Consider the following 144,179-nt stretch of genomic DNA (forward strand, 5'->3'; position numbering starts at 1 on the left):
TCCCGGGAGCCTGACAGGAGCCAATAAGCCTGGTACATTTTCTATGGCAATCTGACGAAGCGGGCAAGGGACTGCTAAATGGGTGACATTTACATCTGTCCTATTGTCTCAGCCATGGTGGATGCCTCAGGTATGAATCCCAAGACCATCTGGAAATCTATCCTCCCATTTGCCAAATTCATTTGTTTTTTACTCTTTTAACTGCCATTGGCAATAATTCACTTAGCTTCCATGTTTATCTTCTATGAAGTGCTTTTTTCACCTATTAATAAATGACTAAACCAGTTGCCACTATTTTAAAAGGGAGTTTAAGTTGAAATACACATTTTTACAAGTCTTAATTCTGAAGAATGTAAATCAGGAAGGTAGAAACACAGAAATAGAAGACAAGAGAAGGTGATTTCCCTGAATTTGGGGGAATTTCCTTCTTAATCTAAGCTTTCTTCACTTTTTTTTTTCTAATTATGTAGTTTGCTAGGGTCTGATAGAGTTAAAAGCTTTAGATCCACACATGTTGGCAAGGTGACCCATTTATATTTGTGCATCCATTTAGACACAGACAGACAGACATGTATGTGTGTATGAGTATATTTATATGTGTAGCATGTGTTCTTGTTGTCCCTACTCTCTAACTCAGTCTATCTTTTCAAAAATTTTATGAAGTTAGAGACTCCATTCATGCTCAAACACACACAGCTCAACATGTAAGAAGATACAGGGGCTAGTGTTTAGCCTAGCAGAGAAGTACCATGGCCCAAGGCACAGGACCCAGTCTCATATCTGGCTCTCTATCTTAACTCCTAGTGCAGACAATGGGAAGCAGCAAGTTACAGTTCAAGTAATAGAGTTGCTAACAGGGTCCTCAGGGCTCTGGCTGCAGCCCCCTTTAGCCCTGGCTTGTGAATATCTGGAGAATATACCAACAAATAGGTGCTCTCTTATCATTCCCTCTGTATCTCAAATAAAAACATACATAATTGTTAAAAGTAAAATGTGGATTGCAGTGATTACTGTAAATTGTGATGATCATGGGTTCTAATTTCCTATAAGTAAGTGAATGAATGATGCTGCATTGAATTAAGTATATTTAGTTAATACGATGGCATCAGAAGAAAAACCTAATGTACTATACTGGTAGATGACTGTTTTATTTTTCATTTTTCCAAGAAATATCCTTCTTGGCAGGTGATATGAGGGTAAGTACACACACACACACAAACACACACACACACTTACACGTGTAACCTTTAAAAAGTTTGTGTGAATTGTGTTAGAAAATACGTTAATTTTAGTGTGAAATATTTTGATATCTACACACACTTTTACTAAAACAAGCATTTTTATGATCTTTTGAAGTTTATACACAAATAAGTTCATAATTCTCCAATATTACATACAAGTGGAAAATTCATCTCCAGACTTCATGTGGCAACTCACAGTCAAAATACACTCACACAAAATTATAACTAAGTACCTAAGTAGCTCAGTTGCATTAAGTACCTTCCGGCTGTGTGTATAAGGAACATATGAAACAGAAACAAATTGCATATTTAGACCCATTCCTGAGACATCTTGTTGTACATAAGCAGATATTCCAAAATCTGAAAAAAATAACTAGAACTCATAAGATACAAATGTCTAAATATTATGGGTAAGATATATTCAATTTCTAGTATATGGCAGATGTAATTCACTTTGAATAATAGCACTCAGAGAATGTAAGAACAAAGCCTCCACAGATCACGAGACCCTAAACACAGTACTCACTCTTTCATCTTTTCCCCTCAAGGTCAGTGGATCATTCCAGTTCCCTCCCTGGTGCTCAGAGAATGCCAAGCACAAGTAATGTGAGCTTTTCACTTCTACCTGTGTTACCTCAAGCACAATTTTTTAAGGAAAAACCATTATCATTCCAATTTTACCATTAAACATCCAAAGTGTTCTTGCCAGCATGCAAACTAGTCTAAAGGAAATGCAACAAAAAGAAGGTTTGGTTCTGTACAGTTGCTCCACCAGGGCGGAATCCAGGTAAGCGCAGAGGCAGTTTCTCCCAATGTTATCACAGCTCTCTGATGCACTTCGTTTTCCATAGATTGAACCCTTCTCTTAGATAAGCTCATATGTGGAAACACTAAGCTAGTGACATCTTTGCAGTGTATGGCCAAGGAGAATAGACCATTAAGCACTCTTTCTAGGAAACTACGGCAAAATTCACAGGTTTGGAAGCAGGGTTATGTGTTCACCCCAGACTCATCACTATAGCCTTTAGGGGTGAGTATTTGGATTGCCCCCACCTGAAGTAGAAAGCAAAATATTTATTAACTTTTCATGTAGTGAAAAAATAGCTCCTAAAAAATTGTTTGGCAGATAAAATGGTAGGATATGTATGATCCCAATATTCAAGGAAACTAAATTCCATATACAAAATTCCATAGCTGTTGATAAAAAGAGCATGTGAATCCAGGCACATAAATATTTACTGAGTAGATATTATTGAACATGTGCCCAGATCCCCAAAACTCCATGCCTTACCTGAGGCTTTTCTTTAGATTTTTAGAAAAATGTTGAGCTACCCCAAAACTCTCAGCACATATAATTCACCATGTAGACAGACACAGAAATGGAAATATAAAACGATAATTCTTACAAGAACTATGCTCCAGGATACTGCCCTATTGTCAGTTGCTCTCTATTACTCTTGGCAGTAAGGACCTGGTCCTTGATCTTGCTAATACTTTGAGAATAAGCCTTTTCAGTACACTCAACCCACCAACATCAGAGTGGGTTTGACTCAGTAAGGAGGAGGAATATGCTCCTTGAAGAGATGAGGATCAGGACCATTATGCTGCTCTGATTTCTCTCAGTGTCTTTCATCTATTCTGTTTCATCTCTTCTCCTTTGCTCAGGTTCTGTCCTTTAAGAACCCTTGATTTGAATTAGTCAGAAAATGAGTGGCCAGTGTATATAAAATGCATTTTAAATCTGTTTTATCTTTTAAAAATCAAGACGATTTTTCCTTTCCCTTCAAAGTGAAAAAAGACCAGTCTGAAAAGAACCAAGCCCCGATGCTGGCATTTGTGTTGATGCCCCGACACCAAAGGTGTTTTTCGAGTGTCAACGAATGGAGAGCTTTACTTGAAACGTTGCCAGGTTCTGCCCACGTTCCACTCCGCTACAAGAGCGAAAGAAGGACAGACGCCCTTTCTTTTACCCGAGGTTTCCTAGGGGAAGAATGAGGCTTCTTTCCAGCTCAGAGGTGAGTGTGTGACTCTTGTTAACATTAATGGGAGAGCTTCACTCTGAAAGAACAGACTATGTTTTTAAACACCTGAGTGAAACTCACACAAAGATGGAAAAATCCTTTTTGTTTTAGGCAGCTAATCTCACTCTTTCAGTGCTCTGATAAGGAATCTCAGTAGGCTGTCCTTGTAAGACAGCTCAATGAAACCAGGCAATGAAAAAAGCTAACCAGGCAATGAAAAAAGCTTGCGCAGAAAAAGATGTCAGGGCAAGGTGATGTGATGGACCAGTCACGTGTATCATGCCAACGTGAAGGGAGAAGGCCTTCCAGCAACTTTCTTGTTACAGCCTTTCTCCTGGAAAAAAAAAAAAAAAAAAAAAAAAAAAAACGACTCACAGTTCTACCTTTTCTCTGGCAGCTTCAAAGTTACAGAAAAACAATCGTACTGCTCTTGAATTGACAAACACTGAAGAACATACACTGACATAAGTAGACACAACAAAGGGACCCTGATACTTCTTTTAGATCCTGTAGTTAACACAAACAAGAAAACAGAAAACTTTTTTTCATATTCATTTCAAAAGCAAAAAACACTTTGTAACAATTCATGAAAAATAATTATAGACCAGGAAGAATTATTAATGGTTTTCCTAAAAGCCCAATGAATCATGCAAACGAGTCTTTCAAAGTCATGTCTGTGTGAGTTGCTGAAGACATGGAGAAATGACTGAAATTAATTCAGAAGTCAACTCCCCCCAAATGAAAAATAGGGAAACAGCTTACATTAAATGAAAAATCACTTGTGTGGCATAAAGTGGACTGAATAAATCAATTTTTAAAATATTCAGAAAGACTTCTATCTTAAAAAGTAAAGAAAAAATCTGCTTCCAAGACTCTCAGGCATGGGTGGGTTCCACTGCAGCCATTGCACCAGGTGGCTTGGACAGTTCTCAGGAACTTGCCTCTGAATCTCACGATAATTAGGACTCACGGATGGTCCAGATGGTCCACCACACTCTCACCTTCGCCTTGCAGAGCGCCATTACAAGGTCCTCATACTGCATGGCTAGGGCTGCATGAGCCTGTAGAAAATGGTGACTGGTAGGGGGCAAGATGCTCAGGAACAACCGGGGAGTGCTCTGGGTGTGTTACAGCTTACCCGTGGATCCTCTTAACACTTTCAGAAGCTAGAAGAAAAAAATATCAGCAGCGGACTGGACAGCCACACATCCGCCGTTTATATCAAGAGGACACTCCCATCCTGAGTGTCTGACCTTCCAGTGGTGCTGCCTACAAGCTGAAATGAGGATGAGGTGGTTTTAGGATGTGCAAAGGCCAAGAAGCAACTGAGTGCTTTCTAGAACGCAACCGCTTTTACCACAGTTCATGCATTCAGCAATGATTACTGAGTAAAGAAAAAATAAAATAAATTCATAGGCACATACACATGCACAATACCCCACATTTCCAACACATGAGCTAATTTATATTTAGTTGTTCTTAGGGCTTATGTACATCTGGTCATTCCAAAATCTCTTAGCTTGTTTGGAAATCCATCAGGCAGTGAGGTTATAAAGGAAAATAACACCCTGAAAACTTTCACATGGATTTAAAACACAGTCCGTATTTACCTTTGTGGTGCTTAAACACTGCCTTGGCAAGGTCGGAAATGGAAACAATAATAGTTTTTAAGGATAACTTACAAGCAAGCTATTCAACAAGAGAAGGGCACTGTATATTTCTTTGAACTTGAGAAGTAATGTAAATCATTGCAGGTAAGTCACTCCCTAAAGTAAGTTGCATAGCTTACTCAAACCTGGGTTCCTCTATCCATTAAATAAGTGACTCCTACAAGAACAAGAACAAAACTTGTGATGAGCAGGGGGAGACAGTGTCAAATACTAGCTCTTGGGCCAGCAGGAAGACCAGGCACTTGCCTTGCACTCTACTGCTCCATTTTGCTTCTTGCTATGAAATCTACCTGCCTACCTCTGGAAAACAGACTGATTTGATCCCTTATTTTTCTGCATTCTAGTCCTCGATGAATAATGTGTGGGGCTAATTTCCAGAAAACCTCAGCCCATGTGTTCAAGGCGAAGACTTTAGCTGCTAGGGCATCACTCCGTGCCCATGGCGTAAGTTTTATTTTTTTTTTTTGAAGCTCATTTTTTTTATTGATTACATTGCATTATGTGACACAGTTTTATAGGCACTGGGATTCCCCCCACCCCTTCTCCAACCCCCCCATAGTGGATTCCTCCACCTTGTTGCATTACCACAGCTCAAATTCAGTTGAGATTCTTTCATTGCAAGCATCTACCAAGCATAAAGTCCAGCATCTTATTGTCCAGATAAGTTCAACGGTTTCTTGGGGAGACCATCTCTGGTCTGAGGTAGAGCTGGCAGAGTATCATCCCGATCAATTAGAAGCCGTGACATTGCACCAGTAACAATTTATAAATTGTTAAACATGGCATAAGTTTTAAAAAGGAATATTAAAATAAGGCAATAGTCCAATAGAGTGAGATTATTTTTAAATACAGAACAGAATTGAAGGGACTATTGTTGGCTCACACTTATATCCTAGGTCCCCTCCCACAAACCAACATCCTGTCCAAGAAAATATTTGTCCATTGTGCAACTGAATGAGGGGTCAGTCCCTGTGTGACCCTCACATCTCCTTGTCACTTCATTCTGTACTCAATGTACTGCAGCAGAGCCCTGCCCATTTCCTAACCATGTAGTCATTTAGTAACTGTGCTTTTTTTAAGTAGTGAAAGAACCTAGCCTAAAATCTAGTCAAAGAAAAGCTATCAAAGTTTTAATGTACTAAAACTAGAATAAATTCAGTAGCCTATGGCTCATTTGCATCAAAAGACCCTCTACTTTATCTGCTACAGATTTTCTTGTTAGGGAGCTTTTAGATGGAAACTTTGGATAGTTCTGTTATACATTTTTTGGTAGCTGAAGGACAACAGAAGATACATGTCTCTGCAAGTGTAACAGGTTTTTTTGCACACACTGGGACAAAGCAACTAGTCCATCTACTGTGGCTGTTTGCCTTTACAGCACTACCATAGACAATGCATAGATCATACACGAGCTCCTTTGAGAGCAAAAGCAATGCTGTGTGGTATTTGATGAATATATGAAGTTTCCAGTAGTGACAGCTTCACTTACCCTTTAGCACTTCCACTTTTTCTTATCTAAATCTTCAAAATATATTGTATTTTCTTTTAAGCTGAAAGCCAGGGATTCTTAACCTAACAATTATTTATCACATGGGAAATTGGGAGTTAATTAAGCCACAGCACCCACATTACCCAAATGCTCTGTTAGTACATAGCAATGCTGTTAGGAAAGGTGGGAGGTTATTCCAAAGAGATCCAAGCAGAAATGAGTCTGCCACCACAAAGACAGTGGGTGTGCCTCTGTCACTGCAGTCACCATAGTGAACCTCCGCAGAAGACACCAGTGGAACCTACAGAGAGCTTGGGTTTCTTGGAGCCCTATTTATTAGCATGGGTCTCATTATCTCAGAACAAGGAAAAGGGACCTTTGGGGGAAAAAAAAAAACAAAAAAAAAAACTCTCTGAAATTCAAGAGTAAACTGAATAAATACAGAAGCAAGACTTTAATGGGATTATCTGTTAGAGAAAAAAATCATCATGAGGGAAAAGCAGACCTCCAGATAATTGTCTTCAAAGATCATAAAAGCACACTGCTGGGAAGACAACAAGGCACATCAGGTGGAACCAAGTATTCCCTTTCCTCAAGGGCTAAAGCAAGGGAGACCAGCGGATCTGTGCCACAAGCTACTGCACCTTTGTAAGTTGATTGCATGTATTAACAGCTGTGACATCCTTTACCAAATGTGCATCAAAAATGGTCACATACTTCTTAGTTATTTTGAACAAAGTGCTTTTCACTCCACTGTACTGATTAGCAGGAAATCTAAGCATCCCACTACAAAGCTGTTCAAGCACCCAGGGGTTTATTTCAAAGGTGAGGTACATCATGGGCCCAGTGGCGTGGCCTAGCGGCTAAAGTCCTCGCCTTAAACGCCCCGGGATCCCATACGGGCACTGGTTCTAATCCCGGCAGCTCCACTTCCCATCCAGCTCCCTGCTTGTGGCCTGGGAAAGCAGTCGAGGATGGCCCAATGCATTGGGACACTGCACCCGCGTGGGAGACCTGGAGGAGGCTCCCGACTCCTAGCATCGGATCGGCGCGCATTGGCCCGTTGCGGCTCACTTGGGAAGTGAATCATCGGATGGAAGATCTTCCTCTCTGTCTCTCCTCCTCTCTCTGTATATCTGACTTTGTAATAAATAAACATAAATCTTTAAAAAAAAAAAAAAGGTGAGGTACATCATTCCAGGATGACTGCTTTAAGAGTCATCAGTAGCTTTCACTTCAACAAGGTTACCCAAAGCTGTGAGGGAAAGAGACTTGACAAGGTCCAACTTCTCCCCCCAGAATGCTGGAAGCAATCCTACCTTCCAACCTTTGGTATTTAACTTTCATCAGGATCCACAGAGAGGCCTTCTCTTTCCCTATGTGGTATATTGCTTTGCCTGGCTTTTCCTGAGCAATAGGCTCCCATGGGTTTCCTTAAAATTCAAAACCTTTGGTTAACACTCTTACTGCCCTCCATTGCAGGAGGTATCTATCTCTGCACACAGCTTCGGCTGCTCTCCAGCAGTTCCCCTCACTAAACAGAAGTTGCCTTTGTCATAAAGCTTGTGCTGTGCACTGCCCCAAACAATGAGAGCCTTAGCTGCCTACATCTGCCTGACCTTTAGGAGGGTCCCTTGATGACTAAATGATTGTCTGTTTCTAATCACAGAAGAGGCAGGCATTATTAACTTTTCAAATGACTTTTCTGCCCCAATAGACATCAGCGTACAAGATTACATAGAATAAACTGTATGTATTCCTAATTTCAGAGTGTTGTTTCATTCATTTTTCATGGATTTTTTTTTTTACCATCTTCTTCCAAGAATTTTTTAAACTCAAATTCTATTCTAGGTGCACTCTCTTAAGGAATACAACTGCTGTTAGTGTCTGATATGTGGGAAGAAAAAGAAATGAGTGAAGAGCACCAAACATAATGGGGCCTGGGAAACGCTCTTTCAAAAAGAAAATACTGAGAAAGAAGAGACAGGAAGTGGAAACCAAACCAGTGGGCTCTGCGGCAGCTCTGCTCCAGGTTGAGGACTCTGGGCCACTAACATGTGGACACTAATTGTGTCTGAAATCTGTAGAACACAGAAACACAAACCTGGAGGCTTCCTTGCTCATGGTGATCAGCTCATATGTGCAAGGTCAGGCAATGCGGGCAGTTTCTTATTCTTCTGTCCTATGTAAAAGCACAAGGGTTCTTCAGATTTGCTAAAAAGTTAAACCCAGGTCTTGATGTTCCAACCAAGGAACGAAAAGTTTTTCATTTGGCTGTCATCACTGTCAATCACCTTGGGTAGGATGTGAGTCCTAAGTAGAAGGGGAAGGAGGTTTTGTGTTGTGAACTTGTGAAGCTAACAGGCCAAACACTGCATGTGCTCATACTAACACACACACTAACATCTGTCAAATGTATGAGAGCCACAATGGTGACCACTTCTTTCCTCATTATATTATTATTACCTAGCATAGTGCCAGAAGCTTTCAAAAGCACTCAATGAACAGCTGTTGAATGAGTGAAAGCTCTTTTGTAAGCTCTTATAAAATAACTGAATGAAAAAGGACTTTAAAATGTTTTAATTATTCCTATAAGTAATGAAGTAGTAATATTAACACTTACTCAAATATTCGTTTTCATGAATGCTAAAACAAACATCTTAAGAATCAGGTTGACAAGGAAGAAATTGAAGGCCAAGGAGATTAAGTACATTACTTACACATCACTGGCAAGACCAAGTTCTGGAATTTAAATTAAGGATTCTGGCCACTCACTAGATCTTGAATTTCTCTGCTGCCTGACAATTTGACATGATACAACCACTTGACCAAATTACATAAAATGAGGTTACTTGAACTTGAACTGTGGTTATGCAACAAGGTGGAGGAATCCACCATGGTGGGAGGGTTTGGGGAGGGGAGGGGAGAATCCAAGTACCTATGAAACTGTGTCACATAATACAATGTAATTAATGAATTAAAAATAATAATTAAAAAAAATAATAAAATGAGGTTACTGACAATGGTACCCAGAGAATGGCCTCACAAATACTACATTGATTCAGCTAAGGAATTGAGCCCTACCTTCACAGACATTACTCCATTGGAATCTGGTAACATGCAATCCTCTGCTCCTTTTGAGAAGTTTCCATGTCATCATTCATTCCTGCACCAGGAACATTCTTGTTGCAGAGCACTTTGTGTTTGAGGTGCTATGTGCCCTGCATCAGGTTATGCTGCAGCCCAGTCTTCATCTTCTAGCTGAAAGAGAAACGCCATACCTTCCTCTTGTTCCTTTTTCTTGCCCCTCCAGTGGATTCATAGATGCATGATGTTGGGCTCAGTGTGTTTTGCTAATGATATTGCAGAATCATAGGAAGCATTGATAATGAATTTAAAATATAAACAGTTTTTCTAAGGCCGTAAATGTATGATGGTGCTTCACAACATTCATAAGCAAGTGAAACTAAAAGATAACTTTAAGGGAGGCGTTAGGTGCAGTAACTTACAGCTGAGATGCCAACATGGCATTTCTGAGTACCTGGCAGCTACACTGCTTCCAATCTAGCTTCTCAATAATTCACACTCTGGAACATAGCAGAGGATGACACAAACGCTTGGGTCCCTGCCACCTACATCAGGGACCCAGATGACACACAGGACTCCTGGTTTCATCATGGGCCACTCTGGCTGTTCCAGGCATTTGGGGAGTGAACCATCGGCTGGAATATCTCTGCCAGTCTTTTGAATAAAATTGGAATAAATCTTAAAAATTAAAAAAATTGAAACAGAATTTTATTTGGGAACAAAAGGTTTTGAAGTCCACAGTCTTTTCAGAATGCACATTTTCACAAACTTCTTAAAGACCATTTGTACTTTAAACATTTTTCTTCTGGACTTCTCCCCACCTGCCCCACAAAAGGAAAGTTTCCCAGTAGTCAACTGTGTATCCCATCCATCTAGATTTTAAAGGATCATTTAGAAAGAAGAAAATGAAGGGTTTGTTGCTTAAACATTATTTACGCCTTTTGAACTACCACCATAATGTAAATGATTATGGTAATAAAAGTATATGATAACACAGATGCATATGATGGTAGAAATGTTGCTAAGGTCTCCAAAGATAATACAGAAAATAGGTGTTGTGTTGGCAAAGATGTAGAAATTGGCAGTAATGGACACAACAGTCTTCCAGGGAGGATGCTGAGACACAGAAACACAGGCTGGAATCCCACCGTCAAAACTGCATCGAGAAGTAATAGGTGTCATCAGTATCCATCAAATGCTTCAAATACACAGTTTTGTGCAAGCACCAACAGTAATAACAGTCCTAACCTCCGTGAGCCGTGCTGTTTCTCAGGGTTAACTGCTCACCTGCTTCTTGTCCCTCATAACAGAGTGTCACTTAAGTCTTTTTCTCACACTTGTATAAATGAAGAAAACACCTCCCCTGCTCTGGAAACATTAATTCCTGATCCTGGGAAGACCAATTGACCCAGAAGAAAAACCTAATCCACATTTTCTTCCTCAGGACTCTGAAAATGGCAATGTGTAGAATTAGGGACTTTTCTTACTTGATCTCTCCTTATTTTTCCCAAACCACTTCATGTGTCCGAATACAATTCAGGCTGAGCTTGGACATCATAACTACTGAACCTAAGAGTGGAAACAGCTTCCTTTCTGTGGTTCCACCAGAAGAAATTTCACCAATCTTCAGGATGGGTTTTTAATTTTTTTAGACTCTTGTCCTAAATGTAGTTTTTGAATACTTAGAACTATTTCATATCAACATAAATTCTAAAAGTTAATAGAAACAGGAAAATGAGATCATGTATATTATATGGGAATATCTTGGGATTAAGATTATTTAAATCAAATGTGTGCAAGGAGTAAAAGTAATAGGACGGAAAAATGCAACAAATCAGTTTCATTCTAGTCTTACATTATAATAACCCTGTAAATTTCCTGTGTGCCATAACATGCCATTATGTTACCAAATATAAAATGTTTTCATACAATGTAGAGCTTCATCTATGTTTTCTTTTTTAAAAAAAATTCCTAATCCACTCTAATTTAATTTCCCAGGAAGATTTCTACAGAGGCTAACTGAATCCTGGTGTAATTTGAAAGCAATAAAATCTATCACAAGAATTTTGTATGAAGCTATTCTGAAAATAAATCAAGCAAAAGCAGTAAAACAAGCTTCTCTTTGGAGAATATATAAGAATTTCCATGATTTCTATTGATCCATTAAACCAGCGGTGGGAAAGGTAGTAACTTAATTCAGAAGGCTTCACCAAAGTTTCACACATGGAAAAGTTTATTTAAAGTTAGTAGTAACATTTCCAAATGTGTGTTCCTTACATACACTTTACTAAAACAAAACCTAAGTTAGACACAAGAGTTCCCATTTTAGACCTTTTCCTCTGTGTTGTTTTGACCTTCTTGAAAACATTTGAAGGATAGTCCCTCTCACCTCTACTTCAATGAGTGCCAGGTGTTTATAACAAAAGTACCACAGGAAACAGCTGTTCTTAGAGGAAGAGGACACAGAAAAGGAAAAAAAAAAAGCTGTTTCCTTGTGCATATCCTTAGAGTCACATTATGTCATTGAGTTAAAATGCCTCATCTTTTTCATGTTGCTCTATACTATAACCCAAGACAATATGGTGCAGATCATTAATATAGGTTGCCTTTTATTACATCAATATTATACAAATATATACAGCACAACTTAATAATTTTTAAGAGAAGTAAATTCTCACAATTCTAGAGAAAAAGAGATTTTTCTTATTATTATGCATGTGCAATCTTGGAAGCAATCTTGTATAAAGACTTGCAAATCACTCATCACATATTAATCACATTCTGTTAATTAGCTAAAACAGAAATTAAATGGAAATAAAGTTCCAAATTAATTAACTTCATAAATTAGTGACTGATGTTAATGTCAGTTACACTTTTCATTTTAATAGGCATTCTAGTAAAAAATGTGTTACATATTTATTTATTTGAAAGGCAGAGTAGTAGAGACAGACAGTGAGAGGGGCAGAGAGAGAGATCTTCTATCGACTGGTTCATTCTCCAAGTATCACACCAGCTGAGGCTGGAACAAGCAGAAGCCAGAAGCCAGAAACTTCTTGTGAGTCTCCCACAGGCGTGCAAAGGCATAAATACTTGGACCACCCCTCACTACCTTCCCAAGCCAAGAATTCCAGCACTGCAGGTAGTGGCTTAAACTACCACACCAGTGTCAGTCCTCTCTGCTAAACTACGATAAAACATAAACCCTCTTGAGGGCAAGCATGTGGCACTGTCATGCTGCCACTTGTGGTTCCTGAATCCTACATCAGACAGCTGGTTCAAGTCCTAGATACTCTGCTTTGGGTTCAGCTTTCGGCTAAAGTGTCCGAGAATAAGTTGAAAATGCCCCAAGTACTTATGTCCCTGCCACCAAAAGGAAGACCCAGATGGCATTCCTGGTTCCTGGCTTTCACCTGGCCCAGGCACCAGCTATCAAAACCATTTGTTGAGTGAAGCAGAAGATAGAAGATCTCTCTCCCCATATCTTTTTGTCATTCTCCTTTGCAAATAAACACAATTTTTTAGGGCAGATTTAGAGAGACAAGGAGAGACAAAAGAAAAAGATCTTCAGTCCGCTGGTTCACTCCCCAAGTGGTTGCAATGACGGGAGCTGACCTGATCCAAAACCAGGAGCTTCTGGGTCTTCCACAGAGGTACAGGGTCCCAAGGTTTTGGGCTGTCCTTGGCTGCTTTCCCAGGACACAAGCAGAAAGCTGGATGGGAAGCGGATCAGCCAGGATATGAACCAACACCCGTATAGGATCCTAATGCATGCAAGGTGAGGACTTCAGCCACCAGCCTACCATGCCAGACCCACAAACAAGTCTTTAAAAAGCAAAGTGAGGAGAGGCAGGGGAGTAGCATGAACCCTAACTTAATCACAGACAAGATTTTTACCAAAAAAAAATTTTTTAAATAACCTGACCTAAATGAAAACTCCAAACGGGAAGTGAGAATTTGACAATATGAGTGATTTATCACCCAAAATAATGCAGTTACAGCCAGAATGTCAGCACAAGGGACTCCCCAAATTGCTCCCCCAGAGAACAACCACAACTAATGGAAATTGTAAAACAAAATGAAATGAAATGAAATAACAGTAAGCATCTGAAAATTGCCATAAGACATATGGATAATAAAAAAGTATTCATTTAAAATGAAATTTAAATCTCTGTAACAAAAAGAGCATTTGACTTGAAACATTAGACCTTTTGTTTTCTGAAGTAAGGGGCATCCTCTGCTGATTTCACAGTCTATAAGCAGAGAGCTGGATCAGAAGCGTAGCAACCAAATGAACTGGCACCCATATGGGATGCCTATGCTTGCAGGTGGAGAACAGCCTGCTACACTCTAGGCTGGCCCCTTTTCTTTTCTTTTTTCTTTTCTTTTCTTTCATAACTTTTTGTCATGATACACTGCCACGGGCTCAGGGATTTCCCCTTTCACCTCCCTCCCCTACTGATTTCCCTATTATTATTACAATAATATATTCCTTCAACAACATTCTACTATTTTAGTGTATCATGACATTGTAGGTATAAACAATGGCAGATAGTCCAGCATCCTATTGTCAAGCTATATTTAACAGTTTCACTGGAAGTCCATCTTTTAATCAGAGTAGAGATGCATACTGCAATGTATCATCACTTCTTGGTATGCTAATTTCCTCTAGGTGTATATGCACATACATGTTTACTTATATATTTACTGATCTCATATTTTCAAGAAGGTTGTCTTATGTCAGAGAGAACGTATGATACATGTTCTTTAGGGATTGGCTTATCTTGCTGAGCATAATGGTGTCTAGTTGGGAGACCCTTTACCTTACGCCAGCATACTGTGATTAAACTTGCACTCTTCTTACCAAGAAGATTGGGATCACCCTTCCTGTAATTATCAGTCAAGGGATATGAAGAGGGCTGCAGAGGCAAAAACTCAGGGCTTCAGCCGTGAAGCCATCATCACCTTCCTTCATTTAACCTCCACTCACAAAGCAGAGGTTGCATGCCAGGCACAGCAGGCTGAAAATACTGTGCCTGTATAACCCTCACCCTGATTCCTGTAGTAGAAGTCACATGCTGGGAGAGGCAAGCCCAAAGACAAGATGGTGCTCCACACAGTCCCAGGACTGCAATAAAAAAATGTCAGTCCAAGAAGAGTAAGCCACTATCCCCAACCATCATGGCTCCGAAACTGGCTCCAAGATTTTTCCCTGGGCAACAGCAGACAATATCAAGAGCCCTAGTCAAAAGAACTGGCTCTATATGAATAAGTATGTGTGGAAGTTCAAGGTTAAGAGTGATCTGGGAAATGATAAGGATTATTGTGACTAGTAATTAACGTGAAGTTGTTTACCTACATGATGGCATCAAGTTACCAGTATACATCAACTAGTTTATCAGAGAAAAGCAAGGAACAAGACAATTAAGAAATTCCTGAGGTCATGACAAACTTTAAAAACTGGATTCAAAAGCGTCTTTATTATTGGAATCTTATAGCTAAGTGTGACCGAACTAATGTAAATAAAAAGTAATATAAGAAGCTCTATTACTACATATTTGCCCTCCTTTCTTTACTCAGCTGCTTTCATAGACATTCAGAATAATAATTGTAACAGTATATCAATGTTGAATATTGTGGGTTGAAGGTAGATAAATATATATGATATACATAACAGTAATAGCACAAAAAAGAGGAAGAAAGAATGGAACTATTTTAGAGTAACAAAAACAGTTCACTATAATTGAGTAAGTATGAGTCTGAGTAAGTCACTTATTCTGATAAGTTAGCATATTATTAGCTCAAGAACTATCCCCACCACAAGCTAAAAAATCATGAAAAAATTAATTGAAATACTAGAAAATGTTCACTTGATGCTAACAGCAACAGCAAAAAAGACGTAGATATGCAGAAAAGTTAAACAGCAGACAAAAATCAACTATATCAACAATAACTATAAATGTGAATGAGTTACACAACACAACTGAAAGTCACATTGTGAGGCTGAATTAAGAAAAAAAGCGGGCCCAGTGACGTCCTAGCGGTTGAAGTCCTCGCCTTGAACGCGCCGGGATCCCATATGGGCACTGATTCTAATCCCGGTGGCTCCACTTCCCACCCAGCTCCCTGCTTGTGGCCTGGGAAAGCAGTTGAGGACGGCCCAAAGCTTTGGGACCCTGCAACCAAGTGGGAGACCCGGAAGAGGTTCCTGGCTCCTGGCTTCGGATCGGCGCAGCACCAGCCATTGCAGTCACTTGGGGAGTGAATCATCGGACGGAAGATCTTCCTCTGTCTCTCCTCCTCTTTGTATATCTGACTTTGTAATAAAAATAAATAAATCTTTAAAAAAAGAAGAAAAAAGCAAGATCCAGCTGTAAGCTATCTACTGAGACACACTTTAGATGTAAAATATAAACAGGACCAGGCATTTGGCATAGCAGCTGAGATGCCATCTGGGATGCCAGCATCCCACAGTGCCTGGCACTGAGTCCCAGCTCAGCTTCTCACCCATCTTCCTGCTAACCCATGCACGGTGAGACCTTCAGTATTGCCTGAAATACTCGTATTCCTGCTACCTCTGTTGAATGTCAGAGTTCAGTTATATACTCGCAGCTTCAGTCTGACACCGCCCCAGCTCTTTGGTGGGCATTTCAGAGAGTGAATAGTGAGTGAAAGATCTCGTTCTCTCTCCTTCTCTATGTGTCATTCTTTCCCTTGGCCTTTCAAGTAAATAAAAAAATAAACTAACTCAAGAGAAAAAGTCACTATGCATGAATTTAAAATTAAAACACACACAAATACATGTGGAATAGAATGGCTAAAAACATATCATGCAAATAACTATAAGAAATCTGCAGTAGCTGTACTAAATCCATCAAAATATATTATATATTAAAGCAAAAAATGCTTTTTGGAATCAAAATATATTATATATTAAAGCAAAAAAATGTTTCTATAATGACAAAAAGATAATTCCTTAAGAAGGTATAATATCATAAATACACACCTAACAAAGCTGAAAAATGCATAAAGATTAAATGTTGGAGGCAGAAATAGGTAATTCAGCAATAATAGAGACTTACATATTTCACTTTCAATTATACAAACAGGCAGAAGTTCAATAAGAAATAGATTACATGGATAATACTATAAGCCAATTAGACCTAGCAAGCATTGATAGAATGTATTGCCCCAAACCACCATAATATACAATTTTAAGTTCACACAGAGCGTTCTCCATGATACACCATACACCATGCCATAAAACAAGTCTCAATATGTTAAAAATGTTCAAGATCACATAAAATATCATCTCCAACCACAATGAAGGAAAATAATAGATCAAGAACAGAAATTTTGTCAGTGTGTACAAACAACAAACTCCTAGACTCAAAAGTCCAAGGCAAATCAGGAAAGATTCTGAAATGTACACACTACACCACTTGCAAAATGCAGTTAAAACAAGGGCAGAGGAAAATTTACAACTATAAATGCCCTTCCTAGAAAAAAATCTCAGAACAGTAATTTTCCATCTTAAGATACTGGAGAAAGTATACACAAAATTCAAAGCAATTATAAGAAGAGAAGATTTTAAGAACAGCAGAGATTTAAAAATATAAACACAGTAGAGAAAAGCAGCTAGATCAAATTTTGATTCTTTGAAATGATCAGGGAAATTGCCAAGCCTTAGCTAGACTGACAACAAACATACCAGAGGAAGATTCAAATTTTATTAATTAGCCTACTTTCTGAAAATATTACTTTGTAATATCAGGAACATTAATGGTCATGAATCAGAGACATTCACATGAAGATAAGCTATGTGAAAAGATACCTGGGTTTTGTTGCCTTTTATTGTTTTGCTTAAAAATTCTACCCTGGATAGTATGAAATATATCATTTAACCCTAGTGATCTCCCCTCCACTTATGCTTTAGGAGTCTCCATCACACAGCTTTCACTTTTCTTTCCCATTCCATTACAGAAATAAGCTAAATCTGAAGTCAGTGCACTCTCGTTGATTGGCAAATCACCATTTCAAATCCACTCTGCAAAAACATCCTGTAAAAATCATTCTTAGTCAAAGCCTGAGTACCTAAGGTGGAATGAAAGACTATTCCATCTAGTAAGCTTCCATGGTATCCCACCCATAGACACCACTATCAGGATTGTCCACTTTATTTCACACTTATGAATAAAAATGAGTAAATAAGCTTGATTCCTCAAATGATAAAAATATAAACATATTTTGAGACTGAAGTTTGGGAAGCTACCTGGAAGTCATTTGATTCATTTCTGCTTTGCACTTTGGAAAAAGATGGAAGAAGACTGCACGAAGCATCAGATGTTGAGTCCAAGAACAGTCCCTGGCTGGCTCCAGAGTGGAGAAGCAGATAGCACTTCACTGATTTGTTTCAGGATCAAAACAAGAGTATCTAACAAAAGAATTCTTGGACAATCACCTCACTAATGTGAAATCCTTCAGCTCTGGTATTTGGATGTTAACTACATACGTAGTTTGGATGTAACTCTGTTCTGGCATCTCCTCCCAAATGAATAGGAGAAACCACCAAAGGAAACCCCTAGGGTCTCTCCTTGTGTTCGGAGGTGGTGCTCTGCCACAGGCTGGGGGGACTAACACATTTCAACTCTCCACAAGAGCTCGCTTTCCTCACCTGCCACACTTACAATCATTTCTCTCACTACCCAAGACACCATGATGAGCCTCTTCACTCCTTTTCCAGAGATATCTGCTGTGACTTTAATTTGTATGTAATGCTTCCATCACTACTACCTTCACTCAATGCATCTAAAACCTCTGAATATAGTTTTACTCCATCAACATTATTTCTAACAGATATTTTGCATCATAAAATCCCTACAAATTGGAACTACATAATTGGAATCACTAGTTTTACAACAGTCTTAGCAACAGCAAACAATATTTATTAAGTACTTATTTTCTGTCACTACATGGCTTTACATAATTATCTCATTCCGCCAACCTAACTCCAACTAAATCAATGCTTAGATTTCCTAGTAACTTAAAATGAAGTAAAATAAGAGTATCATTTGTCATATTTGAAATAAATGTCTTAGCATACTAAAACAATAAAATCCATTGAATAAAATATTTTAAAGTCTTAAAAACTGTACATTAAATTAACATCACATACAATTGAATTCATATTTCTATTTGCAGAAGATTAAGCTATTTCTGGCAATATTGTACCCACTTTTTGCATTGTTTTATTTCTTAGGCTTTTTCTTTTCAAATTCCTAGAACCAAAAGCTTCAAATCTAGCAAATGATTAAATTTATTGAGTCAAATCTTTTAACCAAGTGATATATGATATTGTTGCATTATATGCATATATATTTATATATGATGTATGATGTTGTTGCATTAATTCTCAAAATGTTTTTCATGAAATACCAGCCTGATATTGATTGTACTATGGGTATTGAAGATAACATGAGACATGATTCTTACTAATCTTTCATGTTGCAGCTCAACACTGCTCTTGATCACAGCTCTGGTTTTCTTAGCAAGAATTACAGTAGTCTCCAAAATGAACAACCCTTCTGTTGGAGACAGAAAATAAAGGGGTACTAATGATGGGAATGTATTTTTCATGTCTCGCTATTACTATGTAATACATATTCATATTAGTAATAACGCAAAACTATCTTCATTCCTTCAACACAGGAATAAACAGTATCACAAAAACATAAATATTAGCAACAGTAACGTGAGTATACAGTATAGAGTTTCTTTTTCTCTTAAAACTTCATTATAGCATTGTACAGACAACTATCAGACATGTCCATCAAAACTGGATTAGATGAGGATACACAAGGCATGCCTTGAGGATAGCTGAAGCTGCAGCCCAGAAGATCCTGTGCCTCCTGCAAGGACACTGTATAACCACCATCTTCCTCCTACAGGCAAAAAAAAAAAAAAATCAATTGTATTACTGACACTCCTCCAGAGATACTGAAGTCTTTCAATGGTGAAAAACAAAAATTTCACAAGGAACTGTGTAAATTTCAAAAATATCTTCATGCTCACACTCTTACTACTGCAATTTTCCCACATCTACCATGATTTCATTTCCACATCATGATCTATCAATGTAAAATTTCACAGAAGCACTTTCAGCCAAAATAGAAATTAATGTATGAACTATTTTATAAGCAAAAAGCTATATCATGTCCTGAAAAAAGTAAAATTTTGATAATATCATGAGTATTAATCACAGAAAGATGAAAAACTCAAGGACACAAAGATCAATTTTCAAAATAATTTAAATTTATTGTTATTTTTCAATTGGCAGATGAAATTGTAGCTTTTCAGGTGCAGCAAGACACATCATGACGGTGAACAGACTCCCTGCCCTGCCTCCTCTTGTCTAGCGGAAAGTCTGTGATCTTTGACCAATATTTCAACTTCTTCTCCCATCTAATATTTAAGATAATACCTTAAATACGTAATTTCAAAAGTAAGGCACTGATTATGAACATATTTGTTGATTATAAGCCAATAAACTGTATGTCAAACAGCTATGAAACTGAAGATCAACTTGTAAAATCACAGCATTTCAAAGACAGAAGGAACCTAAAATTCAGAGTGTATGAATTCCCCCAGAAAAGGAAACATCCTAGAGTCGGGCACCTTCCCAAACTATGTTTCACATAATACTACATGTTGGTTGAAAAAAATGTACATATGTTCAAAAATACTGTGAAGATGCTCGCAAAACACAAGTAGGGGTAGCTCACAAGAAAGAAAGAGATTTTTTTTTTCTGTCTTCTGCTTCATGCCTCCAAATAGCTACAAAGGCCTGGGACTGGGTCAGGTCAAAACCAGGACAGTTCTCCCATGTAGGGAGCAGGTTCCCAAGCACTTGAGTTGTCTTGTACTGCCTGTCCAAGCATATTAGCAGAGATATGTTTCTGAAGTGGAGCAGTCAGGACTTGAATCATGCTAGAGTTTCAGATGGTAACTTAACCAGCTGCACTTCAATATGGGCACCGTATTTTTTCAACAAAAGAAAACCATGCCTTTCAATGGCAAGGCCTTATGAAATTGATCTTCATATCTGTTCCTCTCAAAATAGTATATTCAGTCTCGATTATTAAAGATATTAGATAAACTGGGAAAACGTTTCAATGGATCTCAGTCTGGGGTATGGGTTTAGAATCAGGGAGATCCAAGTTAAAATACCAGCTCTTACACCAAGAAGCTGTAAGACAATAAGCAACTTGGTTTGTCCCTTCTGAGACTCAAAAAACAACACTGACTTCCTAGTGGGTATATGAGAATATTATACAGTAGTAGCAGTTATGTGTTGGGTGTAGTGCCCATAGGTCCTCAAATGAGCTACTAGCAATGATTTCAAATGACTTTAAAGACATCTCATTAGTTAAAAATTAAATTATAATCCTTGGGCCCCAGCATAAAGATGACATAAGGCCTACATTGTATGGGTCTGAAACCTGTTTCTCAGAATATCAGGGAGAGTTTACATGGTATACTAAAGCTTCATCTTTCTGCACAATATTTCCAAAGCTCAGCACAGAAAGCAAACCTGTGTGTGCCTGCGTGTATGTATACATGACTCCAAAAGCATAGCAAATGATGATGGCAAATGCTCCTATTTTATTTAGCTTTTCTGTTTGCACCAAGTAAATGCACATAATAAGGCTCTAAAATATTTGTTGTGAAAACTAGCTGTCACTCATATCATTTGTCATCAATTTCTTTCTCAATCTTTTCAGTTAATTATTTTATCAACATCAAAAATTTAATTGACATGATTTTATTGCCACCTTTTCATTTTCTGCTTTTTCTATTTTAGCACTGTGTATCATGTTTCCCTCTGCACAAGAATGAAGATCTGACTTTTGCCTCCCATCTGTATTATACACACACAACATATAGCATGTCACCTAATGACCTATAAAACTTTTCCATAACCACATCCTCCAAATGTGGTTATGAATAATGTTGGCTTGCTGCTTGCAATACTTTCTATTACTGAAATGACATAAATATTCAAAAGCTGAACTATACACATTAATTTAATTTTCCTTTTCTGCATAATGTTTCATTCTCTCTGAGTGAATGAACATCTAGGGTTTGTTTTGCCAACCTTAGTTATCTACATCCTCACAGCTGATTCAACCCAAGACTGTCTACCAATTGCCCAACTGCCCTCCCAGGAGGCTGACCTCTATCATGAATTCTATTGTTTTCCTGGAGAAGGTTCATCTTTGGAATGCCCTCTTACGCCCATTTGTACACAGATAGTTCTCTCTGCTTACTATCTCTTTTCCAATATGGGCACTCCCTTTAGTATTTTCCTTCATTGTAACTCATGTTTCCAGGATCTCACATCTGTTTTTTGTTTTATTCATTGCTTTTGAAAAACTTTTATTATGATGATTTTCCATGATACAGTTTTGTAGGTATAGGGATTCCTCCCTACCCCTGCCGTTCTTCTCTCCCTATATTCCTCTCCCACCATTTCTCCCATATTGTCGCAGTAGTATTTTCCTTTAGTAGTGGTTACAGGTTCAAAATTCTCCCATTTAAGTGTTTCATAGCATTGTAGGTATAGGCAAAGGTAGAAAATCCAGTATCTTAATAACAAGCTCCATTTTAACTTATTCATTGACAATCACACTGCAATGTATCATCACTTCCTGCCATGGTGAGGCAAACTTAGTAGCTTCAAGGAAAACTAATTTTTAGTAACCTATGAAAATAACTGTTCTCTCCACACATCTGTTGAGTGTTTAAGATAGGAACTGCAGGTGGGTTGTAATTGCCCCTTGCAGACTTGTAGCTTTTCATGTTGTCATTGAAAAGACTAAAATTCAGATTCTAGGTCTTTTGATTATGCTCTCTTTATCATGCATTTTTCTGTTCCCTACAACTTCTCCCTTGATTCTCTCAAATTTCTCATGGGGTGTCTTGGTGTGGGTGTATTTTGATGCACAGTGCTGGAGATTCAGAGGGTCTTTTCAAATCTGGACGTTTTAGCCTAGGCAATCTGAAAAAATTTTTTTTGAATGATTCTGCTGTTGGGTTCCTCTCCCTCATTTTCTTTATTCTCTCTTTTCCTATTATTTGAAAAATGCACCACCTTGAAGGAGTCTCTGATTGTCTTACTCTCTCCTGTTTCCCACTGTTTTGTTTAGCCTTTTGCTGTGCTTTCTGAGAATTTTATTAATCCAACCCTCTGATTTTATACGTCAGGCAATTATGCCGAATCTTAAATTATCTTCTACAAAGAACCCCTAGGGGATGAGTGTCAATTAGATCACTGTTGGAGAATTTCCTGAAATGCTACCAAGAATAAAAACACACGTGTGCATGCATATCCTATCCCTCAGAGGCCACTGCAGGTCACAGGTTGTTCCAAGTTCCAGTAAGTGGCTGAGCTGATAACCTGTAAACAGCTCCTCCTAAAGCACAAAAATTCAGTGTAAAATCTCTAAACACAGAGCTGTTTAAGATTATCAGCTATGTGATCCAGGTGCAGTGGCCTAGCAGCTAAAGTCCTCGCCTTGAACAGACCAGGATCCCATATGGGCACCGGTTCTAATATTGGCGGCTCCACTTCGCATCCAGATCCCTGCTTGTGGCCTGGGAAAGAAATCAAGGACGGCCCAAAGCCTTGGGTTCCTACACCCACATGAGAGACCTGGAGGAAGTTCCTGGCTTTGGATCAGCACAGCACCAGCTGTTGCGGCCATGTTGGAAGTGAATCATCGGATGGAAGATCTTCTTCTCTGTCTCTCCTCCTCTCTGTAGATCTGACTTTCCAATAAAAATAAATAAACCTTAAAAAAAAATTATCAGCTATGCACCTGACTGACCATGACATTAGGTTGTAAGCCCTTCTGACTACTATCCACCAAGCAGAAGACTGAAAATAATGCTCATCTTTCACAACAATGAACAAAGGGCACCCTTGGGTTCCCAGTATAGTAGGCTAGTGGCTAAAGTCCCCGCTTTGAACACGCTAGGATCCAATATGGGCTACTTCATTTCCCATCCAGGTCGCTGCCTGTGGCCTGAGAAAGCAGTCGAGGACAGCCCAAAGCTTTGGGACTCTGCACTCCTGTGGGAAACCTGGAAGAAGCTCCTGGCTCCTGACTTTGAATTGGCTTGGTTTCTGCTATTGGGGATTGAATCAGTGGATGGAAGATCTTCCTCTCTATCTCTCCTTCTCTCTGTAATTCTGATGTTCCAATAATAAATAAATAAATCTTTTTTAAAAAGAGCCCTTGTTTTCCAACACACACTTGATAGCATTGTATCACAATGAAGGAAAATAGAAAAAGGAGCAAGAGAAAGGCAGAGATCTTGACCCCCAAATACTTACAAAAACTCAAAGGAAAGAGTAGGATGCATGTTATTTGCTTTAGAAATAGAAACCCAAGAATATCAGAAATAAGAAAAGAGGTATCATGGCTAATTATCTTACTCTTCAGGAAACAGGGGATAGTATAATGAAATAAATATTAAAACCAGAAAGAAAATGAAATTGTCATTGTTTGTAGACATCTTGATAGTCTACATAGAAAACTCATAAGTCATCAGCTAAAATTATATTGAAGGGTATTTATAAAGAAAACTAAGGACAACCTAATCCATTATGTTTTCAATGAAATAAAAAACAAAATTCTTTAAAAAGACATTGATAAACATTGATAATGGTAACAATAGCAATAGTAGTGATTTCTCACATTTACCAAATGCTGATCCTCTGCTAAGTCCTGTGTTGTGCATTCCAATTCAGTTAACTTATTATCCTAGTCTCTAGAGGGTTATGACTCTTAGTCTCCCCCATTTTAGAGGTGAAAAAACTACGACTGAAAGAACAACGTGCCTAGGACTGGAGTAGTCAGTAGAGTTACTCTATTCCCCATCAAACCACATCACACGTTGACGTAAGAACCCAATGTGCAACCTGGAGGAAACTCGGTGAAAAGAGAAAATTATAAACATGTGAAGGACATAACAAAATTTGATAAGCACGTATTAGGGCAGGTAATTAGTCTAGCAGGTAAGATGCCACTTAGGATGAGCAGCTTTGACACCTGGCTATTGTTCCTAACTCTAAGTTTCTACTACCATAAACCTTGAGAGGCAGCAGTGATGGTTCATTTAATTGGATTCCTCGAGGAGACCCAGACTAAATTCCCAACTCCTAACTTTGTTCCCATGCACCACTATAAGGATTGGATTAGTAGAACTTATTAGGGGAACTTATTAGGGAACTTATTCCCTCCCTTTCTCTAGCTCTTACTCTCTGTCTTTTCTCTCTCAAATAAATACATTTATTTTTAACATTAAAAAAATCACATATTTATGTACCATTCATTGATCAAAAGAACTGAGACTATACAACTTATCTTATATGGATCTCACAAATGCTCAGAGCAGTGGAACAGAATAGGTACTTCAAAAAAAGAATTAAGTATTTGTAGAACTTAATATAAAAAAGAAACATTTTTTATAATGTGAGCACTGATGAAATATTTTAAATACATGGCATTCTTGAAGGCCAGAAGAACACTTTGATACACAGTGGAAACATCAGCTGAAACAACACTGGGAAGAGCAATTTGCCCATACACTATGATAAAACTCTCTGACCCAATAATCAATTTTTTAAGGAAATAGAAAGGTATGTTAATCACACTGGGCTACGACACAACGCTAATAATAATGAATGTTTTGCAATAACAAAAGAACAACTCAATACACTTTCATATACACCTAAAAAATAGCTTTTGTACAATTTAAAGTATGACATTTATCTTTGAGTGCCATGAAAGGATGTACCAGCAAAGTTACAGGAAAATACCAAGCTTGGTATAATCCTATTTGGAAGAGTATATATCTTCAGAGTTATATGACATCCATACATAAAAGCAGACCAAAAGCAGAGGTGACATTTGTTTGTTAAGTGCTTCAATTGCAATTGAGATCTCACTGCATCTCCACAACCACCTTATGAGGTATATACCACTCATGATGAAAAGAGAGATTTAGTGATATTTGTAACATTGTCAACATCACACAACTCTTTGGTAGTGCAGCCAGAGCCACCTGCACCAACGCTGTGTTTCCCAACTCCATGTTCACCAGAAACAGAGACATTTAAGACACAAATACTGTTGTTTTACTTAATACAATATTGCTTGAATTTTCTACCATGAACGTCTATTATATTTACAGAGAGGAGATCAAAAATAAAGGAAGAACTCAAAGGCAAGCTTTGCCACACTATTTTCAATTAGGTCAGTAGACATGAGCACACTTCAAAAAAATGAATGACTCACTGGGGTATGGAAGATTTCTCTGCACACCCCTACTAAACATGCTCACCTAAACTGTTGACATATATCCTGTTAGAATTATAGCATTAGACCACCTGAAAAACAGCCAGGTTCAGCAAAAACGTGCTTCAATGCTATAAACTGCTAAAGACTAAAATTAAAATAGGCATGAGACAGCTGAATAGCAATCTAAGCCATTTTAAGGTGTATAGAACACGGTTGAATATAAACCAAAATTGAAATGTCTATGAAGAAGTCACAGGTTGTGGTTGAGAACCTGCATTCTCCTCTGAACATATTGGTTAATCAATAACATGTCAATTAATGCCACAATGTTGTAAATGGTTGGAAATATTATGTTGGGGCTTTTAATTGATTGGGATGATACTCTGCCGGCTCTACCTTCAGACCAGAGATGGTCTCACCAAGAAACCATTGAACTTACCAGGACAATAAGATGCTGGACTTTATGCTTGGTAAATACCTCCAATGAAAGAATGTCAAATGAATTTGAACTATGGAAATGCAACAAGGTGGAGCAATCCGCTGTCAGGGGAGGGTTTTGGGGGGGCGGGAGGAATCCCAGTGCATAAAAAATGTATCACATAATGCAATGTAATTAATTTAAAAAAAAGAAATGCAATAAAAATACGTTTTAAAAAATGAATGAGCCAAAAAGAGATAAAAAAAAAAAGATGTGACAAGTACAGTCAAGGCAAAAACCAGCAAAAAATACCTTTCATAAAATATTCAGTCAGTGGCATAAGCACAAGTTAGCATAACTATAAAGGATATATTCTTCTTTCCTAACAATCTCATTCCCAAGAAATTATCTAAAAGAGATAAAAAAAAAGTCTAAAGACATATAAAGAAGTTCATAATTTTCTGACTTTTGTTACTCAGCCTATGATGTTAAGCCTATCTGGACATGGATTCTTGCTTTGTACTCAACTTTGAGCAAGTTACTCAACCTATCTCAGCTTTGATTAAACCTGAAAAACAAACATACACCTCAGAGGACTGTCACGCTGATTAAATTAGATTAAGTACAGTGTAGTATCTAAATTATTTTTTAAAAAATTAGTTCTTTTCCACCCCCAGGACTCACTAATCTATATAGCAGAGGATGAACACATAAACATCAAATTAATTTTCATGATTTCTACATTATTCTACAGCAAACTATTGTAAAACACTGGGTTTAGCTTTTTAAAGAAAGTAATATTTAAGTAATACATTAAATTATTTGACAAAGAGACAAATAATTTCCATCTTCTGTTTCACTCCCCAGATACCTTCAGTGGTTGACACCGGGCCAAGGCCAGAGCCAAGAACTGGGAATGTAATCCATCCAAGTCTCCCACATGACAGGGATCAGCCATTTGACACATCACTCTGCTTCCTGCAACCCGCATCACATAAAGCTGGAGCCTATAGTCAGAGCAGGGAACTGAATCCAGGTCCTCCTCCACTATGGGACGCAGGCATCTCAAACAGTAGTCTAGAAATACTCATTGCCTAAATTTAGCTTTTAAGTTATTCAGAATAAGTCTATGCTGTGATGCTTTGACACTTTCTCAATCTCAATTAGCACTAAACTAATTAACAAAACTGTTTTATACACAACAGTGAGTCACATTTTTCTTCCTTCTTTCCTAATCCCTAGTGCGTTGTAGGGGTGATTGAGTATCTAATTACTTCTTAATTGAATGCACATATTACACATTTTTCACTAGTTCAAACTTAATGCTTTTAGCCCAGAAATCAAAGTCAATGAAATTAAGCTGAATTGGGATTTGGGCAAGTATTGTAATGAGAGGAGGTTTGTATTATGTCTAATTATAAGTAAATGTGGATTTTAGCCTTATTTCCTATGGAAATATTTTGGGTACAGAAATACACAAAAAAATGGCTAATTTAGATGATTAATAACATTGTTATTCTTATTTACAATATTTTATTCCTCATTATAGTGGTTTTATTGGTGGGACTCACTAAATACAATCATTCCTCAAGGAACAGATGCCATTAGAGAACTGCCGACTGTGCCCATGGTAAAATCAGAAATGAACATTCATATCTGAAAGAAATTACACAAGTTTCTCTGCAGTATAAAGGCTGTAGGAATTGCGCATGCTATTCACAGAAAGCAAACAAAAGCCTGGGAATGCTAACCATTTATATTCATCAAACTCACTTATTTACAGAAAGGCTTAAGAACATTACCATCAAAATGACATGTAAACTCTGCTAAAACATCACAGTGTGTTCTGTAAGGGTTTCTTTTTCCTTTGAGCATCATACTGAAGCAAATATTCTCAAACAACAAAGGTTCATTTCGTTGGCTTGTCTCAGGTAAGGGGAGTAACCTTCTGGAATAATTTCCTTGAAAACCTCTTCAACTGAAAGACTAAAGAATTTCTGTAGATCCAATTTAACATCATGCTTCTAAGATGTCTCTGAAAATATTTTCTATAGAAAAGGCCTAAAGACCTTCATGATTGCAAGTAAAACCCCTACAAGCATGAGCAATAAGAAATCCGAAATTTTGAAAGAAGTTGTCACTAGAAGCATTGTAATGAAGTACAGACCCATCTAAAATTAATGTAACTTTTAGCGTTTTCCCAATGAATTTATTCTGAGCAAGTTCTACAAAGTGGGAAAATCCTTGACTGGAAACACCTCCATGTTATCTAACAGACTTCTTAAATTCTATCTCTATATTAGGCATTATCTGATTTGTTATCTTTCTCTATTATCAAAACAAGTCTCAACTAGAATGTTTATATAAAATTAAGTAACCAAAAGAATGATAATATGTAATCAAAATGAACACATCTCAAAATTTATAGTTGATTAAAAGACAAATTTTGTGTCTCCTACATTTTATTTAAAATATTTTGAAATAGGCTGCTTCTCACCATCTGTGAGAGTGCAATCCGTGTTGTGTTTTCTGTAATTTCTTTTTCAACTTCCTGCTATAGTTTGTATTTTCAGGTCCTTCCAAAATTCATATGTTGAAATCCTAACCCCCAAGGTCACATGATTGGGATGAATGCCTTTTCAAAAGTAAGCCTGAGAACTAGCTCAGCCCTTTCTGCCCTCTGCCGTCACAGGGAGAAGGTGCCACCCTGCAAAGCAAGAAATGGGCTTGCCAGATATTGGATCTGCAGAGCCCCAGACTTAGAGGTAAACTTTTGTTGTTTACAAGCAAACCAGTTTATGACATTATTACAGAAATCCAAAAACTATGCTTAACTCTCCCTTTTAAGTCGATAACTCTTACCCTTAGTAAGGGGATCTGACTAAATTCCTTCACCAGTGAATAATCTTTTCCTCATCTTCACATCATTCATTTCCATTACAAGGTTTCAGACCTTTCAGGCTTGGTGATTTGCAAACGTGCATCTACATACATACATACATACATACATACATACATATGTACATAAACATAAAGACCATTAAAATGAAATGAAAACATTAGTAAGAACACACATTGGGAAACCTTAAATTTTTATTATGATGCTCTATTTCCATATAAATGGTAAAACTACTTATCAGTAGATCTACTGTTCATCAACTTTTCAAAGCCCATTTTTGAAATTCTCCACATTTAGTAACCAAGACAACTAGATGCCAATAATGTCTTGCAGTGTGAAAAACAAAGTACAATAGTCCACACAACAATGCCAAATGTTGCCAATCATGCCACTCACACTTCTCATATGGATCCTGATTCCTCTGACAGCTGAATCCTTTCCAGACAGCTAAGACCAATCAATTAGAGTTGGTATACAAGTTTGAGTGCTGTATGCCATCCATATCATATGTTTCTTATAAATCTTTTACCTTTTTCAGAGCCTTTTTAAAAAATTAATGGTCTTAAGTAGAAAACAAAGAAAATGTTCTTGCAATAATCTAGGTGAGATGAAGCTAACTTTATGGGTTGTAATGACAGAGCTGGAGACAGAGATGACGATGGGAATTAATAAAAACAGATGACAAACTGGAAATGTGTGGGTGAGATGAAAAGAAAGATCTATTACACCACAGGTTTCACAGAAATAAAAGAACCATATCTATGAAGGAAAATCTTAAGTCAGTCAAAGATGCCTTTGACAACCATCAGCACCCCCCCCCCAAAAAAAAAATATATATATATACTTGGTTATTCATTTCTGGAATGTAATGGAAATGCCTGATGAATGACTATAAATGAGTTAATCACTTGTATTTAATGATGACTGAAGCTGTGAGCATGGATGAGTTCACATGAGATACCATTATTTAACCTAGTGATATAAAATTTCATGGTATATTTTAATTAAACTGCAATCATGTCCTTGAAAGTTATTTGTGTAGAATCATAATTGACCAACACAAAGAAATAAGTGTAGGTATATGTTTGGAAGTTATTTTATCCTGGGTAGCCAGTTTCTTTTATTTTTACTGAATCATAAAAATCTTATTAATTTACTTATTTATTTATAGGATACTATGTGATGTCTATAAACATATACATACTGTATGATGTCCAATCAGTATAACTGTATCCTTCTCCTCAAGCATTTAGTATTTTTATGGTAAAAACATTCAAAATTCTCTAGCTTTTATAATTGAAACAGCACAATATCATTATCTATAGTTACCCTGTTACATAATAGAAAAACAACACATCTTCTTCCTACCTAATTATAACTTAGTGCCCAGTAATAGCATGTGGCAACATGTCTTTCTATGCCTGGCTTATTTCACTTAGCATTATGACCTTCAGTTCCATTTATGCTGTTGTAAGATTTCATGCCAACTGTGGGGAAAAGGGAACCCTACTCCACTGCTGGTGGGGCTGCAGGCTGGTACAGCCTCTATGGAAATCAGTATGGAGAACATTCAAACAACTCAAAATCAACATACTGTATGATCCAGCAATAGCACTCCTAGGAATATATCCAGAACACTTGTTTTTTGAGAAACCAACATGCACTCCTATGTTCATAGCAGCACAATCAGTAATTGCAAAAACATGGAAGCAGCCAAAATGCCCATCAGCAGAGGATTGGATAAGAAAGCTATGGTTCATCTACTCCATGCAATACTACTCAGCTATTAAAAAAAACAAAATGCAGTTCTTTGTGGCCAAATGGGCCAAACTGGAAACCATAATGCTAAGGGAAATGAGCCAATCCCAAAGGTTAAATACCACATGTTTGCCTTAATTTAAGATGATATGATGTTATGTATAACATGTTATGTTATGTATGTTATATGTTGTGTATAAACTAAAATTGAAATGTCAATGAGGTGGTCACAGAAGGTGGCTGGGAACTCACATTTACTTTTAACATATTGGTTACTCATTACTATGTCAATTAATTCCATAATGATGTAAATTTTTGCTGATGGTATGTTGGAGCTTTTAATTGATCAGGATGATACTCCGCTGGCTCTGCCTTCAAACCAGAGAGGGTATACCTAAGAAGCCATTGAACTTGACTGGACAATAAGATGCTGGACTCTATGTTTGGTATATGCTTGCAACGGGGGAATCTCAACTGAACTTGAGCTGTGGTTATGCAACAAGGTGGAGGAATCCACCATGGTGGGAGGGTTTGGGGAGGGGTGGGGAGAATCCAAGTACCTATGAAATTGTGTCACATAATACAATGTAATTAATGAATACAAAAAAAAGTAAAAAAATAAAAATAAATAAAAATAAAGATATGCATTTATCTTGCTGCTTTACTATTTACCATTAATGTGTATATAAATCTGTTGAACTATTTTGCAATCTGTGTAGAAACCACCTTTAAAGCAGTTCCAATATACCCTTTTTGTCATATCCATTTAGTGAATATTTGTTGAGTACTTAAAGCATTGCATTTTTTTTAGATTTATTTTATTTTTATTACAAAGTCAGATATACTGAGAGGAGGAGAGATAGAGAGGAAGTGGAGCTGCCAGGATTAGAATCAGTGGCCATATGGGATCAAGGCAAGGGCCTTAGCCTCTAGGCCACGCTGTCGAGCCCAAAAGCATTGCATTTTAACAAATTAATTCTTTTAGCATTTATTTGGTACAAATATTGGCAAATTCATGTGTACATGTACATTTATATTTATGTTTATTTGAAATACACGAAGAGAGAGGGAGAGATGGGGGAGTACATGGATACAAAGAAAGCAATGAAAGCAAAGAAGTTTGGTGTCCACTGACATTAATTATAATAAAAGGTTTGATAAATAAAAAAATTTCATGCCAACATATTATTCATATACACACACATACACACTCACATATATATACATGTTTGCACATATAAATATGCATGTTTTACCATATGTACGCATGCATAAAAACACATTTATATATACACTATATTTTCTTCATGCATTAATCAGTTGATGGACATTTGATTTGTTCACATTCCTCAGATAATGTGAGTAGAACTGCAACAAACATGGGAGTGCAGCTAGCTCTTCAACCGAGAGACAGGGTGCTATTTTTAAGTGAGTGTTTCCATCAGTTTTATCAATTATATAATTTCATCTACTTGATTAACACATGTTTTCTTGATCTGTTTCTTTACTGATAATTTTAAAAACTGAATTAAACTTCCCAACTTGAATAGTTATTTTTAAGTAAAATGAGACATACGTAAACTTCTAGGAGGATGACTGATGCCTAACAGTCATTTGTTGAAAACAAATTGCTACTATTACTAGTATTTTCCTTATTACTGTTAAAACCTTCTCACAAAAAGTATGCTACACACACTGGTCCAAGGTAGCTTAACTATGTCTGAGATCACTCCTACCATCTGCCGTTCCAATGTGTGGCAAAAGACACAAGTGTTTCACAGAACGGTATTGATATTTGCTGGCTTAATCCATACCTCCTCACATCAGCTCCTCTCATATCACAGGAAATTCTTTGGATTGGCTCACATTTATCAACATAAATACTGCATCTTCATGTTTTTCTCTGGTTAAACACATCTATGAAACGCTGAGTGCTCTGTCCTAATGTTCGATGTGGTTTGTTCCCCAAAGCTTCATGTTTTGGGAGAGTAGTCTTATATGAGGAGACAGGAACTTAGGGGATCTTGAGCCAATGGGGACTTACTCTCTGACAGGACTAACATAGTTCTTTTTAGATCTCTGCATTAGTTTTCATCATTCAAAGGATAAAAGGTCAATGCCCTCCTCTACTCTGGCGTCCTGTACTACGACCTGCTATACATTCATTCTCTGGCCGTGATGCCATCCATCATTACATCATCATCAGAAATGAAGCAAAGAGAACTACCTTATCTTGGACTTTCAGCCTCCAAAAACGTGAACTACATCAACTTCTTCTCTTCATAATTACACTAACTCAGTTATCTACTTATAGAAATGCAAAATACACTAAAAATATATACTTTCTATATGTTAGTAATGATAGAGAGGAACTGGGGGGGAGGGAACTGGGGAGGGGATAAAGGAATATGAAACGGTGTTATAAAATAATCACAACAATAATAAAATGTATATAGAAAAAGAAAAGGATGAAATTCTAACAAATATATATATATATATATATACATATATATACTTTCTGAGAGTTTCAAAAAGGATCCTTGCATATTAAAGTTCTCTGAAATCTTCCAAGAAAAAAAAACCTACATGATGCAATATTTTACAAACTGAATTTGCTCCATTGTGTACAAATTCACAGTTTTACAGAGAGCATTCTCGACTTTAGGACAGCACAATCCAAGGAGTGTTGCATATAGGACAGACAGCAATGCAAATCCTGTTGATATGTAATCACTGTCAAAGTGCTAAGAAGTGACAGACAAAACAAGAAAAATAAAAATCCTAAAAATAGAAAACTAATGATCAGGTAAAATTTTACTTAAAGAAAATGAAAAGTTCCTTGATTTTTTGGCATGATCAACAGAAACAGCAGTGGCTCCTGATTAATCTTTTAAAGTCTAATATGATCTCTTCTATGTGCCTAATAACAGATAACCTAATTTTAAGGGCCAATTCCTCAACTCTATTTTACCCTGACTGAGCCAGACTTTTAGGTCAGTTAATAGAATTTTTTTCTGTTAGGAATAGTCACCTAAGGTTAACATCATTATTATTTTACTTCCCTCTTTACTTTTAAGACTTACAATCAAATGTTGATATAAAAGACTCCTTTTGGCTACTGTTGCTTCTGTATTACCTTAGTTTAAGAGGTGGAGAAAATGTAAAACAAATTCATTTGTTATCTAAAAAGGAGTATCTCCTTTTAAACAGTTTTTATTGAAATGCATGACTTTTTTATTTTTAAAATGCATGTTTAATGATTTCCCCAAATACGGTTTTTGTTTAATTTTTCCCGATAAAGAATAACTAAAAAACACTGTTCAAAGCAGCACATTAATTTCATTTTCCTCCTCATTTACTTGCCTCTTATTCTTTCAGGTTCTCTTTTCCATGATAAAGTTAATAGGAGCAGAAAAGCACACTCATTGTAGAACCCAGAAACTGTAACAGGCAGTCCTCAAAGGAGATCAGGGGCCTGGGAGATATCAGCTCTCCAGAAAGGCACCTAGTTATGCCAGACCCAGACTGAGACTATTGCATGCCATGGTCTTTCTAGGAAACCGATGTAGAGGTTAAAGTCCTGCTTGCAGCCTCAAGACAGAAATCCTTTCCTTAGTTAACTCAAATGCTGTTTGCTGGTACTTAAAAGCCAGGTTTTGTGCCAATGTCCTCTTCTTGAGCATCCAAAGTTAAAAGCATGACAGAATACACTTGCATGACATAAGCTGGCCACAGTTGTTTCGGTACAGAATTCACACATTCCCAGGTTAAAATCAAGAACTCTACTATATTTAAATGTCAGAATATATTAACATGGTACACGCAAGCTGGCCCATGACTGCAAAACACTCTCTTCTTTTCTTCCCAAACATGAACTTGTTTTGATTCACAAGGTAGGGGAAAAAAAAAAAACACACTCTGGAATTTTTACCCACAATAAATTATGAATATCTCTCAAACAAAGAAAAAGGACAGATTTTAAAGCAGGAATTACTTTCCTTCTTCAGTAACCTCTAGGAAAGCCTCACCAGCTTTGATATTTTTCGTTACTGGTTCTGTAATAATTTTTATATAACATAGTCAAACCACAATGGGTAGCATGAGAAGCCTTGGTGCTTTTATACTTTACTGAAACCATTTTGAAATCATTTAGGAAATCTACTCCATTTTGAGGAAATTCTCTATGATATAGTAAATAGAAAACAGCTATATCCACAGAGCTTTCAATTCTCAATTTAAAACCATGCTTCAGTTTAGATTCTGTGAGTGAGGAGAATCCCAGTTCTACTTGGAAAATACAGCTTTGTACTTCCCATTTATGCTGGGAGGATAACAGCTGTTACTTCCTTGGCCATCAGACTTGCAACTTTCATTTTCCATAGCCAGTCCTCTCCTTTTTACATTGCCTCATCTTTTCTAACCCACAACTCCTATGAAAGAAAATGACTCAGTTTCTTCTGAAAGAACTTGGCTATGAAACTGATGCTAGTTACAGTTTCATTACAGCAAAGAAGACAATATTATAAATTGCAAAAATACAAGTAGGGAAGATAACTCAAGAAAGACTTCAAAGAAAAAATGAGGGCAAGGTAACAAAAAGACTGTTCAGAGACGCTAGCAAAAATTCTTTTTGTTTTATCTTTTCCTTACTATATTGAGGGAATACTTATATTTCTACCTTCAGGAGGATAAAAAGAAAACTTATTAAAATAACAGCTTTGTGGCACAGATCATTATAGAAAATAAATAATACTATAATGCTTTGGAGTTACTGTAGATATCCATAGTTTAATAGTGCTTGAAGAATCGCAATAGTATAGCCTTTTAAAATTGGTCTAATAAGGGCCTACTGTGTTGGCCTAGTGGCTAAAGTCCTCGCCTTGAAGTCACTAGGATCCCATATGGGCACCAGTTTTAATCCTGGCAGCCCTGCTTCCCATCCAGCTTCCTGCTTGTGTCCTGGGAAAGCAGTTGATGATGGCCCAAAAGCCTTGGGACTCTGCACCAACATGAAAGACCTGGAGAAGGTTTCTGGCTTCTGGCTCCTGGCTTTGGCACCGGCCCTTGCGGTCACTTGGGGAGTGAATCATTACACAGACCTTCCTCTCTGTCTCTCCTCCTCTTTGTATATCTGACTTTGCAATAAAAATAAATAAATCTTTAAAAAATGGTCTAATACATATGAAAATAATCACTTTGTCAGAAGATCAGTATCAGCACTGTGATATCAAGAACAAGAAACAACATTAACTTAAAATCTTGATCTTACGATCTTATGCTATTAAAATTTGGTTCTCTTGCATCATATAAAAAATTCAATGGAAAAAGAATCATTTAGTATCAGTTGGCCACCAGAGATCTGAAATAGCACCACTGACCTAAAGTTCCTTAAGTAAGTACAAAATCATAGTTCACACTTCTTAAATGGTAACATAAAAAGTCACAGATTAATTCATGGGAATAATAGGTCTTTTTTATCAAAGCCCTCCAGATGTCTAGGCGTGTCATGAAAAAGAAAAAAAATGTCAATTTAAGTCCCCAAACTAAAGTTATTTCAATAAAACATGGCTGAAATAAATCTGAATTAATTTAAACATTTTTGGAGAACTACCACAGAACATTTTTCCCTTTTTAGTTCCAGGAGCTTAAATGAAACATTCATGCATTAAATTCAAAGTCTGACTGTCAAATCATTTCACTTTAATAAAAATTTGAATTACCTGCCTTAGGGCATTATTAAATATCAAATAAAAAGCACACATCCATAAGTCTGATTTTCCAATATGATTTTTATATAGAACTATGACTAGATTTGTATTACACATTTCAAGATGAAAGGATCAAAAATGTGTTCATGAAAGGATGAAATCAAAATTGGAGTCACATTAGGAAGAATACCTGTAACACTGTGAGGAATTGGGGGAGAATTACTCCCCTTTAAATCATCCCAGCCAACAACTCATTCTCTCTCTCTTTTCCTCTTTCTCTCTCTCCCACCACCACCTCTCTCTCCCTCTGTGCATGTACGTGTGTGTGTGCAATTTTTTCAAATAAAAATGGGTGGATTCTTTTTTTTAAAAGGATATTCTACTCGAAGCCTTCTTCCCCACACTGTTTTTCTCATTTGTGACATTCATTATAACTTGTGACTGTGTATTGTTGAATGTTTACTTTTCTATTATCAGACACCCCACTTCAGACCCTGAGTGGTGTAAGACTGTACATCATATCCAACCCTCTGATCTCTTAAACTCAGAACCAGGAATAACAGGTTATCAACACAATCTTTGACTAAATGTCAATTTCATTCTCTAGCTCATTCATCAAGTCTAGTCAAAACCACTCCTGAATGTTCTTGATATCATGCCTGCATTAGTGAATATTTCTTCTCACATCTTTAAAACAAGATGAGTCTGCCTGGTCCTCACCATCTCCAAAATTAAGAGATGCACTGCTTTGGCTAACTTACACACTAAAAATGAACTGGTACCAGAAGTTGTGCTGGTTGACATACAAAAGGTGTAGTTCTGAGGATGACATTTCAAGTCACAACATATTATGCATCTTGATGAAGTCAAGATAAAGTAAAAACATAAAAAGTTCTTAAGAAACTTGGAATATGATAGAAAAAATAAAAAGAGATTAAGTGGGAGACAGAATCTAAAATGAAAGTTATAATCTAAGGAAGTAGTAGAGACCTATGGGGAGAAACATAATTGAGTGCTACTATGGCTAGGACTTCAACAAGCCAAAGACCAAGAAATACTGAGTGAGCAAACACATTCACAAAAGACAATTTGGCTAGAGTAAAGAATCACTGGGAGAATACTTCAAAAAGTTCATGGAAACTTGAGTTTAAAGGTAAATTTGTTTAGGTGCAAAATATCTTGAAATGTATGCATAGTCTTTTCATAGAACATATATCCTCTGAGCTTTGTGAAGATCCTGCATATAATATGGTAACACACCACACCCAGAATTCACAAGGAACTGATACCTCTCCCATAGGGAAGCAAAACAATTAAACACGTGGAGAAAATGACTATTTGTAATTGTATATTTTTGAATGTGTATTTTTAAAATTCCCATGTTGGGACAGCTGTGGCACAATAGGTTAAGCTATCATTTGGGATACCCACATATCTTAATGCCAATTTGGCATAATCAGCCACTCCACTTCCAATCCAGCTTCCTGCCATATGCAAGAAACTGTAGATGATGTTTGGGGAGACCAGGATAAAGTTCCTGGCTCCTGGCTTCAGACTTGCCAACCCTAGCTATTTTAGGAGTTAATCAGTGTATGGAGGATTTCTCTCTTCTCTGTCTCTCCATCTCTGTCACTCTGCATTTCAAGAAAAAAATAAATCTTTTTTTTAAAAAAAATCCTATGTTAATTAATGGGCTCACAAATTTTAATGTCTCTGTGACTCCCAGGTAGACAGTACTACTCACCGGTCCCAATAGTACATTAAACAGCCCCAACCCTCTCCAGTTCCCTTAGGAAATAATCCATCACCTTCTTTCTCTTTATGGGAAACAAAGGTTTCTCTTCAAGATGATCTAAGAGTCCTATGCACTTAGACAACTGACAAAGTAAAAAAAAATTCAATATATAATCATAATCATTCAATGAACACATAGTCATTTTACATACCTACATTTATGATGTTTTATTTTGTTAGCTCTTTAATGCTAAGAAATGCATATATTGAATTCAACACATGAACGAGTAGATTGTGTTTGTATCAGTAAAACAACATTATATTCATAAATTAACATGTGCTTCTTGATCTATCAAATAAACATCATTTTCATAAGACAGGGATTCCAGTCTTTGCCAGTATGTTCTCTCACCTACCCCGATAAACAAGACAATCAAATCCGTATCTGTATATTTTACTAGGTAGGACACAAAGATTAGTTACTCCTCACTAACGTACTGAAGATTTCTCTGCTCACTCCTCCTAAAACTGTGCTGTGCCTCAATTGTTGACATATGCCTTGTTGGAGTTACAACCCTGTTGGGGCTATCCTAAAATTTGCCAGGTTCAGTAAAAATTATGCTTCAACACTATAAACTGCTAAATATAAAAATTAAAATAGACACAAGACAACTGAATAGTACCCTCTGGACATTTTAAGGTGTATTGCAGCTCGTTGTGTATAAACTAAAATTGAAATGTCAGTGAAGTAGTCACACAATGAGGTTAAAAACTTGCATTTTCTAACATATTGGCCACTCAATACCATGTCAATTAACTCCTTAATGTTGTAAATTGTTGTTGATGTCATGTTGTGGCTTTTCATTGGACAGGATGATATTCTGTCAGCTCTGCTTCCAGACCAGAGATGATCTCCCCAAGAAATTATTGAATTTATCTGGACGATAAGATGTTGAACTCTATGCATGGCACATGCTTGCAATGAAAGAATCAGGGCTGGATTTGAACTGTAATACTGCAACAAAGTGGTGGAATCCACCACGAGGGAAGGGCTTGGGGAGGGGTTGAGGGAATCCTATAGCCTATGAAACTGTGTCATAAAATAAAATTAAATTAAATTAAAAAGAAAATCCATGTCTGACAAGAGGTTCACCATGTCCGTTTTAATGTGCACCTTGCTCATGGGAGTGGACAACTGCAACCTTCAGAAATCAACCACAGAAATTAACAGAAATCATGGCCTAACACCATTTCTCTGCCTTGGCATGCCTTTCCTTATGCAAACCAATATTAAAAAAAAAAAAAAACAAAAAAAAAACCTTGTACTTAAAGGCTGCTCTGGTTGGAAAACAAAAGAATCACAGATTCTTTTCAAGATTAAATTTTAAAAAATCACCTGACTTATAATCAATGAGGTTTTCAAATGTGTGATAAAGTTTATCAAAATGAAGTTTAATTGCTGTGTTGGTAAATAATCAAGGAGACTGTAAGAGTGATTCTGGTATGGCAAGTGTGGAAAACTGTGCGCCACATTTTCCTTGCTTGGTCTACACATACCCTGATGAAGACGAACTTGTTCTTGTTCCCTCTGGCTACTGAAATGCGGCTCTGATGACTCTGTCACTAAGGGGCTGAGTGGGTCGAAAGTTGTCTCCCAAAATTCCATCACAGCCTTCCACAAGTTCTGCCCCTTTGACATGTGTTCTCAGCCTTCGAAATTCTTCTATCTGAAAAGGGGAGCAAAACATTATCATTTACCAGACAATAACAAGATGTAAGAATTACACTTGTGACTTCAATGTATAAATTAGGGGACAGCATTATGACATATCGGAAAAAGCACCACTTGCAGTGTTGGCATTCCATGTGGGCACGGGGTCATGCCCCAGCTGCTCCACTTTCAACTCAGCACCTTGATAACGACCTGGGGAAAGCAATGGAAGATGGCCCAAATGCTCAGGCCCCTACAACCCATGTGAGAGACCTACAAGAAGTTCCTGGCTTACAGACATTTTCAAAGTGAACCAGCAGATGAAGGACCTTTCTGTGTCTTGCCCTCTCTCTTTGACCTTCAAATAAACAAATAATTCTTTAAAATAAATAAAAAGCACACATTACAATAAGCAGAAAAACGAAATGAAGACAAAACTTGGGAAAAAGAACATCGGACTTAGTTTCTATAAATCTAAGGCCTCAGGCAAGATCCTTGTAAGAGGAGAAAACAGATGAGGCGACATCAGTATCTCCAGATAATTCAAGTGGTCACAGAAACCTACTGGACGTGTTACTGTGAAAATGATACACACCCCTTTCAAAAAGCCTTTGTACAGCTCCATAGCACAATGAGAAAGAGTGAGTATGCCTAAATGTTTTCCATTCTACTTTTAATTAGTAGATTCTGATAGTACTTTTTGCTAACTTTAAATGTCAGACGTTAGTTAACTTTTCAGTATTATAATGAGATACATAAAACAAGCAACTAATGAGAAGAAGCTATTTTGCTAATAGGTTAGCAGATTTTTAACCAAGACAGGATGATCTCATTGATGTGGCCTCTGGTGACGAGAGTAGATGCAAATGGGAGAAGCACCACTTGATAAGCCAAGAAGCCGAGAAAAAGTTTTATAACCTCTTCTTCTCCCAGAATTACCACCTCATGGTAAACTCAAACCCCAGCAAGCTAAAACACTTCTTTTGTAAGCTCCCATCTCCTAAATCATAATTGGACAAATTTTAACTTTTTTACTCTTTTAGTATCACTCACATATATTTTGGTGGTTAAGCATCACCTCGAATTCCAAAATCAAATTATATTCAAACTATGCCCACTAATTAGAAGATTGCTTCATCAATAGATTGCCCTTGCTGCTCATCTAGTTCCTTGGAAAACACTGGATGAAATATCTTGGATTTTCCAAAATGTTAAGCCCGACTTCCTCTCACAGTAACAGCAATGCTCATCTCCCTTTTTCTGGTTGCCTCTTCAGGTGTCATAGTTTCACTACTGCATGTAAAGAAGCTCCCAGAGCCCTGAGTCACATTCCCCATCAAGAACTCCTGCCATATGTGACTCTGAGAGTTATTTAAACAAGAACACATTATGAACATCACTCATACTAATCTTAATTGGTTAATCTGTAGGTATTATTGTCTGTTCCTTCATTAAAATATTACATAGTAACATGACTTAGCCATGCCTCAATACTTATGCAGAAGGGAAAACTAAGGATAGAAATATTAAAAACAACTCCGAGTTAGTTAGTGGCAGAAGTCTGACAGTTCCAAGTCCCCTTGCTCTTTTCCCAGATCTACAGTCACCACTTCATTAATTCAGCTCAAATCAAGTGTAATCTACAGTCTGCAAATATCCCAGTGTCTTGAGCCAATGTAATGTGGACAGCATCAATCCACCAAAATGTCCTCACCTATGTGTCAAAAGTTTATCTCTACAAAGGCCCTTATGACAATACAGTCACAGGATTCTGCCATGCAGAAAGGGAAATGAAGTAGAAGAGTTGAACTAACTCAAGGGTTTGAATAAAAGTCTGGAAACACCTAAAGAGTTCAATGAGCCCACCAAACCCCTGAATGATAAGCAAACTTTTACATATGCATTTTTCCTACAGACTCCAAATCGCAAAAGTTAAATTGTACAAGTTTCTAATTCAGTCTACTCCATTCAGCTTAGGATGGAGTTGGGGGGAAAAAATAAGTCTTGTTAGATTAGAACTCAGATTAGCAATCAGGTTTCTAATGTTTTATTTTCCCATATCCTCAAACACTGCTTAATGTCCCCAAGTTGGATAAATGTGAATCAAGTGATATGATCTCCTTTGTTCACTTAAAATAATACACTAGCTGTTTACTATACATAAGGAGTTTTCACTATACCTTCTTAGGATTTGCCGCCTAAATCCAAATGACAACGGAATGTCATCTATACAAGTCTTGACTTCCAATTGTATACAATAGAGGTAATAATAACAGAATCATAAGGATGGCGGCTTAAAAAGTGAAGAAGGAAATTTAGAAAAATCATTCAGCATAGTACCAAGCATGTAAGAAGGAAGTGTTTGACAAATGCCAGTCCTTCTACTTCAAACAAACTTCCAGCATTTTGAAATAATTAGTCACATTTTATTTGTATGAAGTAGATATTATACCAATGTACTGATAAACTTAAAATTACTTCTCCAGCACACATTTAACATAGAAACATATGCAACATCTGCAGCTGGAATCTATGAACTAGGGTGAGTTAAGATACCAATTTAGATGCTCACATGAGAGACCTGGACTGGATTCCACTTGGTTTCAGCCTAGTCCAGCACCAGCTGTTGCTGATATTTGGATAATGACTGGTGCATGGAAAACCCTTCTCTATCTCTCCCCCTCTTTCTCTCTTTCTCTAATGACTAATGTGGACTGGAAAATTAACTCCCTAAACATGCTTAAGGAATATTGTATTTTTTATTAACTGTATGGCTCATTTCATAGCCACATTAGTTTTATATTTACATATTCTGAACTGAAGATAAATCTTTTAAGCCCCAGGCATCAGCCTGAAGCACATTCTGTGAAAACAACTTCTTCTGGGAAAGATGATATGAATCAACAGCCAGCCAGTCTCAAATCACTGTACTCTCCAAGAAAACTATTTCATGAGAAATGTTTTTCTCTGATCACAGCAACTCTTTGAAGACTTCAAACATCAGCAGAGATCGAGGGGAAAGCATATCTTTCTGAAATGCCAGTTTTCTGAAGTAGCCAACCACTCCTCAAAGCCCCTTAGTCACTTCAAATGATTTCAAGTGCATACTGAATCAGCCCACAGTGAAATGAGAGACTGTGATAAATGAACAGAGTAATACATCAAGCTGGGAAAAAAAAAACTTCAACAAAATTCAAATGTCAGGGCATTTGAAAAGCCATCATTATCACATATATCTGAACATATGATAACATTGATTTTTAATGCTACTCTATAAAGTGTGTATGCTTAACCAATTTAAAAGAGAACGAGAAAGAAAATGAGAGGGGAAAAAGATGGAGAGACAAAGAAACACTCAAAGAAAGGGAGAGAGAGAGAAGCAGAGATGTGGACAGGTTATGGAGAAGTATTTGTCTTCTGTGGAAACTAGATTGAGTAGTCACTGCTTTCTGAGCCACAGGATCACTTCAACTGGTCTAAGACATTTACCCCTACCTTCACTGACTCACAAATCACAGTAATTTATTAAAAGTTCAGCTGAAAAACTGATTTTTTTTATTAGTGCTTTCCAAGGCCTAATTTCTACAGGTTGTGGAATAGTGCTTTTAGAAGTCTCAAGTTCCAAGATTTATTTTTAATTTCTATTTGATGTGTCATCACGTAACAGGAGAAACACAACCGAAGTTGGCATTCTTCAGTCATTCACCAGCCTATGGGCTCTGAGGTTGTTTCCAGGTTTGGGGTGCAATGAACAGGACAGTGTAAGTGTCTCTGCAAGATACTATCATTCCTTCAGATCCCCCACCCAGCAGTGGAAATAAGCCAAACACAGCCAAATACTGCAAGATCTCACTTACAGAAAGAATTTTCAATTATCTAATTCATAGAAGCAGAGAGTTTAAGTGCTATTTTCAGCAGCTGGGGAGAGGTGAAATGGGGAGGCAACAGTTAAGAGGTGCAACATTTCAATTATTCAAAATAATTAAGTTCCAAAGATCTGCTATACTATATAGTGCCTGTAACTGACAACATGGTATTGTATAATTGAGAAAAGGGTAGAGATTGAGTATTCCTATCAAACAGAGTAACAATGCTACTACAATATGAAAAAGAGTAATGGATGTGTATTTGGCCTTGATGACGATGTTTTTCTTGTATATAATTAGACTCAAACTTCTCAACGTGTACACATTAAATATGTACAGCTTTTTATATGTCAAAATCATACTTCATTAAAACAGATTTTTTAAAAGTCAAGTGTTTTTATTTTCTTCTATTGTCAATGACAATGAATTTTTTAAAGTTATATAATTTTCTACAAATGCTATGGTTTGAATATTTCCCCCAAAATTCATGTGCTGGAAAGTCAACCTGCAATGAAACAGTATTAAAGGCAGGGCCTACTAACAGGTGACTGGATGAGGAAGATTTTGCCTTCCTTAACAGATAAATGTTCTTGTCATGGAAACAAGTCAGTCCCACAGGAGTGGGTTTATTACAACAGTGAGTCCGGCCCCCTTTTGCTCCCCTGCACTCACTGACTCTTGCCCTTCCACCTTCCACCTCAGGATGACACAGCCCAGAGGTCCTCAGCCATGTGTCACTGCTGTGTTCCAGAACTATCTATCTCCAGAACCATGAGCCACAGAAATTTCTGCTCAGTAGAAATGATCTAATCTGTGATATTCTGTTACCAGCAACAGAAGTTGGTCAATGACATCTACTAATCAAATAAAAGATTCAAAAGCGCATATACATGAATGCATGGTAAGATTCATAGAGCTATACAAGATGACTTGAGCCTTTTATCTGTTACCATCTTCTTCTTTTTTAAACCTTCTTTATGAAATCACTCTTTATTTTTAAGATTTATTTCCTTGTTTGTTTGAAAGACAGAGAGGCAAACCAAAAAATATTCCATCTGCTAGTTCATTCCCTCAAATAGTCTCAATGGCTTGGGCTGTCCCTGGCAGAAGTCAGGAGGCAGGAACTCCCACATGGAGACAGGGATCAAACTACTTAGGTCATTCTCTGTGCTTTTCCTAATGGGAAACACAGCAGCTGGGACTGGTGTGACTGCTCCAATATGCAATGTCAGCATCGCAGGCAGGAACTTAATCTGTTGTACCGTACAACCCCTTCCCCTTTCCTACTGATCTCCCATCCATAAACCATTTCATACTCTGTCACTGGCTCCTTACTCTAATCTATTGTTATTTTATTTTATTGAAAAAGAAGCCACAGAAGAGAATATATTCTCTGTAATAATACTGATGCCAACTTCGCTCTTACTGAGGTCCCCAGACTTGAATAACCTGGCCTTTGCCACAGACTTCCTTGATAATGTTACTTATGAACCACACAGACTGAAACTTACTCAATAATTGCAGACGGCATGGGGCGTGGCACGGTAGCCTAGCAGCTCAGGTAGCATATGCCTTGGCATACACCAAGACCGCATATGGGCGCCGGTTCTAATCCCAGAGGCCCCGTTTCCTATCCAGCTCCCTGCTTGTGGCCTAGAAAAGCAGTCGAGGACAGCCCAAAGCCTTGGGACTCTGTACCCACTTGGGAGGCCCAGAAGAACTCCTGGCTCCTGGCTGCTGATCGGCGCAGCACCAGCCGTTGTGGTCACTTGGGGAGTGAAACATCAGACGGAAGATCTTTCTCTCTGTCTCTCCTCCACTCTGTATATCTGACTTTGCGATTAAAAAAAAAAAAAACTGAGCCAGAGAACAATCCAGATCTTCCAAGGCATTCTTTCTAGTTTTCTCCTGTGCATAGCAAGGAAAGAATATTTCAAAACCCATGTTCTGACTTCCAGAAGCAATCAGTATTTTCTTTATTTTTTTTAATTTTATTTTAAATTCATTAATTACATTGTATTATGTGACACAGTTTCATAGGTACTGGGATTCTCCCCACCCCTCCCCAAACCCTCCCACCATGGTGGATTCCTCCACCTTGTTGCATAACCACAGTTCAAGTTCAGTTGAGATTCCCCCATTGCAAGCATATACCAAACATAGAGTCCAGCATCTTATTTTTAAGAGATTTATTTATTTTCATTGGAAAGGCAGATGTATGGAGAGGAGGAAAGACAGAAGGTCTTCCATCTGATGGTTCACTCCCCAAGTGACCGCAAAGGCCAGGGCTGTGCTGATCCAAAGCCAGGAGCCAGGAACTTCTTTCCGGGTCTCCCACTTGGCTGCAGGGTCCCAATGCTCTGGGCTGTCCTCGACTGCTCTCCCAGGCCACAAGCAGGGAGCTGGATGGGAAGTGGAGCTTCCGGGATTAGAACCGGCGCCCATATGGGATCCCGGCACGTTCAAAACGAGGACCTTAACCGCTATGCTATCGCGTCGAGCCCAGCAATCAGTATTTTCACCTTACTTCCAAACAATTCTCCGTTACAAACCTGGAAAATTCCACATCAAATATTTACTAGACTAATCAAAAGTTTGGCCGTTTCAGTGACTTCTATTTACTCCCTAAGAACTAACTTTTAAACAGACTAAACAAGTGCTGAGTTTTGTTCATCCTTGACCTTTCAGTTGCTTTCACTGGCTTGAGACATTTAACTTTTATGTGAAAAGGTATGACCGATCTAAAGAGAGTTAAAACATAAAGCAGACATTTTCCTTTTACAGCAACAATATTTAACCTTTAGCTTAGGACGTCACTTGGAAAGACTTAAAGTAGCGTACTCACCTGTAACTGGGATATAGTTAAAGGGTATCGGAATAATATCCAGGTAACACCTTCACTGCAAGGTGGGATGGTAAGCGAGCCTTCGTACACCCAGTAATCCCGCAGCAGAGGATCTGTGTAACCAGGTGGGGGTAGGGAATGTGGGCAATGAGGGAATGATGAAAAGGCAAGTTATAATCTTGATGATTCCAACAACAATCTCCAACCTTGCAAGCTATCCAAATGACGCTTCCCAGTGGATGTTATTTTGAAACTAGAGGCTTACATCTGTATGCTGAAACCAACTATCACAGAGAAAATAACAGAGAAAACACATGATGAATCTTCCTTCTATCCATAATGGTGTCCATCAGTGCTTTACTGCACATGCCTATCAAAGTGATCACTTTAGGGGAAGTAAAGCCACATCTTAGATTTTTCTCTTGCTTTACTGGAGGATTTATTTAACTATTTCATGCATAGTATTGGATGTTTACTACATACCAGATACTCTTCTAAGCACCTTTAATTCACTCAACCTTCACAACCAATTAACAAGAACAGTACTATCATTAGCCCCTCATTTAAGACAGACAAACCACATCACAGAAGGTTAACAATTCACCCACATTCACTTAATTAATAGTTCACAGAGCCAGAATTCAAATTCCATGAACTTCGGCTTCAAGGACTATTATTTTTAAGAATTCTGTTTCAAACCATTTCTTTTCTAGTCACCTCTATACTGCTTCTTCAATAACACAATATTAAAATAATACTATGACAGGATAAGATAAATAATTCAAAATCATTTAGCTCCATATTAGAAGAATTCGCTGTTAAAATGTGTAACATATAACAGAAATTGGTTTGTCACAGAGCAATAAAATGCAGCAAGTAAAGGATCCAATGCCATAACTTATTTGGTTTCATTTGAAACTCTAAGAAACAACATACAGCTTCAGTAGAGAAACACAAAGAATAAAATTTTATGTAAAACAATCTTTAACTCCAAATTACATTCTGAGAATTTTATGCACAATTATAACCTTTGCACAAATGCAGTCAGAATAAAAAGTAAATAAAAGTATTGCGCTGAAGAGATAACTCTGTACAATAAGATATCAAATTTAACTCACTCTGTAAATTAAAAAACTTCACAGATAAATCTTAGAAGTACACCAAGATTATTTTATTATGTTCATGTTTCACAGATAGCAATATTTACAAATGACAATTATAACCAAGTTCTTCGTAGAATAATGGGAATTAGTGGCAAAGTGCTTATTATGCAAATGGCTTATTCCCATATTTAAAGTAATCTAAACCTTGATCTGCTATAAAGGGTATAAATTGTAAAGAAACTTAGTTGTAACTATGCACCTACATATATTCTGAGAAAAATAATGTGGTCATATTCATAGTTAAAACTCATTTTATGCAATCAGATAAATTCTTACCTGGTAGTAAAGTGTTTGGATTAAAGCAAGGTATTGTTTTGGATTTTCCCTGAAAAAAATAATTATTTACTTGATATTAATGTAAATTTTTAAATCTTCAAACGTTAGGGCTAAACATTTAGGTTTGTGTACTTTCTGCATACTTCATCAGGTCCCCTAGACTTAAGGGTATCTCTAGAATTGGGGGTTCTGACTTTCCACAGCGGCAACACTGGCTAGTTTCAAGGATACATATTGCTCTGGCTCTACGACTGTTTTCTCCATTACTGCAGTCCATTTTCTCAATACTTCCTGATGTGGACCTTACAAATGGCGTCCATCTGCCCCAGACCACCCACTTTCCTTGCTACCAGGGTATTCACACTGGGGCCATGGGTTGCATGCCTTGGTTTGCAAGACTGGTACCCTGATTCAGTGAATTCCTTTGCAATCACTTTCTTTCTGCCTGCTTTTCAACAGCTCCTCACTATTCACCATTCAACATGGCTCCTGTTCTGCCACCCTGTCCCAGACAGATTTGGCAAATATGTTGCAGGACCTAGCCTGAATGCTCTCTCCACCCTGAAATGAAGATCTGAAACTCAAATCAAAATATTCTGCTTCAATCAACATTGTTTGAATCTAGATTTAAATTCCAAGGGAAATGCCGGCGTACTTACTCAACAACTGACACCTAGCACCAGTGTTTTAGCATTATGACAGTTACTTAGGTCTTAGAAACTGACATACTGACTTGTGAATAGGATTTATCTTACAGGAATACCCTACTGACCCAACACAACAGGAAATGTTAGTGTTGTGAGCCTCTTTCTTACTTCATGGGACTACTTAACATATTAAAGAACCCAGCTCGCTATATTTCCACCAGCCACCTGCATTTCATAATGATTGACATCTTACCAGCTGAATCCTCGATGCCCACTTCTGTCAAACAACTGAGTCTTAGTTTGATGACTGCAAGTCGTTACTAAAGATTAAATCACTAAATTAAGATAACAGTGTGTGAATCCAGCTAGTGCCACAAGACTCCAGATCAAGAGACTCAGAATTCAATTGTCACCTCTATTGTTCACATCTTTACACTAAACCCCATTTTGGGATGCTTCACACGAACCACTGGCTCTGATCAAGGAAAGTAATAATCATCTTTCCTGAGATCACAGACAGATCAGAGCCCACTTCACCATCACAGGGTCCTCAGAAGATGCTAGCTCATCCATTTCAGCTCAATCAAGAGAGGAACATAATCTCTGTGAACCTACCAGACTCACACACACTGGTTACACACTGCCCAACCGCAAGGTTATAAGATTCACCACTTAATCGCTCATGGAGTTCAAGAACTGAGCAACAGCTGCTCAACTCCTAACTCAGCATTAACAAACAAAACACCTACTTTTTTCTATCGCTCTGCAAAAATCAATTGACTTGTTGAATGGCAGGAGCTTCTTTTTTTAAGTACAACCGCTCTTCTGTGCCTGTTAGAGGACATACCACCCAGATTCAAGTAGTTTAATGTATGAATAAACGGTACTACTTACAACAGATGTTGGCTTTCTAGCAATGCTGGCTCACATCATTCCTGAATCATATTGATCTAAATTACTCTCTTTGATATATTATAGCTTATGTGTGCTTTGTTTATCATTATTATTAATAATGTTATTATCATTATTATCTAATATAAACACGTCACAGTTTGGTTCCCAAAAAATGTATTCGTGTTATTTACACAAGTTTCCTAAGACAAGTGGACAGGGAAGAGTTAACTCAGCAGACCTGGGTTGTTTAAACCATACACATTCCAAACAAAGTCCAGCTTACCACTATCTAGTGTCCAGCTTTGGGGAAACAACTTTCGAACCTCTGAAATGTTACACCTGATGAGAGTATTTTTGCATGCGTGAGGTCTAGGGCCGTGCTATATTTAAATGGTTAACTTCAATTGTTGCATAACTAAGGCTTTAGAGCTTCTGTACCAAGCATGAGCATCCCAACAAGATGATTTACTGTTGATCATCAAGGCAGGGGGCATGAATTGCTGTTGCTGTCAAGGAAGTTAGGAAGGTATGTGGCACTTATGTGACTGATTTTTAGTTAAAACCCAAGGCATGAAGCCTTAATGAGTCTCTCTGGGTGGAATGACACTTCACATCACTGCTGGAGGAAGAAGGGCATCCCAGGCAAATCCACTGTGATGGGGCACTCAGAGGCTTGGGCCTGGTCTTCCCTAGGCTGTGCCCCATACACATTCTCTCTTTGCTGGTGTGGCTCAGGCATCTTGTACTGTAATAAACCCTAAACACAAGCAGAACAGCTTTTCTGAGTTCTGTGAGTCCTTCTGTGAATTATCAAGCATGGAGATGGTACTGGGGACCCTATGCATGACCTGCAGTTCTACATCTTCTAAATTATGACTCACCTTATACTGAATATCTTGAAGAATCTCAGTCACTGCCTTCAGGCCAACGTGCTCCTTCCCTATCTGAAATGGATCAAGCAGAAACCACAACACTGTTAAATGCTTTGTTTTACTGAAAACAACTAAGAGAACCGAAGGCCAGTCCTAGAGGACTAGTTTATTTACAGCCAGGTCAACATCCATTAAATGAACTAAGCTGTCCCTGTTAATACAATAATGTATTTGATGTAAATGACTGAAGAAATTGTTCTAAATTAATCTTGCTGTGCAGTTATACCACTCACTGTGCTGTGCATATCAAATCATAAGTTACTGTTAAATACAAATGTCACAGATATTTCAGAATGAAAACTACCCAGGGCAGTCATTGTGGTGCCGCTGCTTAAGCCACAGTTTGTAGTGCCCCCATCCCATGTAAGTGTGTTGGTTCAAGTTTCATCTCCTGCACTGTTGATCCAGGTCCCTGCTGATGTGCCTGAGAGGCAACGGGCAATAACTTTAGTTCTTGAACACCTGCCACCCATGTAGGAGATTCAGGAGTTTCTAGCTCCTGGCTTCCACCCGGCCCAGTCCTGGTCATTTAGGAAGTGGATTGAAGCTCAATCACTCTGTTTTTCTTTCTACGTCTCTCCTAGTCTCTCTCTCTCTCTCTCTCTCTCTCTCTCTCTCTCTCTCTCTCTCTCTCTCTCTCTCCCTCCCCTAACCCCCTCTCTTCCTGTCAAATCTCAACACATACCCAAATCTTTTATATGTGACTTTTTCACACTTAGCATTCATACAACATTGTTACAACAATTTTTAACAAATTTTAAAACACCACTAACTCAGAAAAATGGATATGTAAAGTTGCCAAAATCAGAAGTGGGTCTCCTCCACTGATGGTCAGGCTTATCATAATCACCTCATGGGCTGTTGCTGAACCCAGCCCTACACCCACATTTCCCTTACTCTGTAAATACTCTCACCTCCCATGACTCAAGCACAATGAAACCATCAGTCATGAACCTCCCTGTGCCCAGCTTTTTTCCACCTATACACTGGCCTCATTTAAGTCCATCCTTTGCTCCTAGTCCTCTATTTCAGAGCAAGAAGGGGACCCTTCCTGTCCAAGGTTAACTAGCCCTCATATGCTCACATGCCAATGCCTCCTCTCCTGTGAGACTTCTTTACATCAATACCCCCTTTCTACCTTGTGTATTTTTTAAGATTTCTTAATCTGAAAGGTAGATTTACAGAGACAAGATATATATATATATATATATATATATATATATATATATATATATAGAGAGAGAGAGAGAGAGAGAGAGAGAGAGAGAGAGAGAGAATATCTTTCATCTGTTAGCTCACTTCCCAAATGGCCGGGTTGGCCACAGCTGAGTCAATCCAAAGCCAGGAGCTTCCTCCACATCTTCCACGTGGGGCCCAAGGACTTGTGCCATCCTCCATCACTTTTTCAGGCCATGATCAGAGTGTTGGAAGCGGCAACTGGGACAGAAACTGGTACCCACATGGGATGCCAGCACCACAGGTGATTTCAGAACTCAAAGATCTCAGAACTCAAAACTATTCGTGCACAGCACCACTATAGTTTGCCCCATCTGTCCTTCCTTCTTTCAATCATGCTTCAAGGGAGAACAGTCCACACTCATGGCCTCTGACTTCCTCCCCTTCCATTTGGCACTCCTCTGGACATCCCCCCAGACCCAGGGGTGGATTTTAGTCCTTTCCTCTCTGCATGACTCACATTCTTCATCAGTCCTTTCTTCCTGCATATTTTGCTCTCATACCTTCTCTGACCTGTCTCTTGAGAAGGGCATTTTTACCCAGGTGACCTGAAATTTTCAGTGCAGCGAATTCATGTAAAGTTAGATTACATAGGCATGCTCACATGGCTTTCCTCAGCCTTAAAGCAACACAAATTGTTCATAGAAACAGATTGTGGTTCCGAGAGGCTAGGTTTCAGCTCAGGGCACCGCTAGTCCACATCAGCTTCTCCAAATGAGTAATCGATAAAAAGGAAGTGCTAAGTGAGCTCATGTGGTTCTAATCACCAATATGTGTGGAGTCTCGACTTCAAAGATGAAGTTCATATCTCCCTTTTCCTTTTTTTGTAAGACTACTTGTTTAATTTCTGTCTTAATTTTATTATTTTTATGTCTTTGAGGGTAACAGACAGAAATCTCTCCTCCACTCACTAATTCACTGCCCAGATGCCTACAGAAGCTTTCCTGGGCTTGGATGAAACTAGGGGCCTCGAACTCAGTCAAGGCTTCCCATTTGCATGGCAGAGACCCAACTACTTGAGCCATTTTCCTTTGCCACCTAGGCCCTGCAAGAGCAGAAAACTGGGGTTGGGACCACAGCCAAGACAAGAATCCCAAGCACTCTGAAACAGAATGTGCGCTCCCCGAGAGGCATCTTAACAACGAGACCAAACACCCACCCTTCTAATTTTTTCAGTCATGAGATTTTTCCTTCTACTACCTCAAATTAAATACCTCATTAAAATTTTAAGTTAAATTGTCTTTAGCAATTATTCTTTAAATGTTCTACAGATTATCAAAATGTATAATTAAAGTCATTTTCATGGATATTTTGTCATTCTAGTCTACTTAAATGCTGTGGTTGAAAAATGGGGTCCAGACTGTGAAAAAAGGCATGAAACAAGAGTGAGAGATGGATTCATTTTAAAAGTAAAAGGACATGAGTTTTTTTGAAGTTTTCAAACCTTTTAACAATATCTCTGTACCATCTGCAGATTTTGTGCCTTCTTTTCCCACAAAATATGTAATAATAGGACAAAGAATAATTTACAATCAATTTTTTAATTGACTCCTAAGGAAATTTTAGTTAACATAATTCCACGTTAAAAAAAAAAACCTTTTTTTAAAGATTTGTTTTTGAATTTGGCAGGCAGAGTGATGAAGGGCAGGGAGAGAAAAAGAGAGGGGCAGAGGGAGAGAGAGAAGAGACAGGGAGAATCATGCTTTCACCGGTTCATTTTCCAAATGGCCACAGCACTGGCACCGGGGCAGGTCAAACCTAGGAAGCTGATCATTGATCTGAGTCTCCCACAAGGATGGCAAGAATCCAGGAACATGGGAAATCTACTACATTACCAGGTACATAATTCGAGACACTACATTGGAAATGCAGCAGCTGGGACCCAAAACCCAGCACTCCAATATGGGATGCCAGCATTACAGGCAGTGATTTTATTCACTATGTCTCAATGCTGGCTCCTCGTGTCCCTACTTCTGATCTCGACTTCTGATCCACTCCCTGCTAATGGCTCATGTGTCTACATGCACTGACTCATGTCCTCTTTTCCCAACTTGCGATCAACCTCCCTGCTAACGGCCCGTAAAAAGCAGTGGAAGAAGGCATGAGTGGGCTCCTGCCGCCCATATGGCAAACCCAGCTCCTGGCACCCGGCTCCATCCTGGCTCTTGTGGACATTCGAAGAATAAATCAGAAGATAGATGATTGTGCTCTCTCCCTGAGTCTGTAACTCCAACTTTTAAATAAACAAATAAAATCTTTAAAAATAATAAGCAAGGGGCCCCAGCACGGTAGCCTAGTGACTAAAGTCCTTGCCTTGAATGTGCCAGGATTCCATTGGGCACCAGTTCCAATCTCGGTGGCCCCACTTCCCATCCAGCTCCATGCTTGTGGCCTGGGAAGGCAGTCAAGGAAAGCCGAAGGTCTTGGGACCCTGCACCCACATGGAAGACCCAGAACAGGCTCCTGGTTCCTGGATTCAGACTGACGTAGCCCCAGTCATTGAGGCTGCTTGGGGAATGAATCATCAGATGTAAGATCTTCCTCTCTGTCTCTCCTCCTTTCTTGATATCTGACTTTCCAATAAAAATTAAAATAAATAACTAAAAATATATATTCAAAAATAATAAGCAAGGGGGCCTGGCACAGTAGACTAGTGGCTTAAGTCCTCGCCTTGAACGTGCCGGGATCCCATATGGGCACTGCTTCATGTCCCAGCTCCTCTGCTTCCTATCTCGCTGCCTGCTTGTGGCCTGGGAAAGCAGTCGAGGAAGGCCCAAAGCCTTGGGACCCTGCACCCACATGGGAGACCAAAAAGAAGTTCCTGGCTCCTGCCTTCGTATCAGCTTAGCTCCAGCCACTGTGACCACGTGGGGAGTGAACCCGCAGACAGAAAATCCTTCTCTGTATCTCTTTCTCTTTGTAAATGAAAGATCTTTCTCTCTTTCTCTCCTTCTCTCTGTAAATCTTGTTTTCCAATAAAAATAGCAAATAAATCTGTTAAAAAGAAATAAGCAAATAAAAATAAATAAATGAAATCTTAGGAATGTACAACAGAAAATTACTATAAGACACACTATACTAAATACTAAATTTAAATACTAAATTTAACAAAATACTAAAGTTAGAAGAGTTCATAACCCAACACTCTTTGGAAAACTGAATTACTGAAGACCACTGTGCTGCCATTACGGTTCTACTCCAAGGCTATCCAGAGGCAGCTCAGAATCACAGATGGTTAAAACTCATGTTTATTTCTTGTGTGACCAGAAACACACACCTGACCTATTTGGGCCTTGATTCCTCCTGCACATTAATTGAAGACAGTAGGCAAGAACTAGGAATTAAATCTTTTCTCTAAATCTTTTATGACATCAAGTAAGTAAGACAAAGTTTTGAAACATATACCTTAGGAACGGGATTAAATTTTTACCTTTGAAAACACATGGTCTGCGTTCATGTTCAGCTGAAATCACAGACCTTTATTCACTACAGAGTGCGAATCTAAATTTCATATTGCCTGGCTCTGCTTTGTCAATCTTTGCTTATCAGTGCGTTCTAGCAGACACTTCACCTTGGAGTGAGTCATGCACGATGAAGAGCTAAAGTAATCCACATGATCATATTATTGATTTTTCTTAGATTTGTAGCCAGCCAGAGACTCAAGACACTTTCTGAAACATTTCTTCATAAATAAAATGAATTCTGTCTTTCAGGCTCATTTTCTAAATAATTTCCCAAAAACCCTAGCAGCCAAGCTGAAGAAAATCCCCAACAAATAAATGAACTCTTATCCACCAATGAATACGGCTGAACCTTCACAAACAACAAAGATCAATGTCTCTGTTTTTTAAATGTTTCTGTAAATGTCTATGTCACGATCAGTTTCCTCCATACATTTCGCCTCTCTCTTCCTAGAGAATGAATTAGAAATAAGCCTGTAGACTTCACAGTGATCACAGCCAATCATTTACCTGAACAAACAAGGCGATGATGGCAATGCCATGCGGCTTCCCCACAGCCTCATCGATGCTGCCAAACAGGGTGGAGTTCCAGTGGATCAGGTGGAGCTGGAAAGGAAACAAGGAACAGATCACATTAGGTCGGAAAAGAAAACTGCCTCACCTTGTTTGCTGTGCCTTCCTGCTACCACATGCAACAAAAATATCATATGTTGTCTCTGATATAAGGCAACCTTCATGCAAAGTACAAGCTCAATAGCCCTTTCAATATTGTTTTTGTTGCAACTCATAGGTTTTTATATTTTTGTTTTTATTTTCATTTCTCCAAGATAGTTTCTTTTCTCTTAATAAGCTCTTCACTGACTCATAGGTCATACAGCAGTATCATTTCCTCCAAGAAGGTTTTTGCTTGCTTTTTCATTTCTTCACTGACACACTGATCATTCAATAGCATGTTATTTAATTTCATGGCATTGTAATTTTATTTAACCTTATTCCTACTGTTGGTTTTGTTTTATGGCTTTTCATTTAAGGGGATGTATAGTAACTGTGTAATGGAGATTATCATATCCAGATGTGAAGATACAACATAGTATGCATCTCTACTTTACAAATCAAAGATGGACTCCCAATGAAACTATTGGTTATATCTTGACAATAGGATGATGAACTCTCTGCCATTGTCATTACCCACAATGTCAGGATACTTAAATAGAAGAATGATGGACTTATGACTGCTTATGAAGGACTATACTATTTTAACAATATAAGGGAAATCAGTAGGGGGGATAGGGAATTTGGGGGTGGGAGTAAGGGAAATCCCAGAGCCTATGGAATTGTGTTATAAAATAAAATTTAAAACAAAGAATGTCACAGCAGCAGGTGTTGTGGCACATTGTGTTAAGCCAATACTTGGACAACCACATCCTGTATGAGAATGTCAGTTTGGGTCTCAGTTCCTCTGCTTCCAGCCCAACTGTCATTCAATGCATTCAGGGAAGGCACCAGAAGATTGCTCACATGCTTGGGCCCCTGACACTCGCATGAGAGGCGACAGTATTGCAGGTTCCTGCCTTCTGCGTGCCCCAGCCCAGATTACTGGCAGCAACTTGTGGCGTGAAGCAGCAAATGGAAGCTATCTCTCATTCACTCACACAGAGACTTCAAGCACTGCCCTGATTGCCTTCTCTGTAAGCATCACTCCCTTCCTGCCAATGAGATAAGGCCTAAGAAGCAGGACCTAGTGGCTCACTCTCTCTGCCTCCCAAGTTCAGTGTTAGTCCAGACCTGGAGAAGCATAGCCAGGAGGCCTCATAGCTTTTGCCTTCACTTAGTAGTGTTTCCTTAAACCCCATCCCCACTGGATCTCAACAGAAAATTCCACAACCAATCCAAATGGTCAGTATTTGCATAACCAGACACTGCAGCACCCGATATTTTCATGAGGAAATATACAAAACCTGTCACAAATTCTGGTCAATTATTTCAACACTCTAGGAATATCCAGAAATAGCACACTTTTAAATAGTACACTTTAAAATCTTTAAAATAATTGTACCCCAACCATTTAAAAAAAATGTTTCTTTTTATTTATCTGTTTGAGAAGCAGAGACAAGGTAAGAGGAGAGTCTCACTCACCGGTCGACTCCCCAAGTGCCCGTAAGTGGCCAGTCTGGTCTAGGCCATAGCCAGGAGCTGACAATCCAATACAGGTCCCTGTTAACAGTGGCAGAGACTCAACTAACTGCTGCCTTCAATGATTGGAGTCAGGAGCCAGGGCAGAGTGTTGCTTGGTGCCCAGGCACTCCAACATTGCAAGCAAGGCTCTCGATCTGCGTCTTAGCTGCTGGAATAAATGCTCACCTAATGTTGCATTTCTTTAAAGCCATGGGAAAATAATGAATTCTAAAGTAAAGCTCCAGAAGAAATTCATTTGCTGCATTTGAAGATAAAATTTTTACCCTTCAATAAATGACAAACAATGCTGCAGAGACCTCCCTCTTTCCTAACCTCACAAAGATTTGCAGATCAAGTTCACCTGTACCATTACTTGCTCCTAGGCCACTAATAAAACACTTGCAAAAAGCCAAATTCAGCTTTCCTGGTTAAAACAGTGTTACTGGGGTTCTTCGTATAATAGCAAATAGAGAAAACCCTCCACTCAGAAGCTATTTTCACCAATATAACTTTCAATCAAGTTGTAATTACCATTTTAAAGCATTGCCTCATTTTGAAATCATTCATAATCCAAGTAAGCTTCAATCATTGTTTGTTTTAGCAGCTACAGTAATTATCACAAGGATTGTCACAAACTTGACTTATCCACTATTCATCCAGTACAATTTGAGATTATAATACTGACCACTAGAGGGAGGTAATAAAGTTCTTTGCCAACTCTAGAACTACTAACCCAGGAAGACTATATCCAAAACCAGACTGGGTCAGTTTGCGAAAAACTCACATGAACTGTAACTGCTAAAAGAACGTACCTGTCAAGGAACTAACTTAAAGAAAAGAATGTTCTACAAGCTCTCAACTAACAATAAAGGACAGACTGGTCTTAATAGTTCCAGCTCTGGCTGTAACAACAGTGGCATAGATAAGAACTGATTGTCTGAATTAAATCAACAAAGGAGGTCTAGGTCCAAGGTTGAAATGTACTTTTACTTGACAAATTACAAAGTTCAAGCCAAGGTTTTCATCTCACTGCAACATCACGGGACATGGAATAAATAAAACAGTAATTTTAAAAATGTAGCTTTGTCTTTGCCCCTTATTAAAACTCGGCAATATCTTCCTCCTTCCTGCTCTTCAAACACCACTGCATACTTTCCTGTTTAAAACCATTAAGAGTTTCCACTCTGTTTCCAAGAGCAGAGTAAGGGAATGAGGTAAAAATAGGCACTAAATGCAGCCTGCAGTCTCTGATCAAGACCAGCATCAGCACTGACAAGTCACAATGATACAATGGACACGTGTTATGAGGACCTGAAAATGGCACTTGGTACCAATGCTCTTCGTTCCAATAACCCCAGTTTCATCCTGAGGAATTCATCAGACCAAGTTCATCAGGAGTCGCTCTATGAAATTCCTAACCAGTACTACTCAAAATGGTCAAGGTCATAAAAAACAAGGACATCCTGAGAAATGTTACCATCAAGAGGAAAGACATGAGAACTAAATAATCTGGTATTAACAAGTGATATCCAGGAGCAGAACAACATTAGGTAAAACCTAAATTGATCTGAATAAAAAAAAAAGATGTATTTGCTGATATTCTACTAGTTCTAACAACTATCTATATCCTGCAAATGTTATGATGTTAATTATGAGGAAAACTGACTGATAAATGAGAATTTTTTGTACTGTCTTGACAATGTTTCTGTACCTCTAAAACTTCTCTTAAAAATAGGCTGTTTTAAGAGAGAGAGAGAGAGGAAAAGAAAAATTGAAGAAAAATGCTGGCGCTTCAACCCAAGCTACCAAGCTGACTACAGGGTTGCTGTGACCACCATGTGTCCAACACATTAACACAAGGTGAAAGCAGCAGGAAAACTTCTACCACCTGTCACTCCTTCTCCCACTTGGGCCTCCAATAACCACCTGAGTCTGGCAACACAGGGGTAGGAGAGAGCCAACAGCTGCCCAAGCGTTATAAAGTAAAGCTATGTTTTAATTTGAAGAACACGTCCCTTGAAGATGCATTCTCTCATTTTAATTGAAAACAAATATCAGAGACCCTTTTTCCACAACACAAGAGACTGGCTAATTCAAGTAACAGGCAGATTTCCAGCACATTCTGGAAATGAGCCCAGCTGACAGTGAGGAACCCAATGGTGGCACTCTTGCTGTGCAATCTGCAGGCACAACACACTGTGCATTTTTGCTGCCTCTCAGCTTTGTCTCTCTCTGCTGCCCAAGTACTTTCCCACTTCATGAGTACTGGTCTCCCAGGGCTTCCAGAACAAAATGCCACAGGCAGGGCAGTCTCAGCAACATTTATTCCCCACAGTTCTGCAGGCCTGACATCTGAGATGAAGCTGTCAGTGGGGTTGATTGCTTCAACATCCTTTAGATGGCTGTGTTCTCCTCAGGAGTTCACATTGTTCTTGCTCTCTGTAGTATTACGTCCACATCTCCTCTTCTTTTAAGCACAACAGAATTTCTCAATAGTGGCCACCCTAATGATCTCATTTGAACTTAATTACCTATCTCCAAAAGTCACCTGTTCAAGTACCAGAGTTCAGATATAGGCACAGAAATTTGGAGGCAATATAGTTCAGCCCCATAATAACCATGTATTTCATCCTTTCCTGTTTCCTCTCTCCTCTTCATAATGAAGAAACTTCATAACCTAAAAGCTTGACTTATTCACACCAACTTCTGGTCTCCCAAAGCCCATTCCTATTCCTGTAGTTTTATCAATTGGTCTTATACAAGTGGTCTTTTTGGAAGGTGAGCATTATGCAAACATCATGCATGGATTTCAAATGTATTTTCAGTAAAACCTTTTTTCCACAGGCTTTTTCAAGCATGCTTATGTTATTGTTGGCTCCGTTCCATGCAGCAAAGCCACAAACATGGGAAAGTTATCAACACATTCAAAGAACTTAAGAGTTCCTTTGCAGGCAGTTAGTGGGCACATAAGTTTGTCGCTGACAGATGATAAAACTGAACAAAGCTGTAAATTTTATCATAACTGCCTTTTTGGAAACAATAACATAATAGATAATTGCAATGAAGGTAACTCATATTGCCTGCAATCAAACTCCTCTATAACAACTTCTTTCCTTCAAAATCCTGCTGATAGTGTGCGGGATGGAATGGAAGGCAGCAAGCACTGGAATCTACAACATAACCTTGGAGGCTATCCCAGAAGTTTTAGTGGAAAAAACTAATAATGCAAGTGTGGAGGAGTAATTTTATGTGTCAACTTGACTAAACTATGATTCCCGATCATTCAATCAAACAATAATTTACATGCTGCTATGAAGATCTTTTAAAATGTAACTCAGACGACTCTTAGCAAAGCTGATTACCCCACTAACATGAGTAACCCTCATGCAATCAGATGGAAGCACCAAGAGCAAAGACGGAGGTCTCACAAACAAGGACACCAGCCCCCAGAATGTAAGACAAAAACTCCAACTGAGCTGTCAGCCTTCTAACTGCAAGCAACAACATCAACTTTGTGTTGATTTCCAGCCCTCAGCCCACCCTACAAATTTCAGACTAGCTATTCTCCACAATCACATAAACCAGTTCTTTGATTAAGTCCCAATCTTTTCTTGGTCTCTTTCTCCTCCCATCTGCCCTTCCTCCTCTCTGTTTCCTTGGGAAAAGCTGAATAATAAAAAGTGTATAAACAAAAACAGATAATAGCAGGAGAAGCTTCAGTTTGTAAACTTGCAGCCTTGAGGTGGACAAAGAGAAGAAACCCTACCAAAGAGACAATATCTAAGATTTGTTCTAAGACTACACATGGCCTTTAGAGAAAAAGACAAAATAGACCTCTATCGATCAGAGGAAAGAACATATGAAAATTCCTACTTGCACTTACTATTATTTAATTCCCCCTTATCTCACATCCAAATTAATTTACATGTTAGTGCAAGATTATGGTTCACACACACACCTAGTAAGGAAAGGTGCCCAGAAGTAGCGTTTCAGGGGGAGTGGCTAAACAACAACAACAACAACAAAAAATAAATAGCGACAAATGAGATAGAATTAAAATGCATGGGATACTAAGGATATGGCTTAGAACAGCAGTACAGAGAGAAGAGGTGGCCTTTCCTAGTTCTTATAAACTGGCTTGTTAGAGGTCTGCAGTCTATTCTCAGAAGAGAAATTCAGTAGACTTAACTACAAAGTAAAAACAAAAAAAGCAAACGTGCTCTAGCGTGTGTCCGGTCAATGGCAAGTGCAGAATGGAAAGGCGGCAATATTGCGCACTTTTGCAACTCTATGGATAAATTCTTACAGGCAATGTGCTCTCATAAAAGACTTCTGACTCATGTTTCAGTCCCGCAATGCTTTAGTTCTGTGAACTTCAAGATCCCTAACTTCTCTAAGTATTAGTCTTTCTGTTAACATAAAGAGACCTGTACCTCACACACTTGAATTATTCATACTTTCCTCTATTTGCCTATAGCACTCCTTTTATTCCCAGACTCTTAATACATCTTGCTGTCATAAGCATTATTTATCCATGGCCAGCACAAGGCATAAAACAAAGGTGATGAATTTTGAGAACAGAGAGCAGCTAACGAGTTTACAGTGAAGACTGAGCGTCTTAGTGTGTTTTTCATTATTATAATTAAATACCTGAAGCAGGCTGACTTTGCAAAGAAAGAGATTTAGTTTAGCTCAAGTGAGAGCCAAGGTCTAGGGGCCTCAACTGGTGATGGTTTTCTCCATGGCAGGGTTCCAAAGCAGAGCAAGACATCATATGGCCCAAGCCAGGGAGCAGGCAAGTCTGTCTGTCTCCCTCTGCTGCTTATGAAGCCACCAGTATCCAATAATGGGAGCTCAGGCCTAACATCCTTATCCAAACATAATGACTACCCAAAGGTTCCTCTGTAAGGAATAAGTTGGATTAAGCTTCCTTCCTCCTCATTCCTCACAGTGGCCACTAACTCAACATAAGAAGGCTTGGAGGACACATAAACTGTATCCAAGCCATTGCACCAGGTATATAAACTCTCCTTGCTATCGTTAAGGAGTTTAAGGGCTGGATGGCATCTGATTTCAGATAGTTCGCTGTTCAAAACCACCACTCTGCATCAGGTACCATAGGAGTAAAATAACCCCACGAAGAACTAACCCAGACCTTCGGGATCCTACATCTCCCTTGCCTTGTGAACAATCTGTACACAGGTAGTGAGGAGACATCTCTTGCAGTTTGAACCCAAACTCCCATCATGGCTACCAACAAAACTGATTTGAAACAAGATGACACTCTGGCCTCCCCTCAGTGATTCTTCCCTGAAAAACAAAGATTCTCAACAAGTCAGAGTAGAATAAAAGGGCTTTATCCAACAGTTATTAAACTGAACACCCATCTCCACACAATCAACCCTCCCTGTCACCAAGGCCTTAATATGAAGCACAGTTCAAAAAGCAAAACTCAAAGACCCATCAGTCTGCCCAGCATGATGATCATCATGCCTTATTAAAACAAACACACTGGATGGGTGTTTCGTTGAGCTAAGATGTTATGGCTCAAGTAACTGCCTCCCTGCCCTCATGAGAGATCTGGATTGAGTCAGCTATGAAATGTGGCCTCAGCCCAGCCCTCACAGGTATTTGGAGAGAGAACCAGCAAATAAGCCAATGAACTTGGATCTCTCTCTCTCTTTCTCTCTCTCCTTTCCTCCCTCCCTGCCTCCCTGCATGTGTGTATGCATATATAAGCACACAAACCTCTTTGCCTTTCATATAATATAAAATTTTAAATGAATCTTTATAAAAAGGCATCATTTTATAGTTTGGGGGAATATCCTTGACTAAGCTTTTATTGTAGGATTCACAAATTTAAATTTTCTTCAAAAGGTTTTACTGCTTCACCGTTAGTACCTGGGAAATGTTAATCTTAATGTACTTAACTCACAGCAATAGATAAATTTGTCCAAAGTTATGAAACTGTGACAAGCCATAGCCTTATAATCATTTATTTGTCACAGAGAGAAATAAGTTTGAAGATTTCATGGCAGCTGAACAGAAAGCTATCTTCAAGATAAATGAGGTTTATTATTAACATAAATAACATGACAGCATTAAAGAACAAAAGAATGAATCATGAGGAATGGAAAAAGTAGTAAAAACTGAAATGGTAATTATGACTCACAGATTTTTTTACGCAGCCCTGCACTCACACAGCTCTAAGGGGTCTCCTATTTGTGAATGCTTAAAAGATTTCCTTCCAGATGTCCTCTTGTCACCTCAAGGCTGAATATTTCTAGAATGGACATCAACTGTCTTCAGAAGTGCCCTCTCTTATTAATAAAACACCCACTCCCAGCTTCAGTCCTGTGACCATCACACCTCTGCCTCCTCCTTAGCCCTCCCTACGCAATAAGATACCCAGACCCATGCTTCCCCTGCTCAAAAGCCTTGTTTTTTTACTTCTCACCCACAACTCACCACATTCTTCTCCATCCTAACTATTCTCAGAATGGTTAAATCAAGTGTAACTCTGACTCCTCACCATAAACTCCACCACGTTACGCTCTGGAATGCCGCTTTTCCTTTCCTGACACCTGCCAAACCCTACCCACGGCCCTATGACTTGGAAGGCATGTGATGAAAAGACACAGAAACTGGATATGAGAAGGGACGGATAGGTGGGGCTGTGGTTTTGAGAGGCAGAGACAAAGATGTAGAATGTGAGCCAACAAACAGGAAGGAAAGACAAAAGATGGGCATAACCAGTATTTCTACCAAAATCACTTATCTAAACTATGATGAGCCCGGTTTAAGATAGGAGTTTATACCTACATCAGAACAATAACATTGGTATCTCATTAGTGAGAGACACAACACTAAAGTTGCCTTGAGATGAATGAACTAAAGGTACTAATTGAAGGTACCCTCAGAGCACTGTGGCCATAGTCTTCCACCCGTGGATGCATGAGACACTGGAAAAAGGTCAAACAGTGAGCTGGATCAATGATGCAGGGGGAACTCAGAAAACTGCAGTGTGCTGTCTGGACAAAAAGAGAAAAGGGTCTAGAAAAAAGCATGATCATGAAGCATATCCAAGGCTGAATTAGCAAAACAGCTACAGCAACTGCAAATACAGGCAAATGAAGACAAAAAGAGACCTTGGACCTACTCTCTGTAAGATGAACAAGAAGTTATCCATACAATGAAACACACAAAGATAGACTCCAAAGGCACTGGAAAAAAAGTGTTGGGCCAAGACCCTTCTTCCTAGGAAGTGAACAGGAGAATCAGAAAACAAAAATGAGGTAGTTAAAGTGAATGTTATGTAACACATTTCTCCCATGATTTTTTATTTATCATTTTTTGAATTTACGTAACATGGGTATATTTCTTATTGTTCATGATTGAGAAGAAAAGTCAGTATACTTGAGCTTAGCCAAATTCACTTTGATTAGGTGAATTCATCTAATCTTTTAGTGGTGAAAGGTAAAACCTGAAAGAACCACAGGCTACTTTAAATCTTGATAAATCTTATGTATTCCTGGCAACCTATGAATCCAGGTGGAATTGAACCTGAAAAACTTATTTCTATCACTCTTCAGATGAGAAGAGCTTTGCTCGGAACTTACCACTCTATAGTGCACACTCACAGAGGAAGTGGATCCCCCAAAGAGCTCTTGGTTTCTGGGTTCCAATTTCACTCTACTGCTTTCCTCATTCCCACAGAAATCTTACTAAAAAGGGTTGCAGAAAGGCTCCAGAAGATTGTGAATTTGAGAAAACAAACAACTCACTCACCAATACTCCACAACACCCAAAACATTCAGTCGTAGAACACTCAAAATAAGTACTAAATTAAAACAAGACCTGTGTCACAATTGCCTCAAGATGCCCAGGACTGAAAGAAAAGGCATTACACATCAAAATACAAAAGGAAAAGAGACTGTAAGTGAAGTATTCAAGTAACCAAAGGGTGTATTATATAACCAAAAAAATAATTAACAGAGAAAGGACCATCTCTCTCCAGATTCATTCAATTACATGAAGCAGCCCATTCATCTACAGATAGCTTGAGATTTAATGCATATTATTTTCAAATGCTACTGCACCTTAAGATGTCATTGTCAATATATTATGCAGCTATTATTCAGAGAAGGACATTCAAGGTGTAGACAGATATAATAGTGACAAAGAGCTATAAAGCATGAAATGGAAAATAAATTATTTGAAATTCTATCTTTAGCTGTCACCTACTTGCTATGTTTGCCTAAACTTAATTATGTATTGTTCTATATAGCTACAAGAGAAATTGAAGAATTTGTTAGGATGGTCCAAAGCAACTTCATCCATTAATATATTAACACCAGAAGGTATTCATTGTGTTCACAGCATTCAGAATCTTCAATTAAGAAGGTACTAGGCTTACATAATTTATAAAAAGAAGATTCTTTTTCAAAGCCGAATGATTTCCATTTCACATACTGATTATTTCCTTCTGTTTACTTTATTATCATTGCATTCTTAGGAACAAGACATTTTAACACTATTGTGCTCTTCCCCGAAGAATCAAGTTTCCTTTACAAAAATCACAATGAGGGGCAAACACTGAGCCCAGTGATTAAGACACCAGTTAAGATGCTTACATCCTGCATCAGAGTACCTGGGTTTGACTCCCTGCTAATGTTTACTCTCGGAGACAGCAGATGATGGCTCATATAACTGGACCCCTGCTTTCCACACAGGAGACCTAATTTCTACTGCAGCCCAGTCCTAACTTTTGCAGGCATTTGGGAAGTAGACCAGCAGATGGAAATTCTGTCAGTCTCTGACTCCCAAATAAATGAGTAAATATTTTTTAATCATTATGAAGGGCTAGAAAAGACCAAAAGAACTGCTGTACAAGTCAAAGAAAATAAAACGTATCATGTTTAAATATTTTCTCTTCCATGTTAAATCAGAAGCAACTGAAACAGGACCTTTGACACTGTATTCAGCAAACTATTCTCTTATTTTCTAAAAGTGAAAATCTGAATGTTTACTTATGGCTACAATTAAATGCACCAACTTAAATCCTCTATAAGCGAATAGATTGCCCAAACATTCTGGTAGATCAGAAGTCACTCACAGATTGAATCTGCCTTTGCTGCACAATGAATTGGTACTAATGCAACAATGCTTCCTTCTTGTGCTCCCAGATGAGAGACATACTGGACAAGAGTTTTGAAAACAGCAGCAGCATTCACCTTCACTGATGCCATCTAGTGTCCATTGCTTCCATCGTTGAAGACGCAAGGTCCTCAAAGCTTACTAAAGAATTCAGGACACGAATGAGTAAAATATATTTCTCCTTCCAATTGGAAAACAGATGATGGAAAGACTCCATATATACTAAAAATAATAACAGCCTCCTTGGTCATTTGGATTGATTTAATAAGCACTGGTGGTACCTTCTTTGTCAGGCACTTCATTTAACTCTTCAAAAGAATAGAGTCTATGATTAGCACCCATACCTCATTTTAACATATTTAACAAGAAGGAATAGAGGTGAGATGAAACAATCTACCCAAGACCACGTGGGTAACAAGTGATAGAGCCAGGGTGCTCTACCTCTGATTCTGCCACTGTGCCTGGGAAGACAGCAAAAGACAACCTAAGTACTTGGACCCCTTCACACACATGGGAGATCCAGACAAAACCCATTGCTTCTGGCTTCAGACCCACCCAGCCCCAGCCATTGCAGCCACTGCAAGTCAACCAGCAAATCTCTCTCTCTCTCTCTCTCTCTCTCTCTCTCTCTCTCTCTCCCAATTCTGCCTTTCAAATAAATAAATAAACATGAAAACAAAGCAGAGCGAGGTCCTCTCAGCTCTATCTACTCAGCTTATTTCCTATGAGCACTCTCTAAGTTTAGATATCCACAGTATATTACTAGACTTACTGTCCCAGACTCTCAGATAATCTCCATGCCTCAAAGTCAGCTTCTGTAACCTCTGCTCTGCCTTGTAGTCATCAGCACAAATCTTCCCACCTGAGGTTGCCTGCCATTCACAGACTACTCCTAATAGCATACTACAAGAACATGTCTTTCTATATTCTTTATAAGTGTGGCAAATTTGATTTACTAGGATGTTAAATGCTTCAGGTATGCTGGCAATAGCAGTTATAGTTATGAGCACTTTAAGCAATAATGCACAGAAAGCAAGTTTAATTGAATTTAAAATCAGCACAATTCTGGTTCTTGGTGAAACAACACTGTCACTTTCCACACGTCAACTTTATATGCCTAATACAGTGCCTAATAGCGTAATTTTAGGCACAGTATTTTTGAAAATACTGTTGCAGAATTCAAAATAATCAAAATGCATTTACTGGAAAATATTTTTAATTTCACTTTAATCCCCATGACTTCTCTAAAAGCTACAAGACTATTAACACAACCACCTCATAGTTTTGCACTTTCGAAGTTGCAAATATCGCAGCAAAAATCAAAACCATTGTATCAGAAAGATGAGAAGGTACACAGTGATTTGGAAGACTAAGAGTTGGTCTGATTCTTAACCCTCACTTTAAAGCCTGGGCAACTTTGCGAAGACTCCTGGAATACTCATCTGAAAACCAGGCACAACAGTGTCTACCTGTCAGGGGTATGTTGATGACTGAGTACAATACAGCACCTGTCAGATACAAAGATGGTCTCCTTCAGAACTCGCGCTGTTCCCACCATTCCAAGGAATTACAGTAAAATTTACCTCTCACTAACCCTACAGCCATGAAATAATACAAAAGATATAAAACCCTTCAATGATCTAAGCACCCTATATATTCAAAATATTGTGAAGTGACAAATAAATGTACACTTAAAGACATATGTCATATCATTTTACCAAAATACTCCACAGGAATACAGGGAATTTTATTCTCTCTACAACTAAATAAAAATCCTCTAATTTAATTTCATGTCACTTCTAAGATTTATTTATTTAAGAGGCAGAGGCAGAAAGAGAAGGACATGATGCACTCTCAGTCACCGGTTCACTCCCCAGATGATCACAGCAGCCAGCATCGGACTTGGGTCAAAGCCGGGAGCCAGGAACTCAATCTACATCTCCAATATTTTAACGGTAGGACTCCAGATATTTGAGGGATTCATTATATGCAGCCTCACAGGACTCAAGCAGAAAGCTGGAATCAAGAGCCAGGTCCAGGTACCCAATCAGGGCATTTCAGTGAAGAACACAACGTTTTACACACTAGGCTATCAGAATCTTCCCCTAATCTGAAAGACAAAAAAGATCCATAAATTTCTACACCTAGGAGCCCAGCATCGTGGCTCTACAGACTGCTCATTCACCTGTGAACACCAGTATTCCACATGGGTGCCAGCTCTGGTCCAGCTGCTACATTTCCATCCAACACTCTGCTAATGACCTGGGAAAGCAGCAAAGTATGGCCCAAGTCCTTGGAAACCTGCAACCACATTAGAGACCTAGAAAAAGCTGCTGGCTCCTCGCTCCAGATCGGCTCAGCTGGGGCTGTTGTGGCCATCTACAGAGTGAAAGAGCAGATGGAAAACCTTTCACTTTTCTCTCCTTCTCTCTGTGAAATCTAATTTCTAATAAAAACAAATCTTTTTTTAAATGTCTACACCTATTCTTTTCTCACAAAGTACTTCTCTGTTTATACAGGTTTTGTAATTTAAAATCTTTCTTGAACAATAGGTGATTTGTATTTTCTTATGATCTTATATTCTTTATGTAAATTTGAAAAAATAAAAGGTCACTTAGGAACAGAAAAGGCATCAATGACCATGAACTAAGAAAAAGCACAATTTAGATGGGTAATATTAGCTATATTTCTATGGCAATGCATTTCAATTCTTTTTAGCTTATATTGACACAGGGCCAAAACATCTTTAAAATAAAGTGATTTATTTTTGCACACAACCCAAAATGAATCATCATCAATGACAAAACGTTTCAAAAGCTCAGAGAGCAGATACAGGAACAACAATCAAGGTGTGAGAACGACACTTGCTCCCCATCTTCCATCCCCGAGCCTGCTTCTCCAGGACTGGCTGGAGTCTCAGTCTTACTCTATTTCTCATTTCCCTCATCCTCATAGACAGGCTGTTTCATTAGGACATACGCTGCACTAACCAATGCCTAATCTTCTCAGCCATCCAAATAACTCTTATAAGGCCAAAGCAAATTCAAATGGTAAACACAATATTTAGTGTTATACTGATATTTGAATCAATGGTCAATAGCTTACACAACCTCGTAGGATTATCAAAGCGCTGAAAAACTACTCATTAGTGGTTCGTGACAGCTTTTATTTTTTAACGTATTTATATCATGTATTTGAAAGCAGAGTTAGAGAGAGAAGGAGAAAGCAAGAGGGAGAGAGAGATCTTCCATATGCTAATTCACTCCACAAGTGGCCACAATCACCAAGATTGGACCAGACCAAAGCCAGGAGCCAGGAGCCAGGAGCCAGGAGCCAGGAGCTACCCTCAGTGTGACACATGGATGCAGGAGCCTAAGGAATCAGGCCATCTTCTGCTGCTTTTCCAGGCACATTTGCAGGGACCTGGATTCAGAAGAGGAGCAACAGGTACTCTAAATGGCATCTATATTGGATACTGGCTTTGGCAGGTGGTGGCTTTACCTGTTATTATTCTCTTAGTTATTGATGTTTTAGCCACCACAGTGTCATAGTACAAGGCAATATTCACTTGTTTGAGGTGACACTGATATATGAATCAACTGCACTGCCAGACATATAAACGTGTAGCATTCAAACCTCTGTGCAATGAACAATGCTTGATTATGTACAACAGGTAATACTTGATAACGCTTTATGTAGCTACTACACATTTATTGTATTTTGGACTATGCAACTACTTATCAAAACAGTTGGTCTTAGCTAGTTCAGGGTCATAAGTTTGGAAGCTTTCCCCGCATGTGTATTACTTTTGACCACCTGTACCTCCAAGAATGTGTACCCTTCATTGCCTGGGGCATAGAAGGACAGTGTTGCATTGTTACCTAACCACGCCTCTCTCAAGCCCCATAAAAGCCCATGCTGGTGAGGAGGTCTCACTTGGTGGCACACTTTTTTGCTCGTATTTTGTCTCTCTCCACCTCTCTCATGCTGCGGCTTTTGGGCTGAACATGGCCCATGTTTATCTTTATTCTTCACCCTCTGAGTAAAATTCAGTATTGCTTGTCCATTGCATTTCCATCAACATCAAGATTAAGACTATGATAATTTAGACATATATAAAATGCATAATATCATCATACACAACATGTGTTAACAAAGGGGATGCATCCTGAGAAAGGCATCATTAGGTGACTTCAGTGCTGGGTGAACATTACAGTGTCCTTACACAGACTACCATGCAGCTGTGATGTCTCAAGAAACCATCATTGATAAAACCTCCTTTATGTGAAGCCATGACTGTAATTTGCAGCTTTTATTTGAAAAGCAAGTTTACAGACAGAGGAGGGAGACTGAAAAAGAGAAAAAGAAAGAAAGAATGTTCCATTCTCTGGTTTACTCCCCAAATGACCATAACAGAAAGTTAAATAATCAAAACTCAAAAAACTTCCAAAAATACCCAAGCATTTCAGATGTGGAATTACACGTATCTTTGTACCATTACTACTCCATTATTTCCACTCCAATAATCACCTGTGCTTATGGTCCCTTTATCAGCATTCTATTGGCCTTTTCTAGTCTTTCATCCAGCCCTATCCTTTTGTTCTCTCCTGTATCTTTCACATTCACCTCTTGTTCCCATCCAAGTCATGCCCTACCCTCTCCAACACTGCCTTTCATTTCACATTTCATACTCCCTGGTACAGCATCTGACATGATAGACTTCCAGAAGACCCCTGATGTCTCTAGATGGAGAGATCTAATTCTCATGCAGGAGCCAGCTCTCTGTACTTGACTGCAGAACCCTGCAGGGCCACCTCCAGTGTCCTTGCCCGCACAATGAGACTGACCAGAATTTCTACCCTGCCTCATGCTACTTGGACAGCCTCCTCAACCTTTGTTCATCCAGAAAATTGTTCCGTTGCAAAGTCCCATCTCCAATTTCCATCCCTCTCTATTGTCTTCCCTGAGTCCTACAGAAGTCCACTTTTCTGTAATCTGTTCCCCCTTAGAACCCATCCCCCAAGTTTTTTCAGACATAATAATCATTTCACTTACAGGTCAGTCATCCTGCACAGAATGTGAGCTACTTTTAGGCTTTGATTATTTCTTATTCATTGTTGCATGTTCAGCACCAACCACAGCCACAAACACTTCATCATCGTTTCCTCCATGTATCTCAGATTTTCACTGTCATTTAACCTTTCAATTCCATTGTTTTACATGTTTTTCTTTTATTCCACTTCCTCTGACTATAGAATTACTAAGAACAAACACATTATTTCTTCTCGTATTTTTAACAAGGTTTAGTTCTGAACTCACTCAGCAAATAGGTGTTAACCAAATGGTAGCTACAACTCTATAATCCCTCACTTACAGTAAAAAAAAAACAGCCACAGGAGGGGCTGTCATTGCTGCACAGTGTGCTTCTTACAGCACAAACATTCCATGTGAGCACCCCATTTTTAAGCACCAGCTCTACTCCCTACTGTCCTGCCTCAAACCCAGCTCCAGATCCCTGGCTCCTGGCTTCAGCTTGACCTCACACCAGCTGTTGTGGCCCTTTCAGGAATCAGTCCGTGGATGGAAGATCTCACTCTGTCTCTCCCTCTAAGTGTCACTAAGCCTTTCAAATAAACGAATATACCTTTTTAAAAGTGGGAAAATGGAATTAAATGGTAAGTTGAATTTTGATGTGAAAAAAAAAAAACCAAAAATTAAAAAAAGAAAAACACAACTTGGATCTCCTGTCTCTCTAAAACTTTGGCTTCCTCTTTCTTCCCACTTGCCAGCAGGGAACACAGGACCTGGAAGAGAAGTAACTGCACAGGCAGCAGCCCAGCAGAGTTCTGCTGAGCAAGGCACTGCACAGCCGTCATTCCACTGTGACCCATGTCACCACCTGTACACAGAAGCCTTTAATACAGTTAAGCTCTAAGACAGCTAGAAAACAGTGAAATTGGGAACACAGTTAAACAAAGCATCCCAGGGCTGATAAATTAATTAGCAACAATGCCTGCTGATAAAAATTTGTAAAATTTGTTCTCTTTAACATGGTGGTTAAACAATATTTGTTTTTAAAAATCACTGCAAAATATTCCCAATGACCTACAGCCCAAATTCAGAAGAGGATTAGGGATTTAAGCCCTGGACAGGAGGGTAAGTGGTCATAATTTTTGAAAAATGGATTATCCATAAGCCATTCTTACTTGTCTCCATGACTCAGTGACTGGTGCAGGTTTAGCTGGTGCATTAGGGGAAACCGACCTAGATAAATTAGGGTTTAGGCAAGACCAAACCCTGGGGTGATCTAAATTCCCTACCTACCCCACCCCACCGCCACATCCTTTTTGAATGTGGCAGACTATCAGTGAGCAAAAGGGGATGCTGTGTTCCCAGCTGGTTAAACACACACACCTGCAGCAAAGGGAAACAGGATTTCCTTTCCTGACTCCCAGTTCATCCTCTTATTAACATCTGGGGCCTGGAGTTTGAAAGGGTCAGTAGGAAGACTGTCAGGCGTTAGTCTCAGAAATAGGAAATGCCTCTTCCCCTGTCCCTAAACAAAGATGGCCTTCCTCTCCTCTCCTTCTGTAAACCCCCTGAACAACTCTAGAGGCAAACAAATAAGTCTTCGAGATCTCACCCACTTCCAGTCACGCCCCCGCTTCCCAGTCAGTCCCCATGCCATTGCTTGGAACAGTGGGACTGCTTCCCTCTGAGCAAACACTTTCCTCTCATGCTCAGCTCAGGCTCCATCCGTTACAGAGATGATGCTGTTTCAACACCTGCTGACTTGGTGACTCTCATCATCTCTACTTCCTAACTTATTCAGAACTCTTTACTGGGTCTCCTGGCATTCAACTACTATAGAGTTCCTCAGGAATATCCAGAGGAATCTACTCTCGACACAAATTGGTTCAGTTCTACTAAAACAAATTCATCCATAGTCCAAGTGATTAGTCAAGGCGGTCTTAGAGAATTTATCTGCTTTTTTTTTTTAGGTCCCCAAGTAAAGACATGAATTTTTTTTTTTAACGAAAGAGAGGCACCTTTCATGGTCAAGCCTTATGACAGATGTCTTCCTTCTACACTTTATGGTTTTATTCAATAATTTTAAATGCCAATTTCCACTTTTTTCTACTCATTTTAAGGCCCCCAAAATAACAAAACAAAATACACTGCCCTAAGTTACATTTACATCTGATATACCTAATTGTGCCCTTGAAGGGAAAGACCTTCAAGGGAATACCCAATTTTGTTTAAAAACAATTTCCACCACCCATGAGAAATGCCAGTGTATACGGCTTCTAACGTTATGCTATTAATTTTTGCAGTCTCTCGCTAATTTCATAAGGACAAGTGCAATGTTATTATGCTGATGTGCAAATGAAGGAAATGACAGTCACACAGTAAATATCGCAGTGAGCTAGAATCGAAAGGTAGGAAAGGTAGCACTCCCTAAAAATCCACACCGGAGGAGCAGGCTGTCTCCTCGTGAGCCTTGCCACGGGGAAAAGAAGCTTCCCAGTCTGTCATGTGTGGTTCACTGAAAGCTGAAACCTAATCAAGCACAGAGAAGCAGTAGGAAGAGCACAATCCTCTTACTAACATCTCCATGCCATCTTTAACTATCACTCCTAAACACCAAAATCTTTATATAATATGTAAAACACTATGGTCTTTACTCTTGTTAAGCTATCAGACCTTTAAAAATAAAACACTGGTGGGCCCGGCGGCGTAGTCTAGCGGCTGAAGTCCTCGCCTTGAAAGCCCCGGGATCCCATATGGGCGCCAGTTCTAATCCCGGCAGCTCCACTTCCCATCCAGCTCCCTGCTTGTGGCCTGGGAAAGCAGTCGAGGACGGCCCAATGCTTTGGGACACTGCACCCGCGTGGGAGACCCGGAGGAGGTTCCAGGTTCCCGGCATCGGATCGGCGCGCACCGGCCCGTTGCGGCTCACTTGGGGAGTGAATCATCGGACGGAAGATCTTCCTCTCTGTCTCTCCTCCTCTGTGTATATCTGGCTGTAATAAAATGAATAAATCTTAAAAAATAAATAAATAAATAAAACACTGGTAAAAACCCTCTGATTCAACAAGAAGTTTCATCATACCACTGCCAAATTATTATTAATAGTCATTTTCACTACAAGATGAGCTGACAATGTAAACTCTATTGCATATTTGATGCACAAGTATCATAGGAAGAGGTGTCAGGAAAAATAACCAGGACATGGTCCGACTGATTAGACTTCTGAAAGACAATACATCAATCCAAGAAGAAAGGAGATAGTTTCCAGGGGCAAAAAGAGCTCCAAATAGTTACTCCATTCACTCTGCCTTCCTTATTTGTAGTAATAAAATATTTTGTTTCCCTTGAGTTATTTTCACTAGATTTTTATCAACACAATCAACTCTTCCCAACCATTGAGTTTGCTCTTGGCCATCCTCTGAGCTACCTTCTAGCCATTTTAATGGACAGGAATGGTGAGGTTGGAAGAGTCTCACCAGTTCACCTAAGATGGCAGAGCACACACTCAAACCCAGGCTCATCTGAATGCCTCACTGCCTCAACACTGACTGCTGCGTTCTCCCCACAACAGCAAGCATCCACTGGCCCCATGTTCTTTAGCAGCTTTCCAAAAGCAACGTCTTCCTTAACATTTCCCCAACACAAGATCTTTCCTGAACTGTGTCTTGTTGATTCTGAGTCTGTCAGGTTCATGATGTTAATCTAGCCTTCAATAACCTATGACCAAGTCATACCTCACACAACGCATTCACATGTGCCATTGATGAGAACTTACATTTCAAACAACCTATCTGCATTCTAATAAATGACTTGGAAAAGATCTTTTAATTAACTTTTAGGGACTGGAATTGGCATGCGGTACAGACAATTCTGAAGGGGGTTAGTCTTTTTTAAGGCCATAATCTTCTAAAGGTTTGCCAATTGAGGAAAACAGAGGAGATGAATCACACACACTGCATTTGGACTCTCTCACTGCAGGAAGAACTCAACAATACTTACTAATGTTTCTTTAACAGTTTATCCAGGGCCTGGACAGCAGGCTCCCAGTAGGTTCCCAGGAAATGTTTTCTGCTGAATAGATGGACAAGATTTTTTTAGAGATGGCCACCAGCTCCAAACTGAATATTCAAATTAGAGTCTATCAGCTGAAGGGTTATTGAGAAAAGATGTATTCTACTGTAGAAAATTTAGATGTTAGAATATAATTTAAGCTTTCTGGGAGTGTCAGGATTGTGGCACAATGAGTTAAGCCACCCACTGCAATACCAGAATTCCAGTTTGGAGCACTGGTTTGAGGTCCAGAAGCTCCCGTTCCAATCTATTCCCCTATTAATACACCTGGGCTTCTGCCACCTACAGAAGAGACCCAGATTCCAGTCTTCTGTTTTGATCAGACCCAGCCTCGTCCTGTGAGCTACATTCATTTGGAAAGTGGACCAATGGGTAAAATATCTCTCTCCTCTCCCTTGCCTTCAAATACATATGCTAATTAATTGAATTAATCCACTGCTTGAGACACCTGTGGCCCACATCAGAGTGCCAGTTTGAAACCTCATTCCTCTGCTTCTGATAATTCAGCTCCATGCTAACACATCCTGGAAGGTAGGGGGTGATGGTTCGAGCACTTGGGCTCCTGTCACCTGCATGAGAGATTTGGATGCAATTCCTGGTTCTTCGCCTTCCTGGCCCAGCTCTGGCTATTGTGAGCATTTAGGGAGGAAACCAACAAATGGAAATTATCTCTCTTCTCTCTCTTCCTCCCCAATTCTGTGTGTCTGTGTGTCTGTGTGTGAGTGTGTGTGTGTGTGTGTGTGTGTGTGAGAGAGAGAGAGAGAGAGAGAGAGAGAGAGAGAGAGAGAGAGAAAGAGAGAGAAATAGAGAGAGTAAAAAAAAGAGGGGGATGGAAAGAGAGAGACTGCCTTTGAAGTAGACAAAAATAAATTAATATAAAACACTTAAAATACAAAATGAAACAGTTTCTACTTGCAGCAAATCTATAAACACCACCTATGTACTCAGTTGCACTGACTAATCTTCAATTTTTCCACAAATGTATCTTGCAAAGTCAAGTATAGTATAAATGCTTCTTTCAAATTCAGGTTTCCAAAACAACTTCTGTGTATCTCCAACCAACTGAAAAAACAAGCTACTAAAAGAAACATAAATATAGAATCAAAGGTAGCTTCAGAATAAGGACTCAAAGGTCAAGCCAGCCTTCAGCACTTCCAGTCAGGGTGGGAATGCAGGATTGCCCCATCACGCGGTACAGCTCAAAGAACATTTCTGTTTGCTTAACATTACAATTTATTTTCTATTCAGTAACTGGTGAGCTTTCTGCTCAGAATACATTTTAATAAATAAAAAATAAACATCCTGAGTCAAAGCAGAAGCCATGATTTTCTTGAAGCAAAAATGAAAGTGTTCATTAGAATTCAGGAAGCATAAAATATGTTCTTTCATTTTTTCATTTGTAAGCAGGAGTTTCTGTAATTATGACCACTGCAGGACCATAACAAATGGCTTAACTCCTTCATCTGCTAATCCTGCTAGCCCTGTCGGAGATGCAAGGATGCCAAATAATCACAATAATCATGACCTTTTGAGACAAGATGTGCTTTTTTACTGGTCAAAATAGAAAGTTCAAATCATAATTTGTTTCCTTTAGCTTCAGTCCTAACAGCAATCATTTCTTACTTTCTCCAAAACAGCCTCCATCCAAATTATAGCTATAGTTGCAAATACAATCTCAAACTAAGGCTAATTTTTCTACTAAAATTCAGCTTTGAAAAGCAAAAAGTAAATAAAATAAAGCACTGCTTGGAACAGCATCTGGTTCATAGGTCATTTGGGAGGTGGATGACCTTGAGCTGGTAAACCTCACCAGACCTCTGAGATCTCAGCTTACAGAGATCCACACACCATCCATCAATGCTTCCCCACCCCTGTTTTCAGGGCAGCAGGAATCCACCTTCCCTCTGACACCACATTCCTTTGCTGTCACAAAGCCCCTCAGCTGTGGCCACAGCCTCACCACTGTGGTATTAAGTCAAGCTAAAACACTGGATTGCAGGAATCTACAGACAAAAACACCACATACACGCAGTACAGGCAAAGGAAGAGGTCACTGTGTTGTCTATTTCCATCTAAACCATCTACCAAATGAGTACCAAGAGAATAATGGAATATTTAATTAAGCAAAACACATCCATGCATTGCCTTTTGTTTACAATCAGTTTCCCTGTGACCATGTTGTTTGAGACGCTCCGATTTCTCATAAATGACATAGGAGTTTAGATGAAGCATTATTGAAAGTTTCTCTTCAAACGTAAATGCTTTTTATTATTTTACAGTTCTTATTCTAAAGTCATCCTGCTGCATTTTCCTGAAAAGCCTGTGGAATTGCCTATTTTAAAAGAGATTCTTGAACCTGAACCTCAACATGAGATGCTTCTGGAAGTAAAATAATGAGACAACCATAATTGCAGTAAATTCTTATTTACTATTTGAGAGCCAGAAGAGAAAAAGACATGTCCCATGTGCTGGTTCACTACCCAAAGCCAAGAGCCAGGACTTCAATCTGGTCTCCCATGTGGGTGGCAGTAACCCCACCACTCCAGTCATAACTGCTGCTTTCTAGGGTGTGCATATGCAGAAAGCTGCAGCCAGATACTCAACCTGGTTAGTCTGACATAGCACATGGGTTAATTTACTATTATGCCAAATGTCTTCCCTGGAATTTCGCTATTAATCAGGCAATTCTTCCTAGAATCATCTCAGAGTAGTAAAAAAAAATAATCCTCTGCCAGGTGACTGCATATGTTGAGAAGGCGGCAGCATCAAAGATGCAGTCAGTTGCACTACAATACCTACAAGGGGGTGACACCCATTTGCCTGAACACAACAGAAATGGCAGCCTGTGGCAGAGGCAGAGGGTTGGAAAGTGCGATATTTAGGATCAGCACTCTGTTGCGGTTATGAGAATCAATCTTCACAATATTTTTGGTGATCTCTTTGCAACCAAGTCTTGGTCGCAATTGCTCTGCACCATGCACATTTTTTTTTCTATTTACCTAATGCACTGAACTTTCCCTAACAGCTGGCATGTGGCTCAGTCACCAAGGAGTCCTTTCAGAGTATTCGGAGAAACAGCTGCTCTATAAATATAATATAAATAAAGATAAGCGTTCACTCTACAATGCAAATGGCTCTCTTTGTGGGTGATTCAAGCTGAAATCATGGACTTTTAGGCCCCAAGAGAAGTAAAGTCTCTTCCCACTCCTGGTCTCTGTTGGTGTGTGGCAGGATGTGTGTCCATCTGTGACAACACAATCATACATCTACAGTGAGGTGAGGCAAGCAGTGAGTTTTTGAAGGCTTCATCATTGGGGATTTATTCTGAGATCAGGCCCTGTCTACATATGGCTCCTGGGATGTTCATAACTAGAAAATAATGTAATGTTTGTATGCAGACACATTAAAACTTGATGATGGGGCCCAGCATGATAGCCTAGCAGCTAAAGTCCTCGCCTTGAACACACCAGGATCCCATATGGGCACCAGTTCTAATTCCAGCAACTTCACTTCCCATCCAGCTCCTTGCTTCTGACCTGGGAAAGCAATGAGGACAGCCCAAAGGCTTGGGACCCTGAAACCATATGGGAGACCCAGAAGAAGCTCCTGGCTGATGCCTTTGGATTGGCTCAGCTACAGCCACTGAGGCTGTTTGGGAAGTGAACCTTTGGATGGAAGATCTTTCTCTCTTTCTCTCCTTGTGTCTGTAAATCTGCCTTTCCAATAAAAATAAATACATTTTTTAAAAAGCTTGATGATGTGGTTGGTCTCCCCAATGATTTTTAAAATTTTATCTTTGGTCCAGCATTGTGGTTCAGCTGTTAAAGCCATTTTCTGTAACACAAGCATCCCATATTGGAAGGCTGACTCAAGTCCCTGCTGCTCTGCTTTCAATTAAGCTCCCTGTGTATAAACCTGGGAAAGCAGTGGAAGATGGCTGAAGTAATGGGATGCTGCCACCCATATGACTCAGCCATGTTCATTCCAGCCTTTTGGGAAGAGAAACATTAAATGGAAGATCTCTGGCTCTGTCACTCTTTCAAATAAACAAAGTAAAGTTTAAACAAATCAAGTTTCACTTTATTGTCCCAACATCAAATCTAAATGCTTTGAATGAACTCGCTAATAATTATGAAATTCCTATTGTTGATTTTGTTTTATGGCTTTTTCATTTACATCAGTGTATAGTAACTGTGAAATAAAGACTATCATATCCAGATGTGAAGATACAACATAGTATGCATCTCTACTTCCAAATCAAAGATGGACTCCCAGTGAAACTGTTGGATGTATCTTGACAATAGGATGCTGGACTGTCTGCCATCATCCTTACCCACAATGTCAGGATACACTAAGTAGCAGAATGATAGACATATGACTGCTTATGAAGGACACATTGCAATAATATGAAGGAAATCAGTGAAGGGGAAGAAACTTGAGTGGGAGTAGGGGAAAGCCCAGAACCTATGGAATTGTATCATAAAATTAAAAACAAAATAGAAGCAAAAAAGAATTATGAGAGTAGGTAATTATGCATAAACATCAATCACAATTCACCAATAATTATATAGACTACAGAGGCAGGATACTTTGAAACAACAAAACAAGATGGTGTCCTCAGGGAGAAAAAACTGTGTAAATAGGATACATAGGCTGAAAACAGAATGTCAGCTTATAACTTAAACCCAGAACCCCAGAGGTATAAAAAAATTGAAGTCAATAACTGCAATGGCACAGTAGATGTACAGTTCACACTAGCAAAATGGAAAAGCTCATGTAGCATTTAAGTAGGGCTTCATGAGTTAATCCATCTGATGTCCAAGATCAAAGGTTCTCATACTTGCCAGAACAAAAATAAATAAATAAATAAAACTGTAGTGGACCTCAAACTTCTCTTAAATCCACAACATTCTACTCTTGTGAATGTCTTGATGAAATATCACAATGTAGCGCGCACACACACACACACACACACACTAAATAAAAGCATTCCAGATTCCAAACTCAGTCTAGGTCTCTTAAAGAATATACTGAATATTGGAAATGTGGACATCTATTCTGTTTTCAAATAACAGTAGGAAAGTGGAGCACCACTATTTATTTTTTGCTAAGGAACCCCCACTTATGCACAAACTGGAGTGTTCATAGTAGAATTCAACATTGATTTTTATTAAGATTTAATTAATTAATTAATTAATTGAAATGAAGAGAGACTCTTTCATCCACTAGTTTACCAACCCCCAAATGACCACATCAGCCAGAACTGAGCCAAAACCAAATCAGGAGTCAGGACTTCCATCCCAGCCTCCCACATGGGTGGCATGTTCCCACGTATCTGGCCACTATCCACTGCTTTCCAAGGCAATTAGAAAAAAGTCAGATCAAAGGCACAATAGCCAGACTCAAACTAACATGCCCATATGTGGTGCCAGTGTCATAAGCGGCAGCTTAACCTACTTGCACCACAACACTGGCCCCTAGAATCCATGTTCACAAGATGACAGCATGGTGAGAAGTATCAGATGGCTGTGGAAGCATATGCTTTTTTGAAAAAGAAAAGTCTTCCTGAGGGAAAAACAATAATTTATCCACCCTGCTTATGGAAAGACATTATTATAACGTCACAGATCGTATTCATTTTTAAAGTAGGGTTAATGCTACTGTAATATCAAACAAGTCTTTAGGTTGCTGCTATACACATATTTACCATTTTTAAAAAAGTCAAGGGACAGGATCAATCAATTTCTGTAGAAAGACACTCCTGTATACTATCAGGCAACAGAAACATTAAATATTTATTTATGGTGTTTGCTTAACAAACCATGCATTTAATTGTAAGTAAGATCAACAAAATGAAACAGGTGCATGTATATAGTAAGACTAATATTAGAGTTAGTTTATAATGTGAAAAAAATAAAAAGAGCATCCTCATGTACGGAGTATTTGTCCTCAAAAGAAAAGCAATGACAACAAAAATCATGTGTCCAAAAGGGTGCCCTTACTGCCCTCTGTCTCAGTGGCCATGAACTCCTGTCTGAGGCAGTCTGAGAAGGTATTTGGTGACAGTGCACAACCAGGGACTCACAGTACATCACCCATCAAAGCCTGCACCATCAACCCAAACATTTCTTGCAATGTTCTCCCACACGGAGACCCGTCTCCTGTACCTTTGTATGCCATAACAGCACTCCCCTCCTTAAAGCCCTGCTCAGTATCCACAACTTCCCCCAACCCAAAAAAATAACAAAGTGGACAAAGTCCTCCCTCTAACACTGCACACCCACATCATTAAGCTTACGTAGGAGGGCTCCTGGGCTTTTGCTCACTGGGACTAGATCAGGGATAATCTGGGATAACAAAGTATCATTTGTCACTTATTTGGGGGAAATTACACTCAGTAATTCCATCCTCTTAAATATTTCTGTTTCTGTAGAAACAGAACCCCACAACCAGAATTTAGTCTCCTGTAGAAACAAACTAGTATGTGTCTTTAATGGACTGTGGCCAGTAAAACACCACTGTGCAGCCAGACCAGTCTATGCATCTGGAGAATGATTCTATGTAAACTCAGATGACAGACTTCTCAGGTGGAATTAAACCTCCCCAGGGCTGGAAGTCCTGTGTGTCACCAGCACAGCCACAGAGTGTTGTCCAGAAGCTCTTGACCAAACCGTTACGTGCACCACTCTGTGAAACTTTCAATTACTAGAGTGTTTATGAAAATCAACTGAGACACATCAACAAAATGACATTTTAAACCTAAAAATACACAGGGCTGAGGACTGTCAATCCAGAACTTGGCCTGATTTCCCCTGGCTCACCACCTTGCAAGTTTGTGTCCTCTTGTGCAGGCATTCTCGGGTAAACTCTTCATTCCCAAGATAGCTACAAAGAGGCAGCAGCCAGGGTGACACACAGAATTGCTTCACTGCAGGGGAAATGAGAGAATGTCTCCAAGTATCGAGAAAACAGTATCTCAAAAGCCAAGGCATGAAGACTTCCCCACTAAGCCTTTTAAAATCCTAGTCTTTTCAACCTATCTTAGTTTGACTTTTCCCCCACTGCCCTTAAAACACTTAAACACATCAACTTGAGGACCTGGCTTTTTTTTTTCTTTCAAGAAAGGGATATCCTGAACTTTCATATGTGTCTTTAAAAATTGTAATTAAACTCATACTGAGAAGTGCTTCAACGTCATCCTTGAGTGTACACATAGCATTCATATAAAATTACCAGTCATGATTTCCAGTCACCACAACAGTACCAGGTGCGAGCTCCAAGCATGACCAATTCTTTATTTAACATTCAGTAAACATGTGGGGTTGCTAAAGGCAGAGACAGAGGACCAACATTCCAGTTGTTCCAATTAGTACACTTGACATTTCACTGAAGTGTGACTTTCTAGGAAAACCGAGGTTCTTTATGGAAAGAGGCATAAATGAGGTGTATGCAAGCAGAGACAGCCCCTGTACTATACCAGAACTGATTGTTTATCCACAGTATGCCTCGCAATGGACTGAGTGACAGGAATAAAAAGTACAATGAGAGGTAGACCCTGTCTTCCATAGCCCATAGTCAATGAGAAACACACATTGGTCAGGAAAAGTCCATCCGTGGGATCATTGCCATGACAGACACATAGCAAGTATGCTGGGAACACAGAGAGGAACAAATATATGCCATCTGGAGAAAGAACTTGGAAGAAGTCCCAAAGCAGACCTAGATTTCAACTGACCAGAGAAGGAACAGAGCAGGAGAGCCCCAAGAGTGACTCAAAATCTCTCTTCATCAAATGGTTCAGGATGAATACAACTACCCTGCCAATGTTAAATGATTTCTAATCACTACTGAGATTTCTCCAAAAGTTATTAACTTCCCGCTCATCACCTATTCACAGCACCTACTGACTCTGCACAAGCAGCAGAATTTTACAACACTCATAAGAATAAAGAGGAAGCTTAACCGTGTAGATTGCCTTTATGGCTCATTGCTCATGTGCACACTCCAAGCTCATTGAACTAGAAGGGAATTTTCAAAGGATGCCCCAAGCTTACATTTACATAAAGGACTACACTTTAATCTTCATATAAATTGACAAAATTTAAGAGCTATTCATCAACTTTTAAACTAAAGCCTTTTTGGTAAATCGCTAAGCACTTTACTTGGACAGCAAAATTTTTAAAAGATGATTCATCATTTTACCTCCATGGGAAAAGCTTTGAAATTAACCGTGTGCTCAGAACCGCGCTGGTTTTCTCTTCCCCAGTGAAATCTAACTTCATACAACTCAAATTCATGCCCCTGAGGCAACGGTCCTCCCGACAGAACTGAAAAAGAAAATAAATTTTACTGTATTATATTCACAAATTCATTAGCACAGCATTATAAACATTAGAGACTTTTTTGGCAAGTAGCTCGCATGAGCTCTGAAGAATAAATTCACAAAGCTAAAATGAACAATACACCATAACTATGATGTATACTTCTTTCTTATTTATTTATTTTCATTTATTTATTCAAGCAGAAAAGACACACACACATAGAGATCAACCTGCTGTTTCATTTCCCAAATGCCTACAACAGCAGGAGGTGGGCTGGGCCTGAAATCAGGAGGTAAGAACTCAGTCTGAGTCTCCCACATAAATGGCAAGAATACAACCGCTTGAGCTGTTACTGCTGTCCCCCAAGTTGTAGCCTGGCAGGAATTTGAAATTAGGATCCAGCACAAAGATGCAAACCCAGGCACTGTGATGCCAGATGTAAGAATTCTAATAGGTGTCTTCACCAGTATGCCAAATGTTCACACTTGAGCGGTACACCTACTTATTCAGCTTTGGCTGGAATGTTTGTACTGGCCACACAGAAACAATATGAGTTGAAAAAATAAATAGATAAACAAATAAGCAAGTAAAATAACTCAGTAGTAATATGTATTTTTAGCTTCTTATACTCTTTAAGTCTTCAGGTAGGCAGGAAAACAAATTGCTCCCTAAGACATAGATTTAATATTGATCAAGAAATAGAAATGAACTAAGGAGCAGGTGCTATGTTCTAGCAGGTTAAAGCATCCCTTGAGGTGCCTGTTCAGGTCCTGGTTATTCCACTTCTGACCCAGCTTCCTGCTAATGCATCCAGGAAGTCAACAAATGATGGTTCAAAAGCTTGGGTCCTTTCTACCCATACAGTAGACACAGATGGAGTTCGACGCTCCTGGTTTAAGATTAACCCAGCCCTGCCTATATTAGGTATTTGTGGAGTGAACCAGTGAATAAAAAACCTCTCTCTTTCCTGCCACTCTTCTTTTCCAGAAGAGGAAGATAACCTTAAGAAACATGTAACCTGAGTCTCAGAACCAACTAACAATTTGCTACAAAAGTATCAATTCATGAAACATGCTTGCAGAACAGCAGTTCGTACTAGAAAGCTCTTCATTTAAACAATGGGTACATAAACTAATGAAAGGATTCATAAAGATAACTAGTCTTAACTCAAGCAACAGTGAAATCAGACACGTGAAAGAGGAAATCACTCAGCATCACACACAATTCAAAGAAAAATTATGAGAAAATATTAATGTTGCTCAAAATATTAATATCAATCCCACAAGACCCTGTCTCTATTTTCCATTTTCTGGATGTAACCCAGACCACTGCCCCAAACCAGGACCCCCTAAAGGATAACACAAAATACACCTATACAAGAATCTGCCCCAAAGCAGTAAAATACTTTCTATGAAACACTCTTCAGTAACATATGGAAATCCTTGGAATAATTTCAACACAAAGTTTGTTTAATTCAGGGCATTTTTTTCCTCTAGAAACTTCCAACTATAGTCAGTTTCAGCCAAGAAGTTTAGGTTATTTTCAATCAAGTAGCCAACAAAATTCAACTCCACTCCCACCCTCAATTTGGGTTCTTTGAAACAGATTTTTGTTCACACTTGGACTGACTTTGAGGAGCTAATAACAGAGCTCAAACATTTCTCTAGAGAGAGTTTTGTCATCCATTCTTACCCTTAATCCCAAAGGAACAGAAAGCAAACTGGCGCAGCATAGTTTATTTGCTAGATTAATTCTCCATTGAATAACTTGCTTTAAAAATAATTTTGAGTTGGTTGTAACCAGTTACATATAACACAGCCAGAGACCATATATTAGGAAATACAAGGCACATGGTGGATAAGGGGCTATCACACAAAACGAAGGTCATGAGGACTGCACTAAGCATATCCTGAAAATTTGATTTGATCCTAAACTTCATACCAGCTCAAAGGAAAAAAAAGCATGTGCAGCAAGAAGTGGTTTTAATTTTTGAGCTCGATGAACCTGACATCAAACAGAGAGGAGGCAAGATGTACAGATGCTCAGAAAGCATTCTCATAGATTGGCATGTCCTTCCTGGTATGGCCTGATTTAGGTCACACTCCGATTCCCAGGCATCAGTGCTGACATCCCCATGGACAGGGAAGAAAAGTGGGCTGAGAGGGGCTGAGCATGACCTGCCCCGTCACCCAGTGGGCAAGCCCAGGACAAAGCCTGGAACTTTCAATCTTCTGACCCACGTCCCAGTCTGCTGACTCAAATTTCAGAATCTGAGAGTGTGAGCTGAAAACAGTGGCTTCTCTATGCCTCTACTCTTTGGCGCACCATACTTCATCTTTCCCAGGACACTCCAATTTGTTTTAAATACCTAGATCAAACAGGCTACAGATACTCAAGTCTGCAGTAAAGGCTCACCCCACTTCCCACTGGATAAACATCCATTCTGTGGATTGGAGAAGTATGAGATGTTTTTCTTTCCACCAGAGTGCCAATTTCTGAACAGTCTCCCAACTCACTCTTTTCCTTGGCTGCCCAAGCTTGGTTTTAAGCAAAATCAGGAAGCAGACCATGAGTTTACCCAATGCATACCCCACTGCCCAAACCGAAAAGGAAAATGGGAAAGATTATTCTGAATTTCAGGATACAGTACAGCCTAAAGCATCAGGCCAAGAAAGCATGCCTCACACACAACAACAACAATAATGTTACCCTTGACAAGCACAGCTTCAGGGTGAGCTCTGTAAATGCTACTTTTAAAAGAAGGGGGAAAATTGTTTTAGAAGAGCCTCAGGCCCACACCACTAAAAACACACAAGAGTATCATGAAAGGAAGCTCACATGAAATGAGAGTGATTGCAGTCTTTGTCCCGACACCCGTACACACACACACACACACACAGAAAATCTTAAACTGTCAGAGATGTGGGCTAGCCCTTTCTTTGTCATGAATGTTACAGCTGGTCTTTGCCTTCACAGTGATTTCAGGGAACCAGGAAAATATCAAGCTGCAAAACACTACTCTCTGAGGCCAGTGCTGTGGCATAGCGCAGCAAGCTGCTGCCTACATCGAATATCGGAGTGCAGATTTGAGTCCTAGAGTCTCAGCTACTATTCTTCTGATCCAGTTCCCTGCTAATGAACCTTGGAAATGGAAAGCAACAGATGATGGTCTGAGAACTTGGGCCCATGTCTCCTACATGGCAGACCAGATGGATCATCTCTCTCTATCTCTCCCTCTCTCTTTGTATTTTTGTCTTTAAAATAAATAAAAACAAAATGTAAAATTTTAAAAAAATACACATTCCACACACGACCAATGTCCAGTATTTCTTCAACAGCAATGAAGTCCTTAGTTTAATGGGAAAACAGCCAGCACATGCGTTTAAACCACCAGGATCAGACCGTGCAGATCCAGGTTTGGATGAGAAGTTCAAGTCCCAAAGGGACCCATCTATAGATTATCATCTACTACACTGTGACAGTGTCTAGAACACACTGATTCTGACAACACAGTCTCATGGATCTTCAGTCCTTCTAGGGTGAAATGCAAATGTAGGCACTGCTGAGAACCAAGCAATGAGAATTAAACTTGGAATCTACAAGTCAGGTTTATCAGCCGTGATGTCACTATGCTCAATAAAGTCACATTTCAATAACACCGATTTCTTCATGCATCTCACATCCTCTAAGGTTGAAGTGAACAGAGAGGAAGCATTCTGCCCAGGCCTAGTCCTCCTGCGAGAGATGACCAAGAGCTGGCTTTCAGACAGGAAGCAGGCACTGGGTATCTTGCACTTCTGCTGCAGATACATAATCCAAAGTTAAACCACGCTATAATCATGCGGATGAGCAAAGTCATAAAAAAATGAGGAATACTGAGTTCAGAGTTTCATAAGCTTCCAGGTGAAAGCATAGCTGTTCATCCTCTGAAACTGATGGTGTTTACAGACTAAAAATAAATAGCAGCTCTGTTTTATCCAGCTGGCAATATCCTCTTATGATATGCTTCTCCATTTTATGGCATTTATATATCTAAAAAGTAAGGAAAGCAGTCATGCCAAAAGGGGTACACTTTCCTATCTTTATGAATATCAAATTGTTCTGAATGACATTTGGTTGCAACAGGGCAACCACACAAACTGTAACATCGTTAGTTTCAGTAAAAACATAATTAAATTTGTGGTGATGACATATGAGATTTCCTTGTAATAAAGAACTTGTAGAAAGACCATGCACTGATGCCACTATTGCTACCAGCAATTCCTTAATTGCTCTAAGTCACAGCCATTATGACTTTGAAATAGAAAGAGCCAGAAGCTCCTGAAAAATCTGAGGACTCCCCATGGACTTGATGTAGATACACTTATCTAAATTGATCTAAGCACCTAGAGTCCTTTGCTGAAGACAAGTTCAGCACATAATTCAAAAGCTTCCCCACCCACAGCACATCCATTGAGCTCAGCACATCCATACTGAGAATGACGCAGGATACAGAGATACAGAATCCAGTCTCAGCGTGAGCCAGATGTTCTTAGTGCATGAGGAAGGACATGGAATAGTCTATAAATAGAACACATCAGGAAAAGTGTGCAGGCCACGGAGGACACTCAACAGGGACCAGGCCAGAAAATCAGTGAGGATCAGAAAGTCAAGGGGCCATGTTTCAGGGATGTGCTGTGTAAAGAGATTGCTAAGAAAAAGGAGCACGTGCATTCAGAACAGAGAGAAGAAACGGAGATCTGCAGACTCCGAGCAAATGCAGCAGCACAACTGCGTTCCAACAGAAAAACTGAAAAGTTACAAGGGTCATGATGTGGGCATCAGAAGCCTGGGGCTTGAGTTTACCCAGCAAGGCACTAGCACGATCATATTTGCATTTTAAATGCTACTGCAGGGCCTGTACACACGCTGGTATTGCAAAGGGGCAGACCTGGCCAATTAGGCAGTTATTATCATTACTCAGGAGACATAGGCTGCTGCAGCCTCAATGCCAACACAAAGGGGAGCCAGCACCAATGCCCCACACTAGTCTCCAGTATGATCCAAAAGCCCAAATCATTCATTCTCCATAGTCTTACAGATGGCATAACCTCAGACTAAACTGGGAAGAGTCCCAAGTGCATTTGTGGAACACCCCAAAAATAGTACTAATTAACCCTCTTTTTTATCATTAAAAACCTTAGAAGCACAGATGCATTTTATTTCATATTTAAGTATTGGGGACAGCATTGTGGCACAGCAGGTTAAGTCACGACTCGCAATGTCAGCGTCCCACATTAGAGTGCTGATTTTAGTCCTAGCTGCTCCACTTCCTATCCAGAATCCTGATATAGGCCTGAGAAAGCTGCAGGTGATGAACCAAGTCCTTGGGCCTCTGCCACCCATACAGAAGATGAGAATGAAATTCCTGGCTCACAGCTTCAGCCTGGATGCAGCCCTGCCTGTTGCAGTCATCTGAAGATAAAAAATTCCATCTCTCTTTTTCTGTCTGTATCTCCCGCTCTATCAGTCTGCCTTTAAGATGAATAAATCAGGCTGACACTGTGGTGCAGCGGGTTAAGACACCAACCCACTATATCAGCATACCATATGCCTACTGATCCGAGTCCTGACTTCTCTGTTCCAGTTCAGCTCTCCAGTAACGCATCTGGGAAGGCTGTGGATGATGGTCCAAGTGCCTGGATTTCTGCCATCCTTGTGGGATGTTTGGATGGAGTTTCAGGCTTCTGGCTTCAGCCCGGTCCAGACCTGGCTATTGCATACATTTGGGAAATTAACCAGCAGATGGAAACTTTCTCTCTGTATCCCTATCACTTTGCCTTTTAAATAAATAAAATAAATCTTCAAGATGAATCTTTGAAAACAAAAGGAAGAATTATTCGGGTCCAACATGTAGCATAGCAGGTAAGGCTATGAATGCTGGTCATGACCTGGCTGTGTCACTTCCAATCCATCTCCATGCTCATGTTTATGGGAAAGTAGTAGAAAATGGTCCAGATTTGTGGACCCTTGCACCAAGTAGGAGACCCAGAAGCTACTGGCTCCTGTTTTTGGACTGGCCACACTTGGGCCATTGTAGCCCATTAATACAGTGAAACAACAGATGGAAAATTTCTTTCTCTCCTGCTAATTCTGCCTTTAAAATTTAGCAACAGGGGCCCGGCGGCGTGGCCTAGCGGCTAAAGTCCTCGCCTTGAACGCCCCACGATCCCGTATGGGCGCCGGTCCTAATCCCGGCAGCTCCACTTCCCATCCAGCTCCCTGCTTGTGGCCTGGGAAAGCAGTTGAGGACTGCCCAAGGATTTGGAACACTGCACCCCCGTGGGAGACCCAGAAGAGGTTCCAGGTTCCCGGCATCGGATCGGCGCGCATCGGCCCGTTGCAGCTCACTTGGGGAGTGAATCATCGGATGGAAGATCTTCCTCTCTGTCTCTCCTCCTCTCTCTGTATATCTGACTGTAATAAAATGAATAAATCTTTAAAAAAAAAATTCAGCAACAGGGGCCCAGTACAATAGCCTAGTGGCTAAAGCCTTTGCCTTGCATATTTGCATCCTTGATCCCATATGGGCACCAGTTCATATCCTGGCTGCTCCACTTCCCATCCAGCTCCCTGCTGATGGCCTGGGAAAGTAGTTGAGGATGGCCCAAAGCCTTGGGACCCTGCACCTGTGTGGGAGACCCAGAGAAAGCTCCTGGCTCCTGGCTTTGGATTGGCTCAGCTCCAGCCGGATGGAGAATCTATCACTCTTTCTCTCGTCTCTGTAAATCTGCCTTTCCAATAAAAACAAGTAAATCTTTAACGAAAATAGATGCTCTCACAAGCATGCAGAAGCATTTATTATTTGATTTTTTTAAATTTAACTCAGCATTAGAATGGATACTAGCATGGTAAAACTCACGCGAGATAAGAGTAGAAATGAAATGACAAAAATCATTAGAATAGGCTCTCCAGCTGGTTAATAACTTCAAACAGAGAAAGATAAGTAACCTCAATAAGAAGGAGGTTGCAACAGACAGGCAATTCTGTTTCCAGAACCTAGGTGTTATGGACTAAATGCCTGTGGCCCTCCATACCTCACATGCATACTTAATCCCTAAGGCCGAGTATGAAGAGGGAGGTCATCAGATGGTGATTAGTGCTCAGAAATGGACTGAGGGGGCCCATCTGGCCCCTTGTCCCCTCTATCATGTGACAAGGCAACAACAGCAAGACACGCTCTTCAGTGCAGAAAGCAGTCTTCCCCAGACACAGAAAACCATAAGAAATCAATTCCTATGATTAGTGGATTACTCAGCCTAAGGTATTGCGTTATACAGTTGAATTCTCTAAGACAGCAGGGAAGATTCGGGAGATGTGGGCATTAGATACTTCAGAATATGAGATACTGCAACACAGAGAAATGGATTTCATGTCTCTAAAGGCAGTAGTTGTACTTCCTGATCCCATTGACCATGACTAGTCAGCTCTTAGAAGATGAAGGCAACGTAGGCACACCTATCTAGGTGCATGACTCTGCGGTCTGTGGCCAGCAACCAGAGTGTGGCATGCAGGTATGAGCCAAAATACTTTCCCTCCGAAGCATAACAAAAAGACAAAAACACCAACACCAAACAGGCAAACCCAGAGGAGCTGATGTCAGCTACTAACAATATGGCTAGGACCTTGTCTAAGGACATTACTGTGAAGGTAACCAGACCCCAATCCCTGCCAATGATGTGCGGTGCTCCAGATCTTCTCAGACTCATTCTAAACGTGAACAACAAGTCAAAGACCATGAGACATTTTGAGCTGTATCTAGAAAACAAAAGAAAGAGACCAAAAATAATAAGGGTGTTTCAAAAAGTTTGTGGAGGGGCTGGCATTGTGGTGAAGTAAGTTAACTGCTTATGACAATGCACCCCATATAGGAGCATCTTTTCAATTTCCAGACACTTCACTTATGATCCCACTCCATGATAATGCACCTGGGCCAATATTAGCAGAAGGCCCAAGTTCCTAGACGCTGATGGAGTTCTAGATTCTGTCTTCAGCCTGTACCAGACCAAACTATTGTGGACATTTGAAAGAACCACTTTCTGAGTCTAGACTCCATCAGCATATATATATTACACTCTCATTCTCTCTGCTTTTAAAAATCAATGAGTAAGGTGTTTTAAGTTCATGAAAATAGAATAAAAGATAAGCTTTTAGTACAAAAAATTTAATCTTTATATAATGTTTCATTACACACATTTTCCATAAACTTTCTAAAGAGCCCTCATATTAGTAAATGACATGATTTTCATTAAAATAAACTTTTTTTATTCCGTCTTCTGTAAATCTTTTTTGGTGTCTTCAGAGAGGAAGGAAATCAGAATAAACAGATATATACACAGATTTAATAGAGAGGGGAAAAAAGGATCCTCCATTCACAAAATAAATACTGGATGCTACATGCTTAAACATTGTAAAATATGTATACTTTTTATTCTAGAAATTATTTTTAATTTGTTTCTTTTTATTTTAGAAAGGAAAAATATGAAAGCAGAAATTAAACATTCAAGAGGGGTCTATATTGTGCTACAGCAAGCTAAACTGATATTTCCACTCTAACATCTCATATATCAGTGCTGGTTAAATCCCCGCTGCTCTGCTTCTGATCCAGCCCCTGCTAATACACTTAGGAAAACAGCAGATGGCCGAAGTACTTGGGTCATGTAGTTTCAGACTCCTGACTTCATTGTTGCTACTTGAGTAGCAAACCAGGAGATGGAAAATTCTCTTTTTGTCTTTTCCATTCCCTCTCTGTTGCTCTGCTTTTCAAATAAATAAATCATTTTTAAAAGCTCAATACTAAGGGGGGAACCCCAATGTCTATTAAACTGTGTCATAAAAATAAAGGGGAAAAAAAGTTCAATATTAAGATTGAAAGATAAAAATGTAAGTTAGGAGAGTCTACCAAAAAGTAGAAAACAAATTTTTAAAAAATCAAAGAAAATGTAGGAGCAACCAAAAGAGAAGAAAAAAATGAAAACATAGAAATCAATGAAATAATAAGAAAAGATGAAATTTTCCTTTTTGGGGGGTGGAGGGTCAGCATTGCGGCACAGTAGGTTAAGCCATGACTGGTGACAATGGCATCTCATATGAGTGCCAGTTTGAATACCTGGCTGCTCCACTCCCTATCCTAAGCTAATGTGCTTGGAAAGCGAACAAATAATGATCTTGGGCCAGGATCTTGGTCTCCTGCTACCTGATCTGGATGGAGTTCTAGGTTCCTGGCTTCTACTGACACAGCCGCTGTTGTGGCCATTTGGAGAGTAAACTAGTAGAAGGAACAGCTCTCTCTTTGTCTCTCGGTCTATAACTCTGCCTTCAAAAAAAAAAAAAAGAAAAGAAAAGAAATCTTAAAAATAAAGATTTCCTTTTTTGAGTGGAACTGGACAAATTTCAGAACAAATTTGGCACTCATAACTTCTGTCATTGTAAAAAAAAAAAACTTTAGCAAGCATTGAAGAACTCTGTATATTTACAGGATAATATTTTATACATTTGTATATTGTGCAAGGCGACACAGGGTAAATATATCTATCTTCTGAAACATATTTCTGAGAAACAGAAGATAGTTAGGTTGATTGAAAAGACTCAGTATCCACCACAGAGACTGAGCAAAAGAACCACACAAGCCAAACAGTTATAAAATTTGAAAACAAAGGGAACTATAAAACCTTCCAGAGAGAGGAAAAGGAGAAGGACACTGGGAGCTGGAAAGGAAAGCCCCACCATTTCTGTAAAAACACAGCACTGGGAGCTGGAAGCCAACAATGGCATCATCATCAAAGGACACCAAAAGGACCTCCAACCCAGTCTGGCATCCCAGGCAAACTCCACTCAAGTATCAGATGTGACAAAGACACTTACTTTCACAGTTTAAACATTGTCTGCATGTCCCCTGGGGCCTTATATGATGAAATTTAATTCCATGATAAGGAATTAAAAGGTGAAAATTTAATCCAACTGTGACACTTTGAGAGTATAATGTCCCATCCTAGATAAACCACTCCCACCAAAATATGATGTTTGACTTTGCATTTCAAACTATCTCTTCCAATAAGTATGTATAAAACCCAGAATCTGTTGGACAATGCCCATAGCTTGGCTCCAAAAACAGTGAGGAAGACTACATGGTCCATGACTTACGTGGATTCCAAATTAAAGCTCAGAAATATCTACAATGAATAAAAAATCCATAATTGAAAATCAGTACCCATGTTGCCAATAAAAAGCCTGAAAATTTCTACAGTTCAAAATATTAAATCCGTCCATTAGAAATTAACTTAAGTATAGTTATTCCATGTTTATAAAACATGTCCTACTATTTCAATATCTCTAATTTTACATTCTTCCCAAGGGAAAAAGATAGTTACTATTCACTCTGAAAAACCTGACAATGCTAATTTTTTTTTTAGAATGATTTCCTCTTCCTTACATTTAAGCCAAAAACGGGTTTCCTCGATAATTAACCAACATGTTCTCCTCAAAACACAGCCCATCTCAAACAAGATGAAGAAAGCAGAAGCTGTAACAATGAATAAACAAAAGCAAAGCATTATCACTTAAATCTTCATCAGAATTTAAAGGGTGTTTTTGATGGCTATTGCCTAGAATTATTCCTGTCACATTAATACAGTAGACTTTAACAGTTTGTTTTGGATTATGCAAAAAAAAAAACCCTAGCCTTTCATCTTACAAAGTTAAACACTGATTATAAAAATCTAAGTGATTAAAGTTACTCAAAAATTTAGGACAAAGTTCTTATGCAAATAGCTACATGAATGTTCTTCATATTCCATAAAGCGTAAGTTGACCAAACTGTGGTTCCAGGAATGTCTTAAAGTAGAACCACCAATTGATGTCTTCATAATTTCACCCTTTTATGCTGTCAAAATTCTTTCAGAAAATAACATCCCCTCCCCAAAATAGCACTTTCTAACATACACAAGTGTCCTGAAAAACAGAGCTATATTCATTGCACTTTTCAAGTCTGACAAGTTAAAGCAGAGTTCCTCAGTTCTGTGACCTCCAGTGGACACAGAACAAGCACAGTCCCCGAGTATACCTGATTTTGACTTCAGGATAACTTGAATGGTGTGTCCATCGTTGGTGACTTCACAGTCTCTGCACACCACATAATTTGGAGAGAGGCGGACATCCAGCAGTGAGGGGTCATACCTAGCTTCTCTGGAATTCAGGTTAATAGGAGACTGGTATTCTCCATTAGCATCAGGAAACACCAAGCCCCACTCCACACCTAGGAACAAAATGAGATACAATAAAAATGGGTATCGAAAAATGCAGCAAGTGACAATGAAATTCAGCATGCAAAAGTTGACATTACAACTAGCCTTTCCAGATGAAACACAGTAAATGTGTATGAATATCTGTTTTCATCTGTTGAATGATTCATCATTATCAAATATCACAAACTCCAGGACCAATAAAGTGTGTTATTCGCCCACACGATGTAACAACTTCTAAGTGTCAGATATTTAGATCATCTTAAAGCGATTATATTACAAATGCACAAAAGTTTTCCTGCCCATTGGTTCACTTAACAGCTGCTTTGTGCCCCAAACACCTAAGTCTGGGGCTAGCGAATAAACATCTCTTATCATTAATGCAAATACAGTACTTTAAAGAATGTGTGTATAGATAAACCCACATATATTAAATCTTTATAGCTAAAATTATATGTATCTGTAATATCTGTAGTAAATATCAGCATGAACAGTTATCTGTATTAGGGACCCCACAGCTCCAGGAATCACGAATACCAAGTTTTCTTAAAAATTGACCTCTTTGCCCCAATGGCACAGTTTCGGATTTAAACTATATTTTCCATGGAGCTGAGAGTGGCTAGCTTCCTTGAAGAGAAGACTAAAGTGCTTTCTGCTAACGAAGAACTTAAACCAGAAAAGAAGCTGGGAGTTGTGCTAATGCTATCTTCCCAAGGTGTTATGTTTAAAAAGAACGGGTAGAGGCACGGCTTAAGTATTCCTCCTAGGGGTTTGCAGCAGGTGCAAACTGCCAGCTGCCAGTGAGGAAGGCCCACCCTGATGCAACCCCCAGGCGCTAATGCAGGCGGCGAGCACCCCTCACCAGAGCGCCTCACCCCTCACCGCAGCGTCTAGAAATGTGCGCACTTAGGAGTGAGGATGCCACTGGGACCCCAGCGACAAATCGGATACTTCGTGGGTGCTCGGAATCTGCGACTGAAGCAGCGCTCAAAGCCTGGCGCTCGGCGGCACCGATGAGCAACTTACCTTCCTCATAGCCCCATTCCACTCCCTCCTCTTCTTCCTCCTCGTCCTCCTCCTTTTCTGGGAAGGCCACGGAATCCTCGATGAAGCTCAGGTCAGCCATGGGGATCCTGCAGGGTGCCCAGGTCAGCGGTGCTTGCGCCCAGGCGGGACGAGCGCGCGGGAAAGGTGGCCGGAGTGCAGGGGTGAGTGTCGGCCCCGGCTGCGGGGTCTGTCCGTTGGGAGTTTGCCCGGGAGCGGCTGCAGGAGTGCGTCTGGAGTCTCAGTGCTGAGAGAGCCAGCAGCTCTGAGTGCCTGCGCCCAGCGAATTATAAACCCAGCGGGGGCGTGTCAGGCACGCGAGGATCCGCCCCCTTCTCTCGGTGGCCCGGGTCCCAGGGGAGGCGACAGCAGGAACTGGGCCCTTCCTGGACCCACAGAAATACCAGTTGTATGCCCGCAACCTTCGCCCTGCTGAGGCGTTGTCGCTGGTGCAAACACTACCAGGGTCCTCCCTCTCTTGGACACCCTTGTCTCGCCTCATGCTTCTTTCAAGAACCTGTGGGGTCCCTCAAGGTTAGCCCTCAGGACCTTCTGCATCTGGCCTGGGTCAGAAGTTTTCTCCTCTTGTTTACTTTCACACAAACTCTAAGAAATACCATCATCATCATAACAACAATAATAATAAAGGTAGGGTGGGGGGTGATGGCGTGGAGAGAGGTTGGTTGCCATAACTGGGGGTGGAGAGGGGTGAGAAGTGCTAAGAGTGCCCTTCACAAAAGCAAAAGGGTTGTCCAAGCGCAATCTTTCTGTTAGTACTTTTAATTTGGCCTTAGAATACAGTGGGAATGAGTGCAGAAATTTTCCAACAAACTTTAGATCCTAAAAACACGTAGAGAAAAGAAGATTTTTCACCCAACGGAATTTTTTTCTACCAGAAAACACAATTTCAGAAACAGAGGTGGAGGAAGGCAATGAAGAGATTGCCTGGTTTTAGTCTGAGAGTCCTGGGGTGCTGCTAGCAGCTTGCTTTGTTGTGTGTACACAACTCCCAATCACCTGGTAAAATCGGGCAAATAATGAAATGCACACATTGCTTAACAGGAATTCTGATCCACAGAGGTCAGAGTGTTACCTCCTCAATATGCTTCCCAGTCCGGTGGTAAGGACTTCAGCCCCCATTCTCTGCATTTCCATTTATTAATTATTGGAGAGAGAGAGGCAGCCTTCCCAACTGGTTCTTCCCACCTGCCCCCACCAACTGTCGAAAGAAAGAAAGAAAGAAAGAAAGAAAGAAAGAAAGAAAGAAAGAAAGAAAGAAAGAAAGAAAGAAAGAAAGAAAGAAAGAAAGAAAGAAAGAAAGAAAGAAAGAAAGAAAGAAAGAAAGAAAGAAAGAAAGAAAGAAAGAAAGAAAGAAAGAAAGAAAGAAAGAAAGAAAGAAGGAAAGAAAGAAGGAAAGAAAGAAGGAAAGAAAGAAAGAAAGAAAGAACAGAAAAAGAAAAAGAGCCAGACACAGCAGCCTAGTCCAAAGCCAAGAACAGAAGATGCAATTCCAGTCTTCCACATGGGTGGCAGGGGCTTGGGCCACAGTCATTGCATCCGAGAAGCTGCCAGATCTGCTCTAGGAAGCAGGAACTGGAGCCAGGAATGGAACCCAGAGCTGCCTGGCCATTTTTAAATGGCCATTTTTAAAAAGCTATACCAGTAATTCCTAAATATATTCACTCCACATTTTGCAAGTTTTCTGTGCATGAGACATTCCAATAATTTGAAACTTAACTACAATTTGTGTTAATGTTCTGTACACATACCAAAATATGTTAGTAGCTTTTAACAGCTTGTTCCTAAATCCCTTTATCTTTTAAATACTTAATTCTTTAAATCAGGATAGAGATCTCTAAATTCTGTGCTTCTGTAAAATCCGTTTCTAAAACTGAGGAAGTGATGGAGTAGGCAGCAAAGGACAGGAGACAAAAATGTCCCAGTAGCCATTGTGGCACATCAGGTTAAGCCAGTGCTTGCAGTGCTAGAATCCCATTTTGTGCCTTTAGTTCAAGTCCTGGTTGCTCCCTTTGCTCCCAGTACATGTCATTGCTAATGTGCCTGGGAGGGCAGCAGATGATGGCCCACAAACTTGCTTGGGCCTGTGCCATACATGTTGAGGACCTGGATGGACTTCCCAGTTCTTGGCTTTGGTCTAACCCAGATGTGTCTATTGTGGCCTTCCATGGGAATGAAGTAGTAGATGGAAAATTTATCTCTCCCTCTTTATCTCAGATAAATTATATTTTAAATGCCAAAAAAATATTAAACCTTTCCACTGAAGTTTTTCTAAATGGAACATTTTCTTTCTTTTTCCTTTCTTGAAACATTTTTCTGTCTTAAATTTATTTTATGTTTCTTTTTAAAAGTATGCTTATATATTAATCAAATCTCAAGCCAAGAGACTCTTAGAAACACTGTGGAGGATCTCAATCATAAAATCGCTTTCCATCCCGAGCTTTTCAGAATTATCTTTTTCCCTCTAACCAGAAATATGCACAGGTAACTTTTTGATTTGGCTTCAAATTTATTTAAGGCAGAGTGACAAAGAATGAGGGAGAGACAGAGATTCTTTCATCTGCTGGCTCAATCCCTAAATGCTTACAACATTAGGAGCAGGGTCAGGTCAAATTCAGGAACCAGGAACTCCATCTGGGTTTCCCATGTGAGTGGAAAAAACCCAAGTTTCCAAGTCACCGCTTTCTGCTTTAGCAGGCCCAATAGCCAGATATTGGATTGGAAGCAGACCAATCAGCATTTGAACAGGGCTTCAATATGGGATGCCACTGTGGCAGTTTAACCCATTGCACCACAATGTCTGCCCAATGAAGCCAATTCTGTTTGTAGCCTTTGGATGAGCACCAATTCCTTTTTCCTAGAAATGTTAATCAATCCAGAGGAAAACAAAAGTCACCATGGCTAAAATACTCCTAAGTCTTCCAAGAGTAATTGATGTGCTGTATTTACATAAGATAGGTGGATGATAGAGCACTCAATTTTGCAAGATTTAACACACAACCTACCATGTGTTGCCATTCAAAACTGCAGTTGGCTACCAGACAAATGCACATAGACCCCTATTTTTCTTTCTGAATTGTTCAACATCCTTTGTATAAGGTTAACTTCTGTATGGAAGCCTGGGTACCCTTTCTGGCCACAGGCACTACTACATTCTGCATCCAAATATTCAATTACTGGCCTTAATTGCTTTGAGACTGTGTGCTTCAAATTTCTGCTAATTAACAGCACCTTAAGACCTTCTCTTCTCAGGTCTCTGCACTATATTACCTCTGAAGATGGGATTTCTATTTTGAGTTTTTATAAGGTGTGTCACTATAAACCCTAAACACACAGATCAAAGATGTAGGCCAATTCCTTGATTTACAAAATTGAACAAGCACAGTTCAATCCAGTATCAATCTAAAAATATTCATGTTCTGTATTATAAATGAAAGTGCTCCCCATATCTCAAATATAATTTTAATCCTTTTCCACTTAATGTCATATTTGATCCTTTAAAATTATATTTACATTTCTTGCTATAAGTATCTGTGTAACTTCGGTCAACCACATCAACAACTTATTAAATAAAACAGCTTATTAAAAGTAAGACCTATATAACAAATTACCATTTAATACTAGGAAACTATAAATAGAAATGCCTAAAAGGAACAAACTAATCTAAATGTCAGAGGAACAGGGGTCTAAGATCACTTCTCAGCCTGCCCCCACCCCTCCATACCTCCACAGCCCTCTTCTGCAGGGCTTGTCTCACCATTTGCCAGTTTTTCTCGAGCTTGCTTACTGCATTGTTGAGTCTGGGCCTGCAGTAATCATAAATAATTATCTTCACCTTGTGTGCACCTTATGCTCTGAGAATGCCTCAAGGGTAAAGTTAACATGTGCATGTCAAGATTATAATTTATGAACTTGAGCAATAACTTCTTGAGTTCTTTCTTTTGTATTTCTCTACACTGGGCACTGTGGGAAACCCAGAAAGGAATAAAACACTATCATAATTGGGGATTGAATAGTAAATATTTAACTATAATACAAAGCAGTATGAAATATGTTCACTAGAAATGCAAACACCAGGGACTGAGTATCATGGCGCAGCAGGCAAAGTGGCCACCAGTGGTGCAAGTGCCTCATGTGGGCATCCCTGCTGCTTGCTTCTGATACAGCTCCCTGACAGTGTTCCCGGGAAAGCAAAAAGAGCTTAAGTCCTTGGGCCTTTGCACCCACATGGGAGATGCACAAGAAGTTGCCGGCTCCTGGTTTCAGGCAGGTATAGCTCCAATAGTTGCAACTATAACTCTATCTTTCAGATAAATAAGTCTTTTTTAAAAAAATTCAAATACTACTACATCTAGGAACAACGTGATTTACAATTATAGAAGTGATCCAAGGTTTCTTGCAAAAGATTACATTTGAAGCAAATTTAAAAACAGGAGTGGGATTTTTGTGGTCTACAGGTGAACCTTCTTGGTGAGCAGTAGTGCCCCGTCAGGGAAATGCTGGTGGTGGACCCATTTTCTCCTTTAAATTAAATAGTCTGCAACCTGCCTAAACTCATCCAACAGGCACACTAGAAATGTGTACTTTAATATGCTGTGAGCGCAATAAGACATTTCTTCTAGGGACTGCTTAGTTCATCAGTCTGACTTTTGTTATATGAGGATGAACATCAAAATTTTCTTCAGTGCTTTGGTTTGAATATCAATTGCATCTCCCCCAAAGATCCATGTTTTAAAGTCTTGGTCCACAAAGTCTTAGTGTTAATGATTGACGGATTAAGAGCAGAAGTTTAATCCAATTGTAGTGTGTAGCTTGCGGGTCTACTGAGAGATCCTTACTAAGAGGATAGGGTTTAGGGATGGTTGGTTTGCAAAGCCTGAGGGTCCAGGTTAGCCTCTCTCTGCTTCCTGACTTGCCATTTGACCTTTCTCTGCAGCCACCTTACCAGTGCAGCCCTCTGTGGGGCTCAACCTGTCCTTTTTTTTCTGTGAACCTCCAAAACCATGAAATGAAGTAAACCTCTTTCTAAGTAGCCTATATCAGATATTTAGCTAGAGTAGTGGAAGGTAATACACCTAGCATGGATACTTCGATATTTGGATGTTTCAATGTACTTTTGAATTTCAAAAAGTTTTGATTCTTCCTTTTCAATCTCATTTCAGATCACCAGTTTAAGTCCTGGCTCCTCCACTTTCAATTCAGCTCCCTACTAACATGCCTGTTTGTTTCCTATTCATTGCTTGTTTTAATTGAACTTATTTTAATTTTACTTATTTTATTTACCATTTTCTGAAAGAAAATCTGAGAAGTTACCATGTGGTTCCACCATCATTTTTGTTTCTCTACCCCCAAAACTACCAGACTAGAAATAAAACTGCTCCTTCTGTCTGAACCCTGGGATGAATATCCCCATATCACAATGTGGTCAAGTAGAAGTCTGAGCCTTTGATGGATAAGCCACTGAGATTTCAGAGTCATTATTTACAACAGTGAAAGCTGACTGCTTACAAGAACCCATCAAGTAAAGGCAAATTCAAGGATAATTTTCATTTGCCCATTTAAAAAAATGTCTGGCTTACAAAGAAACTAAACAGTGCTTTATTTTTACCTTGAAAATTTCTTAGGAATTCCTGGCCCCAACTGGCTAGGGTACCCACATCATGACACAACAAGGAAGCCCTTACCCATACAAAATAATAATCTTTAAGCAGACATAGGCCACAGTTCTCTTCACTTCTGTGGGCACTGCACCTGCTACTTAAGCACCAAATGTCAGAGATATCGGTGACTTATAACTTAACTGTTACAGGAAGCAAGGCCTTTTCTAAGCGACTTTCTGCCAAACATAGTTCATATCTCCATAGTTCAAGGGCTTCCTTCAATCACAGTGGTTCAAAGACTTTTCATATACCCTGTACAAATATAAAAAATCCCTGAAGGGCCCAGCGGCGTGGCCTAGCGGCTAAAGACCTCGCCTTGAACGCCCCGGGATCCCATATGGGCGCCGGTTCTAATCCCGGCAGCTCCACTTCCCATCCAGCTCCCTGCTTGTGGCCTGGGAAAGCAGTCGAGGACGACCCAAGGATTTGGGACACTGCACCCGCGTGGGAAACCTGGAAGAGGTTCCTGGTTCCTGGCTCCGGATCGGCACACATTGGCCCGTTGCGGCTCACTTGGGGAGTGAATCATCAGACGGAAGATCTTCCTCTCTGTCTCTCCTCCTCTCTCTGTATATCTGACTTTGTAATAAAAATAAATCTTTAAAAAAATTTTAAAAATCCCTGAAATTAAGATTGTGTGTTAAATACATATTTATCTTCTCTATTAGCAAATTTCCCAAAAGCAATTGATTCCCTGCTTTGTATCTCCCTGTAAAGCACATAGTAGCAGATTTGAAATTAGTTTCTTTATGCTACCAACTATTCGGTGACCTGATTATCCTTCATAAATATGTAAATACAACACAAGTTAAGATCGCTAAGGTAGAAGCTTTCAATATGTAATGTAACCACCAAAGAAGTGAGAGATCAGTTTACTTGCTGCCAGGTATGTCAATGGGGGCTGCATGGAGGAAGTGACATGTGGACGGCTTCTTCAAAGACAAATGTTCCTTTGCCAACGAAAAGGGAAAAGAAGGGAAGGAAGGACATTCCAGTCCAAAAGAAAATCAAACAGCAAAATCTCAAATATGGAAGTTGATGTGAGTTCACACTTCTGACCAAGTTTATTTTTTCTTTAGCTATGGTATAAATAAAAGGGCAGATGGCATACTTACATAGTATGGCTCTGTTTGCCTTAGTGACTTTTTTGTAGATCTCAATCTCCTGACCTGAGACAAAATAGTAAGTCAATGGTGTGCTAAAGTGGATGCAAGTTGTTGGCAGAATAACAATAAGTACAATTATACTAAGCTCCCTTTAACTCTAAGACAAGGTAGCCAAGTTAGATGGTTCCTTAACCACACCTATATTTCAGTTCCCACAGCAACTGGGATACCTCACTCTGCTTTGCAGCACACTGTTGACTTTGAAAAATCAGCTAGGACAAATACTACAGCAATATTCAAACTAGCTTCTATAACATTGCCTTCCAGTAGGCAAATATTGTTTTTCCAGCCAAAGAGAACACTGTTCTCCCTCTCCTCAAATCAGAGCTGCCTTTGTAGCTTTCTTTGTTCCATAGTCTGTGATACAAGACCACAGTTCAGTACAGGGCTGAGCTTTGAGGAATGCTAGCCAACTCCTCTTTGCTCTCAGATGCCAATCATCGTGGGGAAATATTGTTCTGCCCTTAAACCACGATGCAGGGAGAAAGCCCAAGCTGGCCACATGGAGAGAGAAGACATGTGATAGAACAGAGTCACAGACTCTGTAGCAAGCCCTCTCAGACCTTCCAGCCTAGCACAGCCACCAGCTGGGTGCACCCAAGGGTGTGGTCCCAAGTGCCACAACATGGAGTGGAAAGACTGCCCACCAAGTCCTATCAGAATTCCTGGCTCACAAAAAACCATAGGAAATAAGAACTCAGTGTTCAAAGCCCCTAAGCTGTGGAGCAGTTTATTATGAAGCATAGACAATTGAAGCAATCACTTCCCAAATAGCAGCTATCCTACCCATCACTTCCCACAGATGAGTCCCTTTAGTTCATCTCAAAGGTTCAGGGATATCCTCCTATGTTCAGATGACAGAATGAGGCTTAGACATGTCCACTGGCACAGAAAAGGGCCATAAACCAAGGTCTGTGTTCCAGAGTCTGTGCTCTGAGTACCAAACCCTGCCACCTTCAGTAGGCGAATTCAGCCAGAGTGCTCCCTCTGCCCTACCACCAGGAACATGGATCTTGTAAACATGACTGAGAACACAATGTCAACCCAAGTGTACTCTCCAGCCATGGGGCATCCATCCTCCAGGAAAATCATCAGATAATGTTAGCCCTATCTTTTTTAGCCTCCCCTGTTAGTAACACTTGTGTGTGGTACTTTGATTATGATGGATACACCAATATTCGTATACCAATTGAAGTCCACAGCTTTCACTGCGTTATACATTCTATGCACAGATGGCCACAGACATACAGGGTTCAACTTAATGATTTCCTGATTTTACAGTGGTGCAGGAGCAACATGCAGCCATCAGAAACCACACTTGGCATTTTGAATTTGATCTCCCAAAGACTGCTGTGTCCAGTCCTCTCCCTAAACAATCCCACAGTTGCAAGATTCAACAACCAAAAGCTGTACCTATTTCCGGGTATGAGTTGCATTAAATGCAGTTTTGACTGGCAATAGTTTTAATTTACAACAGGTTTATGGGGAACAGCCCCATCACAAATTAAGGATCATCTGTACTTTTAGGTACAGAAAAGAGATGAATGAATGAAATCACATGTTGAAGAGATTTGCTCCTAAGCCACAGCTGCACTGCAAGCACTTGTTTATCCATCTGACCTCTCTGCAGTCTGTCCTTCTGATCCTGGCTCCTCCTGGCCCACTCCCCAGCTTTGAAGTCTCGCTTCCACAGCTCCCTGGCCGTAACTTAGCTGCAGCTTCACGCTTGTCCTGCCCTGAGCAGCATCTCTCAATTTTGCTGCGAGTCTACTTCATGACAGGTGATTTGCTAAGTACTTCTTATGTATTATTTGTGCAGCCTAGTTGAGTTCATCCAACATCACAGTATGACAAAAGTACTTTTGATAGATGAGGGTACTGAAACTCATGGAATTTAGCGCTTTGTCTAAGATTACATGGCTAACAGAAAAGGAGCTAAGAGTTGAACCTACAATCTCCTTAGCCACAGTTCATTCCTTAAACTCTTCCTGTCTTCCCTCAATTCAGTTTTAGTCACCACTGTACAAAAAGCCCATTCAAAGTATCATTAGTTATTCATTCATTCACATTTGCAACCAACTCTCAATGGGATATGAATTGTTAAGTGCCTACTTAGCAATCTAAAATGGTACTCCTCAAAACCAGAAAAAAATTCAAGATGTCTTATGTTAAATATTTCTATTCCACAAAGAGTTTGGGTAATGAAGAGGAACCAGGGACACTAATGAAATACTCAAAGCAATAAACATTTCTAATGGTAATGGAGCACAGCATGTTTACATTATGACTGGAACCCCATTGATATTACCTTTAGCCAATTATCAGTGATGGAAGATAAAGTCAAGCTTCATACTGAGCGCATACTAAGCAGTGAATGAAACCAAACACACTGTTGTAACTGGATCCAAATTACTTAAGCGGCAACAGCTTGCTATTCTTCACTTTGACAGAGTACCAAACAACAGAAATACAGACTAGAATTACAACACAAGAGATAGACGTATGACAACATTATGATTGGACATCAAAACTTTTTTTAAAGTGGACCTTTCCACAATAAATCCAACTTCAAAAGTACACACCTATCCTATTAAAAGTACTATGATCTCCGCAGCTAATTAAGCCCACCAGCTCCCTTGCTTCATGGGCACCTGATGTGCAACGGCTGCAAACAGCAGCCTCCTTTTTGCTTATGCACCCTGTTGCTTGTATGGGTTGCCCTGTGGGACCTTGGACATATCCCTTTACAGTGGCCATTCCTGCCTCTGCCCTAATTCTGTTCCTCACCTAGGCTGAAGACAGGTATGCCTTTCAAAAGCCCCAAAGCACAGTAGCCAGGGTTCACATTTGCCAAGTCAACATGTTGATCCACAGCAAGATGCAAAACAAGGAACACGTGGTTGGGGCCCTAAAAAGGGCCAAGCTCAAGGTCCATGGTTGCTGGCAGATCCACATATCAAAGAAATGGGACTTCACCAAATTCAATGCAGAAGAATTTGAAGACATGGTGGCTCAGAAGTGGTTCATCCATGATGGCTATGGAGTCAAACACATACCCAAACATGATCCCTTGGAAAAACTGGTGAGCCCTCCACTCACAAGGGCCTGTGCTGCTCTGTGCTCCTAAACCTCACCAATAACAAACCCGGCTTAAAGGTATCGTGATTATTAGCTTAATGCAATATTAAAAAGCACTGCCATATGATGGCTGCATAAGTTTTTATCTTAAGTTATTTCACTTACATTTACCTCAATTTCTTCATAATAAAATGGAGACGTAATATTACCAAACCAAAATGGCTATTAGGAGGAATATAGATAAACCCTTAAACTAGAACAGTCGGTCCTAATAAAACATTTGTTTTGAGAATGCGAATTTTTTTCTGATGAAATTGATATTAGAACAATTTGAGCACAATAAGGCTTCTGGCTTGTTTATGCTACCTTTGTCTGTGGAAGACTCTAGGAGAACACAGAAAACTTCACCCAGTCAAGTCTGTAGGGAACACACAAAATGCACACATGCACAGTCTCAAACATCTTCCCACCACCTTGCTTTACTGTGTGCTGTGAGTCACAGTTATCCTCGGCAGATGCTATGTGATCCATCAGAGTTCAATAACCCTGCTTCGAACTCTTCACAATAACTCATACACTGCAAACTCTCTGACAATCCACTTTCACAAGCAAGAATCAAGTGTTTTCCGAGGTAAGATGCACAGTTACTTCGGCATTTATGCAATTCTTAACTATTAAGTAGGTATTGAAAATACGTGCACTGGCTCAGCAAGTTAGGACACCCACATTTCATAACCATGGTTTGAGTCTCCGCTACTCTGCTTCTGATATGGCTTGCTTCCAAGAGCCTGGGAGGCAGCAGTTGATGTCCTAAATGCTTGGGACCCTGCCACCCACATGGGAGACCAAGAGAGAGCTCCAGGCTCCTGGCCTCAGTCTGTTGTTACTCCAGCTGTTTTTGTTACAAGCTCTTGGGGACTGAACTAGTGGATAGAAGATTTTTCTCTTGCTCTATTTTTCTCTATCTCTATGCTTCTTGCTGTCTCTCCCTCTCTGCCTCCCTTGTCTCCTTTCAACCCTCTCTGTCATTTGACTTTCAAATAAAAATAAGAGAATAATTATTTAGAAAGGAAAAACTGCTGGGGCCAGGGCCATGACTCAACAAGCTAATCCTCCACCTTGCAGTGGCAGCATGCTGTATGGGTGCTAGTATTTCTCTATATATTTTCTTCAGTTATTTTTGTTTGAGTCAATTTGGCTGTTACTAAATTAATTTTAATACTGTCCATGTTAAATTATTATATAACTATATTGATGAATATTTTTGTGATTTGCACATTTGTAAGAGTGCTCAAAATGGATTTAAAGCAGATATATACATCGAAAAGAAGATTCTTTTTAAAAATCAGTTTTTGCCTATAAACAGATGTGAAAAAATCATGCTATATAAGACAGAGAATAGGTTAGGAACACTTATGAGCATACTTTGAGTCCAAAGTATGAATCAAGTATTGTTGGACTTATTTTCTGAATGGATCCTCACAGCTTTGTGACCTGAATATCATTATCTCCATTCCATAAATGAGGAAACTGAGTTTCAGAGCTGTTACATGACTTACCCAACATGGTTCACACAATAAACAGCAAAACTGGAACAGGCCTGGAGTTGGCCAACTCCCCAGATGGCCTGGCCACTATTACACCTGCTATAGAATATTATAGCTTCAAAACACAATGAACAGTCAATAAACAGCTGCTGTTTGATGATTCACCCAAAAATATGTTTTTAAAGGTGAACTTGGGCCCAGCTTAATGGCTCAGTTGCTAAATCCTCACCTTGTGTGAGCTGGAATCCCATATGGGCACCAGTTCCTATCTCAGTTGCTCCACTTCCCTTACAGCTTGTGGCCTGGGAAAGCAGTAGAAAATGGCCTGCATGGGAGACCTGAAAGAAGTTCTTGGCTGCTGGATTTGGATTGGTTCAGCTCCAGACATTGTGGTCACTTGGGGAATGAACCAGTGGGTATAAGATCTTTCTGTCTCTCCTCTCTGTACATCTGCCTTTCCAATAAAAATGAATAAATCTTTAAAACAAAGACGACTTGACATTCAAAATGTATGAGGTCCTTATTGGTAAATGGAGTGCCAGGATGCTAGCTCTAAAGACTTCATTTATTCTGCTAATTAGTATAATTTCTTACTAGCTGGACATCTTGCCCTCCACATTCTCTCCACCTGAAAGTCCCCGTTTCTCAAGACTCCCATGCCTTCCACACAGGATCTCTTTCAGTGTATTAAAGCACCTCTTCTACAACCCCAACTCCAGAAACCTGCTGGTCCCCAAATCTACCAAATATACCAAATATTTTCAATTACACTTGCCATATAATGATTTTCAATTACACTTGCCAAATAATAATAGACCACATATAGGATGGTAGACTCATAGGATTTTGAATGTTATCAGTGCAGTAACTGACTTAGTTTAAGCATTCTCTTTGGTGTTCACACAGTGGCCAAATTGTCTAATGATGCATTTCTCAGAACCCATCCTTGTTGTTATGCAACACATGGGCATTTGTGGTTTGCACATTTATTCCCTCTGCCCCCTTACACAATAGCTTTTACTTCTGTTCCTGATCCTCAGCCCACCTTAGCCCTTCTTTGCCTACAAAATTCTGATCAGACAATTTTCCATTGGAAATCTTCCCAAACAGAGCATTTTCTGTTTTTGGAGGATTTTCATCAAAATCATTGTTTGCATGTTTTTCTCTCACACTTGAGTATCAGTTCTGGAAAGGCAGCGACTGTAGTTTAGTCATTCCTAAATCCCAAAGACTCGGTAAGAGTAAGATTCATAGCAAACACTCAATAAATGTTTGACAAGTTCACCTAACCAGATCTTAAAGTTTTCTTAAAAAGAAAACAAAAAATAAATTTAAAAAAACCCACCTCTACAAGTGTACAAGTGTTTTAGGAAATTCCCTATTTTTGACTCTCTGAAAAAAAATCTGCACCTGCAGAAAATTACATTTAGAAATCTTTCAAACAAAAGTCATGGAATACATTGTTTCATGTACTGTGTAGTTTGAAGTCCAAAGTCTTGTTCTTACATAGCATCTCTAGGCCACAATAGAACTGAATTCATTCTAGTTCGTGGAAAGTAGAATCATAAGAAATTTTAACCTACACTTGGAAACTGTCTATACCTGATATGTTTGACCATTCATTTCTGTCCTCCTTGGGAACTGCTCCAGCTTGAGTGGCCTTGCTCCCCATAACAGGAGCCTGATGAGGACCTTGTGTTCCTGACTTGCATGCACATTCAAGCCCATCTGTATTTGGAGTTGATGAAAACCTTGTGCTTCTGCGATAACTGTGAGGCAAAAACGGCCCCTGATAAGTTCCAGAACATGGTATAATGAAGACATTTTGTTTTCTCAGTTACATGAAAAATAAAGACCTGCCTTTCTTTGCAGCTACTGAAAAGAAACTTGTGTTTTCTTGGCTTCAAAGGATATCCCAGACGGTTTTCTTCCAGCAGACTAAAATGCAATTCCACCCATTCCCACTGTTTTTTCCCTTTCTCTATCCCGTTTTTTTTTCCTTTCTGTAACTGTTATTTTAATGGTCCAATACAAAATAATTGTGCAAGAAATGTGAGTTTTAGTATCATAAGTCAGAAAGGAGTTCCTTATAAATGCAGATGAATATGCCCAATGAAAAAGCCCATTACTAAAATATCCAAGGAGCGATCTAGACACATGCTAGCAGGAAGCAAGAATATATGGTTTCAGTGTATTAGACATAAATGTGTGGGCCAAATCCTAGGATAAGAAAATGAACTCAAGTCTTCTTGGAGATCAAAAGTTATAATTTTTACTTTATGCAGTTAGTAACCTTCCAAATATCATTAAATGGCTTGATTACTTCATGGATTCAGTAGCTAACAGGTAATGTTATAAAAGGAAAATATATGAATATTTATACCTCTCATAAAATGCCCTTTACCAAACTAACACGAACTTAAGTTCAACCTTTGAATCATTCTTATATTAACTTTCACATATGCTCAGTGACATCTGTGACAACATCCTCAAGAAAGAAGTGAGGAAGTCCGGATTCTTTGGAGTCAGCCCAGAAAATGTCAATGTCACTGCAAAAAGACCATTATCCTATAAAAACAAGTATCCGATACTCAGAACTAAGTCCATTGTAAAGGTAAATAGCAAAGACCTTCTGCTTGTCGAAACCAGCATTTTTAGATTGTAGTCCTCGGCCCGGAAACTAATTCCAGCAATTTAGCAATATCTTCAGGCTACAGATTGAGAATGAGTGGTCTAGAACTGTGCTATTCAATGAGATAGTCATGAATAGCCACAAATCCTGATGGGTCATTTCAAGTAGGGATAGGTCCAATCCAGACACACTGTTAAGTATAAGATAGCCACCAGATTTCGAAAATTTAGTGGAGCCAAAAGATGAGACCATAGCAATGTAGTTTAATTGGTTTCTATTTACAATTCAAGGATAAGAGATACTTATTCCCACTAAACAGAGTTTTATGATGTATTGAAGCAAGGTGAGCAGAAGAGGCTGATGTTTATAAGCAGAGAAAGGCTGGGGAAGCAAAAAAACAAAAGACAGAAAAGGATTGCCATGTCCAGGTTACCCTCTGGTGATCTGGAAACAGAACAGTAGAAAAATAACTGACTGATGTCAGTTGCTCAGTTTCAGTTTGTGGAAACTTTGGTGTGGCGGCTCCGTTTTGGTTTTTAGTCTGATATGTTTGGGTCTAGTACAGGAGCTCATCTCAAAGCAATGGCCTCTCATAATTTCTACATAACAGTCGAGCAGGATAACATAGAAGACTTCACTGATATCTCTATATTTTGAGTTAAAAGTTATTTGGGGAGTTCAACCTTGGCGGCTAGGGTAACAGCAGCCCTCCTCAGTGGTGGCGACCCATTTGTGGAGAGTGCTCAGGCCAGGTTGGACACAATGCCCGGACTTGGCCCATGGGCACCATCACCACACAGTGAGAGAGTCCTGCTGCAGGGAAGCCTGAGAGAGAGATTTCTCCCTCCACGGTGAGCACACCATGAGGAAATCCTGGGACTGGATTAAGGCCTCTAGCCCCATCCTGAAACCACCACCTTTTGGCAGCAGGAAACCAGGGGGTGGAAGTTCGACCTTGGAGGCTCAGGTGACAGCTGCCCTCCACAGTGGTGGTGACCTGCTTGCAGAGAGTACCTAGGTCAGGGACTCGGCCCATGGACACTGTCACCACACTGTGAGAAAGCCCTAGGCTTTGGGCACCAGGCTCTGCATGCTGGTCACCCAGCGGTGAGCTCTAGGGTTTTTAGGTTATGTAATTGCTGCCTAGCGACATCCAGGGATAAGGCTGGTGTGAGTGTACGTGAGGGATGAATTCTGTGTGATTCCTAGCGATGGGGTCATGGAACTTGCTTGCTTGCATGGGGACTAAGATCTGAGGGTTTGGAGAGAAGAGGCATACGTGCCATTTAGGCAAGACTGATCATCAAGTCACATGGGAATCGTCAGATGGGCTGCTAGCATCACTGACTGCCACACACCAGTCCACACCAAAGCTATGGATGGGGGCTTGTCTGGCAGGGCTAGGTGCCTTTACTTGACTGGGTGGTGGAATAGTGGACTGGTCACATTTGGAAGGGTCAAGGCACTAATCAACATGAGAGAGAACCAGGTCCAGGGGCAAACTCTGTGGGTGAAGTGTGGGCCCAACTCTGCGGAAATACAAGTCCCACTAGTTAGCTCATGAGCTGGGGTGGTGATGGGCTAAGCTAGGTGTCACCATGGTACCTGCCATCACTTACGGGTAAAGGAACCGATGGCAATCTGGCAGATCAAGGCAGCAGCACTCGAAGGTGCATCCTAAAATAGGATGTGGGGTGGGCCAAGCTGCAAATGGGACCAGACAGACAAGGGAGAGCCGATCAAACCATAACTCATAAGGAAAAACAGAAATCAGGATGGAGCATAAGTCATGCTGAGCTAGGCTGTTACACTGGCTGGTCTGCATGAGCCAGGGATACTAGGTCACAGCATCAAAGGCAAAGGCCAAGACAGGTGAAGGGCTATACCAACTGGGTCAGAGCACCCACTGGCACACGCAATCTAGGGCTGGGAATAGACTCAGTTGGGGGACTATGAGAGTACACCCTTGCTGGGTTGGGGTTCCCACTCGTGGGTGCAGGGGCCAGAGTGGGGACTGCATTCTGGTCTGGACATGGATGCAATCTCCCTTGGCACAAGTGTGGACTGGGATTGGATGCACCAAGCTGGGGCAGATTCCAGCACCATCTAGTGCTCTAAAGGACTAGGGTAGATGTAGGATGAACTGGGCCACATCTCTGCCCCTACTGAGCCATGAGTGAACTGTAGCTGGGTATGGACAAGCGTTGGCTGGGCTGAAACATCCAACAGTAAAAACCGGAATGGGTTGAAGGCCAGTCAGGAAAGACCACTGTTCCTGCTAGGACAGGAGGTGGACTAAGTAGGGCTGGCTCACAGATCTTCCGGTTTGTGCGAGATCTGGCATTGGGAGAGGTTCTGATGGAGGAGTCTGGGCAACTCCCCTGGCAGGACACAGTCCCTGCAGCCAAGTGCAAGAACCACTATGGGGAACAACCCAGACCAGGCCAGGGAAAGGTACTCACCAGCATACCTTTGGCATGGGTCGGGGGCAGACCAGGCTGAATCAGTTCACATCAACCACTGGTGAATCCAAGCACCAGAACAGAGTGTGAATCGGGCCAGGTTCAGTCGCAACACATACCAGTACACATTACGACTGGGATTGGATGCCTGCTGGGCTGGACTAGGCTATAACCCTCACCAGCATCAGCTGGAATTGGGGGTGGGCGGGCCAGGCTACAACACCCACTGGCAAACGCAAAGATGAGGTGGGCTGTACCAGACTGGGGCCGCAGCACCCAACCAGCACACGTAAGAACCAGGGATAGAGGGGGCAAAGCCGGCAGGGGAATGTGGAGGGCTCCCTTGCTGGACCACCACTCCTCCTGGAGATCATGAGCTGCGATGGAAGCAGACCAGATCAGGCAGAGCTACAACACCTGTGAACTTCATGTGAGCTAGATCAGGGAAAAGCCAGGTTGGGCTGATTGTTCCTACTGGTAACGCAAAAAGTTAGAGTGAGTGAGGGTTCGTTGGGCTTTGCCACAGCATCAGCTGACAGAAGCTGGCACTGGGGGCTAATTCTGTCAAGTTAAAATTCAGAACCACCTGGAGAGTGCATAATCCAGGAATGAGAGTGGCCTAGTAGGGAAATAGTGGGTGCCTCCCTCTTGAGTTACCACTCCCACTGGAGAGCATGCAAACCAGGATTGGGGCAGGGGTGGATGGACAGAACAGCACCCACCAGTATGTGTGTGGGCTGGATAGAAAGGTTGGTTGGGCTGAACTAGGCTTCAGTGCCCATTGACATGAATGAGAGCTAAATGGGATATGGGACAGACTGAACAAGCCTGTTGGTACATACTGGCAAACATGGGAACCAGAGTAGGGGACAGAATTGGTGGGGGTAATGGGGTGTCACTCCAACTAGGCTTCAGCTCCCACTGGTTTGCATGGGGCTGCCGAGTATGAAGTGGGCAGAATCGGGCTGGACTACAACACCCATTGGTTCAAGTCGAAGACAGGGCTGGAAACAGAACAGGCCCAGCAATTGCAACCACTAGCATGTGCATAAGCTGATTGGGGCGACAGACTGTGCCAGACCCTGTACTAGCAAACACACAAGAATCAGGTTTGGGATCACCTCAGACAAAGTTTCTTCTGAAGATCCCTCCAACTAAACAGCTGATCTCAGAACCCCAACCATGAAGAGACTATGTCAGATGTCAGCCAGTGGATTCTGAAGAGTGTTCATTGTGCTTGGAGTGGCGAGATTGGCAGCAATTCAGAACTGTCAAAACTGCTTGAGCAGGACCCTCAGGGCATGCCCCAAGTTGAGGACCTGGGATGGGTGGGAGGCTGGGTGGGAGGCTGGGTGGGGTTTTTCCCTTTATCTCTTCCCTTACCCCAGATGCAGAAAAAAATAATAATGTTAATGTGGAAAGAATGGTCTTGCCCACTTTCCTGTAGCCCTTGACCCTTTGTGCCCTAATCAACTATGTAAAGATTACCAAAATAAAAGTATTTTTTAAAAGATTATTTGGACACGTTAAGTTAAAGTATGTTATTAAAAATCAATTTACTTTCATTCTTTAACTTTTTAAAATGTAAAAGGTGCAGCAGCAGTGGGCAGAGGGTTGCCCCAACCATCAGAGCACTACGGGGGATGGCGCAGGTGGGGGCAAGCAGGGACCTGAGGGTTCATGTCCGGGTGAGGAATGACTATTGAGGGGCTTTCATAGACAGGTCACTGTATCTGCAAGTTGCAGGGGGACTGAGACCAAACAGTTTGGAGTGGTGGGGAATGGGAGGACCTTTATGAATCAGACCAAAGCGCCAGCACACATGGGAGATGCGAGCTGGGGTAGTTAGCACTGATCACCATTGAATACCACTCACTGGCACACACAAAAGCTACAGCAGAGTTAGATCACAGTGCCCACCAGCGAGAGAACAGGGGATTGGTAATGCTGGGCTGACCCATGATACTAGCCAGCATGCGGGAGGATCAAGCCTGGGAGCAGAATCTGTGGGGAGGTGGGGAGTCACCCCTGTAGAACTGTGATCTCCGCTGGCACGCACGAGATCTGGGGCTGGGAACAGGCCTGGTTGGGGTGTTAACAGGATCCCCCAGCTGAGTTGAGGTTCCCACTGGTGAGCATGAGAGATGGAATGGGGACAATGGTCAGTTCTGGACATGGCTGTAGTCTCCCTCAGCATGTGTGTGGACTGGGTATGGGGAGCATCAGACTGGGCTAGACTCCAGCACCCACTGGTACTAATGAGAGCCAGGGTGAATATAGAACAGGCTGAGCTAGGTCTCTGCTCCCACTGAACCATGTGAGAGCTGTGTCTGGGTGTGGACTGGGTATGGCTGGGCTATAGCGCCCAAGAGTAAGCACCAGAATAGGTGTGAGCTTTTTGGGCAAGGCCACTGTTCCTGCCAGGACAAGAGGTAAAGTCTACTTGGGCCAAAGACCAACCGCTGTGTGCAACAGCACTATTGGGAGGAGACTTGACAGAGGAGATTAGGAAACCTCTTTGTCAGGACACAGTCCCTGCAGGTGAGTACAAGAACCAAGGCTAAGAAGCAGCCTAGACCAGGCCAAGTCACAGTACCCACTGGCATACATGTGGCTCAGGTCTGGGGACAAGCCAGTCTGGGCCAGTTCATAACATCCACTGGCAGATATGAAAACCAGGATAGAATACAAGATGGGCCAAGTAGAGCTGTAACACCAGTCACTTCAAATTAGGACCAGGACTGTTGCCTGGTTGGGCTAGGCTAGGCTACAGCACCCACCAGCATGAGCTGGAACTATGGGCAGGCAGGACCAAGCCAGGCTACGGCACCCACAGTATCAAGGTGAAATGAGCCATGCCAGTCAGGTGCAGTAGGTGCCTAGTCCATGAGCCCTGGGGATGGAGTGTCTAGAAGGCGTGGGTGCCCTGGCCCAGATCCTTGGGCCTATTGGTGTTGTGTGTGCCAGGTCCGTGAGCCAGCCCCTAATGGAGGCTCTAGCAGGGCCTGGGTCCCTTGGCCTGGGTCCTTGGGCCTGCGTGCATGGTGAGGTGCTAAGTCCTTGGGGAAGGGGATGCAGTGTGGTCCAGGTCACCGGAGCAGGGTCCTTGGTCCCACTTGTGTGGCAGATGCCATGTCCAGGGGGTTGGCTGGGACCCGGGTTGGGTGGCCTGGGGCATCAATGGCGCCAGAGGAAGCTCACTATCTGCCCAGGGGCACACTTGTAAGGACTTGTTATGTGGGCTTACAAGAGCCTGGGGTGTGCAGGGGCCTGGGGTCGCACATGCAGGATTGATGGTCTGACCATAGGGTATATGTGTCAAAACCTGATTTCAGTGGAAAAAAAAACAGAGCAGTGAATGGTTGGCCCAGATGTACATGGAGGACATGGCAGACCATTGGGACCTGAAGAGGACATATGATACCATAGCAGAGAAAGGAGGATAGAATAAATTAGACAACTACCCCAGCCAAATTATGACAGCAAACACCTGGGCAAAATGGAGACACCAAGGTCAGCTATGTCAGCCAATAGACATCAGAAGCGTTTCCTGATTCTTGGATTAGTGAGATTGATAGCATATCAGAACTGGCTAAATCACTTGGGTGGAAGCCTAGGAGGACACACCACATTGGGGACCCTGGGTTGATATCAGGTGGTTTGTTCCCCATCCCCGGGTTCTAGGGCAGTTGGGAGGCTGGGTATGGCTTCTTCCCCTTAGCTCCCCACTTCCCTAGATATAGGAATAAGACACAGAAAATTTGTAAACAATGATCACACCCACTTTTCCCTAATCACTGATCCTTCCCACCCTGATCAACTATGTAAACATAATAAAAAAATATATAAATTGTTTTAAAGAAAGGAAATATAAAACTAAATATGAGTTACATTATATTTTTGTAGGACAATACTGGTATAGCCCAAACTTCTTAAAAATATGAAAACTCCCTCCACAGAATTCCTATAAAATTTCACTTACTATGCACTGTGGCATAGTAGACTAACCCTCCTCCTATGGCTCCAGAATCCCATAAGGGCACTGCTCCCTGCTTTTGGCCTAGGAGTGCAGCAAAGGATGACCCAGGGTCTTGGGCCACTGCACCCATGTAGGGTACTCAGTGGAAGCTCCTACCTCCCAGCTTCAGATCAGATCAGCTCTACCCATAATGCTCATTTAGGGAGTAAACCAGCAGATGGAAGATCTCTGTTTCTCCCTCTCTCTCTGTCTGCATTCTAACTTAAAACAAAATAAAACAAATATTCTAAATAATTATTTAACTTCTGTTTGGTTATTTTTCTTTCAATGCCAGAAAGCTACCAGAACACTCTGTTTTCTAACCAGATCTTTCATGTATTAAGATTTGCTCTGTTGTAACTTCCCTTTTTCCCCCTCCTTTACTCCAGTTCTAATTCCTGGAACTACAGAATAAGAATAACTATTCTTCGGGATCATTGTCAACAATGTCTTTACCAAGCTGAAATATCCATAATCTTATCATTGATCCCATAGTATATGATCCCAAAAGCTTCTGTTTTCCTGGTTAGCCTCTGCTAACTCTTCTCCTCTCCATAATATCCTTCCTATAAGAAAAATGGTCCAGGATTTGGAAATGGGCCATAGTGATTGCTGGTGTCCTTTCAGTACAGTTGGCAGTCAGTCAGGGATGATGTGACTCTATAGGGCGTCTTCTCTTTTGATTGCCCCTGAATGACTGCTCCAGGCTAAAACTCTGGAGGAATAGTTTTAGTCCTAGAAAAATGGGTAATCAAGTGTTTTCTGCCCCTAGAAATGCAAACGATTTGTGTTCACGATGATGCAAATGTCTGGTAGAGAATATAAATCTCTGCAAATCAAAGCCTTCATTTAAGTATATTTTAGTTCATGGGTTAAATAAAATGTTGAATGTGTTCATTTTACTTATATGGTTTTATCTTTTTAAAAGTTACACTTTGGACCCAGCACGATAATGTAGTGGCTAAATTTGTACCTTGCATGTACTGGAATCCCATGTGGGTGCCAGTTTGTGTTCCAGCTGCTTTACTCCCCATCCATCTCCCTATTTGTGGCCTGGGAAACCAGTAGAAGATGGCCCAACGCCTTAGGACACTGCACCCATGTGGGAGACCCAGAAGAAGCTCCTGGATCCTGGATCCTGATCGGCTTAGCTCTGGACGGTGCAGCCACTTTGCGGGGGTGGATCAGCGGACAGATCTTTCTCTCTGTATCTCCTTCTCTGTTTATCTGTCTTTCCAATTAAAACTAAAATAAAAATCTTTTAAAAAGTTATACCTCACCCTTCCTGAAACAGGACTATCAGCACAGTGGATGTGGTCTGAGCCTAGTGGTCCCTGCATGAAGCACCACTTAACCTAACTTTGGAGCTTTTCCATAACTCCGTTAGGCACTGCTTTGTGCTTGTGATGAAGCAAAACATTTCATTCTTTTCTTCACAGGTGAGATTCTAGCTGAGTTTCCCCAATCCTGTACATCTATTTTTGCAGCACAGATACCAAACTTCTCTTTCACATTGATGTCTTTCAAGTTTAGTGTTAAGAGTGTGAACTCTTTACTTCAACCTGAGGAAGCCATTATTAAATTATATCATTTATAACTTTATTCAAGTTCAAGCCAGATGCCAAAACTACTCTGAACTCACAGAGGTGTTTGGCAAGCAGCCTCTGCTACCACTATTGAGATGGGAGAGAAAAGAAGGGAAGAGGGTTTCCCTAAAAGCAAAGGAAGGTAGAGGCTGTCTATGGCTGTTGTAAAACCTGAAACTTACACAGTTTGGAAGTAAGGGATCCTCTACAGGAATAATAGCATTAACATTTCTCTGTGTTGGTGAGCCCAGCAAACTCAAATTCCTCTTACTCTGTCCTTATTGTCAGCCAAAATGTATCGCTTATTTGCAGATTAAGAGAAAAGACATCCCAGAGTGAGGGACAGGTCACAAAAGGGTGGCTAGAGGGAGTGCTGATAAGGGTCTGAACTATAAAATCCTCCCTATTCTCACACAGTGTTTTTGAGATCTGCTGCTCCCTCTTTGCTCCTGGTCAAATAAAAGGAATTAGCAGGATGGGCAGTTCTTTGCCTGGGTTCATCTCGTAGCTCCTGGTGAATGCCCCCCCCCCCCAACCTGGCTGTTGGTGGAGCTCCAGCCACCAGTGGAGCTCAGATAACCACTCACTGAATGCCACTGGCGTATCCAGTCATTGCAACACCATACCATTGTGTCCGATGCTTTTCCATGTGCATCAGTCTTCAGGTACCCCTCTGCTGTTAGTCTTTTCTGTCCTATTTCCTGGAATGTGCCCCCTCTGCTTCACCCTGGATAATGATTCTCTGTCTGTTTAAACTGTCCTTACCCTATTGCTCCAACCAATACCTTGTGGCATCTGCAGGACTCTGCACTTAACAGGTGATTAGGGGAAGGGAGTTAGCTGAGGGGAAGATTGGCTAGAGCCACAGACAGCAGCAAGCATAAATAAATAGGGACAGAATCAAGGAAGAAAGAAGTATGATACACTCAAGCCTTCTAAGGTGTGTGTATGTGTGTACATCCCTTTCCACACTTTCATACCAAAACAGATCATGAATTTCCAGTCTTTAGACATAAAGTGTATACACACTTTTCTTAGTCCATTGAAAGTGATTGCTATTAACAACATCACAAAAGTCACAGGAAATAGAGCATGCATTGCAGGTGCATATTTGTCTTACCTGTATGAAATATTGAAACTTAAATTATGCTCCCCTTTAAGAACGTACATTTTATAGTGCCTCATTTATTTTACAAGCTGCAATTTCTTGAAAGTTTAATAAATACTTTTATAGCATCCCCATCCCTCTCTTTTGCTAGAGTAATGCAAGACTTAGCCCCATTCTTTAAATGCAAATGACTTCTGAAGGCCATGCAGAGAGTTCTCATTTCTCATGAAGAATCTAAGTCATGGATCACTCTTTTAAGAATCCAATATGCGCCAGTAAGTTATTTCACAACTCATAACAAATTCCAAAAATTTAAATCAGAGAACACAGTTCCAACTCAGGAAAGCATTTTGATCTAAGAAATGATTGCTTTATATTTGTGCCAAATGATACTGTGGTAATAATGGCTAAGGTTCACAGACTGCTCACTCACAGGCAGGAGTTGCTGTAAGCACTTTCTACCGTTAACTCCCTGGTGCCCATGCACGTCTGGCACTGTTCTTTCAGCCTTCTAAACACCTGCCCACTTCTAGTCCTACAATAGGAATATGTTACAGTTCTGATTATCTTATAGTTGGCTGTGTACATGGAGGCATAGACAGATAAGGCAAATTGCTCAAGGTCACAAAGCTGCTAAAGTTTGAGAGCTAGAACCTGAAACAAGGTAGTTGGGATCCAGAAAAAAACTCACAATAGCCGTATTACATTTGGGAATGAATGCTGATTAAACAGAAATTAATAGGCTGGTTGTACTTTATAGCCAACAAAAGGAAACGGTTTAACAAAGCTTTACTAATCAGTTGCAGGAAATGGAGCACATTAAGGGTTGGGAGCACCCTGTCTTTGGCCCACAGCCTCCACCCTGAATGATAGGAACAGAGAAAGGACTGGAGTCTGAAGCGGAAAACTGAGGGTGTCCCACCACTGCAGAGGCAAACTGAGCACATCTTGACCAGCCTTGTGGACAAACAACAGGAGTTGGAGATCTTAACATTTTAAGCTTGAAAAGATAGAGATTTTCAACAGCAAATAAGACAAGGCCTGCCCTGCATGAAATCCTTCCCCAGCTCCCTACTTGCATAAATCCCTTTCTTTCACTGTAGCTGTTTTCCTCATAAACTTTGAAATGTCTCAGTAAACAGCGATGATGATTGGCCAAAGACATCAGCTCTCTCTCACATGGCCTTCCCATAAGACAGATCACAATCCGATATGAGAGACAGAGAGAGAGAGAGATCCAAAATAAATCCAAAGTTTTTGTGCGATGTAACCTAGAAGAGGCTTCCCATCACCCCAACCCCCATTCCATCGGCCAGAAACAAGGCACACATGGCAAGCTAGACTCAACATCTTAATGACAAAGGAAGACAGAGACAATGGTGCAGATTTGTTGAAGGAAAATGTTTTCCAACCTTAAGGTTATGAATTTTGGTACAAAATCTCTCTACTGTATATCTGAGCTGCATGAAATCATCAATCAAATGATACAAACAGAAAGAAACGCACTCTACCATTTTCTTCTTATAGCTCCCATGTCTTGCCCAGTCCTCTGCAAATCTTCAGCAATTTTCCCTCTCTGCTGCACCATAAGTTCCAGAACTGATGTCAAAAACTCACATATGTGGACTTTGGGTGACAATTCATCACTCATACTGGGATGTTTCTAAAATGAAAGAATATTATTTACAATGCTGCCGTGATGGCAGACAAACCAGAACGTGGAGTCACCCTCCTCCTAAGTCAAGTCAGTTTTTCCTCCTCTTCCCTCATTCTCTCTTCTTCCCTTCTACGTCACATTTATCCTTTCCTTCCAGCGTTGCTCTCCACTCTGTCTTCTCCCACTTTGCAAAAGGAAGCTAGACACAACACAGATGCTCACCGTGCTCCCCTGGCTTGGACCCAGCATGGCTCTCCCACATTCTGGACTGTTCTGCATTCTTCCAGCACTTAATTTAAAGGCCCCACTCAGCCCTTTCCTGCTGCTATTTGCCTAATACTCTCTTGCCCCTTCAAGCAGTAACCTGCTCCTCACCATCAACCATTCAAAAGGTAACTGTGTGTTGTTGTGCTTGCCTCTTTGTGGTGTGTATGTGTATGTGTGGCTGTGCGGTCTATGTGTATGTCTATCTATACAGGTGGGCCTGCATACTCACACCCGAGTGCCTATGAGTCCGTGTGTGTAGCATATTGCATCTGGAAAGTTAGACATCGGAAGGGATTCAGCTATACTGTCAATTTTGATGGAATTTTTTATTAAAAATTTAATTTCTTAGGGTAAACGTTTGATCTGGCAGTAGAGACACATAAATCCAATACCTGAGTATCTGGTTCTGTATACCCAGCTCCAGCTTCTGACTGTAGCTTTCTACAGGTGCAGGCATTGGGACATAACAGTGATGGATCATGTAATGGCATCCCTCCCACCAAAGTAGGAGACCTGGATTGAGTTTGCTACTCCTACCTTCAGTCCTGTTGGGCCATAGCAGGCATTTGGGGAATTAGCCAGCAGATGGGGGTATGTCTCTCTCCCTCCCTCCCTCTTTGCTATCTCTGTTTCTTCTCTACATTCTTATAAAAATATTTGTAAAGCAAATTTCATGCGTAGAACATATTTTGGCTAATAAATATCATATTACAATTTCTTTTTCACTCACATTTAAAAGTAACCACATCATTGAGCCCGGAGCGGCAGCCTAGTGGCTAAAGTCCTCACCTTGCATGCGCCAGAATCCTCTGTGGGAGCCATTGTGTTCCCTGGCTGCTGCACTTCCCTTACAGTTTCCTGCTTGTGGCCTGGAAAACAGTCAAGGTTGGCCCAAACCCTTAGGACCCTGCACCTGTGCGGGAGACCCAGAAGAAGCTCGTGCCTCCTGGTTTCAGATGCGCTCAGCTTCAGCCATTGTGGCCATTTGGAGAGTGAACCAGTGGACGGAAGATCTTTCTCTCTGTCTCTTCTTGTCTCTGTAAATCTGACTTTCCAATACAAAAAGAAATCTTTAACAAAACCAATTGAACATATCATTAAAAGTATTACATATCTCATGTTTCCCTAGCTTAAAGCAGGGACTTTGTTTCCAAAGCTGAATATAAACATAAAAAACCTATCAAATATATCCAGGTGTCTCTGCTTAAGAAACTACATTTTACTGATCTTTTAGCTACCACAAATACACATTAACCAGGCTGTCGCTGAATAGGTGAGCTGCAGTATTCACTAAAATAATGCTTCCTTTTTTTTTATTTTAGTAGGCAGCAATCTAAGAATGCATGAATACGAACAGAAGAACGTTTTCTTAAAACTAAGATTTTTTGTTGTTGTTGTTCTCTTAATAGTGATCATTTCTGGTCCTAAACACAAGAGCCGTACCCATGGAGGTAGCAGTCACATCTTGCTAATGAGCCGCAGAAGCCGTGTCTTCTTAACCATTCAGCAGTTCAGGACAAATGAGCAAAAGAGTGAATTTTCTCCTTTTTCTCAACTCATCCAAATTGAATCTGCAACAAATATGCAATCCACTTTACAGAGCTATTACAGAATACATACACAGTATCATCAAATACAGTCTAGACTACTATTCATTTTGCTGTAAAGAAATGTTCCTATCGTACAGTCCTTATCAAGAAAATTAAATGGAAGGATTGATAACTGGTGGCTAATATCCTCTCAGGAGGCAGGTTTTAAATGGGTCACAGTGTTCTCTGTTTCATTTGAAACTGAAAATAGATGCAACATCAGCAATGTTTTTGAAAAATAGCACGTTCTCTGAAACTGGCTGGGGGAGGGGAAGTATATTTCTTATAAATTAAACCTGTAGCAGAAACATAAAATTATAAAATCTGACAGGGATATCGTAGTTCTATTCCAACTCTTTTGTTTTAATCTGAGGAAGCAGGCACCCAGAAGCATTATAAGATCACAGTAAAATAGCCATTTAGTATCAGAATTATGGGCTGGTGAGGATCCCTATTTTAAATTAAATCCATTTCAGGTTATTTTTATGAGTAGAAATAGAGTGGAGAAGAAAAATTGCTTACCCTCTGATTTTTCTTCTATTGCAAATATTCTTTAAGATTCTGTAGATTGGAGCCCTTCAAGTGTTTTAACTGTAGGAAAGGCAACACATTTAAACAGAAGCACAAGGCAAAAATATAATTCTCCACTCCTACCCCCAAATATAGAAGTCATTCTTTCCTCTCTGTGCTCATTGTGGAGTAAGTGGCCTGAACTCTGCAATGTGTGTTGCAGGACTGGGGACAGGAGGGTATACCTGTCCCAAAGGATATACCAGAGTGAACTTCCCAGGCTTCTGGAAGCCTTTAGCTGCGCACAAGCTGCACCGCAGTTGTCTTCAGTGTGGACCCAGTGGGATCTCTGGCCTTAGCTGCGGCCACTCCAGTCTTCACTGAGTCAGATGTTAAGAGACAGAGAAATGAACTGGAAAGGCTTTGCCCTGCTTCAAGAGGGGCTGATCTGCATCCCACTGTTCCTCCCAGAGCCCAGGGCACAATGCAGCCCACCCAGTTGAAAACCAGCCAATAAGGCAGCTTTTGGACAAGTTCAGATTCTCACCTGGTACAAGATGTGGCTGCTCATGTGCATTAAATGCACTGTTGTACCTCACGCAGTTTGGGCTTAAAGAAGGCAGAAAGTGAAAGTTTAGTGTCCAGAATACATTGTCAACCTTTTACCTGTCTCCTGCTTGCTGTTAAAAATTTTTTGAAAAACAAGAAATCAAACAGCTGGAAGGCTAAGCAATTAGTGTTCTTTTTTCTCTCCCTGTACTTGATCTCTACATCTCACTCAAGGACACGCAAAAACACTCTGGGTTCTGCTAAATTAGTAGCTAGTGGGAAGTCCCTTGATAAATTAAAAAGAAATGAATTAATATCAATGCTGTGTGAGGTGAGGCCTGAAGCACCTCTCCAGCAGACAGAACTTAGGCTGACCCAGTTTTGATTATAATGAAGGGCTGAATAGGATGATATTCCCAGCAGAATGTGAAAAATTAGAAGACTGGGGTGGTAAAGATAACCCACATACATACATTTGTTGAGCACTCCTTGACTGGCAGATGCTGCGCGAGGCCACACCTCGGTATTTACAAACACAGTCTCATTCAGCCTGTCAGAACTCTAAGAGAACAGTTTAATTATTATCTGCATCTTACAGAGGATGGACCAGAAGCTTGGAGAGTCAGACTAACTCTCTCCGCGTCTCACAGCCAGTGAGTGGTAGAATTGAGTGCTGAATCATACAGAGTTCAGAACCCACACTTACAACAGCTGTTCTCTATGATGAGGGAGACATTTTTCACCCTATGGTGCATTCAGAGGTTTATATGTACAATTTTATTTGAAGCTCAGAGTTAACAATTTCAACAGCTCCAATGCTGAGAAAAAGCAGAAACAACAAAAAAAAAGCAGGTCTGGTGGTCACGGGGGAAGGGATTGAGATTCAAAAAGAGGTGAAACTAAGGAAGCCTGAGAGACGCTTCCAGAAGGTTTAGGAAAGAAGCAAGCAGGTCCAGCGTGCTGTTAGAGTGTTATCTGGGACAGCACAGAGTGAGTTTTTCCTTTCCCCAAACGGCCCCAATTCCAATGAAATCAAATAAATGCACAACCAGTTCTCATGGTATTTCAGCCCCATTTTTCTGAACTTGAGAAATCTAAAATGTGATTCAGAAGGAACCAGGAGGGTCTGGCATGGTAGCCTAGCAGCTAACCTCCTCACCTTGAACACACCAGGATCCCATTTGAGTACCAGTTATAATCCTGTCAGCCCCGCTTTTCATTCAGCTCCATACTGGTAGCCTGGAAAAGCAGTCAAGGATGACCTTGGGATCCTGCACCCACATGGGAGACCCGGAAGAAGTTCCAGGCCCCTGGCTTTGGATTGGCTCAGCTCCACATTGTGGCCGCTTGAGGAGTGAATCCTCAAATGGAAGATCTTCTCTGTCTCTCCTTCTTTCTACACATCTGCCCTTCCAATAAAAGCAGAATAAATCTTTAAAAAAAACAAAAGAATCAGGAAATCAAAATCTACAAGGCTCTTATGCTAACATTTAAAATCCATACTTGAGCATGGAAAAACCCCCAGTTTGGATTTCTGTCTTCTCACCAGAACAAACATGTTTCAATTTCTTCTAAGAAGATTCAAAAGCTAGGACATGGCTGGGAAAATAGTGAGCAAATATTAGGAAGAAGTAGCAGCCTTATATTAAAATGAACCTAGTTTTAACTCAGAAAAAAAGTACCTATTTTATTTAAGATGTTTTGAGAAGTATAATGTCTATTCCTTCAGTTGGTATCATTTCTGCTGTTGCTGAATCTTGGGTTTGCACATAGAAAACTTCTAAGATTTAGTGTCATTGCATATCAGCAGCTCCCAGACTTGGACAACAGAGCTGTGTCAGAGAAGCTGGACCCTCCTATTGAAAGCATCCCCAAGTCCCGTTTTCCTTTGTAGAGCAGCTACAGAGTGTATGCAGCAGTGTTTGGACTAAAACATTTGGTCAACATTGGTGCCAAACACTGACACTTTCATTATAAATTGCAACATGGGAAAGCCACGGGTATGGACTTCACACATTTCTAATTTATTTGCATTAGCGTAAGATCATTTGAAGTTCACTTCTGTTCCTTATTTTACATGTTGAAAAATAGAAAAATTTAAAAATAAAAATGCAGAAACATTTACTCTAGCAGTTAGTATGTCCACAATCCCACATCAGAATGTCTGGGTTCAATTCCTGGCTGGGCTTCTGACCGCAGGCTCCTGCCAGTACAGACTCTGGGCTGCAGCAGCAATAGAACAACTAAGCTGGCTTCCGCCACACATTTGGAAGAGATGGGTTGTGTTCCTGGCTCCTAGCTTCTGCCCTCGCCCCATTATACACCGTATAGACTTTAAATGAGTGTGTCAGGTAACAGGCACTCTCTTCCCCTCTCTCTTCTATTTGGAGCCAGTGGCTCTCAAGCTATTTCTAAAACAACTGCCCTTCCCAGAGTTCACAGTTCTGCAGGGGACTCTGGGCAGATGAACCAGCCCACAGCCCGCATCCTCCTTTATCCTGGACGACATTGTACTAAGTGAAGTGAGACAGAAAGACAAACACAGTTGTCCCTCAGTATCTGTAAAACATTGATTCAGTCCTCAAATTCTGACATTCATATAGAGTCGTGCTGCACTCTATAGGCTACACACATCCCTCATACACTTTTTATCATCTCTACAATAATAGTTAATACAATGTAAGAACTACATGAAACATGATATTTCAAAAGTTTCAAAGGGAAATAGAATGAAGACATAAGCCTAACTGGGAACAAGAAAATTTTGAAAAACTAAGGATATTTTTTATGATACATATTGTTCCATGCATTTTCTGGAGAGAGTTTAACAGTGTCTGGATTGAGCAACAATGACAAAACAGAGTCTGTACATATTCAGTACAAATATAATATGTTTAAAAATATTTTTAATCTGCAGATGGTTGAATCCATGGATGCAGAATCCGTGGGCATGGAGGGATGACGGGGTTATGTGAGCTCATTTGTATGGCTCATCTACAAAAGTTAATCATGGGAACAGAGAGTAGGTGGCAATTGCCAGGGGCTGCAGGATGGGGGATGTGACGCAAAGTTGATCAGAGGGTACAAACTTCCAGTTACAAGATAGGTAACTTCTGAAGGCCTACTGAACAGCATGTAACTATAGTAGATACTACCCTATTGTATACTTGAAATTTGCTGAGAGTAGCTTTTTCATAGATTTTTACTTACAAAAAGGAACAAATTGTTTATTTTGTATATACAGTTTTGAGAAATAATGATACTTCCATGCTACCTTTCCTCCCTTAGTCATTCCTATACCATCTTCCCTCCTTTTTTTCTCATTTCTCTTTTAATTTTTAAGCAACATACTTTCAATTTTCTTTATAACCACAAATTTAACCTTCCACTTACTACAGAATTCAGCAAGTAGTAAGTAGAAAAATCACTGTTCTACAAGAGTGTAGACAAGGGCTATAAACAGTAATCAAATCTCAAAATGCCAATTTTTCTCATATATATCAAATAGATTTTCCATATTTGTATAAGCAGAGAAGCTAAATAAGAAAAACATTAATCAACTTGACTATGATAGTGTTCACATATCTCAAAATAATATGAAATATACTTTAAATATACTGAACACAATTTTATTTATCAAAGAAATAGAGGACAGGTCTTTGTTGTAGCAGTTTAATATGCCAGATGGGATACCTACATCCACTGCCATAGTGCATGGGTTCAAGTCACAAGGGAAACCTGTATGGACTGTCCAGCCCCAGTCATCTCTCTCTCTCTTTCATGAAGTGAATATAATGTAAAAGCAAAGTTTAGAAGAAGAAGGGAAGTGATCATTCATGAAGCACAAACTTGCACAAGATGAGTGCATAGCAGAGGAAAAAGAAATTTGTGTTATGGGAAGCAAGCCATGGAAGAGGAGGCAGCCCCTGCCTTCCTCTCTGATCTGGAGAAGGCAGTACTTATGTACTAAGCAGATTTTACTTATACAAAGATGTGTTGAGCTCTGTGTGTGACAGGGAAGCTTAGCAAGGTGAGGTGACTACAATTGGAGAACTCAGAGAAATTTCTATACTGAAATGATATTTGAACTTGATTTTAAAGAGTGTATAGGAAGTCAGGAGATGTAAAGAATTTCCAGCAAGGCTAGGACTTGCAAGCAGGAAGAAACAGGGAGTGTTTAGGGCACTGCATGGAGCACAGTTAGAGAGCAGGAGGCATGCTGGGAAACCAGCTGCCAAGGCAGGTGCTCTGAATTTTCAGAAGGCTATGCAAACCCCAGGAGACAAAAAACTCAATCCTCCCTAAAGCAACAAGTTCGAAATATGACTGAGCTCAATGGTAAAGCATTGATTCAGCATGGAAAACAATTTATTATTTTGCTTCCAGAATCTGTTGTATAAGATGTCTCCCAAAAGCACAATTAGAATCTGGAAAATGCCAGAAGTCACTCCCATTCTCCTTATGTTCCATCTACCATTGGATGATTTATTAGGCATTTAGACAGTTCAGTTGTATTCCAGTTGTCTACAGGAATTTAGATAACTCTTCTGCCTTACCTTAAAATATCATGAAATGATCATTTTCTATTCTAGAAAATCAAGAAAATCTTGTCACACCTTTTAACTGCAGTATACCTCAAGTGGACCGTTCGAGATGCTAGCTCTTTGAGCAATTGTAAAGGGATGTTTCTGGCTGTGGGTCACTCTAATAGAGTTCCAAATACAAGATAGGGTAGATTCACAAAGATTCACAAATATCCGAAGAAGATTTATCCCAAATAAGCAAGCCTTATCTTGATGGTCAAGCTTCAGATACTCCCTTAGCTGGTCCAAGTATTGCTTTTCCCAGTTGAAATTACTCTGCTGCCAAGAATGGATTTCTTAAAACCACGACTTTCTTATATTCATCATCTTGAAATATTGTAGACATTACAAATTTATGTTCTTACATTTTTCCAGCAATGGTCTTTCATATGACCAATGGCTTCTGTGTTAAGACCACTTTATTTTTTTCTCTCAAACACATTGATCTTTCTAAAGTACATCCTATAAAATTTTAAATCATTTTTATGAGGCACTGTGAGCTGATAAGAGGTCATATAAATGCTTTTGAGTTTTTATACAATAATCAAGATTCATTTCAGTTTTCAAATGGGTGAAGCAGAATTTTTAAAGAATTCAACCTTTCACTTTCTGCATTTTGCATTGAGTCCTCTATGCTCTGCTCCTATAGCAGGTTTCTTATTTTGCTTTTCAGTGTTACTAAAACTGCCTCTTCAATAAATATCAACTTTTCAAACTACCTATTTCATTAATACAATTCCTCACCTAAATCGGAACTTCACAGTCTATGTAGAGATAGATTAAAGCATCAAGAAATACTGTTGTTGAGAATATTAACCAGTGCAATAATTATGGGAGATAGTATGGAGATTTCAGAGAAGTCTGAAGATAGTTCTTCCATATGACCCAGTCACCTCAGGATCTATCCAAAGGAAATAAAATCAGCATATGAATGAGTTACCTGTGCCCACATATTTAGAGCAGCTCAGTTCGCAATAGCTGAGATATGGAATGAAACCAGATGTCCAACAAACTGTTAACTAGTTAGAGAAATTCGAGATACACACATGATGGAAGACTATTTGGTTGTAGGAGAAAACTACAATCCTGCCTTTGCAACAAAATGGATGCAATTAAAAACCACTATGCTTAGTAAAATGAGCAAGTTCCCAAAAGGTGAATAAATATCACATTTTCCCTAATTTCTGCTAGCTAACATACAGAGTACAAAAAAATGTTATTTATATGATTGTGACATCGTGAGTTTTGACTGCAGTTTATAGCCTATTATTGGCTATACTCCCTGAGGAGCCCCTGATCAGCCTACAAGTCCATTCTCTACTTCAAATGAGTCCCATCATTTTCTAACCATGAACTTCTCCATCATTACAAAGCAAATCTCTGCCCATTCAGTGTTTTTTCCTCACCATAGTCTATCAATGCCATTTTTGTGTCAGGCTGCACACTCCTGGGTATTCAGCTTTTACCAAAATGGAAAATCTGGGCTGTTCTCTTCTGCACAATAAGTAGGAACAACTGTCCTTTAGAAGGAGGAAGAGGAGGAGAAGGGGGAGGAGGAAGAAGAAGAGAAGGAGGAGAGGAAGGAGAAGGAGAAGGAGAAGGAGAAGAAGAAGAAGAGGAAGAAGGAGGAGGAGGAGGAGGAGGAAGATGAGGAGGAGAAAAGGAAGATTAATTTTCTGGAATTTACACCTCCAAACAAAATTAAAGACAAAAACACATGAAATTCCTTCTGGTAGCTTCAGTGTGTAACTTGCCACCGAAAGGATAAAGTGGAACTTCCTTTTTGATAAAAATACCTGAAGTAACTTCAAAGGTCAGTGTCATGAAATCACAATAGAAGCTCCTGTTTATTTGCGGTCTCCTCTATCTTCCCTTTGCTGTTAAGAGTAGATAATTGTACCTGAAAGGCAATCTAGACTCTGAAAAAATAATAAGTGCTAGAATGTAGGCGAAGGCCCAGATATGTTTATTTTGTTTATCACTTCTAAAATCATATACGCTTCACTACTGACTGGGAATTGGAGTAAATTAAACTCACATACTTTTTCTGCTTCAAAAAGAAAACAGTGAGCCTTGGAACAATCTCCAGGACAATCATAAATAAATTTGCTGAAGTCACTCATGAAGAATTTTTTAACAATATAATATAATCAGTGATTTTAAGAGTAATCAAAATTTTATAATCTCCAAATTCTGTCCCTGTGATGATAGAATGAATGGAGTAAACAAAACTATTAAAAAGTAGTAAATCTTCCACTGACCTTATTCACAATTTGTCATATTTCTAATCCCTTTGGCCCAATAAAACAAGTAAATTGCAGTGATACCCTCTTTTAGTCTTGATTCTGACATTTTTTACATGCCTCTTACCGCCAAAATAAATACGCATCTCTGAAAATACATGAAGGCTTCACAAAGTTCATGAGATGGAATAAAATGTATCTATTTTGGTACAACAAAATTTTGAAATATATGCCTAGTTTTGTCACAATGCACATTTTTCATAAATTTTTAAAAGACATCTTCAGGATGACTTTTAAATTTCAACTTTGGCCACCAAAATATGAAATATACATCTTTCAATCTTATTTCCCATGAGCTTTTCAAAGTTCCTCATACATATCACACGATGCATGGGAGCTCATAATGAAAATTAATTACACTTTTGTTAGGGGTGATCTCCTTCGCATCCCCTGGAATATTCCAAGTACAGTAACATAAATTACTACTGTCTTACTGAAAATATATCAGGTTCATGGTGATTCAAGTAGGAAGAAAGGAAGTGGGAACAAGAGAGAGAGCAAAGAAAGTGTACATGAAGGGCTTGTAAAAGTCAGAAAGGCAACAACCTACTCTATAGTTTCACCAATCCTGACAGCCAGGATTTGAATTGCTTGCCAATGCCTGAGTAAATACCATGTGTTGCTACCACTAGCTCTTCAAAAAACAAAAGACCAGAAGATTTGTCTTTGTGACAAATCTGGGCCTGCATAAACTAAAAACGTGAGCAGTAAAAGTTTTCTTGGCAAAAAATGAGGAATGCTATTACTCTCTGCCATCTGGTTCTTTCAAAGCTCAAAAACAAATTTTGATCCGACATATAAACCATGTGCAGTGCTTTATTGGCTCAAACTCATTTCACACTCGCACAATGGGAGGTGTGGTTGAGTGGGCCTGGCTGCCTCTTGATTGCTAGATGTTAAAAGGCACATACTCCACCCTAAGAACTGTTCTTTAATTAATCTTAACCAGGAACACGGATGTGGTGGTGGTAGTCTTTTCTAGGCATCTTGACCGCAAGTCAATCAAAGGAATTTGTCACTGGTGACACGATGCTTCTCTTTTCAAGAGATGAAAAGATACTTGCTGCAGCTGCAGACACAGACTCTGCTCTAGTAATGATTGCTTCAACACTAAGTAGAATTTACCCAATGGAGCTCTACCCTGCAACAACTACACCTGCAAAATTGCCTTTTATTTATAAGTGCCCCAAGCTCCAGATTCACTAGTGTTTGTGAACTTGGTGAGTTAAGGAAGGGGTGGCAGCTTTTGATTTGACAGAGTATATGGGTGTTCAAAAATCACTGTCTCGGGACCAGGCATGATAACCTAGTGGCTAAATCTTCATCTTGCGTGCAGTGGGATCCCATATGGGCACTTGCTTGTGTCCTGGCTGCTCCACTTCCCATCCAGCTCCCTGCTTGTGGTCTGGGAAAGCAGTAGAGGATGACCCAAAGCCTTAGGATTCTGTATTCTCATGGGAGACCTGGAAGAAAATCCTGGCTCCTGGCTTTGGATCAGCCCCACTCAGCTCCAGTCATTGCAGCCACTTGGGGAGGGCACCAGTGGATAGATCTTTATCTCTGTATCTCTTCTCTCTGTACATCTGCCTTTCCAATAAAAATAGATGAGTCTTTTTTTAAATCAATTTTTTGCAGGTTTTTGGTCTAGCAGTTAAGACTCAGGTTGAGACACTTGTGTTCTAGATCGGAGGGTCTGAGTCCAATGCCTGGTTCCAGTTCCCTTCTAATATAGGCCCTGGGAAGAAACAGTGTGACTCAAGGGCTTGGGTTCCTGCCATGCATGTGAGATACCTGGATTGAATTTATAGCTCCCATCTTGACCCTCCTCCATTCCTATAGGTATTGTGGGCATTTTAGGGGTGAACTTCCAGATGGGATTTCTTTCTCTGTCCCTATCCTTCCCCCTCCTTCTCATTCTCCTTCCCTCTTCTTACTTTCCTCTCCCTCCACCTCTCCTTATGCTTCTTGAATATATTAAATTTAAGACAGTGATTTCTCTACTACAACACCCATCCTTGAAGTATATTTCTCCTGGCCTTACCCTACCTACCCACCATACCACCAATGCTTTTGCTGGCATACAGAAAATTTAGCCAAGGGGTAAAAGATGTTTGGGTACTAACCAATATTTTCACTGCAGTTGGGTGTGTCTTCCGGAGGTCTTACAAATGTACATATTGTTGATTCACTGATTTGGTTTCTAATATTTTTTCCCAAGAAAATAACCAGTGATATGTCCAAGGATTTTTGCTACAAAGATTGTTATTTTAAAGTTGCTAGGTAATCTCAAAAATAAACAGACAATCTAAACACCCAGCTATATGAATATTTTAAAATAACTTGAGATAAATCTACTTACTGGAATATTTTATTGTCATTTAAACCATACTAGCCATACCTATCAAAATGTGAAAATGTTTACAGTATAACATTAAAGTGAAAAGATATGAAATGCAGTGTTCTGCACTGTACTAACAATAGGACATTTAAAAAGAATTAGGAAAGCACACCTCTGTGCTGTCTATGAGCAAGCACATGAAACAGCAAATATTTTTTCTGTTTTTCTTGATTTCTCAAACAGTCCACAGTCAGCTTATGTAAAATTTCACACGCAGTAAAAGGTAATCTCTGAAAAACATGAAGTAACTGAGAATACTGTTGTCAGTTGTTGGAAGCCCAGAGCTCTAGAGGAGCAAACACTTGCAAATTGAGGTATGTGTACTGACTTGGTAATGTGTTACGCAGAAGCATGTACTGATGCCAAAACATTTGTGCTGCTAGCAAATCACAGTGTTTCACTCTCCTTGAGTGACTGAAAACAGGTAAGTTTTATTCAGGAAGTTGTGGGCAGGATTTTAATGTTGTTCCCAAGTTAGTACAGAGATAGGAAGGAATAGTTCGTTGGCCACAGGATAAAATGCAGACAGTTAAATTGGGTTTCATGGAGGCTCTGTGTGCAGAATTCCTGGGTCTGAGAACAAAGGCTGACAACTCCTTTTGACCTTCCACAGAGCTTTTCTCTTCTTCCAGATCGTCATCCTGCTCCATCCCCAGGAACTGCAGATACTCACACCCTATCAGCTGGACTGAAGGAATAACATAGCAGTCAAAAAGTCACCAACACTAACACTACTTCTGTCACCAAGGACCAGCTTCAATTAACCCACTCCATGATAGTCCCAAAGTGAGACACTTCCAACTCAGAGCAGAAGAAATGTTTCTCCAAATTCAGATGACCAAAAGTAAATATAGACATATATGCAGGGGTGGCACTGTGTTGTAGTAGGTAAAGCTGCTACCTGAAATGCTGACATCCCATATGGGCATTGGTTCAAGTGACAACTGCTCCACTCTAACCAAGTTCCCTGCTAATATACCCAGGAAAGTAACAGAACATGGCCCAAGTCCTTGGGCCTCTTTACCCATGTCGGGACCTGGATGAAACTCTTTCCACTGGCTTCTCTCTGGACAAACCCTGGCCATTGTGGTTATTCCAACAGATGAAAGATCTCCCTTTTGATCCCTCCCTCTCCCTCTCTGTAACTCTACCTTCAAATAGGTAACATATTTTTTAAAAGGAAGTGCAAAAAAGAAAGGAGATGTGGAAGAGGATGCAAAGGACAATTTTATAGTAGATTTTGGAGGTAACAGAGCACTGAGATCATTAAATTAGAGCAATTGGATTCTACTCGGAACCAGAACACATTCAAGCATGTGACTCAAGGGTTCAGTTTTCCCACCTGTACAATTCTCATTGTTCATGGCAGTTATGTCCTAAAGTTGCTGCAAGCACTGGATTGGGAATATTGAGCTGTTGCTTCTATGGGTAAGACAGCAACTCCTGCCTGCACATAACTTACCCAATATGAATGTTTTTCCCATAAGGCATATCACAGCTTTAGGAACCACACCATACTTAGGAACACTAGACATCCCTGCATGTGGCAGTCATTTTAAACAATGCTCTCACCAATACGGGGGGCATAAAATATGTGAAAATCATAGCAATAAACACATTGCATACAGGATATTCTTTTCAGTATGAAAGTGGAGACAAGAAGACAGTATTCTGGGATTGTGGCTCTGCAGTGTTCACATGTGACCACAGAAGCACAACTGCTGTTGACTAGGGATTTACAACTTTAGCAAATTTTAGCAAACAGGTGAAATTTCCCGGTACAGAAGCCATGAATAATGAAGATCAACTAACAATAACACCCTCCTCAACAAGTCATTGTGAAGGTAAATGATGTGAAGTTCAAGCATTTAGCACATTCCACATGTATCTGCCTACAAAAATCATTTTTACAAAATGTTTGAAATCCTGTTATGGTGTCCAGAATATAACTATGCATATTCTCATGCTGTAAAGAGACATTCAAGAAAGAGAATTTTAAAAAAAAAGATTCCAAATACCTGTTGCCTGATAAACCAGTATTATTTTTCAGTTGAGCTTTAAAATATACCTAAAATGACGCAACCTATATACTTTCCATAATGGGCTAGCTGAGTTAAAATTAAGATATCTTGGAAGACTTAGACGGAGATGGTACAAGTGGAGTCAATTAATTGTTTTGCAATAGAAAATGCCTCAGTCCTCCAATCTCCAACAGATAACTAGCCCTTACTCGGCATTCAATGTGCTACTTCCTCAAAACAAAAATATTAATGGGTTTCATAAAAAGTAATTCAGCTTAATCTTTTTAAGCCTTAAGAGTCACCTGGTTGGGCACTTATTTTTACTTTGTTGTGATAGAAAACACAAGAGAGTCTCTTTTGTGTGGCATGGAATTTCCTTGCCAAAAAGTAAATATTTGATGGTTATGTAAGGAGCTATAAACACAACTCCCAGAGAGATTTTTTTTTTCGAGGAAGACATTTACCTGCCTGAGCCAAATAGATTGAGTTGATTTTAAAAATTACATTTCTACCCATAAGTATTAAGAGAATCATCCTGTTCTCAGCATCCTTTATGGTTCTATGTAGCATTAGAAATTTCTTTGGAACTAGAAGGTCAGAACTTTGCTGAACTTTCTTAAATTACACCCAAAATATTTGTAATGCTTCTGTAATATCTAAAACATCTTTTAATTATGTCAACTTTCCAAAATCACCCTTCCATCATTTCTGGTTTCTGTTACAGAATCACTGTTCTTAGAGTTGCTCAGGCTTTTGACCTTGAAGTCATGCTTTTTTCCCCTCACCCTCACTACTGCATGCCAATTGCATCTATGTATTTGATCCTGGTGAGACTGTAACTCCAGTACCCATTATGTGCATCTAATCCCTGCATTCTCTTCAGTCTGGACCTAGATGAGGCCCTCAATTAACACTACTGGTGCGGGGTGCAAGAAAGATCATGCCAGACAAGTCTAGAATGTTTTAAGAAGTCCTTATTAACCAAGCTTGGTGATAACAGGGCCCATTTGAAATTAGCAAATGACAAGTCCAGTGGCAATCCAGCCTGAATCAAAACTTGAGAGGAGCAAATGATCATTAAACTGAAGATCTATGTCCCAGATTCCCCTGCATTATAAGTTATCCTAAGAGACATGCAATGAATAACCTGGACACACATAAAAAGCTGCAAACACTCACCTTTTCCTGGCTTCTCAGTCCATATTCCGTTACTGCCAGGCCGCACCTCTTCTGGAACTCTTGAAAGTACACAGATTAGAAATACAAAGCATCTTAGCATTCACATCTTCACTGACTCAGGAGTAATGTTCACGGATTACCTGTCCTCAAAGTTTGTCCACCGGAAGCTGGAGAGCAAGCAGTTACTGAGGATGCCAAGAGTGAAGGAAGCATGCAGCCAAGAGAGTGAGCCCCTCTCTAGGATGGGCCTTTATGGGGACTTGTGAGGAGAGTGGCTAGGTAATAACACAATACTGCCCTCTCTCGGGTTCCAGATGATGATAGGTGAGCAGCACAGGTGGGCAGAAAGGACCACATAGGTAAGGGAGGTGTGGCTTTTAAGCTCCTGACCCTGAACTAGCTGAGTAAGACCACAACACCACCTGAACCTAACGTAATCTCGGTGGCCTGGTCCATGGAAGAACTCAGAAATCATTCCTCCCCGTTAAACATGCCCTCAGCCACTTCCACTGCAGTACGTCCCCAGAGCCCCTTCTCCAGCAACCCGCAGCCTCCTCCTTTCCCTCCCCTACCTGGGGGCTGGGGTGGCTTGTCCTGGTCTGGTGATTCTCCAGAAAGAGAGCGAGCGAGAGAGAGAAGAAAAAAAAGAAAAGAAAAGGGAAGGAAAGGGAAGGGAAAGCAGAAGCAGCAGCAGCAACTAGGCTGGCACACTGATTTAGTTAACCCAAAGTTTGCATAAGCCAGGCCCAGAATGCCCACCAGCTACTGGCTGCTCTTCTCTGAGCAGCGTAACAAGCCTAGATACAAGAAAGGCAACCTAGACAGCTGCCCACCCCTGGGGAAGTGCAAGTATATTTGAAAGCTCCTCTCTTGCCTGGATGCATTGGGGAGACCACCTCAGAACTTTTCTTCCGCATACAGTCCTCTGCAGTCAAACGCAGAAAGGAATATTTCCAGTTCCTAGACATGCAGACAAGAGAGACTGATTGAGCCTGTAAGAAGCAAACACGCTCTGGACCCTTCTTCCAATGCCTGGAACAATGAGTTTTTGTCCCACTGAATGCAAATTTTCAGACTTGTGTGCATGGTGGGTTAAGCCACTGCTTTTGGCCCCAGTATACCATCTCAAGACCAGACCCAGAAGATGCTCTGGGCTCCTGGCTTTCGCCTCACCCAGCTACAGTTGTGGCCATTTGAGGAATGAACCAGTGAATGGATAATCTCTCTCTGATATCTTGCTCTTTTTCTCCACCCCACCCTCTGCCTCTGTAATCGTGTCTATTACAAATTTAGAAAAATGATTTTTAAATTCAAAAAGATTAATTTTAAAAATTTAAAATTTAAAACACTTTAAAAGAAAATCACTGTTTCTTTATGGAGTGATCAATGCTGTCTATTTCAGCTATTCAGCAAGTTATCCAGGTAAATCAGCCATTTCTGGAATACTGTTCATCCCATTTTTCAGTTGGAAGTTCTTCTAATAAATAGAATTGGAAAGGTGGAATAAAAGAGGTTTCAATGCTATTAGTAGAATCTGTACTAATTAATACATGAACAAGAAGGAGAGATACAGAGAGGATAAGAAGATGTAGTGATTAAAGAAATGATAAACTATGGAGGCAGGTGGTGGGTGTTACGACTGAGTAGAATAAGCCATTGCTGAGGAGCCTGAATCCCATGTCCGAGTGCCTGGGATTAAGCTCCGTCTCTTCTGATACAGCTTCTTGATAATGCGCTGCCTAGGAGGCGGCAGCTGATGGCTCAAGTTGTGGGTTCCTGGAACCCAAACAGGCAGTCTGGGTGGAGTTCCTGGTTCCCAGCTTCACCTGGCCCACCCCAGCTATTGAGATCATTTAGGAAGTGAACTACTGGACATAAAATTCATTCTCTCTCTCTCTTTCTCTCTCTCTCTCATGTGTTTTGCATTTCAAATCAATAAAAATAAACTTTTTTAGCATGAAGAAGGGAACCTTTCCATAGGATTAATATGACAGAATAAAATCTAAACTATGAGCTAGTGAATTAATTTTTCCCAAACTAGTGACTCTTCAGGGAGAGCTTGTGGCTGAAACACAAAGCAAGGAACTGCTTACTGTCTTTTTGACACTGAAGGTCGAAATAGCATAATAAAATCTAAAGAGTGAGCTAAGATTCTCATTTACCTAAAGTTGTGAGTCATCAACAATTGCTTAAAGTAAATGTACCATCAGCCTGCAGTTTAAATTTTTCTATACTGCAAATACAGAGTATTTCCCACATGTGTATACGGAACGTCTGTGACTTCTTTATTTCATTCACACTCATTAGTCTGGCACATTTTCCACATATTTCCTCATAAATCTTCAGGTATTTAATATTCAATAAAAATAATTAAAATATTATTATCAATATTAGATACTAGTATGTTCCAGATATTGTTTCCTTTGTTTTCCCCTAGTTTGATTTAATTAATTGATTTTATTTCGTTGAAAAGCAGAGCAATAGGGATTTCTCATCCATGCATTTACTGCCTAAACTCTGATAAAAGCCCACAACCAATGTTGGTTCAGAGCAAAGGCAGGAACCAAGAGCTCACTACTTGAACCATCACCTATTGTCTCCTAAAGCATACCTTAGCAGGAAGCTACAATCAGAAAAACAGAGACAGAACTTGAACCCAGGCAGTTTAATTATGGCATGAGGACACCCCTAACAGATGGCTTAACTGCCATTCTAAATTATACCCTTTAGTTTATCTATACTTCTAATAGCCTTGTAAAATATGTGTTATCTCCAGTTTGAAAGTGAAACTCAGAGGGGCCCAGCTCAATAGCCTAGTGGCTAAATTCTCACCTTGTATGCTCCAGAATTCCATATAAGCATCCAGATGTTCTACTTCCCATCTGGTTCCTTGCCTGTTTGTGGCCTGGGAAGGCTGCGGAGAGTGACCCAAGGCCTTGGGACGCTGCACCTTTGTAGGAGACGTGAAGGATTTTCCTGGCTCCTGGCCTCAGATCAGCTTAGCTCCTGACATTGCAGCCACTTGGGGAGAGAATCAGTAGTTGAAAAATCTTTGTCCTTTCCTTCTCTCTGTATATCCGTCTTTCCAATAATAATAATAATAATAATAATAAATGTATATATATATATATAGTGTTTAAATATTTTTTTAAAGAAAAAGAACATGAAACTCAGGCTAAATGACTCATGTAAGGTCAAAAGTTAATAACCTCACAGTGAATATTTGGACTGATAAGATGTTATATTCCACTCTTCAGTGCTCGGGTTCTATATTTGCCTTTCATTTCTGATGCCAAAAAAATAGATCCTGGAGACAGTGGTAATGCCTCAAACAGTTGGGCTCCTGCCGCTCATATGAAACACTGGATTATATTCTCAACTGACAGCTTTGGCCTTGGTCCATCCAGGGCAGTCATGGGCACTTGGGGAGTGAACCAGCAGGACAGGCTATTTCACTCTCTCCCTCTCTGCTTTTCAAAAGAAAAAAAATTTAATTAAGGTAACATAAACACACTTTTATATTTCTAATAAACAAGTGTTAGTGTTATTAATTGCAGTAGCTGAATTTAAATTATATTAATTTTATTAATGATTACAATCATCTTCACACATTACAATAATAGCAAACTCATAGATTACGCAGGATACCAAAATTCTACAGAACATTAGCAAAATTATGCTGACTTCCTACAAAGAAAATTGACAGGGTTTTGAAAGTATATTAGGTTTTACAATTTTTTGATGTAGATCATAGGCCGTCTGACTCACATTGATTGTTGGTTCATTGGTTACATCACAATATCTTATTGCATGAGATACAGGCTGTTTGAGGTTGAAATAATATTACAGTTTACAGGTACTGTTTTTCGGATTGACATCATTTCATGTTAAATTAAGGCAAACATGTATTATCTAACCTTTTGGGATTGGCTCATTTCCCTTAGTATAATGGTTTCCAGTTGGTCCATTTGGCTATAAAGGGCTGCATTTCGGGTTTTTTTATTTTTTTGGTTTTTTGGGTTTTTTTAATAGCTGAGTAGTATTCCATGGAGTAAATGAACCATAGCTTCCTTATCCAGTCTTATGTTGATGGGCATTTCGGTTGCTTCCACGTTTTTGCAATTATTGATTCTATACATGTCCAATAGCTTCATTGGGAATCCATCTTTCATCTGGATGCAGGGATGCATGTTCCATTGTACCCCCATGTCTGTATATGATGAACCCTAGTACTCTATCACTCTGCATTACCATAAGTGAGAGGCCATGAAATGAGGTCAACAACCAGTATGAGTTAGGACAACCACATCAACAACAACAACAATATCTAAAACGAATTGTAGCACCTTGAAAAAAATAACGCGCCACTGAGTAACCAACACATGGGTGACAAAAAAGAAACACAGAAGTCTCTTGGGAAAAATGATTCAGTCGTATAATTCATGAGCACATGATGAATTCGACTGGAGAAAAGCGATTAACTGGAAGGAACCAAACTGAAATAAAAACATCAAAACACATGGGATACAGCCAAAAAAGCAAACAATTAATTAACAATTTCAAGTGCCCTCATATTACAAGGAAGCTCTAGAAACCTGCTTCCAAAAAATGTTATCTCCCTTTGACCTAAGAATGAAAAATTTGTGACATTTTATGGCTTAAGGCACTGAAAAAATTGAGAGACCCAATAGTTCTTCCCTACTCCTTCTAAACTAAATTGACTACTCTTCTATCTGCAATCATGTTTTTAAAATGTATATTTTAAAAATATATATAGTAAAAAGACTTTTGAGTAGATGTCTGTTTTCCACATTCAATTGCTGATTTTTATAGCTGTAATTCTTGGTCCCTACTCTGAATTTAGGCATTAATGTCCTACATCACCCTATTGAAAATTCTCCAAGAAGAAGAAGTATTAAAATAGTAAGACTGGTTCCTGATTTGTACTCTTGTTTGGAAAGTGACACTGACAATACTGAATCATCCAGTAAGCAGAGCTATGATGGCCTAGAGTCATCATCTGCTGCTTTCCAGTGTCTGTTCTAATGGAAAGTGGCAACTGCGACCTGGAGCTGGGAACTGAACCTGGTCTCTCAGATGTCCAGTAGGTGTCCCTACCTCTAGGCCAGTAGTGCAAATCAAAATATACCTCTAATCAACTGAGAATTATCTAGAGTTCAGTGTATCTTTGAAGCCAAAGTACTATTCCACAATAAGCTCACCACTTAGCTTTTTCACTGGTGGTGGGGTGGGGAGAGGGGAATATAACAACCTTCTATACTGGAAAATTTCCATATTCAGATAGATAACTGACACGTTTTTCCTTGCCCATTCACAAGTTACATAATTACTCATAGGATTTTCACAGTGGTTTCCTACAATAGTTGCAAGATATATCATGTTCAGGGCCAGCACAGTGGCATATCAGGCTAATTCTCCACCTGTAGCACCAGCATCCCATATGAGCACCATCTCATGTCCCAGCTGCTCCATTTCCTATCTAGTTCCCTGATTATGGACAGGTAAGCAACACAGGATGGCGTACAGCATTGGGCCCCTGCACCTACATGGGAAACCTGGAAGAAGCTCCTGGCTCTTGGCTTCAGATCAGCTCAGCGCTGGCCATTGTTGCCATCTGGGGAGTGAAACAGCAGATATAAGACTCTCTCTCTTTCTTTCTGTAAATTCGCATTTCAAACAAAAATAAATCTTATGAAAAGATATATAATGCTCCCCTTTGTTATTAAGCAATTCAAAGTATAGTTTCAATATGTTCAGTGTACTTTCCTATTTATGGCATTGTATAAAATGTCTTCTAAGTTCTATCTCCAAGATCACTATGTTTATTTAACATTGATATGACCACACTAACATAAGCAATAAGAAAATGATAAGACTGTTTTCTACTACCCCTAAATTCAAAGGAAAAAGTGAAGGTTTGCAGCACCAAAATAAGAAGGCAAAACTAAAAAAAAAAAAAACGTGTCAGGAATATTACTTTAATTTACCTCTGAGTATTGCAGCAAAGGTAAATAAACCATACAAAGTTGAAACTGCTACTAACCAGTATTTCTTCCTAATTAAAAGTAAATGAGAGGCAGGCATTTTTCACATCAGAGCACCTGAGTCTTAACTCTAGCTCTGGAATTGAACCAGTTTTCTACTAACACAGATCCAGGGAAATGATGGTGATGACTCAAGTAATTGGATTCCTGCGACCCAGGTGGAAGATGTGGTTGGAGCTCTCAGCTTCATCCCAGACCCGGCCCAGCTAATGAATAGTGACCATACCCAAGGACAGAACACACTTTCTATCTCTTCTTCTTTCCCAATTATACTTAAAAATTATAAAAGTAAAGAATCCCAAAGGTGGGAAATAGAAATACATGGAGAATACATAAGGGATGTCACTTGTTATTATTGAGACATCATGGGATGGGAGTGGGGGAGAATAAGAGCAAGATAATTTCCAAATCATACTAAGAACTTAGGATTTCTCAACTTGATGAGGATGCAAATTTCTTTTTCTACTCTTAATTTCTTTACTGAAATTGAAGGCCACATTCTTGTAGCTGTTGCTTCTTTGGATAATCACTGCTAACCACTTTTCCATTCATAATCCTGATATGCTAAGAAAAACGCATGTTGAAAGAACTGCGAGAAATCGGAACACCTATCGTTCCCAGTTCACCCTTCATTTCCTCCCTCTTATGTCAACCCTGACTCCTTCACTTCACTTTCTTTCAGCTGCATGCTCTAGTCAATCATGAAAAAATAGCCTACTTTGTACTTTAATTCACTTCCACACATTAATGCTACTTTTGAAAACTCAGTAACTCTGTGAAAGAAAAAAGAGTCTAAACAAGACAAATATCCAAACCAGTAAAATAAACTAGTGACTAAAACCCTACAGTTCTTTTCAGAAATCTTCTTTCCCTGAGAAGAAATTACTATGCCTTCATGCATCTTACTCATGCATGAGTAAAATAACTTATAGCACTCGTGTCAACTTTTGTCTTTAGAAAATCACAATAAGCCAGATCAAGTACCTACTTCTTGCAATTTATAATATATATAGGTATCAATCTCAGACATTTAGTGGGGCAGGCACTTTCATCCTTCCAATAAAGACATGAATAGATGGGGGTTATGGAAGTCATGATTCTGCCAAACCCTGGGACCAAATCCTTCTGATTTATGTGTCCCAGGTTCTCTTTATTACTCCATACAACTTCTAAGGAGTGACTATTAATCACTAAATTTTTTCATGGTATTAATGGAACAGTATCTACTTTTTAGCCCATGAGGCTATAGGAAAGTGCAATTATATTGGCAGCCCAAGCAAAGAGAGGAT

General features: G+C 39.9%; 1 protein-coding gene and 1 non-coding gene across 3 annotated transcripts; one reads left to right on the forward strand and one right to left on the reverse strand.

Annotated features, from left to right (window-relative positions):
- Positions 1-19,432: 19,432 nt before the first annotated feature.
- On the reverse strand, positions 19,433-96,670 carry CA8 (carbonic anhydrase 8). 2 transcript variants are annotated; one of them, XM_004588005.4, is made up of 9 exons: positions 96,477-96,670; positions 95,273-95,464; positions 84,053-84,177; positions 55,928-56,023; positions 50,670-50,732; positions 48,248-48,296; positions 46,809-46,921; positions 39,944-40,113; positions 19,433-19,446 (listed from the first exon to the last, which is right to left on the reverse strand). In XM_004588005.4, the coding sequence occupies exons 1-8, from the start codon at positions 96,574-96,576 to the stop codon at positions 39,979-39,981; spliced, it is 873 nt and encodes a 290-aa protein (XP_004588062.1). In that variant the 5' UTR covers positions 96,577-96,670; the 3' UTR covers positions 19,433-19,446; positions 39,944-39,978. The 2 variants fall into 2 exon arrangements, with proteins under 2 accessions (XP_004588062.1, XP_058524637.1); XM_058668654.1 differs by lacking the exon at positions 19,433-19,446 and having other exon boundaries at positions 39,800-40,113.
- A 9,276-nt stretch (positions 96,671-105,946) lies between these two features.
- On the forward strand, positions 105,947-106,080 carry LOC118757559 (small nucleolar RNA SNORA70). Its single transcript, XR_004995264.2, has one exon. It is a non-coding gene; the product is annotated as a small nucleolar RNA SNORA70 (small nucleolar RNA).
- The last annotated feature ends 38,099 nt before the right edge of the window (positions 106,081-144,179 follow it).

Source organism: Ochotona princeps, chromosome 9 (assembly GCF_030435755.1).
Source record: "Ochotona princeps isolate mOchPri1 chromosome 9, mOchPri1.hap1, whole genome shotgun sequence".
NCBI lineage: Eukaryota > Metazoa > Chordata > Mammalia > Lagomorpha > Ochotonidae > Ochotona > Ochotona princeps.

What these genes read in the sequence shown, in the direction of transcription:
- CA8 (XM_004588005.4), bottom strand. Translation starts at nt 96,576, where the DNA reads ATGGCTGACCTGAGCTTCATCGAGGATTCCGTGGCCTTCCCAGAAAAG. An exon ending in TATCCTGAAGTCAAAATCAG is followed by an intron (nt 84,178 to 95,272) that starts GTATACTCGGGG and finishes TTTCTTTTTCAG; the next exon opens with TTCTGTCGGGAGGACCGTTG. An exon ending in TCATCGCCTTGTTTGTTCAG is followed by an intron (nt 50,733 to 55,927) that starts GTAAATGATTGG and finishes GATCCATTTCAG; the next exon opens with ATAGGGAAGGAGCACGTTGG.